The 144,179-nt window shown below is 29.5% G+C and overlaps 1 protein-coding gene across 2 annotated transcripts; it reads right to left on the bottom strand.

The window, feature by feature from the left end:
• Window positions 1–48,086: 48,086 nt before the first annotated feature.
• Window positions 48,087–110,612, bottom strand: LOC129960294 (homeotic protein distal-less-like). 2 transcript variants are annotated; one of them, XM_056073610.1, is made up of 4 exons: window positions 109,968–110,612; window positions 100,340–100,459; window positions 81,813–81,994; window positions 48,087–48,484 (listed from the first exon to the last, which is right to left on the bottom strand). In XM_056073610.1, exons 1-4 carry the CDS (start codon window positions 110,275–110,277, stop codon window positions 48,092–48,094), a joined length of 1,005 nt encoding a protein of 334 aa, XP_055929585.1. In that variant the 5' UTR covers window positions 110,278–110,612; the 3' UTR covers window positions 48,087–48,091. The 2 variants fall into 2 exon arrangements, with proteins under 2 accessions (XP_055929585.1, XP_055929586.1); XM_056073611.1 differs by lacking the exon at window positions 100,340–100,459 and having other exon boundaries at window positions 109,968–110,533.
• Window positions 110,613–144,179: the final 33,567 nt, after the last annotated feature.

Raw genomic sequence — 144,179 nt, 5'->3', positions numbered from 1 at the left:
TAACTGATACTTTAAAATATATCCAAAATGTTAAAATTTGTGCACTATACTTTTATTGGTCGTTAAATTTTTTATATACTGCTTTAACACTTACAGTAAATTTTACAGCACCTTATATATTTATATTGGTTAACTATATATACAATAAGTATATTAACCATCGAAATAATTCAGTTCTTGAAAGTAAAATTAAATTTTGCTTTACTTCTTTCGTACTTTCAAGTTATGTATTTCATTATATTATATGAAATCACAAGTAACTTTTTTTTTGTTTCCAGATCATAGTTCATTAGGAGAAGTAACTAACTCTAAAACTTTTCCAGGTCCTAAACTTGAATTAAAATGTAAATATATACAATTGTTACATGAAAATGAATTGAATAAAGAAGCTTTTCTACCATTGATAAAATTTTCTACCATTTTCCATGATGAAAAAAAATGTCAATAGTTTCATATTTCACTTGGAAACACCTCAAGAAATTAGAGTACGAAGATTGAAATCTTTCAAGTTAAAAAAGAAGGGAGAGCATGATTTTTTTTTTAAATTGATTGTTTATTGATATATAATCATTTAATAGTAAAAAAGTGTAAATGATTAATAATACTTTTCACTGCAGTAATAATATCAAATAAATATTGTAAATATATGGATAGATCTCCATATCCTCGATTTTGGATCTTTGATTGAAAAATTTTGTTTCTTCTGAAATCTTAAGATTACTAAGGATAAACTTTGAAATGATTTATTCGAAAAAAAGGAGACCAAGATTTGATTATTTCGATTAAAAACATCTGTAAAGTTTTTCAAGACAGAAGATATTTTTTACTCAAAATTATTCTTTGGGTTAGTAGATAAATAAAGATAGAATTTAACTCTCAAGCGATTTTCTATGAATGTTTAAATGATTTTAAATATAAGATGTTATTTTATATTTCCAAACAGCTATTATTCTGTTTGAGAAATGATTGAACCTATATTGATAAGAGATTCAACACAATCATAATTGCCATTTTTCAAGTCTGAATAACTAAATAATTGATGAGCAAAATTTTAGAATTGATGACTAAAACAAAACTCATTTACAAAGCTTTTGAGGAAAAATAAAGAAAAATAAATGCAGAGGTAAAAATCGAAATTTAACCTACTGCAAAAAGACGTACTAAAGACGTATTTTCTCTCTATACTGCTTTTATATAAAAGTTATTTTGAAATAATTCTAATATTCAAGTGTAATATATTCAAATGTTTAATAATTTATAAATTAAAAATGCTTTCTTTCAGCAATTTAGGAAAAAATTTATTTTTATGTCACTTTTATTAAACTAAATTTATTCGAAAATTATTAATTTTGAATCAGTCAGGAAATCGTAGCATTGTTCGCTGTTATAATAAAATTACATAGACACACTCTTTATTAAAATAGAAAATTTGAAAGAAAATAAGCGTCAGTAATGAAAGTAAAGCATTTCTTTTTCTCTTTCATTCAAAATCTTTTTAATTAATTTCATTTACTGTCAGTTTAATGTAAAATTGCAATTTTATATATGTAAGATTTTCCATATATCTTATAAACCTAACGTTTAAGACTCATATAATTTTCTTTTGATTGTTTTTTTCTCTTATTTATTACTTAGATTCTTTAATCTGACTCACAATTTCAAATTGCAAGGTTATTTTTAATATAACTCAAAGGCTCGAAGCAATAAAACAATGTTTTCAAAAATGAAACCTCAAAAATTGATCTTAAATGCCTAAATGCATGTTCTTTCTAGGCCATGATTATTATTTATGATTTTTCCCGAATTTTAATGGAGCTGCAGTCTTATTCAAAATATACCTTCATCAAATAAAAAAATATATTTCTGAGTATCTCGTATTGAATTTAAAATTCCAAGAAAAATGCCTATGTGCTCAAGAATTGTCCGCAGTTTGGCAATTGAAATTTCAACTACGGTAACCTCGGTGAAGAGATCAAGGATTATTTAAACAAAATGTTTTAAAATAAATTATATGCCTAATGCATCTTTCATATAGTTCACATAAAAAATTTCGATAACTAATCAATGTACAAGTAAAAATATGTATGGAAGAAGAGAAACATTCATTTTTATAGCAGTATATAACTAGTAAATTTGGAAATAATGCGGATCATGCAATTTTCCTTCCCTGCAATGAAAGAATGTTAGCTGCAACAGCCGCTTTACAAGCCAGTGGAATAACTGCAGTGAAGCCTATTAGCTTTTATGTGAAATGTTGAGGGGACTAAATATGACATTGCATTTTGAAAACAAAATTTACCCTTGAATAATGAAATGCAAAGAACCTTTACGGTCGATTAGAAGGAATTAGCAAATACTTTTGAGCACACTCTTTTATAAAGGGAAATCCTTTGAAAAAGGAAACAGGAGTGGGGATGTATCATGAGTGCACAGCTTATAGTGGGTGCTACATTTACAGTCGATCGATCTTTGAAATGGTACATTTTTTATTTCAACCATTCTGATGGAATTTATAGCGTTATATATTTGCATCATTTTGTCGAATTTTTATATTAATTCACGAGATGTCATAACTATATGACAAAAATCATTGCGCATATCTTCTAACTGTCCATTGTCTTAGATTATGACTTTACATTCTTTTTTCTTGCAAAATATGCATTGGATTCTAAATTTAAATTACCACAATACATTATATTAAATTTCCACGATCGTATATCACGTGACCGTGAATTGAATCTTTTGCTTTCAATCAGACATTTTCTCGTGAAATATTATTGATATGGCAGTGTGAAATTAGATGTCAATTTTTTTGAAAATTTTAACTATTCCATCATCGTAACGCTTTATAACTAAGAACTTTTTCGTTGTATCTGTTAAAATAAACGGTCTATTTAAACGCAACTTTAATTAATTATTCTGTAAAATGGGGAACTTCTAAGAAATATTACCATCAATTAAACACTTTCTTGAGATAATATAACTAACAACGTTTTAGATGCATCACACTAAACTCTCTTGTTGGGAAAGCAACCTTTAATTAAACTTATTTAAGAGACATCTAATACCTCAACATTCTTCAGTTAATCAAATTTTTAATAGCCTATTTTACAAAATTTATGCCCTTCAAGAAATATTGACATTACATTTTACAATTAGGCATTTACACAGAAAATATCAACCGTATAACAGTGTGAAATTAGATGCAATCCTTTTTTTAAAAATATCTTTACAGTTTAAATATTCTGTCGTCTCGGTCGCTAGATAACAAATAATGTTTCCATTAAAATAACTCGGGAATAAACAGTCTACTTAAGCACTGTCCAACATATCAACATTCCATAGTTAATTAAATTTAAAATTTCCTATTCAGTAAAATTTACCGCTATAAAAATAAATTTATATTACAAGCATTGTCCTGCTTTCCTGTTTGCTAATTTTAATGAGATCTTAATCGGAAATTCGATGCAAGTTTTGCTGAAGCCTTCGCTTAACCAATTGAATAATTGGATCAGCATTTGGAATGTCTTTGTCTCTGTCAGCTGTGCTTAAACGTTTGAGTTGGAAATGAAAGTTCGACATAACTAATGCAAAATAAATGTAACTATTTATTAAAGGTTTTTGTAGAAACTTTTACTTAACTTCTGCAAACACTTTTTTTAATTTCGTTTTTCTACTTTGTTATGCACGTCACGTTCGATTCATGCACCACATACAAGACATGCCCTGCTGCACGTCAGACATGTTAAAAATAGTTAATTGTCAGCGATATGGAGAAAAATAACGTTAACAATTGGGTAACTAGTATTAATGATAGGGCATTCTGAATTAACTCTCACAAAAGCTATAAAATGTGATTTTGGTAAAAATTCTAAATTAGCTTTTAATAAAAGATTTATGTTTCAGTATTTTGTCATTTAACTGCGAGAATAATGAGTGATTTCTGGAATTTTCACGCCTTCTAAGAAATATTAAGATACACATCTAACATTATATATTTCATTATCTTGCTTATTTTGGTTCTAAACTTTTCAGATCTGCAGGAAAACAATTACATAAAGTCAAGAATTTTTAAAAACTGCTGAAACCGAAGTTTAATCACAAATTTAATTACTTTTATCAAAAGAAACATTTGGAAAAAGTACTAAAATAATGAAAAACCCCTTAGAAATAAAGAAAGCAATATTAATAACTATAAAGTACTAGGAGAAATTAAAAAAAAATTCTTCTGCTGAACCGCCTAAAATAATTAAGTACAAATTTTATTATTTACTATTTTAGGAACGATCATACTGCAAATACAGTGTAATTATCTGTACAAACTGAAAAGGAAAAAAAAATACATCACATGCTACAACCTGCTTTTGCGGCCCTGGAAAAAGTAACTAAACTACATACAACTATCATGAATTACTACAAATAATAGAAACAGAAAATGTTTGCACAGTTAAAATCACAAGCATAACATATTTTTTTAATTTAATTTCCTTCTGCTGCACTTGTATAGTACTACGCGACTGATACAGTCACTGACGTGACACCTTTAAACGTTTGTTTGACAGTTGTGATTGCCAGTTGTACTGGAAATGTGTGTTTAAAACTTTTTTTTCTAACTGCATAAAAAATAAGACCGACGCGATGTTTTTTCTTGCATACCTTTGAACATCCAAACAGAATAAATCTTTGTAACTTCTAATTTCATTCGATCCACAACCAAATTTTAAAAGCTTCCCAACCATCTGCCTTGAGTATTACAAATCTTGGAGGAGGTTATATTATGCTTTAACATTGTATGATGACATCTGAAAAGAAAGATTTGTCTTTATCGACGTTACAATGAATAATTACGATTATTCTGACATCTTAAGAGCTAATTAGTTGCAGAGTTTCGAAACAGTATGATTCAAGAATAGCTGCCGTGCAAGATGCCAGTGAACTCCAATTCTCTACCAAATTCTTAGACCTACTGGCTCTTATTGAATAATTCTGGACAGTCATTAAGATTAAATACAAAATGCTGATCTTGTAATTAATACAAACAAAATATGAAATATATTTATTTTTATTATCATTCCTTGTAACTGCCTATTGATTTACTTTTATATATATATTAAGATGACATCAAATGGTTATTATGGATTGTAAACTAAGAGAGACGAATAAAAATATTGTTAGTATCTTAACCCTTTCTAGGGCCGTGGGAAGTATGCTTCCCACCAAATTTATCAATTTTTGTATGAAATTATGTAGGTTGGCATAAGTTCTGACAATTTTCTTTAGAAAGACGGAAACTTCGATGCTTCAGTTCTTTATCTTACTCAAAATGATGTGTCTTGATTTGTTACTTAATTATTAATTAACCAAATTAATTAATTAATCAAATTAAATTTATCTAATAAACTAAATGAATCCCTTTTCTTATTCAAATTTCAAGCCTAAAAATATTCTAATATGACTAGAAAAAAATGGCCCTTTAAAGGGTTAAATTTTGTATTTGATACTAAAAGATGGTCATCCATGCTTGTTTAAGAATGTCAAATATATATAATTCCATTTTAATTATGTTTTCATATATTTTAGCTTTAAGTCAATAATTTATTCTCAATATTTTAATAATAGTTTGTGTATATTATATATATATATAAATATGCTTTAATTTTCTTTCAGTGGTTAAATTTTAATTCTGTAATAAAATAAATCAATCTCCATGTGTCTGGAGTTTTTTTTCAAAAGTGTTTTAATTTTTTATGTCTTTTGAAAAGCTTTCTAAGTTTAAAACCTGCTCTTGTCTTTCTAAACTGTGATAACAATTTTAATATAAGAATTTTGAAATAGTTTTATGCGCAGATAGAACAAAAATTATAACACATTCATTTTGAGAATTGAATGTTATTAACAGCAATGTTATTTATACGATGTTATTGAATGTTATTAACAGCAATGTTATTTATACGATGTTATTGAATGTTATTAACAGCAATGTTATTTATACGATGTTATTGAATGTTATTAACAACAATGTTATTTATACGATGTTATTGAATGTTATTAACAACAATGTTATTTATACGATGTTATTGAATGTTATTTATACGATATTTTTGGGAAAGATGCGTGTTTATTGTAACATAAATTAATGTAAAATACGTAAATATATAAAAATAAAAATGGATTAATAAAATAGCATTACTCGAATATAAACAAACTTAAAAATGGATTAAAAGAGGCATATTCTACTATTACTGTTAAAAACTGATTCATCTTTTTCAAAACGATGCATTGACATTATTTTGTATAGTTCGTTTCGATGGAATTTTGTTTTGAAGGTTTAAGGTTTCACTCCGAAAATATTAAGACATATATTATATCTTTGAATATATTACATATATGACATAATATATATGAATATGATATATATATATATATATTAATACATATCATCTTCCTCGCCCCTTTTTTTGTTAAATGTGACAGATTTTATATAGATTAGTTTTCGAAGATAGGAAATTAACATTCAATATTTTCCAGAGAATAAATAAACTTTTTCAAAATATCATTAATTCTTATAAAATATCAAATGAAGAGACAGGAAATAAAAGTTTCCTAAATTATAATGTTAAGTTAGTCTTCCAGAACTTAAAGATATCAAACTTTGAAACAGAAATAAAATTAAGTAAAAACAAAATCAAACAAGATGCTCATCAGTTCTTCCTTATCTCATATCCTAAGAGAATTGTTAAAAAACCTTATGTTTATTTCTGTTTTGACCATGTCGTGGGAATATTGATCCGTAAATATTTAATCCAATTTCAGCAGCCTTATTGTTTCAATTCAATATCCTTCTTTTCAAACTATCAAACTATATTAGCGCAAAGAAATCTGGACCATGTTCAGATATATGATCCAGACCCATATAGAAGCAAAATTTATTAATACAACCGAGATTCAATTTTCCTAACCAGCATAATCTAGTTTTCGTATGTGATCCGTCAATCAATAGCTATTCACAATATACTTTATAATTGGAAGAATTGATACTGAGAATTTCATAAGTAAATAATCAAATAAACATATTCATACCTATGTTTGATTAATTTTTAAAGTATAATTTTTCTATGAAAAATGAAATGTAAAAAATACTTTAATGGAAAATTTTATAATATAATGAATCGTAATTTTTGTGTATTTTCAAGACAATTCAAGATATTTTGATCACTGTTTTAAGTCCTTTTAAATAAAAACTGAATAGATAATTATTGCTACGGCTTATCGTTCACAGGTCCTATATGAGGTTTCGTATTTGGAATTCGTATTTCGTTATTTTTCGCACTACGAAAATTATCATTTAGATATATGTTATTATACTTTTTATAATTCGAAACTTCTACTACTATCTAGCTATTTCTTTCCCATACTATTCAATACATGCATATTCTGCACAATTTTAGATATTTGATTTTTGAAGTTCATTTATGAAATCATTATTTAAAAAAAAAGATCAAATAGTTAGAGAAATTAAATATGATCTTTTGAAGAGGTATATTCATCAGGATAGGGCATTTTAATACAAGAAAATATTTCAGTGAATAATTACGACTGGTATGCTAGTTTATATCATTTTCTGAATTACGGAAATAAAGCTTATTTGTATTATTTGATTTGACCTTTAAGCTGTTTAATGTTATCGGGTTACATATTCTTATGTTGTCATATTTCCCTCCCAGTCTCTTTCCAGGTGTGAAAACATTTATTTGATGAATTTGTGAAAGAAACAGATAACAGTTTATCCAAGTCCCCAAACAAGCGGCCGCTATCTAATACTAATTATTGTATTAGCCGACAGCTGTAATAACTACTTTTTGGCAACAAAAGTTTTAAGATGGAGAAATCTTCTTCCAGGCGTGACTTTTGCCAAAATCGAAGAATATAACGACGCTAAATGTTAATGTTAGTAATTAAAAAATAAGAAGAAGAAATTCTTCAATCATCAGGCATATTAATCTGAATAAATATATCTCAAGGTCCCATCAAAGTTTTTTATTAATTGTTATTTAATGAGCGAAAAATTCATTTAAAGAAACAAAAATTAAAAGTTGCGGTTTTCAAGAGTTTTGTTTAAATTCAATTTCAATCAAGAATTTTGATTGGTTCAAAAATGTGTTTGTCTCAATAATTCTGTTTGAAAATATCACCTGGGTATGCGAAACTTTAATTGGTCTCCACATTCTACGTAATCTGGTGAAACAGAAAATGCCAAACAAATATACAAGCCCGCAACAAAAGCGTTATAGCATATATAATATACTGAATAATTACCGTTTTGTTGACATTTTTTTTTATTTTTTGAATTTCCTTGTACTAAATTCAAAACTTTGTATGCAGCTTCCAGAAACCGAGTAAATGCAGTCAGTTGATATAATATAAAGCAATGATTAAATGATAGATCTTATTATAAATTTGGAGTCTTCAGATATGAATGCCGTTCGGAATTAAGCGTTTCTTAAATGAGGAAATTGATACAGCTCCTTTATACAATATTATTTAAAACTTTTATCAGTCAGTGACGCATGAATATATTAATAAATATATGAAAAAAGTTTAAAAAATTAATTAGTTAACAAATTTGATAGTTTTTTTTTTTTTTTGTTTGTACAGTATTTATAATTTTTACTATTAAAAAAAATGAAGTTTGTTAATTCTTAAGTAATTTACGTGATTTCTCAAATAATTCAAGTATCTATATTTCATGCTAAATAATAGAAACATCAATCCGATATTTCAAACTTTTCATTTTTCTTTTCAAGATTAGTTTTAACTATCGTCCTTTATACAATTTCATTTAAATTAAAACTCCATAACTTTAGCCTACTGCTCCAAACCTGTTTCAATTAAATTTTGAAATTATCAGGGTCATTTCTAATTAAAATAGAATTGCTACCACTTGTAGCTTTTGAAGATTTTTAACATCCCTGTGCATTAAATTTAACAAATAATTACCATCTCTAATGCAATTCGGCTTTTACGTTTAGTTATTAAGAGCTTTCTATAAGTCATTCTAACTAATTCTGCATCTCTCATTGCTTTATTTGGATCCATTTAATTTTTCTGCCTATTTATTTTTATGCACCATGGTTGCTTGGTGGTAACGTCGACTTCGAGACAGAAGGACTCCAACTTTAAAATCCAATTTGACCAAAGAAACGGCCCTGGTATTTGGAGAAGGAGTTGTCAGCTTAATTATCATTATCGACATCTGAACGTGGTTTCAAAATTATGAAGTTCGTGTCTAAATCTTCCTGTCTTTAATTCAAAACCGGGAATAACTATAGCTAAATTAAACTAAATATTTCCTTTTAAAAGCTGTTTTGTCTATTTCATGGATACTTGATGATGTTAAAATGATCCTAAGTTGGATTTTATCAAATGGAGTTGGGATGCAGATAAGATGAGTGTTCTCTGCAAATTATCTTGTGGTATTCGGTTATATCTATTTCCTAATATTTTATCATTTTTTAATACAGCACGCATCATTTTTATGTAAACTTATTTTAATGGTATTTCCAGATTGCCTAGGTCTCTTTGTCTCTTTATCTGCATCCTTTTACTCTTCCAAATAATTCATCCAACTCAAATAATTGATTAAATAATTTCTCTAATAATATATCAGCATAAATACAATCATTCACGAAACTTTCACTAATCAGTGATGAAAGAATTTTACAAGAATTTTACAAAAGTAAGAAGGATTTTGGAAAGGGTTGAATCATCTTGTAATCAATATAATTAACTCTGGTCGTTAATATTATATTATTCCTATAATATATCCTTCGGAATATATTAAAGAATTTCTCAATAAACGAAATTGCAGAAATCGAAATCCGATTTGCTTCCTTTTTAAGATTATGCTTTTCAGTCCTGATTGATAATTTACTCCTTCAAAATCATTTTTATTTTATGAACTTTTACTTTAAAAAACTATTTTTATAGAATTAGCCCCATTTTATTACTAAAAAATGCAACTTAAGCCAGATTCTGCGCACATTTATTAAACATTTATGCCTCTGAATTCAATATATTTCAAAGGTAATGGAGAAAAAGTCGCCCAGGGAATAGTATCCTTTTTCACCTCTTCATCACATCTCATTTTAAGAAGTGAAATAAGCACAACAATATTCTGTTTTCCCGGCTCCTCCTTAGAATAATGCTGGGAAGGGAACACATCTATATTCTTTCATCCACTACTCTTCGTTCATGTTTCTAAACCAAATAGACAGTTCGAAATTACATACGACGAAATATTTATTTATATCGAATTTTATCTTCCATTATATCACATTTATTTTAGCAGTGGATTATTTAGCTTGTTGTTAAAGTACATTTTTTTAATTGCAAATTTAGCTGCCATGTCATTCTTCCCTTTTCAAAAATCTCTCTCTCTCTCTCACACACACACATACACATTGAAATTGAAAATAGGGAGTTCTTTTTGCTCAATGGCTAGCATTCTAATTCAGAATAGAAGTATATTCCTTACTTATTCTTCCCTTATTAATACAAAATTTAACAACACATCGTGAGAATAAGAGCCGAAGTCCTTCGAGTTGGCGAACATGTGGCGCGATTTGCAACTGCTGCAGCCCTAATTCCAACACGGTGGGTGGAGTTGAGTGGTATGCCGTGATAGCGTGCTTTTCGGCCATTGATCTAAAGTTGACAATATCACGTAACTGTGAATAGATATGGCACCCCACACGAACCTTACTCGGCAACAGCAAGAATGAAACGCGTGCCATTTTACATTCGTACGATATTGTAAAACGTCGAATGTCGGCATTGTAGCTCGCCTCTCAACACGACAAAATATGTTAGTATTTAACTGCCCGGAAAATGATTTTTTTTTCTTCGGTCAGATAAATACGTGATATGGATTTTTCCTCTCAATTTTTTCGTGGGATTTCTAGACTGTCTTAAATACATTTTAAAATCTTTCATTTGGCTGAAAATGACCAACTCAGAAAATCCTTGTTAAACTGCTTTTATTAGCACAGATCTTATCTGTAATTCATACATATTTCATTAAAATTTATTAGTTGCCACCATTATATTGATGGAAAACATGATTCTACCTTTGTATTATTAGCAATTTAACGTATTTTATTTCGATACACAGTTTGCATTCCGATAATCACTAACAACTTAAATACAGTGGAAGCTGTGGGATACGTAATTACGCTCCATTAAAAAATTCTAAACATGTATTTATAAGTTATATTTGAACAAAATTTATTTTCAATCACCAGATTTCAAAATTATATATAAGGAAGCTATATTAAGAAATACATCAAAGAATTCTATCGGTATTCCATTCTTTTATGGAATTTCGTGGAATCCTATCCATACTCTCAGACGAGAGAAAACACACATTACATTCATTTTTAATTGTAATCAGCCTGTCTTATCTTTATTCGTTCTATCAATTTAAATTGGTACTGGCATGTAAATTATCGTTTCCTCTTTATTTCTTGTGGATTTTTAATATTTTCAGAATAAATTTGCCGCTATATAATCCATCTTTTCTTATTAATAACATTTTATCAAATGCACCACCCTCAAAACCTCAAGGCAATTTTTCATCAATTATAATTCATTAGATGTATATAAGTCGATTTCCATTTAAGATACAAAATAAGCCATCATCAGCTCGGAATCTTTATCCAAAATTTAACACATTTCTACAAATGAAGCAGGAAAAATAACAAGCCCCCGAAATGCGAATAATAATCAAATACGCCCTTTTATATATATACATTATTATAAATGTTTTTAGCAAAAAATATTTAAAAAACACATAATCACGTTTGCTGCATCTAGTTTGGACTGTCGATATTCTAGGTAATACACACTTCTTATACCATCTGGTAACCCTTAGGGGTTTTAGCTGAACTACCAGCTGGTAAGTTTTAATACAAAACATTTCCAATTTTTAAATGCAATGAAAAGACTTTTAGATGATTCTAATAGCTCCAAAATATGATATTCACTGCTATATAATATTTTTTTATATTTTAATTAGGCATATTTTCAATGATATTCATATCCTAAAAATTGAATAAAAATAGAAGACAAAGCGATCACAGTAAGGACGATTTGCATATATAAAAATGTTAAAAATATGGAAAAAAAATCCGAAAATTACATTGAAATTCTTTGTTCATTTCCAGTAAAATTACCATGATACCATGACTGATCCATGATAGTTAAAGCATGGAATTCTGGCTCATTTTTCCAATATGAAACAACATAACTAGCTATTCGAAAGCAAAGCATTTCACAGAAGCATTTTTTTTGGTATTAAATAAGCAAAAGTCAATCGTTAGTGCAATAAAATCATAAGTGCAATCCACATATACCTATGTTTTACCTATTTGATAAAATGCACAATAAGAAGCTTACGATTATATTAAAAGCCGATCAAATAATCTTACAAAGCAATTTTGACGTGGTTTATAATTTATTCATAATATTTTCCATTCTTAATAATTCCATTTCTTTTATGTTTCCCCTATATGCTATATATATACTGTTCATTTCAGAAACCCGTACCTCTCTTTTTTTAGACGATATCACTGCGCAAAGCAGTAAAACCGCTTTTCCTATGTTCTCCGTTTGACATGTTTTCATTTTTTTAACCTTTCTTTTCCTATGTTTATTTTCAGTTTCTTTTTTAGTCAAGTTAATATATTTTAATTCTAAACTTGTGCAATATTCAGTTTATTGCTTAGAGTAAAATGAACATCTAATACACCATCTGGCATTTCACTCGAATTTTTATTAAATCAAAGACAAATGGCGCACTCGTAAAGACACAGAGTGCTTCCTTTAAAAAAAAAACAGTTGGCATTCTGCGTTTTTTTGCCTCCAGATGCTGGAAAACTTTATCATCGAGAATTATATTTAAAAAGAAAAATCCAGTCAAATAATTCTAAGAGTAATAAAATGTTGAAAGGTACACTAATTAAAAAAAAAACAATTCATTGGTTTTCATTTGGTTTACAAGATTATAAAGACACTTCGTTCAGACAATAGAAAAAAGGAAAGCATTTGTTTTTATCATTATAAATAATTTGCGTTCTGAAATATTTAAAAAGTTACAATCATCTGAACACTAAAATATAATTCACGAAAGGAGAAACATGTAATATGATACTCCCAAAGTCCTCCGTGGAAACATTGCCAACCACTGAAATAAGAAAATTTTCTAGTTTTGTGCAGTAAGAAAGTGACACACACACACACACACACACACACACACACACACACACACACACACACACACACACACACACACACACACACACACACACACACACACACACACACACACACACACACACACACACACACACACACAATCTATTAGAATATCAATTTGAAAACCGATTATTTATGTGACCAAATATGTAAAATGTTACATTCATCTGAATATATAATATAATACATGAGCGCCAAAAGTGCTCCATGAAAGCAGCATTACCTGTTCACTCTAGTATAAGAACGTTTTGCATAGCGTGGTCATACATAAAAATGATGGAGTGGAATATCAATTTGAAAAAGCTCGCAAATATGTAAAAAGTAACAACCATCTAAATAAACAAAGTAATACATGAAGATAATTATATTAGTCCAAAAGTGCTCTATGAAAGCTACATTGCCAGATCACTGTAGTAAAGAACGATTTCTCGAAATATTCCAGTTTTGAGTAGCGTAGTCATTTATAAAAACGATCGAGTGGAATAGTAATTTGAAAAATATTTTTTATATTGTCTGGAAAGCCTATCAAAATTAAAGCAGACAAAGAGTTCAAACAGGGCCTCGGGAGTGCATAAAAACGAAACTCATGACTCTTAGAAATCGTTCGGTATGACATAATCATATTCTTATTTTGATGGCAACAGGTAAGAGGAAAATAAAAAGTAGTTTTCTTCTTATATTTTTTTTTCTTCCCTGCATATTCTGAGGCACTTAAGTCCCTCAATAGCTGGAGAAACGAGTTCAGAGGGGAATATAAATAATACACTCGCAGAAAACACTTCCTTGGATAAAGAAGGAAGAAAAAAAAAAGAAAAGTGGGCATTTTCTAAAAACGCTTGTTTCGGGACCAATTTCTACCGCTTTGGTCCAAAAATAAATATTCGCAAGAAAAATAAATTAACCTTACGGAAATTGCATGCGAGCTAAAATATCTCGGTTCGCCATTGTTATTAAAATGCGCTCTCGTTTATTAAATGGACGTAAGGATAGGTATTTATATCTTTTATATTTCATCTGTGTCACCTGCGTTGACGGCTTTTCTTGTGGACAAGTCCTAACTGGAAAGTGGCTAAGAGCATCTAAAAAAGTAAAAGGTCTATTGTCAAGTCTATCTGTGTATTGCTACTTTGAACAAAGGAGACCGCCGTATTTATTTACTGCACAGAAAATCGATGCTCTCGGTATTAAAGGCTACGGCGCTGCCAATTCTGCTTGTTGAATAATAAAGGAGACTCTAGAATTACTCGTATTTTCGCTTTGTACATGCTCTGACTTAACCTCCTTGTCAATGTATTTCCCTATATGATGAGATATCCTTTTTTGTGAATAGTCTGTCTTCTATCAATAGATCGATATTTGTTAAAGAAGCTGTGCTTCAAATACAGTAACTTTCGAAATTGGTTTTAATTTTTGTGCGATTTTATGGTTTTTTAATAAAAATTTGTAGGATTAAAGGCAATCATTTATGCATATATTTCTCCTGCAAATATACGAAAAATAATTTCATCACGCCACTGAGTAATAAATGAGATTCAAGTAACTTTCATATATTGACATTTTACAATCATTGACTTTTATAGCATTTTCACTGTTTTCCCATGTATGAGCGAAAAATGGGCCAATAGATCAATATTTAAATATTAAATAATGCCTCAAATATAATATATATAATATTAATTCTCAAAACTTACATTAATTTCTTGCGATTTCCCGATTATTTTTTAATGAACATTTGGAAATAAAAGATGAAAATTGATTCATAATTTTCGCTTATAAATATAAGAATGTGAGTAAATCTAAAATATGATAGTAAAAGATATATGTAATGTGAGTAAATGCAAGAAGCATATATAATATTTAATAAAAGATATATATAATGCGAGATTTTATTCAGCCATTCAGTAACGAAGAAAACCCTAGAAATTCTTATATTTTGTTTTTACACATTTGTTGGTTTTTCTTCATTGCCGTATATCTTCTTATGGGAATGGAATTGTTATTATTAGTGGCATTTGAAAAATGGCTCAGTTTTTACCAACAGACGTTAAATGTCAGAAATAAAAAAAGCAATACTCCTTATGATTTTGCTTTAATGATTGCTATTAGACATACTTATATATAAAGAAAGAGAGAGATTTCTCCTGTATTTATTTAAAAGCTGTTTAATCATATAATTTAATATTATCACATTTTTGCTTATTTCATAATTTTTTTTTATTTTAATATATAGGGGTACTTTTAAATGTTTATACTTTAATAAACTTCTGAGGATTAAAGCTTTGCTGAAAAATTATGGATCTCAAATAAGGTTAAGAAGTCTACCTCAAATATACGTTTAAATATCAATCACCAGAACCGCCATTTATTTCTTTGTCGTAAAGCTAGTTCAATTAAACTTATTATACTATAAAATGGGGAAATATACATATTTTCCGCTGTGATTAAAAAAAATTATTATTTTATTAAACCAATTAATAAGAATATTATATCTTCATATAATTCAATCTTTTCTTTATTTTAACTGATAATACACGAGATTAAAATAGTTATAAAAACAATGGATAAGAGGTCATGTTAAGAAATTTTATTTCCTTAGATAAATGTCAGAACTTTTCACACTTTTAAGATTTCCCAAATTAACATCTGGAAAAGGATGTAATCATGAATAAAGAAATTTTATATTTCTTATCGATAATAAGTCATCAGGTAAACATTTATTTTTAATTGAGGAAATGATAAGTTTATAAAAGACAGTATAAGTATGGAAATTTAATAGCGTTTTCATTTTCAAGTAAAATATTAATAATTGAAAAGTGAAATTACTCAAATTGCAAACACATTTTAGAAATTTCCTTCATACAATGTGTTCTCAAACACTTAGCACATTTATTTATCATATAAGTTTAGATACTTTTTTCTTATAGAATTTTATAAAATGAGACAATCCATGGAAACAATTGTCAATAAAATACTTTTTTTTTGTCGCCTTATTTAAAAAGCATTTGAATTTTCATAACTTTCAATGTTGTTATATCTATTTTTGCTAAAATTATAATCTAGTAGATAAAAATGACTCTTATGAAAAAAGGAATTCCTTTTTAGAAATTTAGAAACTATTCAAAATCTTAAAATTATATACATATAAAAAATTTTTCGTAACAATATTTCAAATATTATCGAATCTCAAACAGAATATAAGCAACCGAATTCAAAAGCAAAATTCGAAATTATACGTTTGAAAAATGGTTTTAGAAAATCGTCTATTATTCCTTCTTTGACAAAAGCAAATAATTAAATTTGAATTTATAAATTGATGGAATCTTTTTTTAAACTTATCAATAAGAAAGACAATTTTAAAATACGTAAGAAACATTAATGTTTGGTGACATCGATAACAGGATTTAGCATGGTTGAGAGATGCTAGTTTATTTCAATTAGTCACAAGTTTTTCTTTTTAATGGTAAAAAATTTTTCAATGCATCTTATAAGAAGTCAGAATTTTTCAACAAAAAATTTAAGGATGACGTTATAAAGAATATTTTGGATATATCTGACCGTAAGCCTGAACAGAATCAAAGTCTTCATTATTGCATTTCATATTTTCTTATAAGGAACAACCTAGGGATCTTTTCGAAATTTATCCTTGATATGATGATTAAAAAATGTATTGGGTTGACATCTTAAAAATAAAGCAGATCATTTTTCTTGATAATAACATTTAACAACATAACTTTCATTGTGCTTTCAATTATTTCCTTTGACTCAAAGTTTGTAGCAATGTTTAGCCGTGTAATTTTTAATTTATATATGATATCTTGCATATTTTGTTTAGTCGGCTTGGCACTTACTTTAATATAATCATATAACAGGGTTTCAACCGTTTTCATGCACAAAAATGACTCTTGTATCTTGTATGTAAATTATTTTTTCTGTTCATTCTATTAAATATCCATCAATCATATTAATATTTTACAGAAACACAATAAATTAAACAGATTATCGTTTCAGAGGTCGCAGCAGAATCTGTAGCCATATTATGAGAATTATGAAAATGTCCTCTAATTTTTCCTTAGAAGTTCAATTGTAAATTCCCTTCTCAACTTAGATTTTTTTTTCTGTTTTATATAATTAGTTTTATTTTACTTTCTCTCATACGAAATATACAGAAAGAAAAAAAATTGAAATTCCAGTTTTTCACTTCATGTTTTAGACTTCACCCAGTACGAAAAATGCATTTTTAAAATAATGCATGTTTGTCTGTGAGCACGATGACTAAAAAACGCTTTATGCCAAACAGATGAAATTAAGCGGTCTTTACTTTCGGATTTCGGTCAAATTTTGAACGGAATATAATTAGTTTTATTTTACTTTCTTTCATACGAAGTATACAGAAAGAAAAAAAAATTGGAATTCCAGTTTTTCACTTCATGTTTTAGACTTCACTGTACGAAAAATACATTTTTGAAATAATGCCTGTCTGTGAGCACTATAACTCAAAAACGTTTTATGCCAAACAGATGAAATTAAGTGGTCTTTACTTTCAGATTTCGGTCAAATTTTGAACGAAATCCATTCAAAGGAAGTTTGTCTTTTACGAATATACGTCAACACAACAATTAAAAAACCAAGAAAGCTAGATGGATAAAGTTTAGTACACATATTTAACATCTAAACTGTAGATTTGTATCTAATTTGGAGTCACATCCCTCAAGGAGTTGACCGTGTATCGGTCTGTGCTTTCCTAAACATGCAAACGCGATAATTTAAAAACGTAATGACTTAAATATATGAAATCTGGCATGTAATCTTGTAGCTATAATTGCAGTTCTGGGCCAAATTTTGGCTACAATCGCTTTGGCTTATACGCTTGTATAATAACTTCATTATAATCATCAAACGACAAAAATAATCGCCAAAGAGGCGCCAATTTCAGAGAGTATACGAGAAAGTTTAGGTGAGATCACTCACGCTGAGTTCTTTGAGGTTTTGTTATAAATTTCCATTTAACAGATAAATGAAGTCAGATTTTATTGTGTTATATAAAATAATTTTTTATAAGGATTGCTTTTCTTTCAGGATTCTCAGAAAAATTGTATTCAATTGCCAAAAGCGTTCTTCCAGAAATTTCTTAGCTTCAAATCCATCTCATGTGTCACCGTAAGAAAATTTGTTTTGCACCGCAGTCATAATTTAGAATAATCCGCAATGTCATCAGTGCATTTCAGCTTTCAAATAATTTTTTTTTCAAAATAAAACACATGGGTTTTGATATTTTCCTTTACACGAATCCTTAAATTCATAAATAATTTTTTTACAATTTTATTTTCATAAACTAACAATTAAAAGAAATAAGCAATATTTTTTTAATAAACCACTCGAATTTTTTTCTTGCGTCTAGCTTACTTTTTTTTTGTTCGGTTTGTGAACTAATGTTTTATTTTTCAGATAATTATGCATAATTAAAAACAAGAGAATTTTTTTATGTATTATATATGTTTTTTAGTTGCATAGTAAACGGATTTCAATTCCCAATATTCACTTTTTAATAAATATGGTAAAATGTTTTCTTTAATATGAGCAACGAAATAAAACATAGTAGAATACTTAAATGAACGGATAAAAAAAAATCAGAACAATGCTAATAAAAAAAAATCTCTAATATAAATAATTTTTAACAAGTACTGCTCCTCTAAACACATGCAAAATTTGTATTAAGCCTGCAGTTAATAAGGAGAGATTGGTATAATATTGTTCTTACATTAAATACGTAAATATACTTCTTTAATAATAAAAAGGGATGGAATTTTGACTCGTACTATTATTTTTCTTATCGATTTCAGTTTAAAATTGGTTTTCCGAAAAGAAAGCTCCATGTGAGAAAAGTCCAATTTCCATTATAATTAGCAAGATATGGTTTCTTATATGTGATTGATTCTAAATGTAAAATTATCAGTTGAAAGCAAGGGGAGAATTTCGTAGTATCAAGAACTGTCTTTTAAGAATTGATAATTGAATAAATGAGTTATACAGTCAGAATAATGCGTAGTTAAGATTAACAGAAGGAAATAACGTACAAGTAAAACACAACAAGTAAAACATTGTTGAGAAATTATATTAGATTTTTTCTTTGACACAACAACATTGGCACAACAAGTACAACTTACTTCAGAAATTATATTGCCAAATAATGCTATTTGATGTCAATTGCTTTTTCTTTATTCAAACAACACATTTGACAAATTTCCTTACAGTTGAATTCGTTTTATGTATGGAATATGAATTGATGAATGAAATATGTAAAGTTTATGGAACTAATGATTATTTTATGATGTTTCCAATGTAAAATATGCCCTATATAAGCTGGCGTACTTCAGTGGTTGCCAATAAGACCTTGATATCAATCATTTTCAGCTAATAATTCAATATTAATTAGACTGCAGTTAGCATTTAAGATATCACAGAGAAATGTGGGAGAAATGAAATCTTTCAACAGTTGAAAAATCACTGCATTTGTTACACTTTACTGGCAGATATAAAAAAAGACTAGAGTACATCATATAAATGAAAACAAGATCAATATTATATGCCCAATTGTAAAAATGTTGTCTTTTGTATTCAATCATCAAACAATGCAAGGTTTATGAATAAACGTATTTTAACAAGACTATATTTAAAATAGGAAATTAGTCTTTTTAAACATCTCACTTTTCTTAGGATAGAAGTCGATTTTTTGAGCGTCGAAAAATGTCGTCGACATTGCAGTATTAAAAATAACTATACATTTTAAGCCTTTAACAAAAACAAGCATTTAGGAATTATTTCTTAGGAGTAAGTTATACTTAGTAATCTAATTAATAAATTTATTAATTTATATGTAATCTACCAGGGTTTCTCGTATAATGAATTTTGGGGATCGGAATGAAAATGTTCAGTAACGTCAAGGAGAACGACAAAGTTTGTAATATTTTTCAATGCCTTGTAAAATTTCCCTGATTCTATCATATAACCAATTGCAATAATGCATTATTTACATGCATAATGTCAATGTTCAGATTAATTTAAACCATAGATTTCAGTAAACTAATTTTAAATTATATTAAAAACATCAAAATTAAGAAAACTGTGAATTAAAATTTAATTTTGAAAAAAATAATTCAGAGCGGGCAATTTTTTAAGAAAAATTATCAAAAAATCAGAAAAAAGAAATAATTTTAAAATGTTTTTTTATAAATTTATATTAAAAAAATTTTCAAAACATAGTAAAAATATCAAAAAATAAAGATCATTTCAAAATACCTGCATTATCTCAAAAATAAATCAATGCCGGAGCAAAAAATTTCAAATTGATGACACATCGATTTCAGAACCTGACTGATAGGTGGTATATGCTTGTTAAAAATTACTTGGGAATACATATTGACTTTTTAACAAAGCAAAAAAGAAATAATGATATTCTTTGGGCTGTCTAGAAAGTGAGATTCCCCTATCCTATTAATAGGACACTGGATACTTTTGGTGAAACTTATCTAGTGCTCATCAAATAATGACTTTTGTAGAAAAAAAAAATCAAGATACATAGTATTACTTATGTGAAAAAAAAGTTTTGTGTAAGTAAATTCATTGTCATTATTAAACAATTTATTTTCATGAGAATTTATTTACAGTTCATGATTTTTTTTCAAACTCTTTGCTTCCTAAATTTCACAGTTTGCTAGGTCAAATAATGGAGCAGTGAACAAGTAACGGAATATAAAAAAGAAAATGTCGGCGTGACAATGTTCTTTTCCCCCATCATGAAACTTTTTGCTGAAGTAGGCGAAACTGAAAATGTCTAAACTGGATTCAAATAATGTATTCAAATTAGGCCACTGGTCTATGTCCCATAACAAGATGGCGTCCATTTGAAGACACCTTAAGGAATGTATCTCTCCAAACCACTCATCCAATAAGAAGCCGGTTTATTTTGCCAGGACTTCTCTCTCTCTCTTTTCTTTTTACATAAGGGCTTAGAAAATTAAAAAGCGTAACCAACAAAATAACTGTCATTTTCTTTATACACATCACTTGTTTTTGATTGTTTTCATATGTAATGCGACCAAAGACCTCTGAATATGATCATGAAAACTACAAGAAGTGGATGGGGGAGGGACAACAGAGCATCAATGAAAACTGAAGCCCCCCCCCTCCCCCAGTCATCGTTTTGGGTGGAATCACCGTTTCAGATGGAATAAGTTTATTTGCATTTTGTCTGTAAATAGATAAAAGGTTGTAAAATTTCGGTAAAACTAATCGCATCGAGAAAATTAAATACAATTTGTAAAGTTACGATATCTTGAAAATAATTAGAGGGGGAAAAAATGAGAAATTTGGAAATGAGTAGATACATTTTGAGGTTTTATAATAATAAAAGGAAGCATCGTATACCACTTCCAGGCTACTCAGTGAATTTGAAACGACTCGAGTCTCGAAATCGAAGCTTTTCCAATACTTAAGAATCGGCAAATTGGAACGATTAACAAATTCATTTCTGTGGCAGTTCAAAAAACATCATTCCATTCAAAACGATTATCGGGTGGGATGAGGTCTTCAGTGTTCCTTGATACCTGGATGGAATAAATTTCTTCGCATTTTGCTGCCAAACAAATATATTGCTGTAAAGTTCAGGTAATACTAGTACTAGTCGCAAATTAAATGTAATTACGGTTTCGTAAAACTAATTCAGTAAAAAATAAACTGAGAAATTCGGATGTGAGTGAACAGATTTTGACATTTTATTTCAATAAAAAAGAAGTCGGACACGCAGATAGCAAGTGACGCGAGCTTCGAAAATAAAGGTTTCCATCATTTCGGAATCGACAAGCTTGGACAAAAAATGAAGTCCTTTCTATGGTAGGTATAAAATGTAAAAATATTAAATTAGAAAACTTTCTTTTCAAGATGATTGCAGCACAAATATTATAATATTTTTAGATAATAAACCATGTTCCACTGTAAAAACGAGCTTTCCTTTATCTTTTTAATATCTTAAAAAGATAAAGGAAAGATATAAACTAGGTTAGATAGTAAGATAAGTGATGCTATGAGTAGAGTGAAATTGGAAGATGCTCTTAAAACATTAAATACAATGGATTATACGACTGATAGATTGCAATCGCTGTTGCAGTACTAAATAAGATTAAAATAAGCAATTCAAAAAAAGCTCTGCAAATTCTTCAGGGGAAAAGTTATTGCACTGTAGCACGCTAGTTTAGTTAAATTTAATTTAGATTAAAGTTCCGTTTGAAAGCTACTCAAGCTAGTAACATATATATATAATACAATGTTTTCTGATCTGAAAGAATCTTCGCATTATCGTATAATACTGTGTGTATTGAGTAATATAATATCATACAATATTGTGTAATAAGCTGTGCTACCTGGTAAAGGTTGTGTTTCGAGAGCCTTTCAATTTTAAATTGCGATTAGATCATGAGAGTAACGTTACAGCCAGCGCACTTCCTTTAACAATCTTTCTCATAACATCAATATGTCTGATAACGCTAGAGCGCATGCATCTTTTCCGGCCAGTTAAAAACTGATAAAACATGGTTGAGAAGTTTTAATGTATATATTATCTAATGTTAACATTAAATCTGTAGTAATTATTTTTTCGCTTCCCTTTAGTGATCTCAGAACTATGCAAATTTAGTTTTAAAAACAGTTGAGAGAATTCCATTTTTATTCTGAAATTTTAGAAATTGTCCCATAAAGGGCTATAAAACAAGCATTTTTTTTAATCAAAATGACATACATTTGTTTTAATAAAATGGAAAATATTCAAGAATCCGCTATTTTATTGCTAAATACGAACGAACTTATTTCCTTCGTAGGGTTTCTCATTCCATACACATTTTCATTCAATTAACCATTATGCTTTCCTTACTTCCCCTGCAGTTTTAAAAACGGCGCATTTGTTAGGAAAAGGTCATTCAATAAAATTAAATTTAAATCATATATAAAGAAGTCATATAATACTACATCATTTAATAATAAGTCATATTAGGAAGAAGTCATATATAAAATTTCGAGAAATATTACCATAATTTTTGGAAACCGTTTGGTGCACTCCAGATTTGGCAAACCATGTTTTTACTTTCTCGCATGCAAAATATACATATATATATGTAAAATATATTATGACTGAAAAATTTGAGCTTAAGAATTTGATAAAGTTCATCGTTATGCGCCAGTGTGAATCCGAAAAATCCTCTTTACGTTCTCGTATATTTATTCGAGGTGAAAATATTGTAATCAGCAAAAAATTCGAAAACGAGATTTTGATTACTCTATACGTTTCAAACTTTTCTGAATTGAAAAAAAAAAAAAAAAAAAAAACCACGCATTTTTTAAATTATGTCTGTCTGTGAACACGATAAGTCGCAAAAGCTTTGGGCTAGACAAATGAAATTTAGTAGATAGCCTTCCCATCGCATTAATAGATTTCTGTCATTGAAAGAAATCCATTCAGAGAAAATCTGGTTGTCCCAGTACAAGTCAAAGTGATAACTATTAAACGAAAAGAAATAGATAAAATTTAGTGCACAGATTTAGAATCTAAACTGAAGATCTGTATCTAATTTGGGTTAAAGATTATAGTCGCAGGGACATGGAGAGGTGTTATGTATCTAATTTGGAACCACATCTGTCAAAGGGTTCACTACCTGTCGGTTTATACTTTCACGTGCTTTTAGATGCGATAACTCAAAAAGACAATGACTTAAATAAATGAAATTTGGCATGCGATCTTGTGTCTAATATACGTATTTTTTCTGGTATTAACGAATTAACCACATCCAGCGATTAATCGCCAAAAAGTGCACCCTAATAGGCTCTTTCGATATTATTATTGTTCGCCAATGATATGCGGTTAATAATGCACTGTATCAGTTTTCTTTGCTATACTACAAAACGCACAGCTTTCATGCGGGACTCTGAAAATAAATATCTGAGGACGCATAACATTCAAGCCCTTGTTCTAGGTCCACAATTTTAAATCTGTGAATCGATTTATGGAAATATTCGCATAGTAATTTGGCTCAGAAAATGCTTACTGAAAACGCTTCATTAACCATTTTTTTTTTTTTTTTTTTGCTGTATTCATGTATAAAGTTACTATTATACATGAGAAAATAATAGTTTATTTTGAAATGATAGATATGAAAGATAATTACGATGTAGAGAAATTGTTAATTTTCACGTTTTTGTATGCAAGATGTAAATAGTGAAGTATGTTTACTTTCATCTGTTTGTTGTTTCAACAAAGAGATGAAAGTAAAGACAAGGACTCTTCTAAAGTAAATCAATTTCACACATCGTTCACCCTCCTTCATTTTATCGTTCTCTTTTCAGTGCTAAAATGGTATTTGTAAAAATGACACATTCATTCACACGATGTAATTCTTACACATAAGAAAAAATTTAAAATACTTAAAGTGAATTGATTCTGAAGCTATTGAGCGGAAATAGCGCGTTGAATTGTTAAGAGCGCTGTCGTAAATTGTCAGAAGTATCATTCCGCTGATGCATATCATTATTGAAGATTTTGTGCAGTATACATCCTTACACAAATGTTGTTCACCACGTATTAAGGAAAGTAAAATAATCTGAAGTCATAAAGAATTGACAACGTAAACCACAGCATTGGCAACCAAGCATATGGAACAAATATGATAACCTGCAGAATGAACTAATTACGTAGAACATAGCATTTTCAGCCAAGAATATGGGGCAAATATGATAACCTGCAGAATGAACTGGTTATGTAGAACATAGCATTGGCAACCAAGCAGATGAGACCATTAATATAACCTGCAGAAAAAACTGACAACGTACAATAAATACAGCATTGGCAACCAGGCATATGGAATGAGTATGATAATCTGCACAAAGAACTGATGAAGCAACATATATTGTTAACCACACATATAGGACAAGTGAGATAACCTGTAGAAAGAATAGACTATGTTAAATAATATTTTACATAGCTACGATTCTGCTAAGTTATTGTGTTACATGCCAAAGCAAAAATTAGTTGGAAATCTTACCTAACAGGCTACAAATGAATAATCATGCTCCTAAAGCTGAAAATTCTGGATTTTAAATACACCCATACGTGCAAACGTAGCCTCTTCTGTGGCCGTATCCTCATCACTGTCTAACATCTCAATGTGCCATTTTCAACTCATTCTGTTCCAAAATCTGTTTCCAACAGTTATCTTTATCTGCCTTTAGATTTGAGAAAGATATTCAAGGATCTGGATAATAGCTATAACTTATAGGTGGATATCAGCTATACCACCTTAATTTAAGCACATCAAAAAATCCAGTCATTCCTTTGTCACCCATTAAATGAGACTGTTTCCTAAATACATATTCTTCAAAATATTTTTTTTTTCTCTTTTGCATGCCAAAATGTAACTAATTTTCCTTTTCGCTATATTCAAAACTGAAATTAAATAAATATCTCTACGAATTATTATTATTAATCAGACAGAAAGCCAAATTAATTATTGATGTTTCTATTGCCAATGAACTAATATGCAATCTTTAAAAGAAATATTATATGCTATGAAGCTATGTGAAAAATGTCATATCCATCATTAATAAATGTTACTAAAAATCTACCATAGAATGTTCATTCAGTAAACGTTTTACGTGTCAAAAACAACGGGGCTGCTTTTAACGGTTTATTGACAGAGTAGGGAATATTTCAGCGAAATGTGTTGCTTGAATTATTTAGTAACATGAAATATAATAACGACAAAAGAATGAGCTATCTTAATTTTAAAAACTAATTTTAAATGAAAATTTAATTTTTTACGAAAATTATCAAACCAATCATCTACTGATGAAAGAAGAATACTATTCATGTATTCCTCGTTTGCACAATCTGTACTACTTAATCTTAATTTAGCCAGGTATCAACAATCATCGAAAAAAATTGCATTGTTTCATGACTTATCAAAAAAGCTCTTTTTATCGCTATATTTAAGGCTCTTTTTATCGCTATATTTAAAGCTCTTTTTATCGCTTTCTCTTGTCATCATAATGTAAGACGTGCGTAAAAGTTTGATTAAAAAAAATCTCTAATAATAAAATATAGGATTGTTAAAATCAAATTTCATTCATACAAATGTCTACGGAAAGCACTCTACTGACCCAAATGATGTGAAATTTTAAGGACAAACATTTCAGGCGATGCTCTCTCAATTTATTAAATTACAAAAAAACTAAGCATAAATTAGAGAAAAAGGTAAATAAAATAAAAGTCAGACAATGAATTTTCATATTAAACTATGTTCTTCTATAAAATCCCATCACCAGAAATTACATGGAGTGAGATCAGGTAAATAATAAGGGCAAGCTATTTCGCAATAAAGGTTGTTCGTTTGCGAAAGTTTTTCGTAACAAATGCTGGATAGCTGGAGTTATGAGGGAAAATACATCATTTTACGTGAATCCTGTATTCTAATTGCATCAACGTTGTTGAATTTCTGGGATCACAAACTTATCAACAAGTCATAATACCGTTGTCCAGTAATAATTTGAATCTCTTTAGAAGTCCATTGCAAAAAAAAAAAAAAAAAAATGACAGTTTGAAGCTTTCCATCTTTTTTTATCTCTCGAACCTTTTGTACCTTACACACATAAGACTCCTTAATAAAATTAACGATTTATTACTTGTATTTTCACATTTTATTAAATTTAATGCATGACGTCTTCATCGTATGAAATACCTATTGTTCCAATTTTTTATGTACTTAATGTCATTTGCACTGATAGAACACTTTACACAACCCTTTGAACTTTAATTTTAACAACTCTGCTCTCTGGAACTTTAACTTTTGTTTTTAAGAATTGAATCTGCTACTTTATATTAACCATATTTAGAGTATTTTATTTCATGCTTTTGTTTATCGCGGCATATAACTTTCTTCGAGCGAAAATCTTGTTTATTTATTGGGTTTAAAATTAATTATTGATGATATCAACCTTCCAAAGTAGAAGATGATGTTTAATTCAAATCTCAAACAATGAAAATTTAGAATTCAGCAATGGTTTTTTTTTAAATAATAAATGACTAAAGAAGTTCAGAAGGATGTGGTTTTCATTGTATGTCAAAAGTTATTTATCTTATTAAATTTATTCTCTGATTAAAGTTCTAGAAGACAACTTCTTATCTCAATGTTTACTGAAATATTTTAATTTTCAGGAAAATTCTCAAAAGAAGAAAACGTAAACAAAACTATTTACAGCGAAATGAAAACTGGTGACTATCTGAAATTAAAAAATTGATTCAAACGATATTCCTACAAAAGAAATTAATATTAAAATTGAATGAATATATAATATATTTTGTAAACACTTTGATACAAAATGAAAGATTTTAATCGTTTGCACCAGGATATTTTTTCCTGATCGTTAAATCAATTCTATGAAGGAAATAGAACAGTCCAGTTGCTACATCTGAAAATTAATAACTATTGAAAGTCCATTTCTAAATTTAATCAATTTATTAATGCAAAACAAAGACAACTAAAGTGTTCATACAAATATTTAAAAGGATAAAAATTAACTTAATTAAGTAACTCAATTTAGGTTCCTGAAGCTTTTCCTGTCTTAGAATGTTTTTCATAAAAATAATATTTTCGAACCCATATTATTAAAAGAATAATGCAACCCCAAATATAAGTTCCATAATAAACTGAGTAAACGAAGCATTAGATAACAATGAAAAATAAAACCCTTTCAAAAAACAGATATTTAGTTATTTGCAATAAGAACTTTAAAGAACGTTGAAAAATTGTTAATGAATGAGCATAATAAATTTTTTAAAACCCAATTTTGTTTTCCTCCACCCAAGTGAAATCGAAATAGGTAATTTAGAAGTTCTGAGCTAACCTATTGAATTAGAATAATTTTTCCTTTGTCTCTTTTTAAATAAAAAGTAAATCGTAGCAGTATCTAGATTATTATAAACTGTTCATATATAGCTGGTGACAAACTAACATTTTGACAAAAACTACGAGACGTATCATTGCAGTTGATTAATTAGCCAATATTATGATCCTAATTAATTTAAAAAGTGTTGATATATTTAAACAGGAAACAGTATTCAACTAGTTAGCAATATTTCGGGAATTAAAACTCTATATTTAATGAAAAAAAATTAATTTCATGGAATTCTTTTTAGTCTTGAGACAAAATCGTATTGCATTATTTAAAGATCCACGCTACATTTTTATATGTGATTGGCTTGCTTCAAGTTTTCGACATACCCTCAAACTAAATTAACATCAATCATGAAATGGAAAGACTTTTTCCATTATCTTTGCACCTACTGTTATCAAAATCAATCAACTTTTATCAATCGTTTTTAAAACAAATTCTTGTCAATATCTGAAACATACAATCTTGTTTAATACTCGGAAGTTTTTCTTTCTTTCGCTTTTTCCATTCTTTTTTAAAAAGCACGAAAATAAAATAAAAAATAAAATCTTCAATTGGATATTAACTTCAATTTCAATTTAAAAAAACTACAAAATATTATGTTTTGAAGTTCCCGTACAACTTAAATATCTCACCATGCCATTTTGTTCAAAAACTGTTATTCATTTTTGACTAAAATTTCGACAAAACATTTTAAATTTCTCGGAACATCCCAATTTAAAGTAAAGAAGTTAGGTCTGAATTCAGTTCGACTTTGAGATGGACTTTATTGGTTCACCATTCTTTGCATAACTCCAACGGTAAATTTCAAATTTATCTGACAGTTCCAACTCAAATAGGTGACAGCTCGGCTAGACATTTAACTAGACTTTATTGGTCTGTTCTGTTTTACATACTTCTTATTTTAAAGTTAATGGATGAAAAACGAATAATTAATTACAAGAAGATATTCAGAACTAAGCAACCTGTATACTTTGAAATATAAACGAGTCCTTGATACTAAATCGGCTATAACTAACAGGATACAAGTTTGAAAACAGAAAATACATGTAGAAAAAGCAGTAATAGTAAGTAGAAAATAAATGTATATTGTTGTTTTATTGGACTGTGACAATAACTTTTCCGAAATAGTGAAAATTAGTGATATAAAATTCGCTAATATCACTTCAGGGTTCATTTTCTTGGTTAAATGCACTATTTTTAATTTTCAAAAGAAATTATTTTTTAAAGATATTCAATGAAACAATGTGAATCCTTACGCCCAATTCTTAAATGAAAATTATTTAATGGATTTAAAATAGCCGTTCGAGTATTTGTATTCTCGGTAGCTTCTATGGATTTGAATATATCCCTGGGGAAGACGAATTATAAAGCTAATAAATATATAAAATCGTGGGACCTTATGATTATTTAAATATAATTATTATTTTGATTTTAAGCTTATAATTTCCATCTGTGATCATTCATCTAATGATATTTTAGATTCGTTTTACATCTGATTATTAAATATTTACAAAATTCTGTCCCGAAACTTCAATACAGTTTGCCTCGAATTTGGAAACCTCCTATATTGATTCTATTTGCATAGTGTTAAATATGAGCCGATGATAATAATTATTGCTAATTGCATAGATATTTCTATTAAAATAAAAAAATATCAATATTATAATGATAAAACTGCTAAATTAATTAACTTTAAAGATAAAATTCATGGAACTTTTTTACATCAATCTCCAAAGCGGCAAAGTTTTTTGATCCTAAAGGAAAAAACGAACTAGTTGAAAACTTGCATCCATTCATATATATATATAATCCTTAAATAATTAAATAAAAAGGGGAGAGTTACTGACGCCTTAAATGGAACGGTATCATAACTTCAATCCAATTAAATATTTAACACATAAAATAGACAAATTGTGTTGTGACGACGCAAATGTGATGTATGAAAAGTGCTCAAAGAAATGGCTCAGAAGATAAATAATTTTTTAATTCTAATATTTGTATCTTATAAAAGTTATTTCGTTATTGTACATCAAAAAGTTATAGAATAAGTATTTAGATTCAGAAATGATTAATTAAATATTTTAACCAAAGTCTGGTAGCTTGAAAGCTGTTTTTAAAAAAGAAACAAGATATGTTATTATATTCTCTGGCTATAATTCATTGTAATAATTTTATAAAAATAGTTTAAAGATATGTTTAGTGAACTTTTTTTATTTTTGTCCAAAAGTTTCTTGGATTGGACGACAAGTAGTTACCTAAATTGAACTCTTTAAAATTTTTGGGCTATTATTTGGGTCGAAAATAAAATTTGTAAAACAGTAATAATCTAGAAACCGTCTGCAAAAAATTAGAAATGGAACAAGACAAAGAAAAAAGGGAAAGAAATACAATAAAGACATTTTGATTTTTAAAAAGTCCCTAAGGTTCTCCCTATGCAAAGAAACAACAGAAGAGTTGATGTGGGGCATAAAATGCCACATTTGGATTCTACATTTGCTCCAGTTTTAAGAATCAGAAATTTTTTTTTGCTTTTCTACAGTTTAATTAATGAAATTAGCGGTATAATTTGGAAACCACTTTGGTAAGGCAATTAATCTTAAATGAACCGATGGCGCATTTTTTAGGTTATTTTTCCCCATACTGCGTCTCATAAAAAAAATTGACTACATTGTTTTGAAGATAAATAAACAACAACAAAAAACCATATTGCTTGTTTTTAATTAAAACTAACCTTTTTTTCTACACTAAAAAGTATAAAGGGGGTTCGAATTCAGAAACTTTCATTTATATAAGGTTACGAAAAGAAAATAGTAAAACTTGTCTTATTTCAGAAAACTCGGCATTTTCACTTTACGGTAGAAATGTAGTCTTACAAAATTGAAGAGTATTTATTTCCATTTCTTCACATTCCCTTTCCAAACGTTTCCATTTTTTCACTGTGAGATTAAACGACTCATTCCTAGTTTAAGCTTGGACTAACTCATCTTAACTAACCCTGTCTTGAAGTTTCTAGACAGTTTTAAATTTATCTAATGTACTTTCAAGAAACCCACGATTTAATTAACATCACGGTTTATTTTGAAAAAGAAACTAGATTCGGTCATGTAAAGGTAAATGAATTTATTGTTTATTTAAATCACAATGCATTTTTCTGTGGGAATGCGGTCAGGGTCAATCTGAACACAATTAATATCGCAGATTAATTCAAAAGCTAAAATTCTTGTGTTAACTAGGAAATTTAGTTCGAATGAAATCAAATTTTTAAATACCCAATCAAGTTTCCATCAGTTAAAAACTGAGTTTTGCTTATTATTTAAGAAAAAGAGGTTTAAAAAATTCTTTAGATTAAATCCACGACTGAATAAAAATATAATTTAAAATAATTCATGAAGAAAAATTGTTCATGTTACATGTGAATATTTCCAGATTATGAAAGTTGTAAAAGAAATCACTTTTCAAATTTTAATTGAAAGGGAACAGAATTATAAATTCAATAACAATTAATCTCAAAAAGCATGAAAAAAAGCTAATACTCTTTTATTAAAATTATTGATATAAACTTTAACTGGGAAACAGGAAATGACATAATAACACAGTCATTTATCTTTAATCAGTAGTATATATTTGCATTTAATATTTAAGAAAATATTAAAAGCAAATATTATATAAATCTGCTTCGTTTTAAGCATTGCACAATAAATGTGTTTTTTTTTTAATTTAATAATGAGCTTAAAATTTCTATAAAATACTCGAAACTAATTTCGTTATACTAATCAAAAATGTATTATGTTTTCTTGTAATTTATATAGATGATCTATTGCTAAAAATAAAATAATCTTTTTTTTTTTTTTTTCGTTTTCAGACGGAATCGCAATTTTATATTTATTTTATATAAAATATTAACAATCGTTCTAACTATTTCTTAATTTCTCGTATATTTTAAAATCTAAAGGAAACGATTCACTTTCAGGTAATATATGTCAAGTGCGCGGGGCTAATTTAGTTTTCAGATTCACCGCGCATCCTGCATGAGGAAAAATCTCATGACGTCATGGCATAGCATAAAACAATGTGCAGTTGAATGTTTGATAACATGGCAGCTAAGCTTCCAATGTGACTAGGAGATTACATAACTTGACTCCATAAGCATCATTTTCATTTTTTAATGTTTAACTTCTGAGCATAATAATAATAATAATAAGAAGAAGAAAGTAAGAATAATATTAATAGAAGGAATAGTAAAAATAATCTTGCATAAAGATATCTCGAAATGTAAGATAAAATCTCATCTCAAAATTTTGAATGCCCTAATTTGTTTCATTTCTTTAAAAAAAAGTATTAAAATCGATTTCTTTGATCAACTTTTAAGCTGCATTATCATGCTATTGCAAAATATAAGAATTAGTAGCAATATTTTAAATGCCAAATGCCTGTATCTAAGCTATTATTTATCCCACGTATAATCCGCACTTATTAACTTTTTCGTTTTTATAGAAAATTAATAAAATAGAAATTCACCGCATATAATTCATACTCTACAACAGATGCCTTTCTCTTTTGCATGTAACCAGTTTTTTTAGTGCCTTAAAACATTAAACAGAAGTGCGCTGATCCCGATCGATGATCGTCATGTATCGATCGATCGTCTATAAAAATATCACATGTGTCTGAAACGATTTTTCTTCTAGGATTTTCATCAACGCCCTCGCTGTCTTCGGCTTTCTTGGAATCTTTTGACCGGTAAACGGAGTGAACTGGTTTGGAACTCTTAATAGTTTACGAACTCAGAATTCGAGTACAATGACAATCCGGATTATTATGACAGATATGAATATTGAGTCGGCAAGAGGATTCTCGACTTTTTCGTATATTTCTTCAATACTGTGCGTTTTTCAATTAATTTCGTCAAATAATGAAGAGAGTCGAATATCTAGATTGCAACAGTAATTCTCCCTTTGAAGTTTTACAAAGGCCAAATATTGTAAAAGATCAAGTTAATGGCTTGGATGTAAAGGTATTATATCCAACATTTAATACTGATATACAATTTTGATACCACGATCAGATACCAAATTTCCTCGATTCAGCTAATGGCATATTCAGTTACACAGTGTCAAATAAATAACAAGACAGTCAGTCTACTTATGACGGATTTAGTTCAAATTTGGCATTCATCTATAACTTTGGTGCAAAGATCGCACATTAAAATTTAATTCTCTAACTTATTGCGTTTTTCAAATATCTCATTCATATCCATACAAATAGACAAACTCGCAAATAATCGACTAGCTGACGGATTTGAATCAATATCTGATACATCTAAAATTCTGCTAATAAATTATTACTGGAGAGTTAGTTGTATATTTTGAGTTATAGTCTTCATTTGCACAGACTGGCTTTCCATAAATGGATATCCCAACATTTGGTAAAAATCTACAATTTTGATGTAAACTCTGATAATAAATTTTATGCGGCTGACTCTTTTTTCTATTTGACTTATTTTGCTCACCGACAGACATTATTCCAAAAACGAATTTTCCGAACTCGGATATAATCATAGCAACTCTTGTAATTCACCTTAATAACGCATCGTATTACAGAAATATACGAAAAAGCATAGGGAATTTATTATTTTCCTAGTAAATAATAAATTCTTGAGACTGAATTTTAGCAATGAAGGGAAATATTTTCTCTTTGATACGAAAAGTAAGAATAGAGATAAAACATTGCGAAATATTTTTCGTAAATAATTGCAGTTATATGTGATCCGATTACAAATAACTGAAACCTCATACTTCCATCTTTCAGTTAAAAGATTATATGCTTTTAAGAAAGCACTTGGCTGTTGTTTTCTATTTTAATTATTTCTTGTGGTCTGCACTTAAATAAAGATTTAAAAAACACGCATTAGAAATATTTGTAATGCTATGTTCAAATTACAAATATATAATACCGTACATTAATATATTATATTACAGCCTTTTCGGAATCAGATAAGAAATAATAGGCAAGAAATTCAGAATGAACTTAACGACATATCTAGATAATTCGATAAGTAATAAAAGTAGTATATCAATTAATTCTTGTATAGGACGCTGTAATGTCATTAAAGTAACTTATCGTTGTATTATCTTTCTGTTATGGATATCTACCGGAGGAGCAAAGCTAAATATAAGAGCTTTCCATTTAATGCTTTATTTTGTTTTCATTCCATATCATTCAAGAAAAAATTTTTGAGGAAAGAGATGGCTAGTTAAAATGTAATGAATAATAATATATAGCTTCGCTATTTTAAGTTCATTTCAGCGTTTTCCATTTTGGTAATTGATATGGATAAAACATCATTGAAAAAATCATGAATTTAAATTTCTTACACCATTTCATTACTTTGAATTGAAGTTTATAGATTTTAATGGGCAAAGTATTCTCATTATATGAGTTATATTACAAACATCATTATTTTCAAGTAAAGAATAAATTTAAAATGTTCCGTTTTATTTGTAGCTACATATGAATTATATAAATTACATGTTTGTGCAATAACTTTCTTGCTGAAGCAAAAAGCATATTTTAACAGGGTTGCATAAAACTGCCTTTGACTTTTAGGAGTACACAAATGCGTTTGTATATTTCATCGAGTGTTACTTTTGCATTAAAGAGAAATAAACCTTTCTGTCTTAATTAAAGTTTAACTTTTTTTTCTTCATTTTCCATTATAAAATTTTGAACAGGGCATTAAAAATAATTTAGCTTTTTTTTCAATCATTTTTCCTTATTCTGGCTATTGCAGAAATGTTTGTTTTAACTCTTACAGAAAAAATATATGAATTAGGAGAAAATGTAATTCCTTGTTTATATTTTCAGTCTGATGTTTAGCTGAAATAGTAATGTAATGAATTAAACTTTGTAGCTATCCGCGATCGAAAAATGATAACTTGCCTCAAAATATTTAAACTGTATTCTATTAAATTTTAAGAACTAATAACAATAAGTAAGAAAAAAATATTTAAAAAATTTTATCTTTTTTTTCTTCATTTTTCAAGGAATACATTCAAATATTTATTTTTTCCACATTCTTTAAACAAAAATCATTTATTTCAAATTCAAAAACATTTATGATAACTCGATGATAACTCCCATATGTCTTTATTTAGAAATGATTTGTTACTCTTGGTACTTTTTGTGTGAGACATTCTAATTTTGTCTAATCTGTATTGATTTTTCCATGTATTTATATTTTAAATATTTTTCTCTGCAAATATTTTAGGTAAGTGTGAAAATTAATTCTTTATTTTGTCTGTGTAAGATTTTTAATGAAATGATTAAACTTAATGATCTATGTAATGATCGGCTCTTTTCAATATTTTCAAAAGTATGTTTATGTAATTCCACTCTCCACGATGCGATATAATTCATTATTTTTATATAGCAGTTATATGATAAAACAATCATAGATTTTTATGGTAAAAGCAGAAATGTATTACATTTGGAATATATTTTTCTTATCATGACTTGAAACGAAAGATTATGTTTTTTCATCTACAACCTGATTAAGTAGGAATTTAAAAAAAAAATTAAATAAAGGATTTTTTATATAAACTAAAATAACGTAAATAATTTCAGCTTCATTCTCTTCCATTATAATAAAATTATAAATTACAAAGAAAGGAAGACGCATGTAAATTTAAATTAATGATTAAAAAATAGAAACACATAGGTTATTGGTTTTAAATTTTTAAATCATGCCTGCTTAGTAGGTAGAAAATAATGATTTCAACAAATAAAATAAAAAAAGTCTTCTTTTTCTGTTGCTTTTGTATGTGAAATGTTACGGTTTCAAACTGATAAAAGTAAAAACAGATATATTTTTAAAAAAAATATATTTAACATTTTTTGTCTTAACCACAAAACTGACAGATATAAAATTTCAGTAATTTAGGAAAAGAAAACCATGATTATTCTATTTCTTGTTAACTCTAAAAATAATTGCTCTGCATATATTCAAAATATCGATTTGCTCATTAAATAATTGTATTCAATGTTAAATTATTAATAAAATAAAAAAAATTCTTTACTCCTTGCTATATCCAGAAATGCCACACTAAACAATTATTTAAAAATGCACATTTTAAAAATTTTAATTTTCAAATCAAACATAAAATAAAGAAATTTCCCCGCTAATGTGTATAATTCTTCATACTATATATTCCTTGTAAATACTGATTATGTATAAGAGTTCTCTTTGTTCTCTAATATATTTCGTTTAATTTAAGTGCCCTAAATGTTTTATTTTTAAAATCCTTAATATAACGACTCTGACTGTAAGTTGAAACCACAAATGAACTTAAGCAACTTTGTTAAACTCTTTTTCGCTTCTTATTCTTGATGATCTCTTATTTCACTCTAATGTTGTCGGGATCCAAAAATGAATTCCCAAGATGAAATAATTGAATTTTATGTGTAAACGCATTTACACATAAAATTCAATTATGTGTAAACGATTAGGATAAAGGATTTAATCCTTTAGTTAAAGGATTTTAATCCTTTAACTAAGGTCCCCGAGCGTAGTTGCACATCGAATAACCATATCTTTGAATTCATAAGTTAACATTAAGCCATTCACAGACTTTATAATTTGATACATGAATTACTTGGAATCTATAAACACTTCGAGCGTTCCATTGACTGTTGTTGAATCAATAAGGCAATATCTTTCTCAGATTGAAGACATCATCTAATTAGACAGAGGAGAAAACAACACAGTTAAGATATTAAAAAAAGGACATTTTCCCTTTTTATTCGTAAACTGATTTCATTAATTTCGAATTTTCTTTATAAAAAGTGTAATATTTTTCCCAATATAGTTTCTTTCCATTTTCGGTTTTATTTTTAAACATTTCTTCTCCTCAAGTTTTATTACCTTCGTAAATCTGAGATAAATGTTTGAAATATTAATTATTTTTAAAATATTTTCGCAGAAGTCATTGAAAATTGTTTAAAAATCTATCAGACGCCACCAATTAAAAATTCCTATGATTTTTTATTTATCTTAGAGCATTATACGAAACTTGCTTTCTTTTTAACATGAAACACTCAAAAATATCCTACATAGTTCTATGCTTCTTTAATTAAATAATTTGGCACATTTTTAGATTTCTTAATGTATTTAATTATACCTAGAAATGTTCAAATGAAATTCAAGATCACAAATTTAGAACGGAGTGAAAAACGATAAAATATTTAATGACAGTAACGTATTCTTTGGAGACTAATTTTTCTGAATTCAGATTCAGCAGGTATTCGAAATTTGCTTCTCTACATGAGAACGGAAATCTTAATCTCTACCCCAAATTAGAGAAGGCTTGATAAAATATCGAGAAACAAGAATTAAACCTAATGTTGGCCATACATTATGATAACGATGGTTTACCATTTACCACTTACTTACCAGCTATTCGCGCTAAATTATCCTATTAAGTTTCCTCGCAGCAAATCACAATCACATAAATGTGAAAATCATCCTACGACTTACAAATTTCAAAAAGTTTCTTTTTTCAATACAAAGAAAATTCAAATACTTGGATTAACAAACACACTGTTAATTTCCTATTTGAAAAAGAAAAAAATCCAAAATGAAAGGAAAAAAAGATCATAAATGCTTTTTGAATCACAACTCTTTTTTTTTTTTTTTCGTAAATACTATACTTTTTTTCCAACAGTTTATGCATTTCTGTTTGAGGAAGGCTGAGACGTTTTGACTGTATTTGATTTTCCCATTTATTTAATACTAACTAGAAAATGCTCTAGCCAACACAGAAATTCACAAATTAGAATTTATCATTTTTTCACGACACCCGAGTTTTCATTTAACTTCAAATGTTCATGATATGATAACTTCAATGATATCTTAATCTCATTCATAACAGATATTATTCTCATATCATATTAATTACAATTTATATATTGAATATCAGGTAAAATTTATTTCCTAGGACTTTCTATTTGTGTTATAAAGATAGGACGCGATTATCAGGTGATAGACCTTGCCTTTATGATTAGAGAATCACGAGTTTGAGTCTCAAATCCAGTAAAATTCCGCTAAATGTGCATAATATATGTGCGCTAACTACAATCGTAAGTCACTTGTGTTATCTCAATCTTTGTCATATAATAATGGCTCAGAGTCCCTAATTCTATTTATGGTATTCTCATGAGCTTTAAAACAAGACTTAAATATAATAAACTAAATCAAATTCAAGAATATTGAGAAATAAATTTATTTTAAACGAATGATAAACACTAAGTGTAGGTTATGGTAAATATGACCATTAAATATACATCAAGAGACAAATTTAGAAAATATTTCGTTTCTTATCATTTTGAATGTCAAGTTTCGTGCTGAGTTAATTTAGATGCTAATTAGTGAAAAACAGTCTATTAATAATTTGAATTATTTACTCTAATTTTGAATATATATAGTCTCTAATTCTTCTCGATTGACAATAAACGCAGTCCCGAAAACACGTTAATAATTTCCTGAAAAGCTAATTATTTTAGAATATAATAGGACACAAAGGAGAAAAACTTTAATATTATAAAACTCAATCTTTAAAACAAATAAAAAGCCTCTTCAATTTATTAATTTTGATTAATTAAAGGAGGAGCTCAGTCTTTCTCAAAGTTCTGTAAATATGATTTTGGAAAATTATCCCCAATTTTTTTTTTCGAGTACAAATTAGTAGTATCCCGTATTTTATTTAAAATAAATATTTTATAAATTCTTTTATGTCATTAATATACCAAGTTGCATTCATATACATGTGTGTTCACCAAATAAACACGAGAAATCTTTCATTCGAACAGATCAATCAAATTTGATGACAAAACAAGTTCCTCAATTTAATACGCATTGAAAAACAATCTCACAGTAATGTTTTTTTTCCCCCCAGATATTGTTGGTTGAAAACAAATTCTATCTCTTGCGTGATGTGTTTTTACCAATGGTGATATATATTTCAGTGAAAATTAACTCCAAATGTGTGTTTTATAGAAGTGTGTATGATAGAACAACTCTAACCCGCTAACTCTTACTTTGAAATCAGTGATGGACGACAAAAAGGGTTTTTCTTTGTTTATTAGCTGTTTCTTGGGAAGTTCAATCAAGATTTCATACTTACATAATAATATTATTAGATTATCCAACAAACTGTCATAAAATGTTACGAAATTCTATTTATTTTTTTTAAAGCTTGATTTCTCTTAAAGATGGTTGTGGACGTGTTTTGGCAAATGTACAGCCCGCAATGATATTTGTGAGTAATTTAGTAAAAAGGAGAAAAAAATATTTCTATAAACAAATAATATTATTTTGCATATTAATTCAATTGAGAAAAAAAAACTTATCACTTTCACAATAACATTTCCGCTGCAATCTTTTGTTCCCTTGATAGTTTATAATGATGAAGGAATACTATACTCCAAATAACGGAAGAAAAAAAATAGAATAGCATATTTTATTTAATTTTTTGTTAATAATTATAACAGGCCTTAAGAGACGGAAACAAGATTTATAAAATCTGTATGTATGCATGTCATGAAATTCTGCAAGCACGCTTACGCAAATAATTTCCAATTCTGGAAATAGTTAAAATAAAATAAATGACTGTACCACTTAATCAGAAATATTCCATTATTCATTCTTTGAAGAAAATTAGGTGAATTTAGAAGGAAATAGATTTAACACTGATATATATTTTAATAATTAATTTCTAATACTAAGACTATGCGACGGCATTGCTGTCATTTGCATCTACTTTCACGAACATTGGACGGCTATCGATGGCATTTAACTCAACGGGTTCAAGAATCTCTTCCTGTCTTAACGCATTTATTTCACCGATTTTTCTATACAGTTTATTCACTGAGATTCTCGACAGAAATGTTAAAATACAAGTCATTCTCCACATGTTTTTTGATTACAAAAATCAAAATGCAAAAAAAAAAAATCCATTTGTTAATACTCAAAACTCTTATCTGCTATTGTCTTTTCATAAAATTTAAATTAATTCTTTTATCTTCCGATTTTATAAATAAAATCAAGCTTTTCTTCCCAAATGTTTTTAGTCTATTTCGCAAATTCAACAAATAAATTTATTTCTTTACATATGTGAAATTTAGTAAAATAAGTTTATTACCTTCATCTTTCGTTATTCATCAATTGTGAGAAAAAGTTTCACACAATAACAACGATACCGTTTTAATTAAGAACGTATCATAATTCATATTATCACAATTTCTGTAACCCTCACTGATAGTTTCAGATGAAATTTTTAAATAAATATTAGAAGACTTTCTAATAATCGTGAACCCAGTCATTTAATCTTTGAGTAATTAGTTATCAATTTACTTTTATCACATATAAATGCATGATTTTAGCCACAAGTTTTTTGCTTGCATCGAAAAAAAAATATTTTTAAAATTATATAAACTTTCTTTCATGTGCAGAACCAATGTTATCTTGCATTGCATTGATTACTATTTGCCGAAATAAGTCTACAACAGGATTAGGATGCCACTGAATTAATGTTTTATTGCAATCGTATACTAATGTAACTATTTTCATTTAATTTATCTGACAATTACAGTTCTGTCAATTTTTTTAAAGGAACAATTTTGGAAAAGAAAGCGCGGAAAAACTTCCCTCATAGTTCTTTTGACTGTATCTAATATAAACGAATTATTGAAAGTCGAAAATGTGCAATAATTCGTACAAATATTCGAAAACAAAATTCGGTGCATTGTAACTGATATAGTAATTCCTAAAAGATAATAAAATTTCAAAAAATAAATTTTTTCTCAATTTTATTACAAGTAAAATGAGCTTAGTGTGAATTTTGCTTCAAAGTAAATACTCGTATTTTAAGCAAATACTTCTTGTACATTTCATTAAAGAGGAAAAATGTCTATTTTCTCAACCAGTTTGCACAATAATTGTTGAATTTTGTATTTCTGGGTAAAGCTTCTTATCTTGGATATGTTTGTTATCTTGTATAACACAAAAAAGATCTAAAATAAAAAAATAAAAAACTATGTTTCGACTTTTTAAGATTTAAATTTTTATCAAACCAATCTGCACTGTTCAGGAGTTTGGGTTAATTCTTTAATAAACCAGTTTTTTATGGTTGGAATAAGCCATTTTCAAATTGACCGAACAATTATATAAATCAGAAGAAAAATTTTAAATATACTATTTTTTTTTTTTTTTTTCTGATGAAAATGTTTGAGCGTGTTTTGGTTTTCTTATTTGAATGTTGAATTTATTCGCAAAACATTCATTATCCATTACATTAACTTACTTTTTACTTCAATTATTTTACAAAGAAACTTACCATTTATGTACTAAATAGCAATTTGCAGACCAAATACTCAACAAACCGTTTAGTCGTGAACTTGAATTTAGATGAATTTTAAAAAAATATAGTTACATAACAGTGAAAATGAAATCCTTTCCTTGGGTACAATTCTAAAGAAAATCTGTCCTCTTATGCAATAAAGAGTAAATTATTTTTCATTTGTCCATTTGATTTGAAGACATAACAAAAAATTAATGTTCATATATATGATGATATTTGTTCTTATTTCTGAAAAATTAGGATGTACTTTGAAACAAAGCGATTATTTTCAAGTTAATAAACCAGTTATAAAGCGTTTATAAGCTTTTTTTATTGAACATATTGTATTTATTATACGATGCATTTTTAAAAATTAAGAAAATATTTAATATTAATTATCCAAATATTCGCAGTTAATTGATGTATTAATAGATGCTATGTGGAACTCATCTAATTAAAGTTAACCTCTTCCATATGTGTAAATATTCAAAATTATAACGTATTCAATATTAAACATGTGTGATAAAATTTAATGATATTTATTTCGAATGAACATTCTAATTGGAGCTTTACTTCGTCTTCACATTTGCACCTGTTTCACAAATACGGATTGTTCCCGAAACCCCTTTTTAGTCGCACATGCTTTAAAAATGCCTTTTTTAAAAATATTTCCAAAAAATGTTCCTTTTCCATGACTTTCATATTTCTACGCAAGAATATGCCTTGTATACAAAGAATATAAAACACTATAGTTTAATTCAAAACGTTTCAAAAGATGCATACTTTAAAGGGACAATTATATAATCTAAATTTTGATATATTTTTTGAGCAAAATTGTTGAATAACTATATCAGTTTTTATATGTGATAATCAGGTTTCTTATAGCAATATATTTTTTTTGCTTAATATAACTATAATGATGTAAGATGAATAAAATAATCATTTAATATAATTTCTCTGTATTCATTTTTTTGTCATTCATAATATTTTGATTTATGATTCTAAAGCCTTTAAACAAAGTTAAACACTGGATATAAAATAGAATTGCATCAGATTTTTGTGTAATAAAAGATTAAAATAAATACAGATCACATCAAATCGAAATTTAATTTTTCCAATTAAAAAAAATTATTTTTTTTTTGTAAAGTTTATTTTATTCCATTGTTATGAAGTTAAGATATAGATGGCAAATACTTTTCTTAAATGTTAAACTTAATGATTTTTAAGTGGATAAAATTATTGAATTGTCCCCAATACATATTTCTTTAAACTCTTCCAATTAAAATTTAATTGTATTTTTAAATTGGAATATAATTTAGCTCAATTATTATCCTACACATTTATGAATTGGAATTATTTCAGTAATGAATAAGATTCCTGAATTGTTTACAATTCAAGAATTCTTTCTTAAAATGTTTTTTTTTTTAAAATCATTTTATTTCCGAATAAAAAAATGCGTAAATAATTACATCAGTTTAATTCCGAGTTCTGTTCCAAAGAACCTGAAGATTTAATCAAGCTGTATAAATATTCACTTTTAAATATTTTTATAATATGAATATTAATATAAAAGTTTTACTCACCGTTGATTACCATTTAGGAATCCAGAGAATTGACTCACTTTTAATGAATTTTAAAAGAAAACATGTTTTACTGTTCATAAATGTATATGTCACTCTTAGCTCATGTTCAAATACAGAATATTTTTAATCCTTTGGCTGTTAACAGGAGATATGCATCTTGCACATAGTTAAAATCCGCAGTCGAAGAGTTAACTTGATTTTCTTCTAACTATCGAGGGAAAAGGTTTCTTTGAGCATTCATTTTGAGAAGAATATAGCTTTCCTTAACTCTTTAAAACGTATAGTCAACTAATTCTAAATCATTCAAGTAATTAAGAAAATAAATCCGTAGTAAAACCCTTTTGAATTTTTGATTATGTAATAATTCTATTTCAGAAAACAATGATCCCTTTCGCTGAAATAGACAGAAAGCATGAAACGCTGCTCAGTTGGGATTTACTTAAAATCACCGTGCATGTTCGTAAATAATTCATTGTCAGTTACAGTTACCGAAAAAAAAGGTTTAAGTTTAAAAACGTGATTTGCGACTTAAACGAGTAAATGACATAAAATCCAACTAACTATTTTGAATCCTTCATACGGAACACTACCTGCAGTTTATAGATGCATACTTATTTTTCATGAATATTAGCAGCAGATATGTTCACAGCCATTATTATTCCTTATTATATATCTTGAATAATTTAAATAGCTATGTGAAATATATTAGACCATGATATTAATTCAGATAAAGCTCATTTTAAAAAAATTCTGAGATTTAAAAAAAAAAAAATTAATGAAAGATTCATAAAATCACGCAAAGTTGTGCATTGATGGAAAAAGATTCCCCGTCAGTTTGAATATTTTAAAGGTAGTTAATAGTGCTGTTCGAGTTAATGGTGAATTTTAGAATAATTTTATAAAAATGGTGATTATTTGAAATATGTCATTCTAAAACGCATTATTTTATCTTAACATATTATGTAAATCTTTGTTTTAGATATTGTTGACTCTTCTGTTATAAAGTAATCTTCACATTCGTGGTTCAAGACCTTTCATCGATAGCTATCTTCTGAAACATGTGATCATTTCTTTTGCATCTTTTGCTGTTATAAAGTAATCTTCACATTCGAGGTTCAAGACCTTTCATCGATAGCTATCTTCTGAAACATGTGATCATTTCTTTTGCATCCTTTTATAACACGCTACATTAAATGGCTGAGATTGCTTAAATATGACAAAATATTTTCCTACACAATTTGAAACTTGTGTAACTTAAATTTTTAAAATGAATTAATACATTTTAGGATTTGTAATCAGTTTTATTTGTCGAGATCTGAAGAAGTAACACACAATAATTGAATATTTAAACTGCACAAAATATTTTGAAATACAAAAAAGAAATTTTAAATAGGAAAATATTTTAAAAGATCATTTTCCTTTAGTTTTCCAGACAGGAATTTCATTTAATTATACTATTAGTTTAAGTCAAAAAATTTGTTTTGTAGAGATTTTAAAAAGTCAGTTTTTATTAATCTATAAAGTATTTTGAAATACAAATTGATTAAGTTACCTTTCTTACCTTTATCAGGAAATAGCCTTAAAGTTTGTGACCATATAAAAACTCATATTACCTTTCCTATGAAGTCTCATCACAAAAACCAGATTTCTTCCTTGCCTACATGACTTAAGCTTTATTTCTTTAAATAAAAAAATTATATATAAAACTTGAGAGATTCCTATAAACTGCAACTTCAGGCAATTAAACATTCTTCACGTATATTTGAAAAATGATTTCCACCTACATTGATACTTATCGGCATTTTTAAAATAATACACAGCCGTAGTATACACATTAAAAACCAAGGATGAAACTCCGATTTCACTTTCAAAAACATTGTAAAATATTTCAAGAATCTCTCAAAAATGAAATGAAATTCTTTAAATAATTTAAGAATTAACATGCGATTTAAAAACATCGGACGCTTAGAGGTTTTTACTAAATTGAAAGGTTGTGAATTCCGTAGGTATAATTAACACAAAGATTTTCTTATTTGCTGAAGAATTAAATCAATTCTATGAATATAGCACAATATATTTTATTGGAGTAGTGAATAAGTGAATTGTTTATTCCTGAAATGTAACAATTCATTGCTTCTACTTGAAAAATAAACGCTAAAAAAAGAATTCCAGAGCCACTGTTTTCCATATGACGTTTATTACTGATATTCGAGTAATTTCTGAATTTTACAGTTGATATGTACACACTGATTCTGTATTTACATTTGCTTCAGATTAGAAATCAGTAAATGCTTTTTGATATTTATAAAACCCTCAGAATAGATTCTTGACGACTGAAAGAACTGAAATGAGACACATTACAAAATTACGTTGAAAGTTCACTGGAAACATTATAGAGAACATTCGGTAAAATGAAAGCGCATTTTGATAATTTCAAGAAAAAACATTTTTAAGATGAAAGATCATTTTAGAACAAAATTGCGCTTAGACAACCACAAAGAAATTTCTTCTTTCCAGTTTTGAGTCTGAATACAACAATATCAATAAAATATACAAATTTCCAAGATAAAATTACAAACAGAGAAATCAAATGATATTTGTACAAAAAGAATGTTTTTATTTTTTATTTTTGTAATAAACTAATAAAAAAAAGTAGTGACTCAAGATTCCCCTGAATTGTAGTTGTCAATAATAAAATCAAAACGAACAATGTTAGCAAACAAAAGAGAACAAACAAAAAAAGTGTTACAATAAATTGCGGTAAAATTATTTGAGGCAAGCCATTTTCATAATTAACGGAATCTGTAAATAATCATCAATACTTAATTGTTATAATCAATTGTTTTAGCTATTTGTTCCCTCAGCACAAACATTTACCCATTTTGGTTTTTCTAAAATTTAAACTAATATCATATATAGCTTGTTTTAGAACACTTACGCTATTAAATTAAAATACAGTTTATAAATTTAAACTAGTCAGTATGCACTAAAAACGACAAATTAAAATCGCTAAAATTAACTCCTAAAAACAATTTATAAAAATGAATTTACAAGTTGTTTTTTTTAAATTATGACAGAAATTGATTTTGTGTTAGAAACAGCGGATCGACATTTTTATGCATGGTAATAGTGCTCGCTAACAATGTTCATCTTGGTGAATTGGGGGAAAAGGACAGATACGCAAAATTTGAGGAATAACAGCATCTTTATAACTACAAAAGATAACAGCGTCTTCAGGCAACTTTCAACAATGCAATATTTTGACAAACACTACTGAAATCCATTTAAGAATTAATGATTTATTTGAAAATTCACTTTTGAGCGAATATTGCTTAGAGCCTCGTCGTGTAAGCTGCAGAATTCTTTCGCGAGTTGAATAAAAATTGCTGATAGAATTCACGTTACTTCACTTGGAATTATAAACATATTTAAAAATGAAATTGTTTCCAAAAAATTTCAAATAAAAATGTTAGTTTCTGAATAGATTTTTTTAATTACATTTTACTATTACAACAAATCGGTGTAGTAAAAAGAAGATATGTGAATAATTAATGGAAAATAGTATCGTTTCGCAAATAATTTAAAAGCTTACTAGAAGAGTTTTCTTTTATAATTTTTTGAACGAAAAAACAAACAAAAACAAAATGTTAAAAATAGAATATCATTGATATCTGATTGGAGATTAAAACAACAAGTTTCTGTCGATTGTACTTTAAAATAATTTCATAAAATAGGCGTTTGCTAAAATTCTTTAGAAAGAGAAAGACAATTTTCCATTTAGAGACCTTACTTATTCAGTCAAAATATATCAATGAAGCGAGTAAAATTAATTTACTGAAACGAGCATTTATAATCTGAATGTGTTTACTTAAAAAGATAAAATACATGAATAAAGATTTGTTACGAAATTTTTTAACTCGATAAGAGTTTTAGATAATTGCACGTTTTGTAGAGTTAAACTCTTATTATCTTAAACCTGCAGTTTACACTTGAAGAGGGTTCCCAAAAATCTAACATTGTCAATTCATTGACTTTTTCAAAAACACGCATGCAAAATAATTATTTCTTTTCTTTTACGTCTTGGACAAGATTCGTTCAAGATATTAAGCAATTGTGAATTAAACACCTCCATCGCGAAAGGTGATCATAAACAAGATTAAAAACACTTAAAAGAAAAACATAATATATATATTTGTGTGTGTGTATATATATATAATGAACGGTTACGTATTTGGCTCCACAGTGACGAAAAGACTTACTGGCCAATGCAGCCTGCATGAGATGGGAAATGGACGATGATGTGTCATGGCTTCTTCTTTAATTCATTTTTATAATCTTGGAAAAAGTTTTTGTAGATTCAGGATGTAGAGACGTGTAGCCCCTTCGCTCGTCAACCCACGTTGAGATTTTTCTCTAGAGATCCAACTTCCTTGATAGGGAGATTCAATTGAAAATGCCATCCCTCCAAACAATGCGTGGAAAGGTTAATACTGAGGAATTCAAACTGATTATTTTTTTTCCTTCATCCACCTATTAAACCCCTCCCACGGCCGTACATGAACACTTCTTTGAGGGCAGGTGGGGTGTTGCACAAAGATGAAATTTCGAATTTTTTTTTTTGTCGTATATATAAGAACACAAACACGCTATAAATCACACCGTCCAAGAAAGAAGGAGACATTGCTTTTCTTTAAAAAAAACGATCCGATTTTTTTACGGGTTTTTTTTTATCTTTCTTTTTTTTAATTTTTTAAACCTCGATCGTTGATTTTGTTGTAGTCCAAAAATTCAAATAGCAAAGTCGGGAAAATTTTCTTAGGTGAGAATTTGTTGATTCATAGAGGGGTCCGTCTGATGATACCAGGAGTACTGGGGGATGTAATTGTTCGTGACGTTCATGGCGGCCGCTTTGGACGAGGCCATGTCCCACGAGGAGATGGGCGGGCTCATGGCCGGGGGACTGACGGTAGCGTTCGGCATGCCCTGAGCCGAGGGTGGCGGAGGCAGAAGGCCGACTGACGGAGGGCTGTGAGCGTCATGGGACTCGGGTGGGGTCTGCGGCGTCGACACAGGGTTCGGCGGCTGCTGCGGCATGTTCGGCGTGCTTCCCGCCGTTTGTTGGTTCGGCTGTTGGCTATTCTGTTGTTGATGCTGGGCTTTCAGCATTTTCTTGTACTTGGATCGACGGTTTTGGAACCAGATTTTCACCTAAAAATTAAAACAAGCATTTTAGAAACAAGCATAGAATCTTAATTTTTTGTTTAGTTCAAAATCTTAAATCTAAGAAAGTAAAATATATAAATTATTACAAATAAATGAAAAAATTAGGAAACGTGTACAAAATATTACAATAGAATTTGATTGATTTACTTTTACTCAGTCGTTTATTAAGAATTAAATCTAATGTTAATAATCTATTTTAAAAAAATACATTTTGCTTTTTAAATTTAAATATCAAAATATAATAACTTTTTCATTTTAAATTTGTCTAAAATAAACTTTTATCCCAAATGAGTACAATTTTTTTTTCTGTCCAACGAAAGTTTAATCTATTGCAAAGTCAGTTTTAACTATTTTTCAAAAATTTACAAAAACTAACTGAATAACAATAATTAAATGCCTCCAACTTAAAAGTTTCAAATATGAAACGCGAATTGCATTTGAGTACTTAAAAGAGAATGTTCGTTCTTTCTGTTTTAGCTTCATTTTGAATTGAAATTCTTTTAACTTCAACTTTTTTTTTCCTGCAAACTCATAGTTTTGTTGAAGTTATACGTTACTACTTAAAAAGTTAACAAGTTACTATTTAAAGTTGCACAAATGTAGTTTTAAATTTCAGTAACTCCATCTGGGAATGATTGCATTTGGGTGTGACACGTATATCTGTTTTAAATTAGATTAGAGACAAGAACAATAATTTTACAGAAAGCTTTTATTATTCCTGAATACTTCTCACTTGCTGATTCACGCTCTAAGAAGCAAACTATCATGTACATGAAAGGACCAATAGATTTGTCAGAAACCATTACTTTCATATTATCAACAAAGCTGCAGTTTCCAATAAAAAATTGTTTTATCATTTGTATAAATTAAAAAAATTAATCCGTCAAAACTAATATTTTCTGTTTATTATCTATCATTAGAACAGCTGTCTTATTCGCATTCGAACATGCTCACACTCTTATTATTTATTAGTTGTTAACATTGCGATAGTATAAGATCTTGCGTTTTTTTTAGAAAGTTAATCCCTTTTAAAAACTTAATGTTAGGTACTGAAAATTCTCATTTTAGTTTAATAGGAGAGCCTAAACAACTATACTGAATTTTGAACCATGCTTCTGATATAGCTAAGTTCATTAAGAAAGAAATGTTTTAGTGCAAAGTAAAATGAGATTTTATTACTTTTATTCCATATTCTCAAATATAAGACACTTTATTTCAAGATACTGTCCAATTATCCTCAGAAACATGTAACACATTTGAATCAATGAAATGTAGTAAGGAAATGAGTAAATATTTCTGCTCGTGCAAGAGCTCTAACTTGACCAAATAACAGTCCCAACGGAATATACTTTATGTTATTTCACCAAGGTTCATTTCTAAAATGGTAAATCTACATTTTATTTTTAGCTTAATAACAAATGAGTGCCGATGATTCAAATATCAGGTAAACCTGATAGACGAATCTCCTGGATTACAAAATAGTCTAAATTTGACTATCACATTCTCTTTGAGTTATTCTAGTTATGCAAATATAATTTATTCCAAAATTGTCTCAAACAGTAAACAAATACACTTAGCAATTCTTTAAAAACGCGACGGTTGTATATCAAGAGTAGCCTAAGCAAAACTTCTATTTACGAGAGAACGCATTCAATCAACACCTTTTGAGCACGTTTCCTCCGCAAATAAAAGAACGGGAATCTATGATTCAAGCCAGTGCTTTTGAATCTTCGTCAGTCGATCACATCCATTCGATTTAGTCGCTATCGAAACTAAATACCGGAATGAACAAGACAACTTCTCTTTAACGCTTCAGCGTCTTTCTTTGCGCGCGCTCAACGCTTTGTTGGACTAAACTGTGGAGAAAAAGTAGATGCGACTTAATTGTGGCAGAAAAAGCGGAGAATGAGAAAGAAAAAGACATCCGCGAAGTGTCTTGGATATATTTAAAGCAAAATTAATGTTCCCTACTCTTTCGCAGATACTTCGTTACACGGGTGTTATACAATCAGCTTTGGAAGATAAGATTCTTCGATCAGTTTGGTGGAACACAATAAGTGTTTTGTCTCTCCACTTATAACATTTTCGTTACGGTAGTCTCATTTGAAAAAATAAATCTAACACATTCGCTGAAACATAATATCTTCTTTCTTGTTTAATTGATATGTTAGATTGAATCAACAAAAGCTAGATGGCATAAATATAAAATTCAAAAACGATAATCTTTCTTTGTTTTGTAATCGGGTGGATTAAGCGATGATCATCTAAGAGTATCACGATTTAATCTGAAAAGGTCGCACTAGGTCAATACTTTTGAATAAATTGTAAAAGTAAAACACTTCTAAAAGGTAAAAAGAATGCAAATAGAAAAATTAGCAATTTGTGACAGTCAAAAGTTTTTAACTGCAAAAATTCTTAAAAGATTGTTCTGCAAACAAGGGGGGGGGGGGGAAAGGATTTTAAATTCACATTCTAATCGGAATGTTCCATCGCCTTATTTACATCTAATATTTATAATATGAAGGGTCTGTGTAAGCAAACAATCTGATGTCCAGGTATTGATTATATATTTTCATGTGCATATTATTTACAGAAAAATAAGCATCGAATTCATCTTTCTTTGTTAAAAGCCCAAATAAATCGCCAAAGCAAATTCTACAATTTTGGTTTAAAGTGATCTAGCTCAAACCGCATAAAAAATATTAGCTCAAATGGGCTTGCTTATCTATACATATAATTACTTACAGATTTAAACAATCTTTCCAGCGTAAAATCATCTCTTTTATGTAGTAATATAATGTTACTTATTATAAGTGGGAAACTCAAAACATCCCGCAAAAAAGCAACAATCGCTAAAGATAAACCTATTGATTTGTTCAAACGATAACACATTCTGAGGATCGATTGAATCTTTTCTTCTGTCTAAAAATGATCTTTATGCAAATTTAGTTATTCAGTTGTAGATACAGAAGTTAGAGCATAAGATTATTCTGATGTTGTTATTGTCAAATGAAAGCATTTTGGAACGACGAGGTGCATTATTGTAAGACGAGGTGCTGTTATAAAGTGGAATGTTAATCTCAAAATTTTATTAAATTTATATAGCAAATTTGATTAAGTGCTAAATTTGTTTTCTCAAATCAATTAAAAGATGATCTCATTTAAAGATCCTGTCTGAAAACAATAATTCCATCTCAAGCTCAAGATATCATTTGCAAACGGATATTTGACCTTGACTCCATGAACTACCCTTAATGATTGAAGAAATTATTCGAAGCTGACAGATAAAAGAAATGCTTAACTTTTTCTCTAGTATTTCGAAAGCTAAAACTGAACTCTGAAGAATAGTGCACCAAGCTAGGTTAATGCCGCGCATGCTAATGCGTGCAAGTTGACATCGAAGAAACGAGTTCGTTCCATACTCAAATGACTGGAGGACATATTTCTGCTTCTTGTATTACACTGCGGGACATTGAGTGAGTATGCTGACAGTGCTGGGCCGTTCATCATAGTTCTTATTTCCTGTGACCCCTCCCATTCTAGGCTGGTTGGATATACACATACATGGGTTCGTAAGTCTGATCGAATCTTTTCGAAAGCTCAGCAAACTACTACTTTCTAGGATTTCATGGTTGAAAGTATTCTGAGAAGTACTTTGTAATTTTGCACTAAAAGTATTCATTCATTCTCACTGAAACTGAGGTTATTTATCTCCCGCCAAAATAAAGAGCACCGTGAAGATCGTATTTTAATCGAGAAAGAAAGATAAGGAAGTAGGGATTTACTTCGTCGCAAATACTGAAGAATCGAGAATTAATAATAATTTCCTAAATCTTTCAAAAGTTAATAATCGCCAAATTCTATAATTGATGAAATCTTGTCAAAAATTTAAGTTATATGTAGATATATTTTTAAAAAGTATTTTTCACCAAATAAAAATATTTTGAAATATTTCTTTAAAAACCTATTATTACTCAGCTGAGAGTTACTTAAATCAATCTTTTAAACAATCAATAAGTTCTTTCTTGGTTTGGTAGCAATGAAATCGACGTGTTTTGAGGCTCTTCATATTAACAGAGTGCAAGGAACCAGTTCTTTACTAAGAATTCAGGCATATATCAGGAAATACACATTATGCTTGAACTATATGACAAGGATCTTTACTGGAGGAGGAGTTGCCGGCTTTCAAACTTTGCCTGGATGTTTGACAGTTGGACACAAGGTTGCAGTGAGGGTTATAACAACCTTGAAGACCGCCAAACTCCACGAGTTTTGGTATACTACATCATGCACTTTGGTAGCGAATGCAATGCAAATTGCTCTAGAAGGCACGAACATTCACTGCGCCTCAAATGTCCAAGCATGAAGTGCAGAAGCAATTCCGCGAGATAGAATCCCAATTAATTCCTTCCGAGGATAACTACGTGTTGATTAAGTATGCTCAATGCATCTTATATCTTTACCATATCAAATAAGGATCCCAAAACTAGCTGCACCACTTGCATAGAAAATAAGCACTTCTGCTGAAGATTCGGGTTTAAAAACGTTGCTTATTTTGAATCAAATTGTGTTAATACCAAATGCCTCAGATGCAATGTTTTTCTCTGTCATAGCGCATCCCAAAAGATTGTAATGGTATAATATATGACTTGCATTAGCTTAACTTGTACAGATTAAATGCAGTAAAAGATGATTTTGGTAACAGCTACTCGCCAAATAAAGATAAGTTTACTTGTATAGCAACCCTATCCCAGATCCGATCCCGAAAACAAGACTAAAAAAATTATCACGAAAGGTGAAAGACAAGGTCTGGATATAAGAGTGAGACGAGTGTTATCGGTTTTCTATACAAGAGACTTGCGAAGCTTGGCTCAAAGCATCTATGATGGGTGCACAATTGATTGGTGAAAAAGAGCTCTGCCACCATATCGGCTACACTCATGTTCAATGCTGAGAAAAGAAAAAAAAAATGGCATATTGTCGATTGCTAAAGAGATACTGAATCCACTAAAACGAAAATGTTTTTAAAGACGCCATTTTTTACTTGGTTTAGCTATTGATGGATTGCCTATTCAGAGTAAGTGGAGCTCTGAGGTTACTATGTAATGTTTATGACGTTTTACAAAAATTAAATTCCTTTAAGAAGCAAAAGTTTTATTAGATTTATCTATTTATAGTTTTAATTAAATTTGATCTAAATAATGGATTTTTCTATTAATTAATATTTGAAAAGAAGGTGATAAATATAAATTCAAGCAAACAATGAATAAAAGTTTATTTAAAAAATGAGACTTTATTAAAAATGTTATTGCGTATTCAAAACATAATAGGGTAAACATTGGAAAAGCATAAAGTAACAATTATAAAGAAGACATTAAATCATTAAACAAAAAGCATCGAAATTTGCTAACTTAATTCAGCATATTTGATGAGTAGGTGGTAACTGTAAGAGATTGGATCCATTTGTTAAAAAGGAAAGGTTATAATAAACAACTTAAAGCAGAAATTTTGATTAAACATGTCTTATTGACTGTTATTGCTCAGATTTGAGCTTTAATTAAACTCTTTTGTTAATTCTCAGACTGTACAATTATTGGAGCTACCATTACCCGTTAATTGCACCAATTTTGTTTCAAAACGATGAATGCAATTTTTTCAGCGAAAGTTTCCCTGCAATAAAAGGTGTATTTTTGTCGATATTTAATGCCTTCAACTGTCAATATAGCTGTCATCTTCTATGAATTGTAACTATATATTCATTTTAATTTCTCGCTTACAAATTAAAATTTGGGAAATTTTAATTTAATTAAAATGCGAAACACTGGTTACAGGGTTCATCAAATTATATTAACAAAAGACAGAATTTTAAATTCAAAGACAAAAACATACTGGCTTATACATATGTCTTACAATCCCTATTGCACTTCCTATTTTATATTAAATACGTTTTGATTATTATTTAACTACCAAATCTTATTCAGATTTTAAACAGCTTTGCTGAAAGGAATTTCAAAACACTGCAAAGAAAAAAAAGAGAGAATTTGGTTTGTTATGCAAAATCTTGCCATTAAAAAGTGAAAACAGCTAAGTATATCGAACCCGATTTATTTTCTTTTGAGAAATTTAAATTAAAAGGACCTTTACTATTCTTTTAAATTTAACCTGCATCTCATTGTTTGTATTTATAACACGAACAAAAAGATAAAATCCATTCACGACTCAACGTTCGGAAGGAAAATGAGGTGCCTTTCAAAGCAAAAGTACTTTCATGTTTCGAGGGTTTTTTTTTTTTTTTTTATCACCGTGAACAAATTCCAAGCCGAAACCCTTAATTTTGCTTTCTGACCTAGATAGCCCCATCTAGTCTTGTCATGCCCGTGTTGGAATCAAAACTAAAGATAAATTACGTAAAGAAAAGCTTTTTTACGATTTACTGAAAAACCGTGAGGCTTCGATGAGCACGATTCAAGTACTCCCATTTCATCCGCTTTCTTTCTTAAATTGAAATCCGTTTATAAGATAATGATTGCAGTCAAAGCTGAAGCTTAATGAATAATATTGGTCGCATATAAAAGACCTTTAAGATTTGTTATAGTTGTTTTAACTATCAATTAAATCATTCAGTAGTGTTTAAATTCTTATACCAAATATAACGCAAAAATATATAGCATTCAATATGGTTCTTAGAAAAAATAGTTGCTTCAACAATGAAGCGTTTTGCGAAAGCGGAATAGATTGGACTGACTGTGACTATATTATTTATTGGCCCAAGAATCATATTTAGCTACATTGCGCCAAACGTGTAACAAATGCACAAGCACACGGTAACAAGAAATAACTGATAATGATTTAGAATTTCCGTAAATATTGAAAACGACAAAATCGTTAAAAACGAGCAAGTTAGCATGAAGTGTAATGAAATAAAGAATAATATTGTCTCTAAAATATTAAACAAAATCAACAGAAAAGGAAAACCCCCAAATACAAATAAAAAATTAGTTTAAAAAAAAAAAGATTTCAAACGGTGAAGATGCGGAGGTTAAGTATTATAGCTTGGGTTTGTTTTGTTTTTTTCAATTAAAAAAAGGAAATTGAGCAAAGATTAATCTATTTTATCAAATGCATAAAAATTTATAGTAAAATGTGTTCTGAATATCCTGCTTTCATGATATGCGACGCTTTACCTATAAAGAGCGTAAAACAAAGACTGAATTGTTTTTTCATCAATGATTCATTTTATGAAAATGATGAAGTTATGCATTAAACTTTTGTAAATGCAAATTTTGCTTTAAAAAAAAATCGCTCTGTCTTAATGAAGCGGAAGCATTATAAAAATTTTAGAAGAATCTCTATATGTATATTCATAGAATAAAGGCCTGACATTAATAGGAATTAGCAATATGAAGTAGGAAGCGAGGGGAGGGGGGATCGAGCTTTGAACTAACATCATTACTTAATGTTAGTTCTAAAAATGGAACGAAAACTACTAAGTGAACCACATCTCTAAAGAATCTGATTTAAAAATTTGACTAAGAAAAAAAGAGCGAGAGAGAGAGTGAAATAAGTTGTATTACTTATTTATCACTCCTCAAAAAATGAAAGTCTTTGGATTTGTTCCCTTTTTCGAATCATTGATTCAAATTTTAAGAGAAAACTCCTTCCACCTCAAGGCTTATCCCTTAATTTTTCAATTACTGTATTTCTGTGTATTTAAGTAAAAAGAAAATTTTTCCCAGCAATATATTTTATGTTGAAGACTATCATTTTGATGACCCCAATCCTATACAAGTTGGATTTGGAACAATGCCGTCTTTATTCGAGCGGTCTTCCCTATGGTTTATTGCTATTTAGTATATCTAAACAAATTATTTATAAATCAAATAAAGGAATTAAAAAAAAATATTTATATTAAAAATAATAATCCGATTCAATTCCACAAGTAATATCATATAGCTATTATTTTTAAGAGGCTATACATAATTATCTGTCAACACTAATATTATGACTTACACTATCAATCTTGGCTGGGATTTGAATTAAAATAAATAAAGTTTTAAGAAACGATAATTAATGAAAGCTCTCAAATTGGGGAAGCTTTTTTGTACAGGTTAAAGAATAAAAAGAGTAGATTTTCTCAGAGCTCTATAACTATGACAAGGACTTCAAAATATGTGAATCCGCAATGAAACTAATTCAATTAAAGTATTTTCTAACTTCACATTTTATTGCTATATATCTATAGCTAAAAAGAGTTTCATTTTTCCAGATTAGCATCTCCCGCTCGAATGGGTGTTCACTTGCATGTGACGTACTCGGCAAAATCTAAACATAAAAGGCCAGATTTCACAATCTTTTACATTTGGGGTCTAATTACAACATTTATCGCACGATATTAATACTGCATGAAACCCAAAGGAGGGGTTGAAGAGAGATAAGCTTGTGAATCAGGCAAGGGCAGACAAATTGAGATATCCTGATCACAGTTTTGAGAGAAAAGGGTATCATCTAGCTTATAAAAACTTTAATAGCGATGTCTAGATTGTATCTGCTCCAACCGTTCACTATTAGATGCGTCATTTTCTACCACAAGGTGTAAGCTGAGCTTTAGAAATTGAGTTGTAAAACGTAATCGGGATGACTCGAGCACTCACGAATGCCATTTATGAATCTGATATATTCATTCAGCATAATTTCTTACTCCCTAGAAATCTAAAATTTCAATCAAAACTTAATTTATATTTGAAAATGCCCAAAATAATAACTCTTAATTTTTAGTGTTTCAAATGTCAAGGATTTGCGTACTGATTACTTTCGCAAATTTAGTGCTTAAAGGTACAAAGTAAACGCACATTAAACCAGTATCAAAAAGAATTATCTAAACCTTTTGGATTATAGAAATACCAACTATATTATATGAAAAGGCCAAATAGTTTTCAAATTTATCGCTGAAAGCTACAAGTTAATTGATACTAAAGTAATTATGGAAAAAAATTGGATTATAGATCAAATAATGCGCGTAGTGTGAATAAAGGATGCTCTCATGTTATACGCGAAATAGTGCATCAATTTCGTTTGATTACTTGATTATTATGCTTCAATTATTTGAAATATTATCTATGATTTTGAAACTGATTTGATTATCTATGATTTTGAAACTGATTTGATTATCTATGATTTTGAAACTGATTTGATTATCTATGATTTTGAAACTGATTTGTAGTACATAATTTAAATCGCACGGCGAGTGGGGTGTCAGAGAGCAGAATATTTTCTCAAATTAAGTTTTATAAGCAATACATTTTTGCATTGACTAGAGACCATTATTTAATTACTTTAATAGTTTAGACTAAATATTATACTATGTGCATAAGAATACTATTAACTTTTATAATTTTAAAACCCTTGTACTCCTTACAAGACAAAACATGTAGCCCAAATTGAAGTTAGATATTAAATGATATCCGCAATTACTTTCGTCACGTGAATTGGTTTTATAAATGCGCTTTAAACAAAGAAAATATTCGCTTTCATTGCGGTTATAACGGAATTATTTGAGTTAATAAGAATTATTTACTCTTATTAAGTAAATATCATCATAAAAAAATCGAAAATAAAAAATATTCTGACAGTAAAATATTATGATATTTCTGATTTTATAAAACAATTGATATTTCTGAATTGAAGCTGCTTTGAATAAAAATCAGACTGATCTAAAAACTTGTAAGGAAGAAACCCTTATTATGAGAACCTAAATTAAAAGGGTTTTATAAAAAAATTTTGAAATGCACATTAAGGCAGTTAAAAAATTGGCTTAGAAACGAGGATGAAGTACAGAAAACTAAAAGAAACCTCAATTCTTTTGAAATGAGTCGGTGAAATTCGCTACTTCCCTGGAAATTTAAAGAAAAGTAACCGAAATATAATTGGATTGTAATCGGGGACTGATGATGACTGAGTTCGCAGTCAAATTTTGGATGCCTGCACTTCCTAATAGACAGATTTTCAACTTCAGTGAATTCTATGGGATCATCAATTAAGCAGACAGTGAAATTTTCCTTTAAAATTTTCTGTTTCCTTAGAAAGGTGAGGAGATAACCATGACTGTGCTAGTCGTGCCTATCGCTGGGAGCCGATGACTCAGCTTTCCCTTCCTTGATTGCAGATTAACTTTGACTAGATGTATCATCGATGACAAAAATGCTAATAATAATGAATTTCTTTGTCTCGCCTATGACTTTAATTAATTTAGTTACTTTTAGCTAATGTTATTAGTAGTGTTTATTAATTATAGTGATTTGATTAAAATATCCACGTTCAGAACATAGCAAAAAAAATCAATAAGAACATCAAGACTTGATGACATAGATTTCAGAACATAAACTGCATGTAAAAAGGAAAATCTGGTTAAAAAAAAAAAATCGCCATCCCACCCTCTCTCTCTCCAAGAATTATCTATATGAGGTAATTAAATTCTTATGGAGTGTTTAAATAATACACACCGTGACTTTAAATGAATATTAAACAACAACGAAGGAAATATTTGTGCTGGATATTGTTCATTTTTAGTATGCATCATGCATTCCAAAATATGGAAAAGTATGATGAAGATTTGACGTTGTGGCGGCTACTAGTCCCTCCCCCCCCCACACACACTAAAGTGCTTTGTATAGTGCTCTATATATAGAGCATTGTAGAGAGGAGAAAAACTAATTCTAATTACCAAAAACATGCACAATAGGGATTTATAATAGATATGAAAAATCAAAGGGATTCTGAAATATTTTATAACATCTGTTACATTGAATTTTCCTCTACAGATTTTCATTAAAGTAATCATTGCAAATGCAGCAACTCAATATTTTTAACTGAAAAATGAAATATCATGCTTCCTATCATGATGATGAACTATTTATAAACGATTAGTATTTTACTTTTGTTTTAATATAGCTTCAAATCAAATGAAATATTTATTAAACAAACAAAAAAAAGTATTAGAATTTGAAAGTTAAAGACATTGCCTCAAAGTTTTGACATTTGTTATCTTTACAAAGAATTAGAATTTTACAAAGCGAATAGTTTTCTTTACAACAACAACAAAAAAAAAAATGTATGAATGCAAAACTGCATATAAACATTTTGAAAATAAACTAAATCCAGAAAAGAAAACTATCATCATCCTTTTGCCATATTTTCATTAAATTAACCTGAATAAATTGAACGAGCGATACGAGATTTAGCATTATAATAAAATGAAAAGAAAAAAAACAAAAAATGAAAGAAAAAAACAGAAAATTATTGATCGTTTTACGATATTGTTAATCAGTTCATAAAGTTTCAAGTAAAATAATAAGTTTATAAGCGAAAAAAGAAATATTCAAACAAAATGTGTAATACTAGATAGTTTTGAAATAAAAGCTTTTAATATATGCTCGACTTATTGAAAAGATTCATTCTTTGCTGTTAATAGCTCATTTGGTTTTATTAATAATAATAATATTATATGACATGCGCCATTTGCATAGGTAATTGGCAGTTCTGAAGGCTTATCACTCATAATTAAGTGACGCTAGAGGTATTTTGATCGGCTATTTCCTTTCTACGGGAAAAAAGAAAGTGTGTAGTATTTTTTTAAAAATCAAAATACTCTGACAAAACGTTTTAAATTCATAAAATTTGAGCTCATAATTTTAATTTAGAGCAGAATATTTTTTTAATGCATGAATTTAGAGCAAATATAAAAGCTAGCATAAATATAATAGCTCACAAAATTGTTTACAGGTTTAATTTAATTAAATGTACAGCGTCATCTGCTGCGGTCGGTTTCAAAATATTTTGGTACTTATTAGTCTTCCAAAGACAGTGTCATCTCAAATTTACTTTCAGTAATAAATTACGTTAGTTACCATTTTCTTCATTTTTCATTAAAAATTATTTTCGGCTTATCTTATGATCTAGCAACATTTATTCGGATGAATGAGCATCAATTTCTAAACAAAAATATTTTAAAATTAGGAAATGAATGCTCATTTTTTAAGCATACATAAGCAATAGTTTCCAATTTCAACCAAACACTGTTCAGGGAATATATAAGTATATAAATCTATGAAATATTAATTTCTTCAATGACTATGTAAAAGAATTATGTTTAAATTCCGAGACAAAAAAAAAAAAAAGTTTCACTAGATTATTTCAATCCATTAACTCAAAATGTTTTATTGTCCCCTTTGATAATTACACCAAACGATATGCTTAAACTAATTCTTAAAGCATGAAATTTCGTAACTTTTAATTGAAGATAAATTTCTCATTGTTATGATGGCAATTCAAAGGGAGGAAAAAAAATTTTTTAAACTGATTTGTTCTTTTTTTTTTTTTTTTTTTTATTTTAAATCTGAAACAGAAGCCTACTTTCAACTAGAAAGAACGTATAACCCACGCATGATTGATCATACTGGTTCAGCATTTTTTTTTTTTTTTTTTTTTTTTTTTAAGCCTGACTCTTTATAATGTTCTCTGCGCTTTGAAACGTAGTCATCCCTGAAGGTTTAAGCAGCAACCAACTAAAAATACGCCTCCATCAGAACCCCACCCCCTCTAGTACGTGTGGTGGGATAGAAACCCCTCAGCATCGCGTAAAACAGTAGCAGAGTGTTAGGCACCGGAAAGGCGTATACCTAGATGATCACATTTTCTGTTTCAAAAGGGGGGAGGCGATATAGGCCGAGGGAAAAAAAACGTAGAAAAAAAATGGAATAATAAAACTATCGCCGGAAGTAAAACTCGTAAATATTCGAGTTGAGGGGCTTTTCTGTCCGTTTCCTTCCGGTTGGACGTTTCTGGCAAGATTTTTCGACGATGCCCTGAGGCTATGACAGAGGATTTAGGTCCTCTCAGGAGGCGAAATTACATGGTAGAGGCAGATTTTTCAAAATAAATCTGCCTGCGTCTACTAGTAGGTCTAATGAGCAAACCAGTCATCTAGTAGCTTCGGAGATGGTTCTTCCCCGCAAGAAATAAACCCAATAATTAAAAGTCTGGATTTTTTTCTACATCTCTTGGAAAAGACAGTTCCGTCGGATGGTTATTGTAATTCAGAAATTGCACTTTTTGTCCAATCTGCAGAAAATTTTTTGTTTATCTTTTATTGAAGAACGTTTACGATGCATCCATCGTTAAAAGTTGAAAACTAGCTCCGAAAAAGATGGAACTTTCATTCAAGTACTGTATGAAAGCCATTCAGTAATGTTCATTACTCAGTTATGAGGCTTATTATTAATACATATATTCAGAAATTAATATTTTAATATAATTTGATATTACTAGTTGCTCATCTATAGCTGTGAAGTTGAATATTTGAATAATAAATATTTAAAACAGATATAAGTCATGATAAAAATGTATTTTTTATACAAAGAAAGAGATTCTGTAAGAAAAATGAATTTTTCTGGATCCAGAAATGTTCTTTGATTAAAATAATAAACTTATTTGTGTGAAATAGAATTTTTTAAAAATTCAGTTTCAAAGATCTGCGCTTATTTTAAGAAACATTAATAGTGAAATGCATGAATTACCGCACATTAGTATAAGAAACGTAATTATATTAATTTCTTTCTTTTTTTTTTCTTTTTTTTTTTTGTATGACATGCACAAAAGATAAATTTATAAATTTTGTCTGGATTTTTTTAATTGAAAATCAACCGCAATATAAAAATATCATTAATTGCATATAGACACCTGCTAATACTATTTTATGCAAATACCATGATCTAAAAATATTAAATTATCTTACAGAAGGGCTCACTTTAAAAATGATACTCTTCTTCTTTTCTATATTATATTTCATTGAAACCTCGCTTACTTTATGCCGATCAACCTACTATGTTGAAACGACCACTCATTCGGCACAGAATGGCAAGATTTGCAAGTTTTATCTTGTTTATATCTATTTTCTTTTTATCTAAGTTTTATTATTTTTTCTGCGACTACACGCGTAGTTCCCATTGAACGATATTATAGAAAATTAATATCATCTTTTGCCATTTCGGGATTAGTCTGAAATTGAAATTACACGGTAACTATATTGCCCAAATAGTGTTCTCGCTTTTGAAATCGTTTCCCACGATTGAGATGCCGCGTTGCATAATGCAGTGGGATTTGAATTAAATGCGAAGACGGAAAAAAAAAGTCGGTTTGAGGTAAACAAACGCACGGAAAAAAATATATACTCCTCAAAAAAAAAAGTTCTTGCTAATAAACGGGAACATCCAACATTTTACCGTGAGAATGCTCCAGATAACTATACTGTGACGAAGAAAAATGTCGTTGAAGATTTTACTTCCGTATGCATCGTGAAAGTGAAGGAAAACTTGTTCCTTTCGGCTCGAGTTTTCTTAAACGCTCTGTGGTCCAGTTCCCTGAGAGGAAAGAAGTCAGTTTCATTCATTCTGAAAGCATCTGTCTATCTACGAAAATCAGAGTTTCCCACCTAGATTTAAAAATAAACAAGTTTGTTTTTCCCAACTTCTTGCTTTCTTTTCCCCCTTTTCTGTTCTGGTGGTTTCTTTTCTACGCTCAATTTGAGACGCGATGCCGAATTCCCTTACTTCGCCGAAAAATAAAGAAACGAGAGCATGAGTAAGAGGAACGATTGCTCCCGAGGGAGATTTTCATTGAAATAGAATTGCTTCGGAAGAAATCGGAGCACCCGGAAGAGGATGACCAATCCCGGACATTATTCGGATTCAAGGTCAACAAATCCTACTCATAAACAATTCATCGAATTCAAATGACACTATGCTTTAAAAAAATGAAGGAATTTATGAAGATTATGAAATAAATTCAATATTAAATTTGCACTCCTTCATTAGCAGAACTCGTGTTTTAAATAGAATTTTAAAATTTATTTTTCTGTATAGAAACTACGGAGCTAATAAGAACTGATCTCGTGATTTTGAATTACAATTGGATGGTAAAATAAACAACCAAACCATCACTTCAACATGTCAACCTGTGGAAAGTCACAAGTTTAAGTATAGTTTGTAAAAACACCAGTCGACATTACGAAGTAAGTTCCTATGGCTGTTTTGCAGTTCAAAAACGTAATATGAGTATTTACTACTCTTCATAGAAATATGAGCATTTTTGAATATTTATTTTGTTTTATTCTGCCCCCTCCTTGCATTAAAGGAGATTAATTCCAAAATATTCGAATTTGTACGATTTTAAAATAAACTAAGCAGTTTTTGTATAAAATTTTGTTTTATTACACAAAATATCCATTATTTTTGCTTTAAGTAAATTCTGTTCCAATCGTCACCGTTTTTAAGACTTTCGATTGAAGATATTCAAGGTTTGATTGATCTTAATCTTCCAACAGCTGACCCCGAGAGTTGACAGTCTGTTTTCTGTTGCATCCCGCGTTTTTCGCTGTTTAGTGTGTTTATCTTTTAATATTGCAGACTTTAATTATATCATACTGTTATAAGGTATCAGTAACAGTAACAATATTTGGATTTATTTCGAAACATCGCATCTAAATAGTTATTTTGAAAAATTGCACAAGCAGAGAGTTTATGATATTCTATATGACCACCCCGTATTGCCAAACTCAATTATTTTTTATTTTAGTCCTAAGATAAATAATATCCTAATTTCAAATCTAGACGTCCTTTTCTTTCTGAATCTCATAAGATTTCCAGATTATCTCAAATGGAAGAACTGAAACATAGCAATCAGCTACTGCAGAATAAAATAGATAATTTGCGATAAGAATTTACTTTACGAAAACAGTTAAAATAAGGAACTGAATATTTGGTGACACCGTCTATCTCATTTTACAATAAATGACATTCATGAAAAGTTCAGATAATCATTAACTATATGTAACTTACTCGTTTTGTAAAAATATTAATCAAATATTAACACGGTTTGAATTTAATGCATTTGTAGACAATTAATTTTACTTTATTAATATATTAACTCTATAGAACTTAGGGAAAGGCAAATATCCAAGCAAACATTTTGAAGCTTTTTTTTTTTAACTCTAAAGATATTTTAGCTTAATTTTTAGAATTTGATGGATTCCGACATAAATTAATTTTTTTTTACAAAAACCAAATAATAAAATAAACAAAAGGATGATATTCTTCACTCTATTATTTGTTTGTACAATATCTTCTTTGACAAAAAAGATATTTCAAATTATTCATTTACCTTCAGAACATAGAAATTGATCACAATATAAAACGAATCAGCGATTTAAAAGATAATGAAAAGAAATCTGAAATGTTAAACAGAGAAAAAAATTTTATTAAATAAAATCTAAAGCATTCATAAGTTGTTAAAACAATTCTGAAATCAGAGATTTAAAAGTTCTTTTTCCAGCAGTTCGGAGAAAACAATGGATGAAATAAACTTAGCGAAACAATGGAATTCAACAAAGAAGGAGAAATAAAAGTGAAACTATGTGAGTAGTTAACAATCATAGGAAGGTTATTGATCTTGAATTATTGTTAACAGATGGGTGGCATAATTAACCTAGACTTTGACAAATTACCTCTTATTAAATTTATTTCCCTTCTTTTATTTCTTTTTTTTTCATATCAATTTTAAAAAAAAAAAGAAAGAAAGAAAGACACAGCAAAAAGATAACGAATTTTAATACATTTTTTGTTCTCAATGTCTTGAATCTCAGGCAAATAAAAAGCATGAGCTTAACTTTCGAAAAAATAAATTTTAACGTTTCGAAATCATAAATAAAATCGGATATCATCTTGTAAGCATTTTAGTGAAAGAGTTATGAATCAACCAATGAAATGTTTTTTGAAACGGCTTTCTTTGAGGTTAAAGCCGCTTTAAACATAATCAATTGAGACTATAAATCATGTACGGTGTTTAGTGACCATAAAAGGGACAATAACAGGCAGAAATAAATGTAACAGGAAAAAGGAATCTCCCAAAGGGGTCGATCACGTAAAAATGAAACCGTTTAGAGATCACTTTCCTTGCCCTTAAAAATGGGTACATAAAATATATTATTTTGATACACATATAATTAGTTTCTTACTCCGAGATTCATTTAAAATATTTACACTTGAGGTGAAAAATATACCTAAGGAATCATAAAATTCTGACAAGTTATATTTCAGTAATAAATACCTAAGGTTCCTCTTTCATATTTTTTAAATTTTACATAACAAGAATAAGAATCAAAATTATAATGAACTATAAGTCTCTCCCAGTTAAAAATCTAACGAATGGAATGATTCATTAAATTGAAATGATTATTATAAAAGAATAAAATATTCAAAATTTATATTATTCAATGGCATTCTTGAATGAAGCTTTTGCTTTATAATGGAATATTCTGTTTAGAAGTAAATACGGATAATATATAATAGAAAATTACAAATATTATCGCTGCTATAGGTGCATATTTAAGGGGAGGGCTTAAAAAAAGAAAACATATACAATTATGTAAATAATAAAATATTAAAAGAACATTATTTTATATTTTTTATGAAAATGATTCTTGTTAATTAAAAAATTACACCATAAAAAATAACAATGTACTATTAGCAACACATCTACCATAGTTTGGGAGACCTTGGTCTGAGTTAATGAGGGAGGAATTTCTTTTGTATTGTTTTATAATATATCCATTTAAAATAAAATGGTTGATTTATTTATTAAAATTAAAAATTCTGGCATTTTTTTATGAACTGAAGATATTATTTAACTATCAATAAATAGCTTAATTAATAAATATGCAAATTAATATTGAATTTTTTTCTGCTTTAAATTTTTAACACACTTTAGAACAAAACTTTCTACAGATTTAACTCAGTTTTATTTCATATTAAATAAAACGGATAAAAATTTCGAAAGAATATATGAAAAAATGATTGCTGATTATATTATTATTGTTGTTGTTTTTACTCTCAGCAGAATTTGATACTTTTTATCTCTAAGCTAGCAAATCTCTGCACATGAGCTTTGCGCAGCTTCGAAATGAGAGCTAACACAAACTTTGCGATGCAAAACATCCTGCTTTTTGAAGTATCTAATAAATAGTTTCATCTCATTGTCAGACTGGTATGAGTGCAAATTGAAATTTCATGCTTCGAATGAATGTCGGCGAAATAAAATAAAGTCTCCTATTTAACTCACATTTAGGAGAATATTTTTCAGAATTACGCAAAATAAATCTTAATGCATTTATGAAAACTTTTTAACTTTTATGCTTATTAATAAAAGTTTGCAATGAATGGGTGAAATGTTTTTGGAGCATTGCCTTAGCAAACTGGATGAAAATGTTAATAAGGATTCTACTTCGACTTGGAGTCCAGCCAATATTAAAGTTGCGTTCCTGGAATCCTGTTCAGAAACGTTGAAACCGTCACAATAGCCTTGAGAATACTCATAAAGCTCTCTTCCTAAAGCTACCATATCCTAACTACACAAATTAGATTGCTATCGGTATGGAAAATTAGAAGCCAATGTTTTACGCTTGAATTCACTCTTCACTCTTTCATTTGGAAAAAAAAAAAAAGAAAAGAATTGAACAAATTTCTCTCATTAATTCATTTTATTTGAAGCAATCGCATCCCACAGAAAATATTTTGTTTAGTAATTACATAGAGCGCGCTCTTTGTAATAAAATTGTTTATTTTTACAGGCCGTTTAATATGAAACCCGATATCGAGTCGGTTTTTTTGTTTGTTTGTTTTTTTGTTTTTAGTAAATGAGCCGCAGTGCAATTTTTGAAAATTTTAAAAGGAAAATAATGCAATAATAACAGACAACATAAAGTGATGCGAGACATGTTGTAAATAAACGTACTTTTGTATTTTATGTTTTTGGCAAAGAGACACTATAGTAATGACTACTTTTGAGCCTTTAACACCATTTTTTCCCCCTACCTTTTGTTTACTCAAAGAATTTTTTTTTTCTTTTGTCAAAATGATGAACTGGGACAAAAACTGTTTGTATATTGTCTTCCCCACCCCCTTTTTTAAGTAGATTTTGGCGTCAAGCTGAAAAAAAAAAAACCTTTTTCCCTTTTAGATAACCGAAAAAGTAAATATTAAAAATTCGTAAATGCCCATTTTTTGACCGCAAAAAAAAATTGTTTTGTCTGGCTTGCATTCTTCCTAAGCCTCAGAATTAGGGCTTGCTAAACTTCTCGCAACAGTGAGTTACATAAAAAGAAAAAAAAATTTAATAAAAAGGGCAAAGTAAAATGGCATTCTTACAGAAAAAAATGTATGCACGAAAAGTTATATTTATGCTTTCAAAACTCAAAAAATTAACTGTAATACTAGCTTCTAGTTTAATCTTTCAGGCAAACAATTTTTTGGAGAATAATTAGTTAGTTAACCTTGAGAAAAATATTAAATTTTATATCCCTAAAGCTTTATCGATTTGTTATCGGAAGGGAAGGAACAATTTCCATTTTAGTCAGTTTGTTATCGTCAAAGACGAAAGTTGATTTTGACAAGGAAACTTCCTTTATAGATATGATTAATAATATCTCAGGGTCAGACTTTTCCGATGCTGCCTATTGTGATTTCTATCAACTATGCAGTGAGGTAAATTAACTTCTAATTTTAATTTTGAAACAAAACTACACTTTCAGAAAGGTGTTTCTCTAATCTAGTTTGCACTTCCGCAATTTTTACAAAAGAATAAATTGTTTCAATTATTTTCAAACTTTAAAAAATATTCTTATTTAAAAGAAAGAATCTACTAAAAAAATATTTTTTCATCTAACTGAAAAAAAACTAAGGATTCCGAAGAACATTAGAAGCACATGGGACTCTGAACTCGAATTTCTTTCAAAGTTTATTAAAAATTTTGAATAAAGAAGCGTTTTAGTGGAATAGGAACATAAGAAAAACAAAACATGACGAATATATTGACATTGGAGATATGTGCCTATAAAAAAACTTTTATTTAACTTGACATGCTTCATGCTTTTAAAGATGGGATTTTATAAGTGATTTTTCATTCACTTCCTATACAGCTATAGTTTTAAAATTTTGTGCAATTGTCTATTCTCGATCTCAATAAACTATTTAAGGTTTTCAATTCATAGTTGAAATGGATTCATTAATTTAATTTTGATTCCATACTAATGGCAACCGCTGGAAGTTGAGAAAAATTGATTTAAAGATTCTATAGTATTAATAATAACGAATAACAGATAAAAGTTTAGAACAGATTTTAAAAAAATATTAAGTACAAAAAGAATCCATATTTTACAACAATAGAAAAAATATATTTTCAAAAAAATTTTTTTTTATTCTCTCAAAACCTTATTATTTCTTACTGATTCCATTTTGAAATTTATAACCGATGCATAAATTTAAAAAAATAATTGAAATCTAATTTCATGAGAAGAAAAATGAAATTGTTCATTTACAAAACTTTGATTAGGCCCATTCTCACATTTGCTGCTGAAACATGAGCAATAACTGAGAAAGAGAAAGCTTGCTATATTTGAAAGAGGAATTTTAAGAAACATATTTAGTGGAAATAAATGTCACAATTACTGGAGAAGAACGAACTCGGAAATTTACAAACGATTTAAAGATCCAAATATTATTAAATTGACAGCAATTCTATGGATTTAATACGCAGAACACTTAATAAGATTAGAAGGCAATCAACTCGCTAAAAAGGTCTTTTTTCTAAACTAGTCGTCACCCTAAAAAAAAGGAAAACCAAAGGTGGATTGACCACATACAAAAAGATAAGAAAACTATTAAGATGACAAATTGGAAAACTTTGGCCATGAACAGAACCGCATGGAATGGAATTCTGAGAGATTGCTTTTCGCTTTTGACTATTTATCAGAAACATTAAAACAAAATTTAAGAATTGTTGGAGAGTTCCTTTTAAATTATATTTCACGATTTGTAAATGCGGATTTGTTGGCAAGTCATCAATTTAATCAACCATGTACGTCAATATTACAGGGATGCTAACTATATATAAATTAATTCCCTAAAAATAAATAATTGTCCCTCTGAGCATTAATAAATTAAACTGCGTTTCAGCTGTTTGCATATAAAAGTGCATATAAAAATATTATAAAATATTAATAAGACCAAAATTGAGATTCTTTACGCAAATGATAAAATACTCGTGCGCTTTACCGCTAATAGTCAAATATTCTCTGTGAATAGAAAACTAAACTTATTCTGAGCTTGCGATAGAGACTTACTGTCGGCGAGCACAATTAGCCGAAAATGTTCATTTGCATATTTCCGAGCTACTTTCAATGATGCCTAATTAAACTTGCATCGTAGCAAAAGTCAGTCAACCAATGACATTGAAATGGGAAAGATCTTCTCCGAAGGTCCATTTGCTTGTAGCATCTAGCTTCGCGGTACAATGAATACTTCTCTGGAGCGCGGAATATTAAAGCGAGCTATAAAAGTACGATGAAAAAAAAATAACTCGAATTCAAACGTTTTGGGTTGGTTGGCTGTGCGTTACATCTTTCTTTGATCACTAGGAGGTTGCATCGGAAAGAGAACGGAAAGAGTAGAGAAACTATTAAGCACAACCTCCAGAATACCTTTGCAATATGTTTCATGCTAAAACACAATTTGATTTTCTTAAAACGTGTCCCTAAACACTTTTTTAATTATAATTAAAAGGGTTTTGATAAAACAGAAAAGTTATCTCAAGAAGATATGTTTTCTTTCTTCCCCAATTGAAAGAGAAGATCAAGAATGTGAAAGATGCTTAGGAAACAGAATCAATTGAAATTCAGATCCATGAAGCATTGTATTTTGGAATATTTATGTATATACCGTATCATACATGTTACATTCTCCGTCTTTTCATCATTTAGTTAACCAATTTTATAAAAGTGAATGAATAATGATTTTTCTTCGTAGAATTCCTATTTTTTTATAAATTTTGCTTGATTGGGGGGAGGGGAAGGTTACATTCTCCCTTAGCCACTTATAACTTACAAAGAAGTTATATCAACAATTTTCTGAATATCTTTATGTTATTCACTCTTACCACAATTCATCAATATTATATATTATGAGCTGAGTGCTTCTTCTACAGTTCAACACTTGTTTTAAAATTTAAATCTTAAAAAATACAAAGTCATTGTTACGCTGGCTCATTAAAATAGAAATCTTTTAAATTGACTGTGCTAAAACGAAAACGTAAATTTGAAGGAAAAAATGAAAGTTTAAGAAAAAATTAAAAAAAAAAAATATCTGAATATTAAGAATACAATTTGATGGACAAATGAAATACACAAAAATTTTATATGTCTTCCACTCAGAATAAAAATAAGGTAAGTGCCAATGGCCTAAATCAGTAATGGCCGGACGACTGAAGCATCTAGGAAATCATTTTGTAAAATCGGTTATTTCTACGTGAAACTTTGATTCATTAAGACTATTTTGCTTGAATATAAATATTGATGCGATAGTGGGAAAATCAAATAGAAATTTTCGTAGCTTGTTATTAAGTCAAAAAAAAAAAAAGTTAAGTACGTCAGAGAGTATTTTTATACCCAACTATTCCAAAACAAACTGCTCACTCTTAAAAATCTTCCCACATTTCTGCTCGATTCGAATGGCGTTTAACATTAAATTTTTAAAATGCTTCATAATTTTGATGCTCGATTTTAAAATAAAAACAAAAACAACAGAATACTTTTAATATGATTTATTTATCAAATAATTTTAAAAAAATAAACGATGCATATGAGAAAACAATTGATTTCAATTACACTGCAATTACATTTATTTCTCGACAGACTTTTCTTTCATTGCCTCTTTATTTAAAAAAAAAAAAAAAATGCGATGAAACATTAATCTATGTGGGTTTGCCAAATAAATATGCATTAAATACGTTTCCAAATCGAAATATAAAGCTACAAAATCATTCTTCATGGTTCTCGTGTTGTCATCCCCCCCTTTTTTTTAAAAAAAACAAAAAAAAACACCCGCTCTCAATAAAAAGCATCCTTCTTTAGCCAAACCACATCTCCGATAACCCGAATTCGCAGTCCTCACTAATAACTCGTCCGCACAAAGCGAATGTCATCGATAATTGCCGACCCCATTAGAAAAACACCGGCGACATGTTCCCTCGCATTCGAAGGATTTGGACATTAGTAACAAAAAGTGTCAGGACAAACTTTAGAAATATTGGGTAAATGATAATAGGCAAGCCATTCGTCATTTACGGCATGAATTCTCGTTCACACTTATTCCATTACTTCAATGTGTGAAATTGATGAGAGCAAAAGACAAGAGGAAGAATAGCATTTATTTTATCGGAACCGAGGTGATCTTCGAAGATTCACTTTGATTTCAAAGCGCCATAATTTGTGGGGAAAGCTCAAAAAATTGTATTTGATATAGGTAATCATTAAATTCGGGTTATTCAGGAACTATATTTTATTTTTATCTGTCATTTTGTATCCTTGGGTTTATGGGTCATTTCTTTACTTGTAGAAAGTCTCGAAAATAATATTGACTAAAAGTTAAATCTAAATTTTGAAATTAATTCCCTGGTACACAAAGAAGGAAAAAATGGATGGCCATTTGAAAATGGATCAAAATGCATTTTCAGAAAAAAGCAGTCAGAAAATCCTGTGTAATATAATGGGAATATTGAATTTTGAATAATAATTATTCGTTGGAAAAATGCCGGTGTATCTTACATGAACGTTTTTGTAACAAAAATTCAAATGCGATAAACTTATTTCCGTGATTATTTTACTTTACATAAAAGTAAATAAATGAAATAAAAAAGTAATAAATATAAAGACTGGGAAATAAGTATAGATTCCAAATAAGGAATTTCAGCCAAGGATCGTATTTAAAATTTTAAATTGTAAAGATGTCACCTGACAAATGCTCTTCTTAGATATTCTTTATATAAATGACACATATTAAGGCGTCATTTTACCCTAGGTTAAATCATTTACAGTACAGTAGCATAATCAAAATTGTCTGTTGAAAATACTGGACTTTCAGTTAATGACCAAAATTCGCAATTCATTAAACGATGGGGAAAACTCCAGATAACTCTAGTTACATAAAAGTCTTCATGATGCTGGTTAACGTGCGATTTCTGACATTTTAGTGTCATTGCCATTTTTATAAAAACAAACATACAATAAAATATATTCATATTAGCTTGCAACATAAGAGGGATATTTTGACATGTATTGTGGGGAGTGCATTTATTTATTTTTGAAAGTAAAATATGTCGAACGGATTGAACAAATATGCACCGGATACTATTGACCCTTGCTTTGCGAATATCTTATATGCGAATGAAATTCTCAAAATACTACAGTAACCGAATGTTCCTATTATTTTTTAAAATGTTCTATAAATAATGGATTAAGTACTGACTAAGCAACAAACAAAATTTAATACATTTATTAACTTATTGCCTCTAAATTTATGCAGAGTTTGAAAGTTTTCACTTTTAATTTCCTAAAATGTAAAAACAATAATAAAGCATTATAGTCAGTGGGAAAGGCTGTATAATTTTAGTTTATTAACCTCTTTTATTTTGTTGTTCTTTTTACACCTAGACACTTAAATCTGTATAAATTAATAACCTCTTCCTACATCTTGTGGTCAGTATTAATTATACTTGTCTTAATGCCAATTACAACTGTCACTCCTGTCAGTCTCAGCTCCTTGTAGCTACCTGTCTCTTCCATTTGATGCTGTCCTGCTATCTCGCCACTGCCTAATTGTACGCTTAACATAGACAACGGACAATTAGCTCGATCTAAAGATCTTCTTCATTAGACTGTTCACTTCCTCTCCATAATGCGCGCAACTTGAATTTATTCCCATATTTTTTTTTTAAGCTAAAGATATTTTTGGAAAAGTCATGTTGGCTCCTGCTCATGGAAGTTTACTTCTTTAACATCTTACGAATAAAAAAATATTTTATAACAGGCCTTAGAAAAAAGTTTAGATATACATCACAATTTATCGCAATTCTTTGATAGATAAAATGAAAAGTACTTTAATCATTATTAAAGCATTTGCAACTGCTTTTATTTTTCAGTAATCTTTTAAAACAAAAACTTTTGATATATTCTTAATAATGAATGTTAATTTCAAAGTATAAACAATGACTGAAATAAAACCAGCGTCTTAAAAATAAAGGATGAATTTGAATACTTCATTCAGATATTCAGCATTTTAAATATTTGAAAGTTGAATGTTTCTGAAAATCTTAATGTCCTTTCAAAGGATTCAACAGCAGTCCCTTTTCTGAAGGCGAAAAGTCAATTAAGCTTTCTGCGAACCTGATATTTTTCTAAATTATAAATTTATTTATTGAAAAAATTATTTTTTAATTATTAAAAATTTAGGAAATAAAACCTAAAGCTTTGAAATAAAATTATTACGAAATTTGGAAGCAGCAAAATTTTTAATATCTATTTAAAAATTTGTCATTTATTTCTTCCGAAATTTTTTCATTACATTCAGAAAAGAAACATCCTAACTTTTTATTTGATTTTTTTTTTATTTTAAATGAACGAAAAAGAAAATAAAGTCATTTAGTTTATTAATCACTAAAATATATATAATTCTTGTTATTTGGACTAAGATTAAATTCTGTGTTTTAGAAAAAAAAAAAAAATGGCAAGTTCTTTTTTTTTCCTCCAAAAATAAAAAAAATTATTTTACAATACATTTTAAAATTACTCTAATAATTTCCTTCATAAGTATGCTATTTAAACTTGCTTTAAAATATCCGGTTCCTTTCCCATTTTGATTTTAAAAAATTATAATCATTTAAAAAGTGATTATATAATTAATTCAAAATTGCATTTATAATCAATTTAACAATAAAAAAAAATACCCGAAAAATTGTGAAATATTTTCTCCTATAAAAAATTAAGCCCTCATGAGTATGAATTACTTAAATTGCAATAAACTGACAATTCATGCCGGAATTATATCACTCAAAATAAACTTTCAGGCATTGTTTTAGAAATTAAAGTTAATGAACAAGTAAACTCATTTACATAGTGAAAATTATTCTTTTTACAATTCATTTCATGAACTGAAAGTTTGTAATCTTCAATATTCGCCACATGATTTTAAAATTTCCATTATGGGTTCATAACATTTTTTTCAAGTCCAACGTGCCATAAACATAGCTATAACCTTAAAAATAAGGGGAATTAAAAAAAGAAATCAGGGTTGTCCAGCTGTCCACTGGCGCCCTCTGTCCCCTGGGTGAACACTAAGGAAAGCGTGTTTCCGGCACAAACGAGTCTCTGAAATTTCCTGCTTTGGTTGTGCAACCGTTGCAAAAGAGACAGCTGCCAACCGTGGGGGGATATGCACGACAGCATTTTTGGTCACAAAGTGCCTATTCTGCAGGCCCATTTGTATTATTTACTGTCGCTTTCTGTTACCGTATTTTATATAGATTTCACTTCAAAGAATGCGCCAATATGGACTGGCTGCCGCTTTTATTTGGATGGTCACGCTCGAATTAACTAAACTCATGCCGTTGAAAGGAAATATCCCATGCTTTTTTTTCCCAATCGAGATCAAGTGGAAATTATTTTATATTGATATATTAAGACCATTTTTTTTAAAAAAAAAAAGCTTTGGTCAGATGGAGAACTGAGCCATTTTTACATTCTTGGTACTTATAAAGAGTAATGTCAAATATACCATTAAAAAAAGATTTTTTTTTTTCTTCGTTTTTTTTTTTTAAAGTTTCATTAAAAGTTGAGATTTAAAATACTTCATTCATTGTGTGAAAGAAACCAAAAGGTAAATAAGTAAAAAGTAAGCGCGCCTTTCATTTTCATTCCTTTAATAATGAATTTCTTGTCAAACAAAGGGGGGGGGGACCCATGAACATTAAAATATAAAAGCCGAAATTAAATTAAATTCTTTTGATAAAATAATTGAATTGTTGTTAAATATTAATTTGAATCATTCATTTCTCAAATAACTCGACTCAGAAATTAGTTGGTCTTTGGAAGGATAGAATAAAAAAAAGCTGAAGTTTTGACGAAATTTGCAATCGTTCATGTTTAGACAATTAATTTCTTTTCCATTCATTGAATCGAATATCCAAAATTCAATAGCGAGAAGTTTAAACGGCAAGGACGAGAGAAAGGTCCTTCCTTCATGGATTCCCTCTGGCGAATTTCAATACCCAAAAGTCATAAAATGAAATATATATATATATATATTTCCATTACATATAGTTTTGTTCGTTTCAAACAACAAATTTAATTTCAATATAATGGTTACAATAAAATATGCGATATTTTATATAAAAATTGGATTTTCACTATCCACAAAATCTAAAGAATAACATGAAATTAAAAAGCATTAACTGATTTCTTTTCGACTTGTTTTATGCAAAATATAAAATTCAAATTTTTCTAGGCCGTTCAATTTGTCATATATTTATCTCAATCATTTTTAAACAACGTTTGTTAAAATTTTGTTTTCCGTAATTATCTAATGAAAAAGATATCTGGAAATACTGTATTCATAAAGAACAGATATCTCACGTAGAAACGGCATTAACACCGATTCTCAGCTTTTAATGTCATGCTTCAAATACATTAACAGTTAATCAAATTTTTAAAGCAATTATTTATTCTTTCTTATTCCTAAATTACTTATCTGTTCTTTCTATCTCATAATACTTACTGTACGAGAAAGACCCTTCTTTCAATTATCGATGAAAGTATGGACAAAAATTTAAGACTATAATTTTATTAAACATCCTGCTTTTACATGTGAATCTTCGAAAAATATATCGTCTAAAGAACTGTTAAATATTTACGAGTAAGATTTGTGTGCTGTAAATATCGGCATGCGTTGTAACTACATGCCAGAAACGCAGTTTTTCTTTCTATATGTGGCAAACACAGAACCAAATGAGCTCACCCCAGCTGCCCTGCGAAGTATTTTATTCATCATTTGCCACAAAAAACCCAGAAAATTACTGACAAATCCGTTTTCACTCTGCGTGTTTACCTCTCACCGCGGGGGTATATAAACTAAGCAGAAGGGGGATTTTAATGCGATTCTGTCGACTAGGTCTCTTCCTATGATTTCCCGTCTTACTAGAAGGGGGGGGAGTCTTTAGTTTATACCTAGCCCCCTTCTCATGCGAGACAGGCCAAGAACACCCCTTGCGGAGAGAACAAAGGCAGTTCAAAGACAGACGGACAATCTATCACCTGCTCTTCCACAGGTTTTGTGCTTACTTCTCCCCCTCCCCCTCCTTTCATACTATACAGAGTGTGGCCCATTCTTTTTTCTATTTCTTTTTTTCCTTCCTCTATCTTTCAGTTTGGGTCCGTCCCTGTCCCGTAGCTGCCGTCCGTCCGTCCGAAAAGTTGTGCTGTTCCCCCTTCCCTTTTTCCATTCCCCTTTCCCCTTCCATCAAACCTCAGCCAAGTTTGCAACATTGATGGGGGATTCCTCCATATTGAATATCTTTAAATATAGCTACTTAAGATGATTAGGAATAAAGGTTAATTTCCTTGAGCGGAAATTCATCTAAATTTCAATTGCTTGCTCTCCCCAATTGTTGCGCTGAAAGAGAACCTGCTATGCATATGAAGTAAGAACTTGGACCTAGATTAAATTCTTTTTTAAGTATAGATAGGTTAGATGTAATGTTAATCGCAGTAGTTAATAAATTAGTCGGCATATGATTTCAATTCTTATTCTTCTTTCCTAATTTAATATACTTTATCTTAGCAATGTTAATAAAAAGTTGAAAACACTCCTGTTTTTAATCTCCGAAAATTTGTTTTCGAATACGTTGAAATGTCATTGATTCGTTTCAATTTGTCAGCATCGCAGTTGATGCAAATGACTTAATACTAGAGTTCAATTAATTCAGTAAACAATCCTTAAGCAAGGTTGGATGAACTTCTTGCATAATCTTCTTCAATTAAACCACAGTTAAGGCCAGAAGGACAAACTTTCACCCTCCCCTCAATGAAATAAACGTAGTTACAGTTACATTTTCAACTTGCGGAAGTTTCCGAGCGCTGTTTGTTACTCTTAAATGGGTTGTACTTTTATTTGTTTATTGAAAAGCCTCAAGGGCATTTTCCTTCCTGCAGCAAGATCTCCATAGCTTCAGTCCACAGAAATTATTACACACTGCATGCATGCGTCACTTTTTGGATCTTTATTTAAAAGATGATTTTCCTGGTCCTTTATTTATTTCTATTCAATATGGATAAGACCCCACTTCGCGGTTGGAGACGACAATCAACTGGGGTTTTATGGATGTCGTTATAGGACCCCCTCTCAGAGAGTTTACAGAACCCCGTAGCGAAAGCGAACTAGTGGTTCTGGCACGCGCGCTCCTAACAAAGACATCTCCCAGATCCCCCTTTTGGTTGCGGTCGCTCTCTCAACAAGATACCATCGAGATCGAGAAGTATCGTGAGAGGGCTTTTGGATGAGATGATATCGGCATTTACGGCGGCACCGCCCTACACCAGGGGATGCTCTAGATTCGCCTAGTGCACAGAACAGTTTGAAGTGACTATCCAAGTGACAATTTACGAGATTTTGGGTAGTAGAGAAAAAGGCGTGATAACTTAATACATTTTTCAAGGTCAAGTCAAAGGTAAAGCCGATGGAATATTTCTCAAAGATCGTCGCGAGATGCGAAATTCCCTCGAAATGCGTTGTTTGGAATGCGCATTGCCACGTTTTATTTATTAGCTTACATCGCATAGGGAAAGTTCAAAAAATTAGGAAAAGGGCACTTAATGTCTGGGGTTGCATTTATATGTGAAAAAAGATATAAAAAATTATTAATATGATTAAAAAAAGATTACCAATAGATATGGACTGCACATAGCACTAAATCGGTGTCCCCGATTTCTTGTAAAATCGGACTTAATTTGAACAAAAATAAGTCGGTTCTCATAATCCATTATAAATGACTGTGGATTTTTTTAAAAATTCGTTTGTATGTTGCTGTTTCGGCTGGAAACTTGAAAACAATCCCACAGTTTCAAGTACTTATACATTGTCGTCGGTTCCGTCAGCATTTGAATTGTAATTTTTTTGTTTCCTTTCGTCATAAAATCGAAACTCTCACTTTAAGCTTCGTGGAAGAGAATATAAATATAATTCTGAAAGTTTTATAAAGATTTAGAATAATTTTAATTATATCGCTCTTAAAATATGGTGATATTAAAAACATGTACACTTGAAGCATACTTAAAAATTCTGAACTTGGGTATCCACGACTTAACCAAAAAAATATTGTTGATATATACATTTATTGCTTCTTCTACGATTCAAAGCTCTTAAAAATTCATTTGTTAAAAAAAAATAAGGACCCACTTAGGTTTCCTATTGAAGTTTGTCATAATTCTGTCTACATTGACTTGCCTTGACTCTCATTTACTCGAGAAACTCATGGGAATGACTCATTTTAGAAAATTCTACCCGTTTATTTAGAAGAATCTCCACGACCTAGTGACACTCACTTGAAGACCTAAAAGGAATCTCTGAATGAAGAGTCCTGGAGAGTGATCCGCGGATTCGGTGAAGGCGGAGTGTTCAACAGTGTTTTCGTCCTTGGCAATTGAGCGTGCGTGGTGTTTGTGTTCGCTACACTCGAGTTAAAGGTACGAAAAGAAATAAGTTGTTTCTCTTTTTTTCTGAGAACAGGTTGAGTAAGGACTTCACTTGCGTAACGGTCTGGCTGGGGCGCATCGGACCGAGTCAACAAGGAACGGGGAGGATCGCCTTCAACTTGTTACTTCCACTCCAAGCTGACGCTCGTTGAAAGACAAAACTACCAGTTAAAGTTAGATCAGAAGACCTGGGCTTTGGAGTGCTTATTTTACTTTGCTTACACTTTGAATGAGAAAAATTTCTATGAGAAGAATTTGGTTTGTTTGAGAAGAATGATTGCTTCCGAAGAAAATGACAAGTAAGAGGAAAGCGGAATATAGCTTCCAAAGTAAAATAAATTAGGCTTTAAGAAATCTGGATTTATATTCAAAAGATATTTGAAAGAAAGAAATTTTATTCCATCCTATTTGTATTGTTACCGATATATGAATTAATATTTTTGCATACTTTATTGCATTATTATTTGAGTACTTATTTTTTCCATAATGCAATTTTATTGAAGAATTTTTTGCAACCATCCAAATTATTACATGAATTTTTTTAGAGCAAAATTTCATATTAAATGTATTTGGAGGATTTGCTATAATTTTTTATAAAAATTATTCTAATATCAGTGATTATTAATTCTTGATGAAGTATAGTTAAATAGGTACTCGGTTCATTCTTTCTGACTAATAAAAAATCATTCAGTTTAAAGCGAATTTATTTGTATTTCATGACAAAAATGCAAGAGCATTAAGCAGTCATCAAATTCAGAAAAGAATCAAATTATGAAAAACTGGTGAATATTCAGTTTGCTAAAATTGTTGGAACCGGAAAAATTTTTTTTATGTATTATGTATGTTCTTTATTTTACTTGACGATGAACATAGTACTTCCATTAATAACTTGGATATTTTGATAGTTTTGCAATTCATATATATGTTTTAAAAATCATTAAGTTTTAATTTTCCTCGATTTAGGAAGAAAATAATCTTTAAAAAAAGCGAATTTTAGCTGAATCCGAAATGAAATTTTTATAATGGTTTTATTTATTTTTACAATGCTCGTTTAACAACATTGCGTTATTTACGATAACACAAAAGAATAACCAAATCTGCGTCTATTTTCAAAATTTATTTCGCCATTTCTGTTGTTTTAATGTGTTTGATTTCTAACAAAACAGGCAAGAAATTATAAACATTACCTGTGCTACGAGGCATTTGGCATCTTGTATTCAAAACCAAACAGAAAGAATTATTTCGAAATCGCTGTCATTCCAAATAACTTGCAGGAAAAGAAAAATAACCGTTAAAATGTTTCAAAGAAAACATGTTACATTTCTACGTGTAAATATTTATATATCCCCTTATTACTGGAACTGAGAATATCTAACAAAAATGCAAACATTATGTAATCAAACAAAATTCCAAGGATAAATTTCTCTTAGCAGCTGGCACATATCTGCGAAATATTCAGGGTTTAGAACAAAACTAGAAAAACATTGATATTCCTAAGCAATTTCCATACGAGTTCAAGTCGCGTATGAATTATGATTTCGATGTTGTAACTTAACCAATAGATTTACTAATAATATAATAAACATACTATAAAAATTTGAAAGAAAAGTATTAAAAAACTAACCATCGTTGTTGTTGAAGCATAAGCTGTAAATGACGTTAATTTAGTTCAAATATTAAAAAATAAAATTCCATACCCGCTGCAAAAGATATCGAAAAATATGCGGCAGCTTCATCCTGAAGGAAATATATAACTTTACATACCTGGATATGTTTATCCAGAATTTCCCAAAATATACGACTTTTAGACTAAGAAAATAAGAAATTGAATACTTACCATTATTATTTTGACTTAGCATTTAATCCTACGGATTATCTAATCAACATACTAATTGCCGAATTCTTGCGCATCACTTCTAGTGAATTCCATGCAATGAACCAACATTCGGAAACAATGAAGATAAGACTATTAATATATCTTTCCCCATAATTAAACGCGTTTGAAAAAAAATAATTCTTCATTGCTCCCTCACATCAGTTGCATTGCATTACCACCACTAGACAATGAGCGGATTTGCCCGCGTTTTATTTAACCTAATCTTGCTAAATTTGAAGCTCCTGCGAACTCATTACAGAATTGCTTTCATAAATATTAAAAGACAATTGAGATAATTAAAAAATCGTTATTATAACAGCGCTATTTATTGAGATATTATTTTAAAGATTTCAATATTTAAACAAGATTTCGGTACACATCTGATTTTGTTATATTACTGATCAAGCATTTTTCGATTTGTTGTATGAAGGAATTAAAAATTCAATCTAACTATTGATTATTATTTTCTAATACTAGTTTATTTCCATGTCTTTAAATATGTGATTGATACAATCTTCATTTCTCAACAAGAATAATCAAATCAAATTTATTTGGTCAACACTAGTCGATTGCAAAAAAGAAAAACTCGTAAATTTTGCTCATTAGACATTTTGGTGGGCGGGTAAGACCAACTGGACATACGAGTTGGCACGAAAACCCACCATGTGTACCGCATAAATGACGGGGGAAGGGTTGACCTTTTGACCGAAATCTTTTAAACTAGGAGGGGGGAGGGCGTCAGGGAAGGTCAATCTTACCTGCGTTTGGGTGAGGCCTAAAGAGGCCGCAAGCTCCGCTCGCTCGGGTAGGGCGAGGTACTGAGTCCTTTGAAACCTCCTGTTCAGCTGTTGCAACTGGAGACTGGAATAGATTGTGCGAGGTTTCCGCATTTTCTTGCCTTTCCCGTTCACTCTCAACGTCTCCTCCAACTGAGATTTATCTAATAAAGAAATAAGAACCATCAGTAAAAATTACTTTTAACAAAACAAGAATCTGAAATTGAAAGAAGCATCCTTAATACCACACTGCAAAAAGACAACTGAATAAAGATGATAAGTTAGGGCAGTTGCAAAAATCCTCCCTTGAAGACCTGAAGATTTGACATGTATAGCTTAAAATCGAAGAAATGCAAGTGGCGTCAATTTTTTAAGTACATTGTCGTTCCGATTTAGTAAAGTCTCTCATAGATCTACTATGAAACTGATAGACCATTTTGTCGAAATATCTCATCTTAATTTCTTCATTTTTTCATTATAAAATGCATTGATGGGTAATAACAATTCGGTCTAAAACATGCAAGTACATTTAATTGGAATAAATATTTAAACTTCAAAAAATTATTAGCAAAGCTTTGAATATGAAAAAGATTGATCGAAGGCATGAAAGCAATTTCATAGCTCTATGAAATAATGCCCTTTAAAGAGTGGTTGCTTTATTTTTACTATTAAAAGGTTGTCTCTATTATTACTTCCAAAATGAAATGATAGATATTTTCTAAGACTCGATTTTAAGGTTAATATTATCCTTTAAAATTCTTGCTGTAAGTTGAGTTTGGTTATTTACACGAAGGATTCAGAGAAACTGAGATATTGTCTTGGAATTTGTAGGCAAATTCCAACAAGTAATTTAAGACTTGTCAAAAAACACGTTCATTTTGGTTAATTAATTTAGATTGCTAATCTATTTATTTTAGGGTATTAGTTGCGATAGAGGACATTAACTTATTACTGATCTATGCATTTATTTTTTATACAAATAACATGCATTACAGTAAAATGAAAACATTATATATTGGACGATTTTCGAACAAATAAGATATTCCTGATCGAATAAGAAAGCAATTGCCATAAAATAGTACAGTTATAAATTACAATAAAATTGTCTTTTCTCCTTTTATTTGTAATTCAGCAATATACAGATTATTTGGACAATTGCTAAAGATTTTCTATAAGATTTCACAACCTAATTCCATTGCTTTGTATCGCATGCGTAAAATCCAAATTAAAAAAAAAAAACTTAGTACTCAATTTATTTCAGTTTAAAATTAAAGCCGAATATACTATTTCTTTACCATTTTTGCATCGTTTATCAACAAATTTGATTTTGAAATAAAATATTTGATTTCGCTGGATCAAAGCAAAATTTTTTATTTCTTTTTATAAATAGATGATAGACAATTGATGCTTTCTCGACAAGCATTACTAGTCTATCATTTATTTATAAAAAGAAATAGAAAATTTTGCCTTTGTAGTCTTAGAAAGGAATTTGTAATTCATTTTCGGTATAAAAAAATAAATCCGTGAGACACAAATATAACAGGGAATAAACATTACGTAACCTAATACAAATGTTAACAAATGAAAATGAAATTTAATGCCAGGAATAAGTTTATTTATAGCAAATAAAATCAGATTGCTAAAACTTTTAATCTATAAAATTAATATTTATAAAATATAAAATATTCCCACAGAAAATAAAGATACGACTAAAACATCACTGCAATTTAACTACTCAATGAACAGTATTTGCATTTTTCGAGGAATCTTAAGAGCTATCGTCATATTTAATACATCATAATAATTAACAGAGAATCAAAAGTGTTTTAAATTTAAAAAATAATACTTCATCTATTTTTTGAAAGGAAAAGGAAAGAAAATTTCGAAATTCTTTAAATAGGTAGAGTTGAAATTTTGAAAAATGAATCCCCTGTCACCTGCTTAAGGAGAGGGATACATCCTCTTTGTAGATGAAAAGCATGACCAAAGCAGTGGACCACCAATACTAAAGCAGCATTAGGGATTTATGGTTATTGAACGACAGTGTGTAACAACCTGACAATTCACAACGAGGGGAAGAACGGCTGGTTGATAAATAGATCTCAAGTTAGCTCTAAAGCTTAACAGAAAACTAACGGCAGCTTTCAAGAAGATAAAAGGTGGGAGTGGCAATCGGGGCAAATGCATTGGACTATCTCAGGTGGTCACATTTTCCAGCAGACGCCGAGATAACTAGTACTTAGAAATGCTCAAGTAAACATTTCTTTCGTTTTCTTTGAAAACTTTGGAACTAACTAGAATGGCAAAAACTATATGGCTTGTATCCAATTTTCGTAAATCCTTAGTAAAGCATAAACATATATAGCTGATTTCTGTACTGTGTCTTTCCTGTGATATATTTTTATTAGATGAGATAATTAATTTAGCTGACTTGTCACGACCTGAAGTCCATAAATGTTCAGATTTGACAGCTTGCAATGAAGCCACGTGCCTTTCTTCAATACAGGAAGCCATGCGAGTCCAGGATATCATTTGTGTCACAGTAGGGGACAACTGGAACCCCAACGAAGCACGTCTATGTCCTGCGCTCATTTAACAATTCCCTGCATGAAGTGTTCGTCCACGTGGGTGTTTGAAGGGTCTGGCAACCTCCCAAGATGGAAAGAGTAAAACGAACAGCATGCTCGTTCGCGAAGTATTAAAAAAAATATACTGTCTAAAAGTGCATTATTCAGTATATTGTCTTCTGGTATTTAAAATTGTGGGTTTTGCAAAACTCAGTGCGTATAAGATTAGAAGCATTTAGTGCACATAATAAAGTTGTAAGACTTCTCTTAAGAATCAGTTTTCATTGAAATCGTTTGAAGAGGCAACAGTATCTTAGCTAAAATCAGCAAGCGCATAAAAGCTTGAGAATTACATTAGAGAGAAATACCATCTTCACAGCGATTCAAATAAGAATGGATAACAGTAGCACCTTTCATTCGTTCTAGATATGCGTCTTTTGGTATTAAAATTGTCTGAATAATGTTTTACCATTTTGAATGAGTTGGTTCTACGAATTCAAAACTGACGAAAATCATGAAGATTATTAATAATAGCTTGACTGTAAAAAAAAAAAAAAATCTGATGATAAATTCATTAAAATTTTCGTTCATCAGGCCACCATACTAAAGATGTCTACGATTTCCACAGTTTTAAGTCACATAACGAAATGTATTTGAGAAGCAAAATAAACGCATGCTTTATTATTTAATAAATGCATATAATCAAATTATATCATTTACATCATTTAAAGTATTTATATCTTTGCATAGCAAAAGGAAATGAAGTAGGCACTTGAAAAGAATAAAATAAATTAATTTACGAATGTTTCATTGCCAAATAATTATATATCGCAGATATGCTTCCAAAACGTGGAATAATATCTTAATGGCTCCGTAGAACTACCTCAAAGTTATAGCGTAAATTTAATCGAAAGCTATGATTAGGGAAAACTCATAACCACTTTTATTTATTTATTTTTGGCGAAGGGTATTTAAATGCTTCAAAAACAACAAATTTAAGTGGAAATGGAAATTACCTGTATTAAATATGCAGGTCTAAAAAACTGGATTTAATTAATTTTATGGACTAATTAATTAGTTCATGCAAACATACTTAGAATTATTTCTAAGTCATTTTTCAAGTCTTTGGATTGTAAAATAAATTCAGCTTTAAAATTAATTATCACAATCCTTATTCATCCTTTTTTGCTTCTTTCCCATCTTCATGTTTCCAGAAAGAAAAAAATCGGAATTTTCTCTCCCTGAAAAATGCGCATTTTACATAGAAGCACTTTCAGATAATTTTTTGAAAGATAAATCATTTTTTTAAATTGAACTACATTAAATTCTTTATTCCAAATTATATTTGGTCCCTTTGATCATTTAACAATCACATTACTTAAAATACAAAGACCATTCTGTTATGATACTCGTATATTTTAAGTCTCGTTATACATTGCGGTAGAGCCGACCAGACGCATTTCAGAAAACATTTTTTGTTTTCGATGTGCCTACTTTCAAAAAACTCAAAAATATCAACGTTTTTAAAAGAATATTATTGAATTAAATGGCTTTCTGAAATATATTTCTTTGATATGAATATATACTAAAAGTTAACAATTTTTCCAACAAATGTAAAGCATGGACTACAATATCACAGCAAAATTATTTATTATTCTTAACCAAAGAAAAAATTAAAGTAGATAAGATTTTCAAATGTTGTAAATATTTTTAATAATATCGATTAAATTTTTTATTCATTACGAAACCAAACTTGAAAAGGAAATCATATTGAAAAGTTAAAGAGCATTTTTTAAATTTTATTTTCTTCATTACTAGAATCAATTTTAAAGAGAAATTCATCTGTTGTAAAACAAAATTATCTTCAGACATGCTAGATGGCAGTTATCAATAATCATGATCAAGTGGCTATTATTGGAAAATTTTTAAAAAACCAACAGTGACAGAAACAAAGCATTCTTAAGCATTAAAGTATATTTCATCAATTCAAATTGATGTCTTAAGCTCTACTTGTGTCTTCTGACAGATAGATAATAGAAAGGGCAGCCATTTTTCTAGGTGGTGACAAAATATATTCCATTGACAATCAATTGGTCGAGGGGCTGAGAACTATGGAACCCTTAAGAGGGAGGGCATTTCCGCCCCACACATAAGAGGGGAGATCCTTTATGATGTGTGACTAGTAGTAGAGGAGGAAGATCCTGATATTCTATAGAGAAGGGGAAATACAAAAGACCATTGAATAGTCCTTTCCTTTCTTTCAAAGTTGTTCTGAAGACGCGTTTTACTAGAGTGAAAATCACCAATAAATATGCTTGTTAAGTTCCAAACTGAGTTCCAAAATCAATCTTGAGTTAGTTTTCCTCATGACGAACACACAACGGGTGATATTTTAGCAATTTCGGTTTAATAACGTCGAAAAAAAGTTATGCCTATTTCACATTCAGAAAAAGTGTGAACGATTCACTATCTTTTAAACGGCAATTTGAAGTAATAACTTATCAAAATCTGATACAAACTTTAAAAAAAAAATGATACTAAAATTTAGAAAGCCTTTTAACAGTATTCATCTTGGCAAAAAGATAATAATTAATTCGATTGAAAATATTTAAGAAGAAATAAAAATGAGTTGAGGACTGCTAGAATAACTTTTACATCATATAAAAAGCATTGCTTTTCAACAAATATGTACAAAAATTTTGCAAGCAAATTTTATTAAGTATGTTTACAAATGAAAATGGATAATAATATTTGAAGCCGATAGACCTGACTATAATGAAGAGAAAGTTTCAAACACAGTTTTCCACTGCATCAGTTCTTTACGATATTAGACTTTCCAATTTGCCCTACGCTTAATTTTTATATATGAAATCCCTTAGATTCATATGAAAAAAAAAGAAAAAAAAAAGCATATTTATTGGGCCAAATTCTTTTTGTATAATGCATTTGTATATCACCTCTCCCCTCTTATTCACCGACTTTTAATTTTGAGTATTTCAATGTGATATTATTTTATCGTATAAGCAATCTCACTTGATTTCATAAGGAGCAAGATTATAAAATAACTATTAATATCGCTTAAATACGATATTTTTTTTTCCCGAATTTTCAATACTTCTAAATTGAAAAATATTTTTCAATAATTTTAAATTTGATTTGAATATAAATAACTAAAAAAATGCAAAATTGAAGTCGAATAAAAGCATAATTCGACCAATAAAGCTTGAATAGAAATTCCCAGAAAGTGGTTCATTACTTTCATTTGATGATTGATATGAACATGAAATGAAAAACTGATGCAAAAATAAATATTTGGATAGTTATCTGATATTTTCTGAAGCCAAACATAGTTCCGGCAGATAATATACTATGAGCGGATTGAATGATATGTGCTTCTCGGGGAGTTAGATCCATAAAAATGGAAACTATAAGCCTATTATTTTAAATATAGTCTTTTATTGCAAGAAAATCTATTCTTAATATTTAGAACTAAATTCTATTCTTTAATTACTTTAAAATTCATTAATTTTTTCAAGAAAATTTAACAGGATTTTATGAATTGGGTAACTACTCCACCAATTGTCAATTTGGATCGGCAATGAGTGTATTGAATTTCGGGTAAAATCTATCTAGCAAGCATTTTTGAGACTGGCTGGGGAACGTATGTTTGATGCTACTCAGTAAGTGTTGAGCTGAGTTCATTAACAATTAAAACATGAAATAAAAAAGAACCATATCCTATTTTAGGGAAACTACAATAGAATTCTGGAATTTTCGTATTTTCTATGAGAAAGATTCGTCTACTACGCATCGCTTGCAATCTATACGTGTGGGCAAGAACAATCGAGAGGAGGAAAAGTTGGCAGACGCATTCCGCTGAAAGAAATGTGCAATTTTCAAATAACCATAACAAGATAGGGCATAATGATAGCTGTAGCTGCTAGGAAGTTTGGCGACATTTGGGATGACAGAAAAGTTGAACACCCTTTCGCAAATCGAACATGAGTTATGTTAATTGCGGCGCAAGATTCGGTCATGCGCACACGCTATCTGTTCCGCTTAGGCTATCGTGTTATTTTCACTGACAAGATCCGAATCGGATTACAATGAAATTAGATGAACCTGGATTACAAATGAAGCGATTTAAACGTCTCCCAGGGTGTACGTTGCAAGATTAAGATAACGGCGTAAACGAAGCATGCTGATGGAAAAAAGAATTAAAGGAGGAATTAGCAATCATAAAAAGAAATACATTAAAGAGAGAAGAAAAAAAGAGAGAGAGAGAGACGGTGAAAATTATGGGAGCGCATTGCACTGATGAATTGGATTGTTGGAATCGTAAACACACTGCAATATAATCGGCACTCTTTCAAAACGTTGTCAGTACGGAAAATTTGAAGTTCCTACTAGAAGTGTAGAGAAAATTGTCGGATATTCTGAGAAGAAATAACTCTTTATATCACTATGGGGACAAATGGATATGAATTTGCCTTCATACTATAGGAAGTAATAAAGAAAGAAACCTCAGAAATGATATAATTTCAACTGAAAAACAGACATGAACTTTTACGGAGAACTCTTCCACTTGTTATATTATTCGGATTGTCCTTCACGCTTGAGATCAAGAAATCTAGGTTTTCGAGCAGATTATTCTACTGCAATCTTCCTGTCAAATTCAGCTGTCAACTAAGCAATATAAGGGTAGATTTATTATTTTCCAGATATATCTGAAACTGCATTAGAATTGTGTCATTATTAACACAACACTTTGATAAGTGAAAGTTATATTAGAACAAAAATCTTGCTACGTTCAAATACAATGAAAACTGAGATCTATAACTGCAAATCTTTTTCAAAATCGTTATATGTACAGAATTAGAAAATAACACTGATTTTTTTTTCACTTAAAAATAACATTTATTTCATAAGTTTTTTCGCAATTATTGGAATTGCATCATTTTTCTTGCTTCAGTTTGTAATTCAATATTATGTGCACAAATAAAACAACAGCAATAAAAAAAGGATGTTTATGTGAAAAATATAACATAGCATAAGACTCTTAGAATTTCATATTGAATAACAAATTAACTATGCTTAATATGACTTTATATTCGATATCAGCTAATAATGTCAGTTGAAGCAGATTCCCCCCACAAACAGTGTGAGTAATATCTTTAGACATTAAAAGAAGTTCAAAAACCTCACAGTTCTATTCAAATTCGTAGTCTTCATCAGTGGCTGGACAATCTAGAGAGGGTCCCGGTTCTCTCAATGAGTTTGCTTCATCTTGATTTGCTTTCAGAGGCACTTTCCAATAAATTGATCATATGATATTAAAATCTATCAGCAAGATCATTTTATTTAATTTCAGATCTTTCTTGATGCTTTGCTTTTTAATTGCCAGAAAGTTTTTCTAGGAGTGTGCTTAGTTGACATGTCAGTAACATGACCTACTCATCTCATCCTTTGTATTTTAATTCTATAAACTTAATTTCATAAACGTTTATAAACTAAAAAACTCTTCCGTAACTCCTGACTATATCTTCTTCATACCCCATCCAATTCTGTGCCACTATATATGCTTCTCAAAAGTAACCAAAAGGTATTTATGTCTCCAAGTCATGACTCAAAACTCTGAAGCATAAGCCGAAATGTGCCCAACAATGAATTTATGCAGTAAAAATTTAATTTTATACTTGATAAGCTCAGATTTCAGAGATTTTTCGTACCATAAAATGCTTGCGTAGCTTTATGCTTACTTCATATATTCCAGTTGCCTTATAACATGACAAAATGCTGCAGGACAATTCGCAACAATGAGTTATATTGTCAATGACTATAAGAGCCTTTAAAATATATTTCAATCCGTTATCCATTACTTTCAGATACAAGATTGAAAGATTTAAAAAAGAAAAGGTAAAGATCGTTTACCGATTTAAAGTTCTAAAATATATTTTAGATCTGATATGAAATGCTCCAGTAGAGATATTTAAAAATTGAACGTGACATTTTATTGCAATGATAAATAGCACTTTATTGACATCGATTACTTTTAAAGAATAAATACGGAAGAAGAAAAAATACAACTTAACTAGATTTTAAACATTAAAGGAGCCACGAAAAGACAAATGATGAGCAATAAATGTTTCCTCTAATAACTATAAATAAAGAGAAAGTCTTGAATCCACTTAGAATAACATTTAAGAAGCTAACTTCCAAAATACAATTACGAGTTAACAAGATTGCGTCAAGGCGAGACTAGAATCGCAAATAAAGGCTTCCGAAAAAGTTTAACATGATAATGAGAACATTGAATCGCGCATATAAATGATTCGGAGTTCATAAAACACGGATCCTCGCACATAAAGAATGCAAAAGTGAAGCTTTTACACTATCTTTATAGTGTGAAAAGATTTAATACTCGAATAACTTGCTCTTGAGATCTTACATGCATTGAAATACTCTATTACTTAGAAAACGGCTAAATTGATTTAGATCTTTGGTGATTAGAATGTAGAGCTGGATTTGCGGATGGGTAAATCTATAGCTCAAATTTTTCTTTCTAAGGATAAATGTAATTGAAATATGTGTTATCTATTCTTATATAGATATTATTAATCTGGAAACTATTTCATCACATTTGTTAAGCATGTGTACTTTGAAAATCCTCGACATTTAAGAATACGTGGCATCTATTAATGAATTCTATGCAACTTGAAAACACTAAAAATGATGAATAGTAAAGGCTTTTAATTTTCTTTGTTTTATTACACTAAACGAAAATTTTATTACATTAAAATAAAACAAAAGAAACAGAATTCTAGCATTTGGATTATTCTTTTCGAATTATAGAGCAATTTATAGCAGAATGTATTGCGGATGAAGAAGCATTTAGCCCAATGAAACCATAATAGATTTTTTTATAAAACTATGATCTCATATCACTACAGATAATAATTCCTGAAAATAAATGGCACATCAATAAAACAAAAGATTTTAAAATCTTTTTACCGTAAATAACTATTTCAAGCGGAAATATATGAAATGCGAAAGCTTTTCTTTATTTAAAAATGATTTTGAACACTATATTTTCCGTTTTGGTTTCTTAAAATAATGCTACGTTAAGCTTATATTTTTCTGAAAATATATAAGTTAAAAAAGATATGCTTAATTTTTTGAAAAATAAAGCTTAAATCTTTCCGAAAACTGATCAAAAAATGGTGACGATCCATTAATTTCGCATTGAACCTTCGAGTTTATGGGCAAGTAATAATTTTGAAAAATTTAATTCTTAAAAATGTTAGAAATTTTTATATTTTATTTCTCGAATAGTATAGAACTAAATATTATATGACTCAGATCATTTATTAAGAACTATGTTAATAAAAGCAGATAGAATATTTTCAAAGAATAGCAATCAAATATGATGGACTTCAAAATTCGCAAGAAAAAAGACACCGCTAAAATATTTTTCTCCCAAAAATTTTGTAAAACATTCTTTAATGTCTCTTTTTTTTCCCCATTCTTTTTATTCACTTTTCCCTTATTAAGATTATATTGATACATATTTTTAATTAATTTTTAAATAATATAACCACCAATACTTATAAAGCTTAAATTATTTCCTAAAACGTTGCACACATTTGAATAAGTCAAGCGCGAGATATATTGTACTAAGGTTCAAATATCTAATGTGATTCATCCAAGCAATATACAAAATTTGTAGTTTTTGTATCTCCTCAACTTATAATCAAAACAGAGGATAACAGGAATACTTTAGTTTGTCTGTATGGAAAGATTCTTTGATTCTGTAATTTCAAAACTATGTAACAGCTGCTACCCAATGTTACTTCAACTTTGTAACTGACAATTAATTCGAGATGAACAATCTATAGTCTGGGAAATACGCAAATTCAAAAATTAAACTCAATAATCTCAAGAGGCTTTAAAAAAACAAAACTTAGAAATGTAAAAGAATTCTAAGGGCTAAATAGTTCCAACATTTAGCCCGTAATTTAGCATTTTTCTCCGATAAAAATTAGCAAAAAATTAAATGTACTTAAAAAATGTCTGAAATATACATACACACAATGCGTATGAAACTAAAGACTTGCAAAACAAAGTTAAGGTATCCTTAATACATAAAAGTGTCGTGTTTAAGAGCTAAGAAGGAAAAAATTGAGAAAAAGATCTTAAATAAATTTAGAAATGAAAAAAAGTTTGAAATGAAAATATACAGATTAAATCGCAAATAAAAAGTTCGTCGAGTCTCCTTTGATATCAGCGATGCTGATTTTTATTCAATAAATCAAATATTTAGTCGCCGTTTCCACATCCTTGTCTTCGCAGCTTATTTAAATGCTTATTTTTACAGCTTCAACTGCATTTGTTGCAATTAATGATAATTTATTTTACATTATCTTATTATATACTGACATTTAAGAAATCGATTGCTAGCCTTTCATCTTGTGCAAGAATGCGGTTCCTTTTAATTTCTTGCTAAATTTGCTATGAAATTAATAGTTTTTGTAGCATTTCTTTCCTCTAACAAGCAAATGGATATTTAGGAAAAGAAAGACGACACACTTGATGGATTAAATCAGCTATAAATCAACAGTTAATGCAAAATGAGATATAACCCAGTAAAGAAATTTAATCCTTTGCGTTAGCATTAACTTTTGTTCAAAAATTAAATTTGAGTAGTTTGAAATTTCCAAATTAGTTTTGTTTTAGTAAAAATAAAAGGATTTAATAATTTCAAGAGAATCCATTCAATCAAAACGTATAGCATAGTAAATTGACTATGATGCATTCATGCTAAGGAAATCGTTTTATAATGAATGCATCATGTGATGCACTCTTTTTTTAAATCATTCTCTAGTAGCTTTCAATAGTTTAAGAATGATATTCTATTTCAGCAAAAAGAAGAGACAAATTCGATTTTGTTTGAGTTTTATAAAAACAAACAAAATAAATTTTGTTGATTTTGAAAAGTCATGTAACCAGAGAAAAGGGACTGGCGGTGACGAAAAATAATTTTTAAAAAATTGATCATTCTTAAATGAAATTGCACGGAATAATAAAATTCTATTTATCTACAATTTCGAACTGAAATTCGAAGAATTATCAAACTTCCAAAAAAGATAGATTTTAAAGTATCCTTTTTTATTGGACTAATGTTAAAACTTTTTTTTTTTTTTTTTTGAAATAGAAACTCACTAAATTGTTAAAATGGCATTTAAAAAAATTCACTCTTTAAAAAAAAAGCGAATAGTAATTTCTCATTGAAAACAGATGCGCTCTGCGTGACAAACTTAAAAATTATCAGGATACAAAATTTCTCCTTTTATTTCTCATTATTAAGAATTTATTCAATTTTTTTCCAGTTTTCTAATCTTAATTTATTTTTAAAATCAATATGAAGAAATTTCGCGAACATAAAACATATTAAAATGATAAATTTAAAGCATATTTAAATAAATCTGATTTTTCTGTAAAATATATCATTCATATCTAATACTTATCGATCAGTTCATTAGTGACAAGTTTTTCAGCCTTCAATTGCAAGTTGACATTATTTATTCAACTTGAAATGATTCTGGAACCAAGAAAAAGATCATTCCTTAAATTTTCATGAAATCGAAAAACATTTTAATGATTATTACACAAGCTATTAGAGTATTGATGGCAAAACTGACTATCAAATATTTAACGATTGATTCCCGTTCGTAATTTCTGTAGTTTTATTTTTTTTTTAAATATTTTCAAACAGACAATACCCTTCAAGTTTTAGCATTTCTCTGATTCAAGTGAACGAAAGTCAATAAACTGAATCAATCATAATTTTAGTTTTAAATACTTTTTTCTCTAGATAAATATGTAGTAACAATAACGGTTATTGTAATTTTACAAAAACAGCGAAAAGAAAACAAAAGTTAAATTATCAAAAAGATGAAATAATTTTTCGTTTTAATTTTCAATTTGAAGTTCATTTGAGAAAGACAGATTTGGAATTCAATACATGAAAACGAAACAAAACGAAAATAAAAAAATATTAACTATGCCTATGATGAGTTTAAAAAAATTGATACTGATTAGCAGCCGTCGAATCTTAATAAAGAAACCCAAGCCCCGTGCCACATATAAAAGTAATATCGTTTTAAAATTGCTTCGCGTGAATTTTATAATGTATTTAATGTTTAGAAGACTAAATAAAACTGGAAACACGAAAAAAAAAGCTAATAACAGCCATGTAAAATCAAAATTATTTCAGTGATAAACATGCAACGCCTTATAATTAATTACCAAAGAACAACGGTGTATCAATAAGCATATAAAAAACCAATACTGTTCAACCATGTAAATTGGAATTTCATTGTAATCGGTTAAAGTAATTCCAATTTGTAACTTTTTAAAAAGATCGAAATGCCAAATAGAAAACTTCCTTCTTTTATTACAATACTTGTGAAACAATAACAGAATAGCAATTATTAGAACTTTCAATCGCGTCCAATAACGATATTTTCCCACGCTTTATAAAAAGGCTTCAATAAGAAGATATTTGAAATAATGAAGACAGAAGCTTTTATTCTTTTAAATGCGAAACAGGAAAAATGTATTACAGAATAGGTGAGGTTTCAAGGAAATGAAGCTTCACATGTTTTATTATTTAAATTTTTATTCTATCACTTCGAATGAAAAGTTTATATTTTGTAGTTATTACTTTTTCACTTTGTCTCTTTTTGGAGCAGTGTTTTCTGTATGCTATTATATTTTTTAGGAAATTTATTTTTTTAATTGGACTTGTAGATGTTATACGGAAGTCGATTATATTACAAGATAATTTTATTAACTTTTATGCTAGTTTAAAGAATTGCGCTATTGTTTCAAATTTTACCTACATTTATTAACCATTTAATTTGCATTCTGCGTTTTTCCAAAGACTTAAGTAAAATTATTTGAAAGCAAAAATAGTGAGATATTATTTTTTTTCTATTAGGCAGTATTATGCTATTTATTAACAAAAATATTAAAAAGAACATTTAAACATGATTGAAAAAAAAAAAAATTGTAGTTCTTTTGTTGAAAAGGTAACTTTCAAACTCTTTTATTGAATAAAGCCAGGAAAGAAAAATTGCTAATTTTTTCCAATGCATGCAGATTAATATTTATTACATTCATATGTAGTTACAAATCACAAAATTACTGTCATTGCAAAAGAATTTAATTTTAAAATTAATTTTGGAAGCTGGAATATTATTTCTTCTTCATTTTACAATTATAGTTATTAAAAAAATGAGCAATGTCAAAAGAAAAAAAAAAGTATGTACTTTTTCACTTCAGAATAAATTTGATTCGACAAAAAAATATCGCTGTTTGTTTGCCTTGAATATCTTAATATAATGGGAAATAAATAATTAAGTTATCAAATATAAAATATCTACAAAATTGGAAGTAAGTGCATAAAAAAACGCCATTAAGTTAATAGTATATTGCAACTGAGAAAATTCTAGATAATCTCTAGACAAAACTTATTATTTCATTCAAATTTTTATGTTCTCTCAAAAACCTAAATGAAACGTTCATTTACTTTTTCTAGAAACATCCAATTTGTAGTTATTTAATCGATACATTCTTCTCCTGAAATATACGCATATTAAGTTACGTTTCCTTTTAAAGAATCTTGGGAGCAATTTGCTGAGGAAATATGCTCTTATTACTTTATGTATTGCGCTATGAGATACTTCTTTTATAAAATCTTGAATAATTTTTAGCATGGAATTTCCAGAAAAATATATCACTTCTGATGCCTGAAGGTGACCCTTGATAAAGTCTTCAGGCCGGATTTATTTGTTTCTTGCGCAAGTATTTTTCCTTAAAAAAGATTTTTTTGATAGCTTATTTTCATTAATTTTACTTTTAATATTTTTAGATATTCACTTTCAACTATTTTAATTTTAAAAGACAGATACCATTTGTGAATATATATACAATTAATTGATTAACTGTGAAGTTTTAATAGAAACTTAATATTTTTCTTTTAATGAAATGAAGCTCTTAAGCTATTATTTTAAGAAATGTATTCGAATGAAAATCTAAAAAACTTGCTTTCTCCTAAGAAAATGAATGAATATTTCTAGAAAATTGTTAGTTTAGAGGGAGGATACCATGTTTTCAAATAAAAAGTTCAAATCGGATTTGATGGTTGCTCTTGCTACTGACATGACCTCTTCAGAAACAAGGCCTTTCTTTCAAAACATCAGTCCGGAGGTGGATCCTTTATAATGTGGGGTGGTTTCCATAGTAATAGGAACTGACTCAATTGTTTTCATGTAATGTGAAACAATTAAGAGACATATCGAAGTATGTTAACTGAAATCTCACTGCCAAAGGTACCAGTTACCACCCATGCAGTAAATTTATTTGTTCCTATAGGACAATGCTTCGATTCATATCTTAGCTGCATCAAAATCGCAGTTTCGAGCCAATTTCGCAAACTTGGTAGATGGGCGATTACCTTCTTAGAAGATTCAGAAAAGTCTGCGAGGCTTTTGGTTCACGAATTAACAAAAGAAAGTTATACAATTTGAAAACGAAACACGATCAGCTGTCACGCATCAATCTTACTAAAGAGAAAAATTGCCAATTTTATCTTTCACAGTTTATAATTTGCAAAAGTGTTTGAAAAATATGAAAAGAAAATTTTAGTTCATATTAAAGAGATACAGGATATAAGTAAGTGTTTATTTTATATTATTTTCATATCTCCTCTAACTTCCGGAAGAATTTGCTATAGGTTACTTTTGACTTGTTATTACAACGCCAAATATCTTCCTTTCAGAACAATATGATTATTTCCTAAATACAATTTTTAAGATATTTTCAGGATTATTTTTGCACAGAAGATTTTTAAAGTTTCCAATTTAGCGATTTTTTTCGTCCACGGTGGTTTCAATTTGTGGTCATCCCCTCTGTCATCGAACTGTATGAAGAGCAGTTTCACAACGCATGACGCAAAAGTCAGCACTACGCACGTAAGGTAATGTTTGAGAAATAATGCTTGCACGATTTTGCCCTTTTGGGGGCGTACCTAATTTATTTATTAAACAAAGAATAATTATGCTAATATTGACAGAAAACGCAAGTGAAATGGATATTCGTGCAAATCAGTAGCAAATTCAGATTACCCTAAGAGCCCCTTAATTACTTTATAATAGCTGAGATTTTGAAGGTCAGAAATCTAGCTAATGAAATTAAGTTAATTCAGAAATGATTGTTCATGAGTTCCGATGGATTATAAATAAAAGGATCACCAAGACGATTTACACATAAAATTAGCTATTTCAGCAGCACCTTTTTATGAATTAAGCTGAATATATGCTCACTGTGCGTTTAGTGTTCAAATAAACATAAATTAATATCCTGACATTTGTTTGAAGGATTATAAAAGCGTTGTGGATAATCCTGGGGAAACCCCATTTGGTATATAAACGTTAATCACGCTTTATCAAATTGTTTATAGATTAATAAAAAATTCTTCGAATTACTTTGCGCTATTTTATCAAAAAACAGATGTATAATGAAGCATCCAAAATCTTCCAATTGAATAATAATCGCTAATGAATCATACTTTTTAGGGTTTGAAATTAACCCCTTTAAGATATAACACCTTTTGTGTTTTAAAGCCCCTGGTTTCTAAGTTCATCTTAAAGAGCACAATTATTGTTTGATAATTCTTTAATTCTTTTGTATTTTTAAATATACAAGTTTATAATAATACTTATAAATATGGAGCACGTTACGTAATTTACATTGCACTATTAGATTATCGAAATGAATATTTAAATATAAATATCTTTTATAGGCGTATTACTAATTATTTTAAATAACAAATGATTTTATAATAATTGCTTCTTTTATTCAATAAATTTAATTTACGGAAAATAAAACCGAAATTTTTAAAATAAGCTTTAAAAAATTAGATTCATCATCTTAATCATATATCAGTCTGAATTTTAAATACTTTAATATATATTTCTAAATATCTATACAGGGAGTTTTTCAAATTTATGCTATTGTTCATTTATTCTAAATACCAATTTTGGAGGATGACAATTATTTGCTACAATTCCTTAAAAGTATAGAAAAAAAATCATAAAAACTGTAGTAAAAAAATTAAATCTACATAAAGAAAATTTAGAAATATACACAGAAAAAGATCACATAATTATTCATGCAGAGAAAAATTTTAAAGGTACAATGACATAAAATTAATAAAGATAGGACGGCACTGCTTACATTATTCATGGAAGACCGACCGTTCAATTCATTAATTAATGTAATTAAAGACAACTTGAGAATTAATAGACTAAAATTTAAGTTTGTTTCTGCAGATTAAATAAAAAGCAAATGAAAGGGTCATTAGGTACAACATAAATCACACAAGAAATGAAAAATAATAAGTTTCTATTTAAAATTTGAATTAGGCATGCAAAAAATATTCAAAAATTAAAATATCTCCATAAGCAATTAAATAAAAAAAAAATTGTACGTTGAACGAAAGGAGAAAAAAGTGTTGCACAAAAGCATGCTAATTTTAAGTACAATTTTATAATTTTGAGAGAGCTCTTCGCGAACTACAAATACTTTTTTGATTACTGAAAGATAAAATAATATTAAGGCATTTATTATTTAAAGCATAATAGCGTAAATAAGCACATATTTATGAAAAATGCTCACAGAATATTCATCAATAATTTGATTTCCATTGATAAAAAATGCGAAATGCATTGCTAATTATGTACATTTGTCGAAATTCGTTCAACATACTGAAGGAAAATGAATTGTTCACAAAATAATAACTTAGCAAGATTATGATCAAAGATCTATTACTAGCTTGTTGTTAAAAATACTTCATTTAAACAAAGGCAAACTTATCTTCGCAGTGAATTCCGGTAATTAGTTCGAAGTTCCGAAAGAAATCACGAAAATTCTTAAGATGCCGCAATTTTCTTTATCCTGTTGCCCATCTTCAAAGCCGCTTGATAAGCATCCTCCAAGAACTAATAACCCGGTTATCTGAGTTATTTTCACTTCTATGATAAAATTTTTAAACATTCAAATTTCACGTTCTCATTATTTACGTTTGTCAAATGAGCCAACAAAATGCGGCTCATTTTATTCATATTTTCTAAAAATATTCTTGATTAAAGGCCTCTTTTTAGAATCACAGTAGTTTATCAATTTTTCTTTAAGGCAAAATCAGACGCTTTTATTCACGTTTACTAACATTAAAATTTATTAAAATTCATTCATAGTTTACATTTATTTGAATATAAATAAATTAAGAGGCAAGATAGTAGTATTTATTTATATTTTGCCGAATGCTGCACAAAACGTTTACTAGATAAATCCAGTGTTATTTTTAAGCACACGGAGTTTAATTAGACTATAAAGTAAATTGTGCGCTGATGTATACTTTTGATACAATTAGTAATTGAGATCTCTAATTTAGCTGCATTTATTTATGCATTCATTGTATATTCTAACACCCTTGTAGTCAATCCTACTTTCTATACACCAGATGATAACAAATTGATTGCTGCAATTCAAAATATAGACTGCGGAATATTTCACAGTTACTCTGCAAGAGTTAAAAAAAATCCAATGAAATAAAAGTTCTATACCACCGAACACACACCTTACCCAAAGTATGTATATTTATTCCATGAAGATACTACTCAAGCTCAACACCCATTATTTAACAAATGCGTTTCTGACAATCATGTTGCCGAAATGTAATTGTGAAGCTGAATTACATTTGCTTTCTCAAAGTTTGGGATAGAAGCAAAAGGGAAGGAAGCGGGGTATTCCATAACCAAAAAAAAGCAGTGCCGTATTTTGAGATAGGTATGATATATATGAATGGAGGTTCAGGCATACCTACACCCATGTCATAGTAACCAAGATCCCATTGCGGTTCATCTTTTATAGACCGGGAGTTGTACTTGTATGGTGCACTACCCATCATGCGGCTCTGGAGGGCAACTAGTGACGATGTGGCTGGAATTGAGAGGGTTTGGTTTTACTAACAACGTCTTACAGTATTTATTTGAGCATTCAATTCACTACACATAATAACCTCAGCCCAAGTAAACAGTAAACATTGGCATATAATTAGCAAAAGCGTATTTCTCAGTGAGAACGTAGCTGCCGGAATAATGCGACTTTTAAATAATTCATAAACGTTTAGAATGGTTTCAAGTTCACGTGAAACAAGCTTCAATTTCACATGAATTTTGTAAATTAAAAAATTAAGCACAACTATTTGCATATAAATAAAAGCATCAAAGGCATGTTGCAGAGAAACAATCTAAGCAAGCATATTTCTTAACGAATTAATGGAATTTATAAAAATTTTCTACAGTATTTCTATAGAAAGCGTTACTTTTATTTATATTCTAACACAATAATTAAAACCTATTCAACTAATTTAAATATTCAAAGAAAATTCTTTTGATGAAGTCAAACTTAAACCGAAAAAAACAGAACTTCAAAATGTTATATCGCCTTGGAGAGACAAGTCTCATTCGAAAAAAAAAAGCTTAGGTTGGTTTTATTTCTATTCTTAACTTACTAGAAGTCACCAAAATCATTTAATAATAATGTTTATATACTTGTTCATACAAAAATAATAAATGTACGTTCCACTTTTCCAGTGGATTTGTTCCTCGTAACTTGCAATGTGGTTTTAAAAAAATTGACTTTTATGTGGCAAATCACAAACTGCCTTGGATTCCACTAAGTGCATCGCTACATACATGCATTTCCTTTTTCAAAAAAGAATTATCAATTTTTCAATGAGTTATTTGAAAAACTTTCAGTTTAGTTTTAAAATCATTTTCACATTGTTTAGCTCTTAAGTTTATATTCACAGCATCGAAAAATGTAATAGCAATTGATTTTCTTTGTGAAAACAATGATTCATCATTTCATAAGACATTAACCTTTTTCTTTTTCGGAAAATATAAATATGCACTTTGCAAAGCAAAACTGATACCATTTCTTTTTGGTTTCTTATGTACTTTTGATGAATTCATGATTTCTTCAGAGAAGGAAAAAAAATGTGTAAGGTTTTTTTACGAGTAATTCAATTCAAGGACGTACTAGTAGGGTTACTGCAAAAACAAATATAATATCAAGAAAGCATCTGAGAACAGAAGTGGCGGTAAATACTGATGTTTTATTACAGTCCGAATGATCACATCACATGAACCACCAAACTAATAGCGATTTTCCAACTAGGCAGATATGACAACTGCCTAGGACCGCTAAATCTAGAGAGGACAGCAAGCATATTGATTAAAAAACTTCATTTTATTAGTTGCCAAATGAAAAAGCGAATGCCAAATGAATACCTATGAATGATATGATATAATGTTAACAATTTAGCTAGTATAATCGGGTTAAGTTCCTTCACTTATTTATTAGAATATTTATAAAACTGAGCATCTGTTGCAATAATATTGCGTATAAACATGAATGCTGACCAGTTAGGAGTCATGATAGATAAATAAAAGCAAATATATGCACAAAGTTAATAAAATAAATAAAAATATTAACTAAAATAAGTCATTAATATGTTAAAATGTGTCAAAATATGAAACTAAATTGACTATCTAATTAAACGTGAAGCCCCTAATGCGCTCTGCCTAGGCAAACAAGTGCAAAAATCCGCCACTGTATCAAACCAAGTATAAAAAAAACCATATCATAATCTCACATTTCAGTGTTTACTGCTTCGTTGCACTTATTTGCTACAATAGCCAGAATAAATATATCGTGCGCATATAATTTATTGACAGATTTAGATGAAAATGTGCGAAAATAAACGACATTGTTAAAACATTTTCTGTCAATCATTCTTTTAAATTCAAACAAAAACCTGTCGAATTTTGCTTTTCCAACTATTAAAGATAAACAGTACTACACCAGCAAATAAAGCCACAGAAAATGTATTAATATAATACTTGTTATATTACAAGCTTTACATGATTTTGCATATTTCTATAAAAACAAATTTCTTATTTGCCCTTCAATTCTATTATTCGTAGAAAAGATCTTTTCAGTTAAGCAACTGCAGAAAATACAATTCATGTTTCGCTTCTTACTAAGAAGTTTCGAATTATAGAGTGCAAATTATCGATATTTAGAGGTCATACTTAACTTTCAGAAATAATCTGAAATTCGCGGTAAAATTTAAATAAGATGCAGTAGATACATCAAAATATGATAAAAATGCCTTTATAACTGTTACCATAACGGCAGCTTTTATTAAGGAAACTTATTTTAAATACAAACCTATTGGAAGAAAAAATATTAAATAAACTCGATTCTAATAATGATTATACAATGAAAATGCATAATGGTTAGTGCACCGCACATGTAATTTAAAACTGAATTTAAATATAAGAATCTTATTATTAACTATAGATTTTTTTCAATCAAATAAGTTATATTTTCCTTGCTTACAGGAAATGTTCTCAAAAAATTGTATTACACGATTAAAAAGAATGCAATTTTTGTTTGTTGTCGTTGTTATCAAATATTAGAGCAAAACATTAATAATATCTCAATATAAGTAATGTCATCAATCAATCTAGTAAGCGTCGCAATAGAAGTTACAGCACAAAATATTCAAAAGCTTCCATTGAAATCAATTCGATTTTAAACCTTTCATTCAGAATCTTCTCAAAAAGCAATTCGAAATAAATTAATCTTAGATCGGAAAATATAACTACCTCGATTCAAAATAGAATTGAAAGTCTCTTCTTGTGTATTTATTCGTCCAGAAACTGCTTTCTTCCTTATTTTCGATATTATAAACACATAACAAGACTCGTTGATCAAATACTTTATAAACATGAAGATAACTATAAAGACAATTTCAATTTATAAAATGAGAATTGTTAAATATCCTAAAAGTATATTATTGGGCAACTACAACTATTTTATGCTTATCACGCAAATGCATTACTTCATTCTTACGAAATTTCAATTATGTTTAAACTGTTTTTAATTTTAAAATACTGCGGTATTGAATATCATTTGAATTTACTCCAAAAATAATTTATATTTTAATTTATATCTACGCATTTTACAAATATGCTTGCACCCAACCCCCCGAAAAAGATACGGCAAAGGTTTTAAGAAAATCATCATCAGTTCGATATCATTTTTTAAAGCAAATGTTAAATTTTTTCTCAACTTTCAATGCCCATTCAATCAGAATTCAATGCCCATTTTCCATTAAATTGCTCCTTTTTAATCCCACATTAATTTTTAAAATCAAGCTAACCCAGCAGACAATTAAGCTTATTTTGGTAAAAGGTACACTTGATTAAATTTATTATTTGTATTTAATATAATATTATGTATCTGAATAGAAAGCTGACACGAATATGCTCACGCTTTAAAAAGACGCTAGGATTGAAAAACAGACCGAAATTTTTGACATTTAAAACTTAAGAATTCAGTGCAAAGACCATAAATACGCATTCGGTATTTAAATTTTCGTCTCTGCACATCCCTTCATAAAGATGCAAATGTTATTATTTTAATACAATCAGATGAGTCAACAATAAAATTGTATTTTTTAAACTCACAAAATCATAACTGAATTTGAAGGATGTGATTCCGCTCTATTTGTAAAAGTAACTGCACTGGCTACTGCGATGTGTTTGGAATGACTAAAGTTTCTGATTTAAGCACTTCGACAGCCAAATCGTCACTCTCTTTTACTGAAATTCGCTAAAGTCAAACCACTAGAACTTGCTCTGCAAAATATTTTAACTCAGAAAAGGAGGTAGTCGGTTCTTGACTCTAAATAAAAGCCATCTATCATTTTGGACAATCGGAAAGACCCAAAATGTAGGTCTGGAGAAACTTCAGAGCTGGCGTGACATTTAATATTTGACAACACAGTTGTCCACTTGGTCTAATAAGGATCAAACCACATAAACGATTCGTGCGTGACTTACGCGTTTTCATCGTGATCGTGAAGCAGGAGTGTTCAATTCAAACGGATTACGCTTCCTTTTGTAACGATGTCGAAAAATATGAACATGATTAGTGCCTTAATAAAAGTGAATTGTCGCATGACATGAAGAAAGACAGCTTTAAAACAAACTCATCGGCTGAAAAAAAGTGGTAGTAAACCTTTTTACTTAATTACAATGTTTTTATTTCCTATTATATTGCCTCGTTCTGTGAACGGCAGTGAGTGAAGCGAAACAAAGTACTTGCTTTTGTAAAACTTTATTAACTATCGAATATCTCCCTGGTATTAGTGATTAAGGATTCAATTCAAACATTTAGGGGTTTTTAATACCAGCAAAATAAAAATAAAATTTGAATACTTAACAAAGAAGATATACCAAAGAAAGCGAATTTAAAGCAAGTCTTTCCCACAAGGATTTAATTTTCTTGGAAAAAAAAGGAAGAAAGTTTTCGCATCTTCTGATCTTCTTACAATTTCTTAGTTTTTATTTTCAACTTAGCGTCAAAAGATACTAAATTAGATTAACTGTGCTACGGGAGAATGGTTAAAAAATACATTCAAAAGAAATGAAATGTTTCGAAAATATTTATTCAGACGCTTATAAGGATGCTGCTTTCCAAAATGAGACTAATTTAGTAATAAAGAGTAAATTTGTGGCGGCTTGAGGAACTTTTAAAAAATGTTATTTTCACAAAGAATTTTTAATAAATCAGAATTACAAATTTTTCCAAAAAGATAGAATTAATTCTAACATCATACGAGTATTCTCGCAACAAAATGTTTATCTTCATATTGTGTTACTGTCTCTATGTGCATGAATTAAAGAGCCCCCCTTTTTTTAGTCGATTATTTATAACGAAAAAGTAAGTAAATTTTTAAAGGTATTTTTGTGAAAACACAGAAACTTAGTCTACCTCAGTAAATAAGATTTCGGAAGTTTTTCTTTATGCAAAATGAGTTGATATGAAATGCAATAAAAATAAAATGTTAAAGATAAAACTCATAGGATAGCAACTCGTAAATATTAAACTGTCAATTATTTTAAATTTATCTTTCCTGTTTTTAAGAATAAATGACTCATAATATTAATAATAAACTAATTCCTCTTTTAGAAGTATACACATGGTTTTTTATGAACCAGTACTTCTTAAAATCTTCTTCGTAAATTATTATATATTATTTACTTTAATCTACATAATTATATTTCTCTGCTGTTTTTTTAAGTATATTTTAATATTCGTAACAAATGCTTAAAAGGGACGTAATTTTCTTATTATGAGTTTCAATTAAAAAAAAACACTATTTAAAGTTCTTATATTCATTTTTTTCATCTTGTACTCCGAGAAACAATTTCGAACCTTTTTAGAAATTTCTCCGGAAAATTATTTCTTTTAATTTTAAAAAGTGAAAAGGGATCATTGAATATTTAGCAAATTTAAACAAAAGCCAACTTTGAAATGTTAGAAGGATCTGGAGAAAATTATTTACATAACTGGAATTCTTGAAATATATGTAAAGCATTTATGTATTCAGGCGTGTTTTACTGTAAAATCTGAAAATAACTTCTGCTACACTTTTCCCTTTTAGCTCTAAACTAGGATGAATGATTTAAAGTAAAGCCCACATGTTTCGCTTGCTACACAGCTGCCATTTACTGCATTATCTCCATAAATCTTTCAAAGACGAGCATTTGTCCTCGTTTAGAAGGAGTTTGTCAGAAAACCATCTGTGGATGAAATCGTCTTCTGACCATTATCCACCGGAAATAACCATCCAGTTCGAATATAATACGAGGAGTGTCACTACTCAAGAAGACATTTGCAGTTGGCTGGTAAGGGCTCACAGAGGGGGATCTGCATAATCACTCATTTTTTGACAGTGGGACTTTTCACAGAGATTCCCTTCACAGTGGGTAACGAGCTATCCCTTCCAGGAAACCCGATCCCTCATTCCAACACGATTTCACACTGTGGGGGAGATGTAACGCTCATAAGTGGTAACGATAACCATTCCTCGATAGTCGCGTGTGGCCTATCACCACCCCTACAAGAGATTAACTGACCCAGCTGATAGGTTTCACGAGCGGGCCACAAGTTTGCTCTTATCAACCGAGGTCATCTAATTTACCGCAAAGTGGCTTATTTTCATCAAAGAAGACAACATGTTGAAACTCTGTATAAATAGATTTGCAGTTTTGAATAAGAATACGTGAACGTGGATGTTGGCAAAATAAAACAAAAGATCAGCTGATATAAATGTATATATAAAAGGATGAGTAGGAAAGGTCTTTTATAATTATTTAGAAATAAAGATATAAAAGTAAAATGTAGATTCTTTCCGATTGTACTTTACAAGCAATTCCACTTTCATTCATATGTAGTTGCTAGGAGCTCAACTGAATATTCAGATGGCTTTGCTTTATTGTTATTTTCCAATGAGAAATATTCCAGTTTTCATTAGAAACAATGACACTTTCCCTCTATAAAACACGCGTTTGATACTACTTCTATGCAAGTCTCTTTTCACCTTCACTGAGCTATTCTATTGAAATCAGAATACACGAAAAGAAAATTGAAGGACAAAGTAGACCACTCACATAAATTTGCAAGGAAAAGGAAATGGAGATTCATTAAATGCTTTCGATTCGATATTTTAAAAATCTGGTAATTTTTCAGGTGGATATTTAAATGCATGATAATAAGAAATGAATGTGTATAATTCAAAAATCTTGCCTGATTTGGTTATTCATATTTATATCAGTTTCTTTTTTTTATTTTCATTGACACTACAATGAATATTCATGAAAAAACACTCTCACACCCAAAATAATGAATCTTGCCTAGATAAAAAGTTACATTTAAAAAATTCAGTTTGCTGAATATGGATTGCACATAAATTTCTAGTAATTGAAATGGATTTTCCCTAATAAAACTTTTAAGCAAATTTTTATTATATAGGACTTACGAGAAGTGATTGAGAAAAAGATGTCTTTAAAATGCAACAATATTTTTTGAGTGTGTGTTCTTGGAAAAATATCAGTTGTTTTATCGTACGATAGCTAAATTCAATATTTCCGATATATATTGCAAAATAAAATTAGAAATATAAAAAAAAGAGAAAGAAAATTTTAAATCTAGGGGGAGAGAAAACAGTTTAAATCGTTGCACAATTACATTGCATAAAGAATATCCATAAAAAAAATTACATTCGCAATTTTCCTTTCAGACCAAATAGAATCCATTCAAAATCAGAAATTATATATATATATATATATATATATATATATTTTCGTGTTATTAAGTTTTAAAATGTCATGCCAGATGTATTTTACTGATACAATGCAAAACCTCTATTAGGAATAAATTTCAAATGAGAAAGTAAAAATGTGTAAATCAAGTGTCTTTTAAAAAAATACCTCAAAACTAGCATGACATTAAAAAAGTTCACCGATGCAAAGTTAGAAGATACAAAAACTGAAACAACTGGAGAGGGATGAAAGTTTTCTTTAATCTGATTATTATATATATTTCTGCCTTTTGCTCGCTTATAAAAAGCATAATTAGAGATGTCTGGTGCATACTCATATTAGCATTTCTATAGTCAATGATCCAGGAGTATTCTGTTAATTATATGCTAATTTAATTATAATATGCTTTGATTATTTCTATTACTTTATTTATGTTTTGATGTTTGGTGAGAACAAACTTTTTATAAAAGAAATACACATTAGCAAGAATATCTAAAAGTTACATATTCTTCGAAAAGACATCCTTTTTAATATTGGTGACAATAGAAATATTTAAGCCCAAAACATAAAATTATGCATGAAATGTTAGTGCCAATAAAATGCAACAAAAATCGATAAAGAAATTTCAGATCAGACTAAATAAAGTCAAACTAATTTGGATATATTATTTGGTAATATAATTGAATATTTCAGTGCAAAAACAATTACTTTCCGGCTACAAAATTAAACTAAGTTTTTTTTAAAAAAAACTACCAAAGTCTAAGAAAGTTTTATCATATATGGGAGAACATCAGCACAAAAAATTTCTATGAAAGAAATAATCTGAATTGAAAGAAAATAATCTGGATGAATTGATGAATAAAAGAAGTCTAGTAAGGTCAATGAATGATTGAATGAAAAAAGCCACTTTAAAAACATAATTGCAAACATCAGCCATCCATTATCTAAGTAATTGATGTAATGATATTTACCAATCTGTCACTCGTTCGACGTAAAGATAATTACAGAACCGTAGCACGTGCCCGCTATCAAATAATTATAATCAAAAACTTTCGTTCTCAAATTCTCACTATATTTTTTGAAATTCATTTGAAAAGGCGAAAAAATAAAGAAACAAAGCATTAAGACTAGAACATAACAAAAAGATAAAGACACAAAGGCTCTGGACAAAACTGGCTCTCTTACTATTCACAAAAATAATAATCAAAGGCAAAATGTACTTTTGCGTCAAATTATGATAATTTCAATACAAAAAACACAAAAATAGCAGTAAGGTTAAAAGCAGTCACAAGCTACTAATGAATGCGAAAACACATATGTCAATTTTAGTTGGAACAATTTATTAGTGAGGCATTCTTAATTAGGATATCAATTGTAAACATTTCTTAATATCCAAGCCTTAGCTAACTGGATGAGAGAGGATATAAACTTTAAGATATATATATTTTTTTTGAGCATTAAAATTGTGCAGATGAACTATAGCCCAAAATATCCTACAATTATTATTTAAAAAACAAGATATATCTATTCCGATTATTAACAAAATTTAGATATCACTATTTACATAATGTATCTAATTTCAAAGATTTGAGATTTCATTAAAGCACTGAATTCTATTGCTTATTAAAGCAATGTAAATTATGATAAATTAATTAAATAACCAGATCTATGTAGTAAAACAGCATGCAGAAAGATAATAAGTAAACTTTAATTTTGTTTTGTTTATAGTAACGGAAACAGCTATTAAATCTATAATGGACCATTACATAATGGATACATATCATTTAACCCAATTATGACCATCAATTTTGAAAGAACAGATTATTTTATTAGTAAAGGCAGCTTAATCTTTATGATTCTTATAGGGAAATAAAGGCACTTAATGATAATCAACAGTGATTTATCTATGGAAATTAGAAACAGTAAAACATGTGATCGCTAGTTTCTATTTAGAAAAATAAATTACAGGATCAGTTTAAAGTATATTTAATTAAAAAAAATCTGCATTTTACCAGTAGATTATTTAAAGAATAAACAAGATTAAATACCCAAAACATACAGCTACTATTTATCTATTATTTATACTGTGAGGTTAGATTACATAAAAACTAACTTTAATCATAAGCAGTTAAGATTAGAAAACGGTTGGGTGCCAATCATGCTAATCCATGGCATCCCATTATTACACAATAAAGAGTATTATCAAATGTACAACATAAAATAAGTAATTCACGTTTATGATAAGTTAAAGATAAGGTACTTACCGTCCCTGGGGGGTGACGGACAGGGCGGGCATCCGGGCACATTGGGCGGGTAGGTGCTCAAATAAGGGTGTCCCGGGTGCGAATAGCTGTTGAGCGGGTAGTTCATGGGAAAAGGGTTAGGGCCCAGGGGCCGAGGATTGTGGGCTGAGGCGAACACAGCCTCATGTTGCGAAGGCTGTGCCGAGTAGCTGGATCGTATAGGGTAGGCCTGTGCATGATGGGGCATCCCGGCCAGGCCCTGCTGTTGAATCTCCATGAAAGCTGACTTGTTGGTCCCGTCTTGATCCAGGCCGTCCGATGCACCAGCCATGCTGGGGTAGGGGCCCCCGAACTCTGTGAAATTCAACGTGGTGGCGGTTGAGTGGGGCACACCGGGTCTACGAAAGAAGGGGAAAATAAATAAATAAAAAAAGGAAAAGTTCGCTTTGTTTTGGTATCACGGAGACCGCGCGATACTTCGATGGGGGCCCCGAGTGACGACTGATCTTGCTTCACTCGCACTACGAGACAGAATATTCGACAACGACTACCAGCAAAAGCGGTCGAGGCACTGCGATGAATATGGATGAAAGCACGTCCACGTTCCCGCCTACTGGCGCCATCCATTGGCTGGCGGCGCACTGCAGACACGCCTTCGCCTGTCAATCAAGGTTTCCCCGCTCAAAAGGCCTAGCCTCGCTTGCCCCGCGGGCAATTGGGTCGCGATGGACTTTCTTTCCCCAAATACCGCTGGCTTCGTTCCGAAAAAGGAACAAAAATGATAATAAATAAATAAATCTAATCCCGAATCTCCTCCTTAACTTTAGATGCATATGCAAATACTACTTTTAACCCCCCACACCAGGAACCCTGATCCATTTCTGTGGTGCGGGAATAAAATTTGAGATAGGGCGCATTCACTATTTAGGAGGCTGATCATATGATCTTTCATCCGTTTTTCGCGCGCTTGCTTTTGAAAATGGAAATGAGATCGTAAGCGGTTGATTGCAGAGCGGTGTCGTGTTGTGAATGGTTTCGCAGTTGAAGCCTATTTTGGGACCACCGCTTGTTTATCACCGCCTCTTTTCATTAAAGTTACCTTTCCTGAAAGCACTCCAGTATTATTTATTGTATACTGTGTTGTGTGGATTCACTCCCTTTAATGAAATACTGTTATCCTTTGTTCCGTTATGTTGGAGCAGAAAAGAGAAATGTGGAGAAGAGCAAGTCCTTCCTAATGGCTTCAATTTGTAACTGATTTCTTTTAAAATACAGAATTAATCACTCTCTGACAGTTTTGTTTTAGATTCTGATTGCGATCCCTCATTTTGTTGATCTTTGTCATTTTTGAATTCTTTTATTTAATTTTCCCACTATTTTATGATTTTTTTTAAGCTAATCAATGAAGCTTTATGTGACATAAATATGATATGAAATGACTAATTCTATTAAACTTATTTTTATTTTATTAAGAAAATAAGTAAATAACATAAAAGATCTTATATTCTAAGCCTTAAAGAACACCGGTGAGCATTCCATATCTGGAGGGAAAAAAAAATGAAAAAAGAAGAAGAAACTCTTTGCAGTATGTCTGTTAATCTAATTTAAAAAATTCAAATGGAAAACTTTGAGGTGGGTGGGTAGTTTATCAATTCGTCACTGAAATAAGCATTTTTAAGTAAATCAAATGGAATCTAGAAAAGAAAAAAAGCATGTTTTTAAAAATTCAGAACTAAAAAAAAAAATGTTGAATAATTTTGATGGCTGCATTCATCTATGTAGCCATAAATACTATGTACATAAATAAATACATGCATAGTATTATGTATCTATGTTATTGTAAATAACAGCATGGAAGAGAATAAATAAAAAAAAGCAATGTAACCAATTGATTTAAATAATTTTCTCTCATCACAGAATTAAAAAAAAAAAAAAAATTCTTGAACATTATAAAATATACTTATTTCTCCATTCAATGATTTAACTTTGTAATTCAAAAAATTACCTGCTTCCAATGCATGCAGCTATTCATTATGCATTAGTTCATCAGTTTGATTGTTATAAGAAGATGATTTACTAATTGGTGCTAATTTCAAACTGAAAGCATTAAAAATATTTTTAATTCAAAAAGTGGAAAAAAAATTAACTATGTGGTTTCTCAGCAATTTTTAGTGAAAAGATTCCGTTAGAAAAAAAAAAAAATCTTTGTGATAGGCGATTCTAGTCCGGTGCAGCAATAAAATGTGAAGCAAAAACTGTTATAAAATTTATAATGATATCCTCTGTCATCGATGAATATTCTGGACCATGTCTAGAAAATTCTAAGCAAATTCTCCAATATATGACAATATATGATTTTCTTCAGAAAATACAAGATTTTAACTTCAGGTTATTGTTTTTAAGCCCGAACTGTACTAAGAAACTAAAGTTGTTTTCAACATTATGGTAATTAGATTTCTTCAAATTTTTGGCAATCAACCAACGTGCTGATATAATTATTTTATAATTAATAGTTATCAGTGATGTTTTGGCACTGTATTAGTATTATTGTATAAATTTTACTACAATATTTTGCATTTCATATCGAAATAATTTTTAGTTAATCGATTTTTAAATTCGGGATCTATATTCGAATTAAATGTTATTTTATCTTGAAAACATTTCCTTTTCATAAGTAATTTAATAAGCAAGGGAATTCTGGAATGAAAATAACAAAAATTCTAGAATTTAAATCAAAATTACTATTATATGCACAGCATTGTCGTATATATTTTTCTGCGTCTGAAAACTAAAATAAATATGAACTTAATGAAAATATGTTGTTATATAATAAACAAAGAAGAGAGTGTAAAATGCACTTACCTTTGAAAATATATCATCAATTGTTAATTTTCTTTTACATCAAATTTTGAATTTAAAATAGCGTTATACTAATTTAATGCTGCATTAAATGTTTAAAAATTTAATCTTAAAATACGGTATATTTACTTGAGATAAAAACAGTTGTAAAATCCAAAAATACTTTGAGTATTAAGAATAGTTGTTGAAACTATGCTAGTGTGATGCAACCACCTTGATGCCACAATGATTAACAGGCATACTTTTAAGTTTCGCCAGCTTTGAAAATTGTTTAATGTATCGAGAAAAAGTAGTTTAAACTGCCTCTCATCATAAATATTTTTATAGCTATAAATTATTTAGGTTTCTTTCGTCTGTAGTTAGGCATTTAGTTTTAATTCTAAATAATAACCATTATATGCCATATTTACATTTTTTTTTTATTATTATTTATTCCATAGCGTTTTGTTATGGGAAAGATTGTGTATCAAAGGGTAGAACTTAAGTCACCTCTTGAAGATTTTCATTTTGAGGCGTTCTCATTTATAATACAGAATATTTTCACCCTTTGGCAGGACTTCTGATAAAAACCCCCTTTTTTTTAAATTTCATTTCCATTATTATTTGGAGTAGTGTAGTAACGAAGACATGTTAAGTGGCTCTAAATACAGAACCTGGATACCCTCCCCTACCGTAATTACCAACAGTAGCTTAGGAAATGTAAATAGAAACCTCATTATGATTTATTCTCATGCCCCCTGATCATATTCTGTTTCTTTCATGACATAACCGCACTAATGTTTTATCACCAGGGCCTCTACACCTCCTCCGAAGTCACCTCCCTTCATTAAGTCACTGGAACAGAGAGAAAATCATTTGATGAAAGACAAAACTGAGGATTCCTATCGTCATTTTATATCTTTATTTTAGCAAAACGCGTAAGGTTTGAATTATTGGCTGATAAGTACAATCTTTCAAATTTATATTTCAACAAAACTGTAGAGGAAAATATCAAAATTATTTAAATCCTGAATAATTGGACTTAAGTCAATCTGAGATAAAACATGAATTTTAAATAATATTCTAATAGTTGCATTAATGTCTACGCTGGCAGATTTACTTTGGAGGTATGAATATTTGCACTGTCTTCGGATCTGTTTTGCAACAAACTATGCTAAACGGCAGCGCCCACAAGCCAATTGTATTCTTTCAGCGCAATGTCCATTCCATTTGGAAAAAAGAGATAAAAAGAACAGTACTCCAGGGTCAGTGTCGAAGGAAGAACAGGGGAACAACTCAAAGTTCTAGGATACATTAAGTTAGATTAACTTCGCTCGAGGTCTGCACAATGACTCACTGGCAGCACTTGGTAGCCAAAACTGAAGGAAAGACTCAAGGACATTTGGGGGAAGGAATGGAATAGAGGCTTGCACACATCCGTCTTAATCCAAAAAGAGATATCGTCCGTATAAAGATTCATTTTCAGACTCCGATGAAATTTCTAGTAACGATTTTATTGAATAATTTTCATCGAGCATGTATGTATAAACATAATCAAGGAGTAGAATTTATTTAAGCGAATAAAAAGAAAAGTGAGACAAAGAAAGAGACGCAAACAGAGAGAAAGAAAGACGACACATGCTTAAAAGTCCGTGCAACCTATTATCTAGGTAGTAAGTATGTTGTTGCAATGAATGATGTGTTCAATGATGCGTCCAGCCACCCGTTACGGATTCTGATTCACCTTTGCTTCAAGACGAATCGACGCCTTCTGATTTCTGATGAAGTTTCGAAGAATAAACTGATATTCATCAAGACTTTCGCTTATTTTGATGATTACAATTCACTTTCTGTAACAGAAAAGATAGCATGAGCATTAATTTTAGACAAAAATTCTTCCTTCAGCCATGTATAATGTATATATTTTACGCTAAAATCCAGAAACAGAATTTGCTTGTAGCGTTAAAAGAAGAAATTGAGGAACAGTTTTTATTTTCTACAATATGTTTTTGTAAAATCCATAACCCAATAAAATACATTAACGATTCAGTAATAAGAAGTGTATCAGAGCTCATATTCCCTATTAAAATGAAAAATTCACTAAACAGTTTCTATAAGTAATAAAACTTTTTTGTGAATATTAACTTGGATAATAAATAATTTCTTGAACTATTGTAAATGTTATAATTCTCACAATCTCAAATTTTAACACGCAGTGATACAACGATAATCATTATCATTTCACATAGTAAATTCTAAGATGGGAAAAAAAAAAAAAGAATTAAAATATTTATCTGATAGGAAGTGCCTACTTTTCTGAGAGGTCGAATTAAGTCCTTTTCAATATATCTTCCCTATTCGTTTATGAATATTTAAAAAAAATTATTACACTTTTGGTCAATGTAGTTTAGAATATTTAATTAAGATGGTTAATTTGCCTGAAATATATTAAAATATTTTCTTTTGAGGTTATACTGCGTAAGTATTTTATTATATATCTTTTATATAATCAGGCATATAACACTATTTTTTATAGTTTTCAGTACTTTTAATATATGGATTCCATTTCAGAAGATCACTAGATTAATCTTCGATTCCATAGAAGATCCAAAATATGTATGATCCAGGACAGGTAAGATACAATTAAATCAGTATTGTGGGGCAACACAGAAGATTAGTTAGGAGTACATCAAATCATATGTCGTCCTCGTCATCTGATCATGGTTTCAAATTGCTAGGTCAAACTCCAATAATGCTTACCTTGTCGATATAAAAGAATCGGGGGTATTTTACTCTACAGAACTCTCTAGAAGCTGCAAAATTCTTCCCATGACACACATCTGTCTGATAAGACATTAGCAACACCTTTGCTCAGCATTTCCCCCAGAGGTCAGGGGGAAATCATAACTGGATAGGAAGTACAGGTACTTCATCACTTCCTTGTCATTTTGCTAATGACCTATCCGACATTTGTCCAACTAATGATTTACCCGACACAAATCGAATTTATCTATCGGGTCTTTAGGGGAACAATAAAGCTTTATCAGTGGTGTTGTTGATAGCCATTACACCTGGTGTACGTATTTAGTCTATTAGCAGAAAAAATGAAAAAGCGATGGAAGTACATTGATAGTAGATAGGTACTGCAATACCTACCTCGATGTTGTGGTATCAGAATAGTAATTAGTAGCCATTTTGCATTGTATTTTTAGCAGGAAATGGAGACAGAACTGGACCATCAAAACATCGAGAAAGAATATGTATACACTACTCAACGCTATCACAGCATTTCATGTTGCTACGGTATGCGATGCCTAATTGCTCCTAATTCTTTCTTCTCTTTTTCTATATCGAACTGTTTCTTATTTTTCTTCAAAATTACAGTACCCCTAAAATCATAACAACTTTTGTCATATCAACCAAGAATTTTTTCAAAATTAATAAATTATTTAAAATTAATAATTATCGAATATTCATTAAGAAATGTTTCGTGCCATTCATATTATTCACTGCATTACTCATTTCAATGATTTCATTCTGAAGTTGTTTTACTGATTACAATTATCGCAAATGGGAATTTATACCTCATAAATAGAAATTCAATGAATTTCAATTTTATAACAAATTTATGATGCCCATGTTCTTCCTCTGTCATATTATTGCCCCTTAACCTCTATAAACGAACGTTTTGAAATAACTTTCAATGCATCGCAAACAGAAGTAATTGAATCTCAATGCATTAATTAGCTTTCCTAATGCGTATCACAAACGTTTTTATCAAGCATTCCAATCAACGAGTCGAGGGTGAAAATTATACAAACAGGTGATAAGATACGGATTAATCAATTAACGATTTCATATAAAAAAAATTAGATTGATTTTTAATTTTCAATCATCAACATCCCTATTAAGGATTGTAAATTCAAATACATATCAATATTAAGTGCATATTTTGGCGTTACATGTATTCATAATTATCTTCCGAAGAGCTGTTAAAAAATATCTAATACTTAATTATTCACGAGATACTGATGAGTTACAAGACGGATTACCAAAAATACATTGCAATCGATTGGAGACATTTGTAAATGCGCAGTATGCGGGCTAACATTGCAGTACTACCAGCAAAAAAAGCCAGCTCAGAAAGAAATTTTTCAAAATTGAAATTGATTCTATCAGTCATGGATAGCTTAAGAAAAACTGATTTATCTAGTCAGCAGTAACTTTTGGAAACTATACATTAATTAAAACATTTGCTAAACCAAAAGCGAAATAAAAAATAATTTTTATAAAAAAATAACTGATGGCATTTAATTTTCATTTTCAATATGTTATTACGTTTATTAATGGTTATTACTGCCTAAAATAGGATTTTTTTTAAATTATTAATTTTTCCATCCCTTTATCTTTAGTTTAAATATTGTTTTGTTAGTTTTAAAAATGTATCAATGAATATGTAAGTACATATTGATAAGATACACATGAAATTTTCTTTACCTAGGGGACTTAAGAAACTTAGACTTACTTCAAATTTCGTATCAGTTTACTGAATATTCCATATAGACCTCTAAAATTACAGTAAAATCACAGTTATCCGTATTAATTGGAAACAAACTCGATCCGGGTATTCGAGTATGCGGATAATCAGGTAATAGACGAGTGGAAAAAAAAACATTTCTCAGGGAGGGGGAAGCAAAATTCGTTTTCAACACATTAACCGTTTTTTGTTTTTTTTTTTGTTTTTGCATGAATGTTCAGAAGCAACGTGTTTTCATTGACTCTTATGGGAGGTTTACAACTCCAAATGCTATACATGCTTATTATAACATGCAGTTGTGCACAAATGCCTCTGCAATAATTAAAATTAATTAATTAATAAAAATTTCTAAAAAATAATTGATTTAAAAATTCAAACAAGTAAATATATTATACACATTATAAATATATATCGAATATTTTTTCAGAGGAAAAAATTTCTCTGCATTCAATCAATGTTCCGATAGTGTCCAATCGTTTTAAAAATGAAAAAAAAAAAAAAAAAAAAAAAACAGATTTGAATGATCGCGATCTTTTTTGTCGAGGATGAGGAGATAGCTGCGGTGATGCGATAACACATGGATAATACTTTTATCCACCTTGTAATATCCCCAGAGCCGTTAAAAGGCGATTACTCGCAAAGTAAATCACCACGTGCGAGTTCAAAGGCTCCAGCCTCCCTCACCTCTCCCGCCTCGGTCACATGACCCATCACTCGGAAGCTAAGCCATACGGGGAACTAACTCACTCGCAGGATTTAACAAGGGGATGTCAACTGAGTTTTGCGACGGAACTATAGTAAATAGTAATTGGCATTTACCCGTTCGTATTTTGGGATATTTATCCAATGTACAATGAATGATGTAGTATTTTTTATTAGTCTACTTAAATATTTTCTTTTCTAAACGAAAAAAAAAAAAAAAAAACTGAATACAATTCTCTTATTCTATCTCAATTATTAATCGAAATGTGACTTCTTTGGTAAAATTTTTGTTTCATCCCAATATTTGTGGCAAGGAGAGGTCTGTTTCAACCAAACTATCCTGTTGTTGTTTTCTTCCCCCCACCTTTGTTTTTTCAATATAAGATGATATATTGTATCCATTTCGGCTATATAATTTTTATGTAAAATATTGAGCAATTTTTTAATCAACCGTTCATTACACAAGCAAAATTTCTACTGTTTCGAATATACGCTAATTTTATATTTAATCGAACATTAGAATAAAATGTCCTTTTAATAGAAATATGGAATTCTGATTCAAATTTCAGAAGTAAAACCTTGGTCATCATTGTTTTTAAATAAAATGAAGTTCCGGATTCTTATCAGGGCAATTGTTTCTGATTTGATCAGTACAACTGCTAAAGTAATTGATAACTTAATTCATATCGTGATCATCATAATTACAAAAATAAACCAAAGATAATTTTATTATCTTGGTTTATTCTAATTCTTGATACCATTTGTGTGTGTGTGTTTTCTCTCCGTTTACTGATTTTTCATTATATTGCTTTAATATGTATTTTTTTAATACATATTAAAGCAATATAATGTAGATTTTGTATGCTGTAGATTTTATATATATATTTTTAAAAAAATGTTTTTATATTTTATCAGTATTATTTTTTTTATTTCCGGCAATATTTATAAATATGTGAATTATTGATCGATCGATATTGATGATGCATTTGTTTTTTACAATTAATATATTATTTAATATTCATCTATGGAGACTGCAATAACAGATAGAGTGAAAAAAGGCTACTATTAAATCCCATTTGTGTCAAAATTGCTAACATAATGTTGTTGTTTTTTTTTAACTTTAATGTATTAGTTATGACCAATCGCAAGAGCATGAACATATGGTTCAATAACTATTAATACTAATGGAAATGTTAAAAGACGACATGTTCTAAGGTTCTAAGGCGGTCATCGATAACTCATGTATCAGTAAATCTGCCTCATTTACTGTCCAAATTTATTAAAATGTTGTTATAATCCAAATTTTTCGTACTTTTGATAATTTCAACAAAACATTCTTATTTTTTCCGTTTGCCTTTTACATGCGAAATAGGTACACGACAAAGAATTATCTATAAAAATAATATGAAAGGATGCTACAAATGTGATATAAAACAGAGGATTAAAAAGTGAAACAAAATTTTATAAAATTAAATAAATAAATAAAAGATTTATCAAAGCAAAATTTTAAAATGAATAGATAGATATGTATTTCTTATATGTATATATGAATAAGCTGAAACATCGTCAAATCTATGATGATGAAGCTGAACATCATTAAATGATTTGATAGATATGTATTTGTAAGTTGAAACATCATTAAATCTATCGGCATTGACCAAAAATGATTAATGTGAAGTGAAATGAAAACATGCGTCCAATCAGGTTTTTCATTGGTTTCTAAAGCAATGATTTCCATTTTTATTGTTTAACAAAGTGAATAAAAAAAGCCAATGAGAAAAAATAGTCTAATGTATCTCCGTTCATCGCCGAATGCATACAAAGACATTTTTCCCCCCAAACTGCCACGTAAACCTAGTAAAAACAGATGCTAAGTATCCATTTAAGTTAGTACCTTGATAAAAGAAATAAAAGTTGTTTTGATAAACATTTCGTTCCACATGTGGTTCGTTCCACATGTTACCAAGAAGTGAAATCTCTGTTCGTAAAAATTTTATAGCAGTTCCGATGTACCTACGTTTACCTACACACTTGACTTGGCGCGGGGAGTCTTGTAAACTTAAGGTACTGAGGCATTGTAGCCTGAAGAGTCTTACAAAGCTACTTAGATGTGTCCTGCCCCCTTTCTGACTGGCCGTCGCCGAGAGTGGAAAGCACGCCTTGCTGGCGCCAATACAGTGGTCCCCCTCCAACAGACTCCAACATCTTCAATCCCCCAACTATAGCCTCTCGCCCTGAAGCGTTGAAAAGGTGTCCCACAATTAACAAATACATCATTTCTTTCTCATCATTTGAAAAAAGAAACAAAAACAGGGCATCTGATACAATGCCAAAAGAAGAGAACTCGACAGATTGATTCATCAAAGAACATAACTGTCCTGTAAGCTTACAAAAATTATACCAACAGGAGAAATGATAAGAAATGAGAAAATGTGTCGTAATCGGAGAGCTAATTAATCTCTGGTGTATCACAATGTAATGCATTCAGAAATGAATTGTAAAAATATCACGCATACAGAGTGCTTGTTTTATTTGTACATTATAATTTATTTATTTTTTTATATTCACGATGCAGCGTTAATCATTTGTTTGTCCCTAGATAATGCCAAATAAAATGCTGAGACGACACACTACAATGGCACTTAATTGCGAAGAACTATTGTTAAATACTTTAAATTTCTTTCGAAAAAGAAAAGATATAAAAGTGAAATTTCATAAATGGCACGAGTAGAATGCAAAATTATCACAAGTTATACATGCACATTTCATGATATGAGAATTTAATCTTCAGTGTTTGAAATAATAAAAACTCACATTTTCTTATCAATTTTGTCTCTCTAAGAACTTGAGGCATTTGAAAAAAAAAAAAAATTACATTTTGTTTTGATTATTTAATATTTTATTGATTATTGCCAGTTGTAACATTCCCTGTAGATAAATCTTCATTTTGTTCCCATATTTTAATACACACTTTCAAATATTTAAGCTCGGTTTCTGATGTCGTGATACCGGAATTCCTAATATTTAGTTCAATAATTAAGTTATCAAAGAATACTCATCATCAATATTCATTTATTTTAAGAATAAGCTTTTGAAAATATTACAAAGTTCAAAAACAAGAATCATAACTCTATCTTCTCCTTCAATCTTTTATTTTATTTCCGTGCAAGCTATTTGTTCTTGTGAAACAATAATTTTCTGAGATCAACTCATTTATTTTTTCACCGTCATCAATATCATTTAAATGTTAACTTATAACTCTTAGCAACTCAGCAAGATTGCTTCTCGTGTATCATTAATCACAGTGGAAAATGTAACAAAATAGCCATATTCGCTAATAATCTCGAAAACTTAATTTATTTTTTTTTACAGATTTTTTTTTCAAACAATAACCTTAGATACTAAATTAAGTTTAGGCATGAAATATTCAGACAATTTGCGACAATTGAAACTACCAATGACCAAGAACCGAACACTGAAATCCACATTTGTTTTCATCTTTCTGAATGAAATATTTTTGAAGATACTCCTAATTGCTCTGTGAGCATCTTCAGCATGGTAATGATCTATAAAATTATTATTAACACTCATACCGAAAAGAAATGCTTAAGCATTGGCATTAGATTGGCATTTAAATAAAAGTGTTGATGAAGTTACTGTCCACCTGAACCCACAGTAGTGAGTCTACAATAGGAATATTTACTGGCAACAGAGCAATCCTGTGTGGTTTGTAAGTGTTTCACCTTAGGGCTTTTGTACCCCACAGTTATCCAAAGGAAGCAACTCTAAAGGAGCAATCCAATGGAGAGAAAGAGACTGTGGTTTTTCTTTTCTTCAAATATTTTCCGCTCTAAGCCTGTATACGATTTTTAAGACGGCAACCCAGACATGCTTGTCCTTTGGCGGCATGGATCGGCGCCTTAAGTACTATGCCTGTCGGCACAACCACCGTATGGTGAGTTCATTTGGACTAACTCTACGAAGAGGAGAGAGGGTTGCTACTTTTGGCTACCTTTCCTTCTGCTCTGGGGATTAAAGAGAAACGAGAACTTCCATTTTTAAATTGATGCATTAATGATTTTTCCCCTTCCCTTATGGATAAAGAAAATGATCCGATGCTATTGCGTAGAGTATGATGTAATTGAAAAATCGCTATGTGAAAAATACGTGTCAAAAAGTTAAGAAATTTCTGTACTTCCGAGATAAATAAAACTCTTGTCTTGTTTATTTCGTCAATTTTGAAAGAAAATTTACAAAAAGATCATTTTAGTATGAAAGATATCTTTGAGCTGATATAAAAATGACATAAATAAAGACATTTCAGCAAAAAACATTCGTGTAGTTACCATCATTTAAAAGACGATGTGGTTTTGTTACATGCATGCACATGCGAGTATATGTGTATTGCACCTATGGCATAAAAAAATACATTATTTGTTTTTCTATCCGAGAAGAAAAAAAGTGAATTTTACAGGATTACAATTGCATTAATACCATTTTCACATAAAATTAAAACTTAAAACGAAGAAATCATTATAAACTAAGCATGAATCCAGGCTTATATGGTGTCAAAATCGTGTGACGGCAATTACGTTATTCTGATCTGTGATGCCTCACTCTTTATCCTCTTGCAGCACACGTAATGGACTTTAAAACTAAATCGGCGCGTTGAACATGATTTGATTCATTACTACTCTGGGATTTTTTTAAATATTTTTTTTATTTACTTTCATTTGTTTCGTGATTGTTAAGCTTTCAAAGATTTTCACAAAATTTCCTAATATAATATAATTTTGAAATTTCGAGAACTTACATATTGTTCATGGCACTTCGATAATGAAATATTTTGAGAAACAAATAGCATCTTAACTAGTTATTTAATGAAACTTTGATTCTATACTGGTGGTGTCACCTAATTAGTGAATTCGAAAACTAAGAAGTTTCACGATTCAATAATATTTATAATAAAGAATTATAAATTAAATGCTGAACGATAGAAAATAATTAAAGTTAAAAAAAAAAAAACTCTACTTTTTAAGAACAGTAAGAGTCTTTAAAAATTAAATTTATTATTCTTTCACTATACTAAGTAATTAATAAGTTTGTTCTCAATCCATTAAAAGAATTCATTCCATCAGTTCTTATGAAGAAATCGAACGCTTAAGAATTTTTTTATATATATCTCATGCAGTTGATTATTACGTAACTAATCAGCAGAAAATTTATTTTCTTTTACATATTTTACTTATTAATCTTTCTAATATTAAATACAAGGGAATACATATAGCGAAACTAAGGAAGTGGCATCTTAAGGAAAAATGTATGCAAATACGAAATCGCATCATGGAAACATTTAAATTTCCAGAATTATGCTAGTATTATTTGTCAACAGGACAGCATGTTACAGTTACATGACAAAGGAAATTGCACACATAATTTAACAATATATTAACTTAAGCCTTATAATGAAGTCCCGTTTTTTCCCCTCTTACAAATTATACTAGAGATTACAAAATTAAATCAACATTTGTCCCATGAGCATGGATTGACTCAATACATTTGCTCATTCCTAACGGGGCAATAGATAGAAACTTGTATGCCATAATTAATTTTAGGGGGGGAAACATGGGGAATAAAGCCCTTTTCAATTTAAAATTTCATATTGTATAAATCTCATTCATGAGCATGAAATTCTTAGAAAGAAATTCAACTTCTAGAAGGTGTTTTTCATTTAAGAATTTGAAACCTCAGCGAACACCTTTTACTTACACAACAATCAATAATCCGAGTGTCCGTTCGTTATCTCGTAGACTGATTTTGTGTACATATACTAGGTTGATAGGAAATTTATTTTCAAAGCTGGCTGTTGTAAGGAATTTCCTGTACTGCCAAGTTTGTCGATGAATTCTTTTTTTCAAAACGTAGCAATATTAATGAATAATTTATAATCTAGGTTGAAGATTTTGGCACTAGATATGACATAATAATTTATTAGACCACAGTAAAGCTGGCGTCTTTGACTGGAGGCGTTTCGGCTTGCAAAGGATGATGCAAAGAATTGAAGCTTCCATGATAAAAAAATTTATTATACTTGTATAATTTATTTAAAATTGTTCAAAATTAAACACGTAATAAGCACGATTTATTTGTAAGTTTTATTTGGGTGAAGACGATCATTATTTTTCGTACTCACAGATAGGTCAATATTTTTAATCACGAAGTTGTAATTTTTTTCTTAGTGCCAATTTGCATAGTTCGTATTTTATGAATTAAAAGCCTTCTTAAACTCACACTTATTTTATCTTAAAATGATTACTGAGACTCACCTTTTCCTTTCTCCTTTCTTTTTATACAAATACCACTTGAGCCTTTATTTTTTTTCTAGAGCAATCATCACATCTCGATTATGCCGTCTTTTAGGCAGACCCAACGATCGTGACTCGTTAATCGAAGTAATAGTTAATTTGAATTTATTTAACGTTATTTTTCATTTGTAAAATATTTTAAATATTGTTGACTTAAGACGAAATGAAGCTTACATACTCTCTTACTATTTATTAATCGGTCTCATAAGCAAACACTATTATACTGTTGCATTAAAAAAAATCAACTAAATATAGAATCTATTGTATGATGTCTAAGATTTTTTTCATGTTGATTTTGCGAAAATCATCTCAATATTTTCTTGTATGAAATTTTTTCCAGAAAGTATGTTTACTTTTCATCATTTTAAGTATTTTTAAATACATTAATACATTTTGAATACATATACATTAATATGTATTTATATACATTGAATAAATATATATACAAAAAAAACAGACATATGCATATCGTAATTTTAAAAGAAAAGCAATAATCGAGATCAAAAATATACAAACAAATCATGGATGTGATGTAAATTTATTTAAAACTAGTACAAAAAATTATGAATACAAAATTATAATTAAAATGTGCGCTAAAAAACTCATGTCAAGGTAATGAATGCTTAGTTGGAAAATTCAAAATATAAGAAGATAAATTAACATGAACTTCTTAATGCACAAGTACAATCAAATTGCTGAAAAATTACAAATTGGAAACACAGTCAATTAAATACGATAATTAATTTATCAAAAATCCAAAAAATTTTGAGAAATAAGATAAAGAGTGCTATAAAAATCGTAAAGTGTGAATAATATTTTCAAAGCTTATACCGACAAAAATTATCTCTTCATAATTTGAATTCTCCAGTCAAACCGTCATTACCTTAGAACAGGCTTTTTAATGCACAATTCAAATACACAAGCATCGCTGTTTTTTTATACCCACCTTACACGTCTCTATATTGTTTATCAATAAAAGATCAAAAGCTTCTCTAATTAGGCCAATTTACGAAAAAAAATAAAATCTCTTTTTTTCCCCATATTAGTAACCAATTACAATATTATTAGTTCTCGAGTTTACCTTTTCTGTTTGAGTATTATAACACAGTTTGAAGTTAGTTGTAGAAACTTTTATATGAACTCAAGAACAAAATTTTGCTGCGGAACAGTTTGATTTATAGCTGGTTTCAGAAACTTATGTATGAATTCCAGAATAAAATTATGCGAAGAAAAGGAAGGACGATCTTTTGTTAAACTATTGAAATTAATACTTCTTAAGAGTTCTCTTTCATAAATTTAATTAGTGTTTGTAAACAATTAAGAGACTTTGAAGACTGTTTGATTTCCTGTTATCGATCGTAATAAATAAGAATAGTTTTGTACTCAAAATCAGAGCTCGATGAGCCGAAGAAGCAGTAAAGCATCAGGGCGGTTCAGGTTATGCTAATGTTCCGTTTAATAAATGCCTCACTGTATCTTATTACGCTGTCGAAACTGGTTGCCACATTGTCTTATTGATTACAAGTGGCAAGACGAGACAATATATTACTTCCGCCCAACGAAACAAATCGTATCCACATGTCATAGTTTGCAGCTTGGCCGTAACAGCTAGTAGATGTGAATCGATTGCCAATATCGATGTTTGAAATCGATACACTAATAGGATATCAATTCACAGAAAAGATTTTGTATTGTCATCGGATTCATTTGCATCGTTTATTTAAAACTACATCACGTATAAGTGTTCGAAGCGTGCGTTATGAAATCGTGTGTGAAAGACTGATGGCTAGTTAAATGAATTTTAGTGGAAGAGATTTCACTATATTCATTTAATCAGCAGATAGTTAAATGGTTGTTATTGATTTAGACTCATTTAAAAGATACAAAAAAGGCTTGAATCATTTTAACAACAAAGTTTTCAAAAGATCAATAAAATAATTACGTATTTCAGTTATTCATTTATTATTGAAAAATTGATAGCAATTTTTTTAAAAAAAATTTAAAAAACAAAAGAAAACTAGATAACTACCGATATGCTAAATCAAAACTTGCCTAAAAACGTTTATCGTTGAGCGTAAACAATACGTATTTAAAAGAAACAGTTATTATTTTTTAGCACTTATATGAAATTAAATTTTGATGTTGGCAACGAATGTACATCAATCTGCACATTGATTGATTCTGATTATTTTCTATACAACTTTTTAAAAAATGTACATGTACGAAAGAATAAAACGAGATATCAAATGTAATGAATGAATAATCCCCTAACAGAGCAATCTTCAAGGGAGCTTTACAATTATTATTATAATTAAATTATCAGTGAAAATATAGAGCTGTCTTAAAATACGTAAGATGCTTTATTAACTATAGTCGAATAATTGCCTTCATAAAACAACTTCAGTACAGTTTTTGTGTACATTACTGGAGAAGATAAGTTTTAGAAAAAATACATTCGTTGATAGTTAGACAACGGAGAATTAAGAAAGGAAATGATATCTGCATTTACGGAATTTTAATACAAAATCTCTGCTTTGTTGGCCTGGATTTTTTAACCAATAACAAATATAAAAATGAATGAAATGAGAGAAATATTAGACATAATCAGAAAACACTGAGAAATGTTACTTTTGTTTGCTGATATTTATACATTCTTGATCACAAATGTGTGTGTGTAGTGATGTTGGAGGGGAGCGTTCAACATAAATTTTGCATAACATTGTGAAATAAAACCAGAAAACTATCAAGAATCTGCACCTATGCATAAACGAAATATAAATGGTATTTTCATTCTCAAGAACAAAAAGAGAACTGATTATAAAACAAAAACTATATATATATATATATATATATATATATATATATATATATATATATAATGCTAAGGTAAGCAGCAGTAAAAAAAACTTAGTTTTTTTTCTGCCGATGGCAACGATCGGTTTATTTACAAAATAAATTCAGTAATTTCCTCTCGTTAAATGTAATTTAACAAGCATTACTTCTTCTTTATTGACTCTGATGTAAAATAACTTTTTCAAGCAAAAATTTACGATAATGGAGTAGAATTCACAATATTTTTTACAATATACGATAAAGCATATCGTACGAATGGAATTTTGAAAAAAAAAAAAATCAAAGGAAATGAATCGGAAATGAAACAGTTAGACAGACGAGCCAGAGAACGTTCAGACAAGCATAAAATATGATGAATCCCTTGACCCTGTAATTGTCATTTATTCAATTTCTGAAATATACAATCGGGCATTTCGGATCTTCTTGTCAAAAAGGATATTTTCATAATTAATAATGATCTATATCTTTTTTATTGTGTGTATATTTTTGAAATTTCAAAGGGCATCTAATGGAAGTTTTGAATATAATATATGATGCCGAAAACCATTCCTATGTTTTACACTTGAATGCACTGCATATTATTTTTAAATATAATAACACATTTTAAAAGAATATGCAATAATCACAACGATAAAACTTATGTAGGAATTTCAGTATCATATATATTTTTAAATTCTATAAAAGTGAATTCCTCTTTGAAATTTCGAAAACGTTAGTAGTTACGAAAACAATTATCCTTTTTCCTGACGGTTATTTAAAACTTTCCTATATGTTAGAATCAAGATGTATATCGTTTCAAAGCACCATGGAAATTTTCAAAAAACATCAACAACTTTTAAAAATATCCGCTAGAAGCACTAATTCTATGAATTGACTTACGAGGGTTTTAGAATAATACTTCTCATATTTTTTCTATTTTAAAATCTTAATAAATTTCATTTTTATAAAAGTTTGGACTTCGGAGGTTTTGGAACCAGATCGAGGAAATACAATTTTTATTTCCGAAGAATAGACATTATGGTACACATACCCCGCGTGAGACCTCTAGTTATAAACATTACATCAAATTAACCTAATAGATGAAAAAATCAGGAAAATTCATTTGACCTGATTTCTGATGAAATTTATGAGATGCTGATTGGTTTCTCTGAAATGAAGAGAATGCCTCCAAGTTCCAATTAAAATATTTAAAACTGGGTTCTAGGAATTTCGAAACACTACATTTTTTTCTCTTAATTCGAATAAGGTACTTCTTTTGATTTAAAACTTTTCTGAATGACAAATGACTGCGATGAAGGAACTGCGGACGTCCCGCTGGTAGGAAATCGGTGTCTAGCTGCAGCAAGATGGATTGATAATCAACGGTATCGTTTGTCAATGATTTTCCTTAACGATTAATAATTATCACTCCTTGTATTTTAATTCATGTCAAGCTTACGTCCTTTTAGAAAGATAGTCATTTACCTACTTCCACTAGCGTAGAAATTAAACAAATTAACAAAAATATAAAATTGACTATCACAAGTTCTTTTGTTTTCCCTATACTGATCGTCACAATGTAATGATATTGTTTAAAGATTCTCATTATTCTCTTCATTTCAAATAAAATTGCACTCATTTTCATTTGCGAATTAGCTAAAGTATTGATTAAAGCCTTTTTGTGTTTTAGACTGCAAATCATTGAACTTTGAGACACAGCAACCATATTTTTTTGTGTGCAATGCATGCGATATTACATTCAAACCAAAATGAAAATTTCCACTGTGTATTTTAATCAAGAAATCTTATAATTATCATCTTGGTATTTATTTTAAAGCGATCGGAACCATGCATCCTATGATATGAAAGCCGTACAATATAAATATAAAAACACAAATTTCTCATTCAGTTTTTAACTGCAAAGGTTGTAGTATCTAAATTTTCAATGTGGAAAATGCTTACCTAGACATCTTAAACTCCATGCGATTGATTGTGGAGTCTAAAACTACTAGAAATATCATATTTCATCCATTATAAAATATATGCTTATTAAACAGTTTTTGAGATTAATCTTGATAAATAATCTATGTTTCAATTATCTGTATTGCCTTTCATTCCTATCAAATATATTATATACCCTATTTTTATTCGCTTAGTTTATTCCAATACAAAACAGAATGTATGCAGTTCATTCTAAACAAAATGTGAATGGCGCATCGATATATTAAATATTATTTTAATCACAATCCATATTCATCGGTCAAAGATTCAATCTCAAAAATCTAATAAATAAATAAAATAAGAAAATTAAAGGATAACTCAACATATTTTTTAAAATTTGACGAAAGTAATCAAATTTCAATGTCTTAACAAAAATGCATGCTCACGAACTCTTTGAAGGTCAAAGACGAATTTTCCTTTGCTATGGAAATTAAATTATGTTTGCAAAGCAATATGGCATTTTTTAAAGCTAAAGTTCACAAAAAGTGTTGGAGTGTCATGTGGGATCCACAGTTTGTGTGCTATTAATAATTGCAAGGAAACAATATCCCGTGTCGAAAGTTCTTCTCGAAAAAGCAGCTGATTTTTTAATCCACATTTTTCCTTCACACTTCCTCCCTTCAGCGCTCGAGACACTTCATCCATCATCGTCGGCAGCATCCATCAATCATCCATCCATACATCTATTCATGCATGGAAGAGGCGGGAAGAAGACCAAGATGGAGTTGCCATGGCAACCACGTGACCGGAATCCCAATGGTGAGTGAGGCCTTTGGACGCAATCGAGTGGGCGGAAAAGACAGAGCTTGGAGTCATCCATTAACCATACCGGCTCAAGTCACACCGCTTTTTCAGGCTTGAAAGAAAGGGGGTGCTGAGCTAACTTGAAGTACTGGGCTGAATTTCTAAATTCAAGCAAAAGAAAAGATTAATCTATTTCAGACATACGAAAAGTCTTCGAATACAAGCACTGAACATAAAACAAATACGATGAAAATGCATCAGCAGCACTGATTATGTGTGTATATTATGGATTCTAACAATTACAAATAATACTTCAGTCGGAACCTTATATCATATGTTGTTGACGCTCGTTTTTGAGTAGTAAGAACAACTTTCAAGTGCTCATCATTATCATGTAAAGCGTAAATCCATTCTCAGCAATATTTGGGATGCTGATGATTATAAGCGAACCTTAGACGAAAAAAAATTATTACTCATAAATTGAAACCTCAAATCAAGAATAATATTTCATTTGTTGCGAATGCTTGCTTTTGTGGAAGGAACTAAAATTGAAAGATAGGAGTGGGTTGCTGATTTAACTTGATACAATGTACAGCAATTCTGAAATCAAACAAAAGGATTTTTTTTTTTCTGAAAATAGCTTGAAATCAATTAGTCATCAAATAAAGATACTGGAAACTGCCGTAACTGATGAGAATTTTTTTTTCAGTGTTCATCATGATGATAAAATTGGAAAACCAATGTTATGAAATGAAATTCACAGTAAAATATTACATTCTAGAATTTCATTTATGGATGCCCCTCCCGTCCGCAAAGCGAATAAATACGTTGGTTTGGTAGATGGTAAGATGAGAGAAATGTTGAAATTAACCTAATGCTATAAAGTGAATTTCTGAATCAAAATAAGTCAGTATTTAGGGATAAACTGCAAAAGCATTCAAATTAAGTTCATTGTAGGAATATTTATTATGATTCATTTAAGGTTGGACATGTTAACGATCACATACAATAATTGCATTACTCAAATTTTATAAAGAATATTATAAGCAATGCATAGATTGATCTTTTAACATAACCATATCCTTGTTAGTAATAGGTTGTATATTGAATAGAGTTAATTCTTCTCAATGATAAACAATTGAAGTGATTTTTTAAAATTTTACTTATCGACCGTTATAACGCGTGATTCCACTAAATAACAAATGACTATAATGTGTATTATTTTCAAATAACCCCTAGAGGTTTTAACTATGTGAATAGAGTCATTGTTTTGTTTGTTGGTTATAATGATATTATTATACTTTTTTTAAAATTCATGCATCATTGTGTCAGTTTTTGCAAAGCAATTTTGCCTTAGACACCTTCATTTCGCTTTCAATGAAATATAATAAATGAATTACCGAACTTTTTTCTATTCGTCTACTTTTTTGAGTGAGGTTGCACATTTACTGCGTATTCTGTGTGAAAAGTTTGAAGCCTTCTATCAGATAACTGTTTTTGATGAAATAAAATAAAATAAAACAATTTAAAGATGAAAATATGCTTACATTTATTTAAAATGATAATTTAAATTTTATGTTATATACAAGCTTTAATGAGGGCTTGGTTTACACTAGTTTTGAAATACATTTCTAATACAAACAAATGTGAGGGCACAATATCCATGCTCTCCTTTCTTTTTTCTTTCATTTAAATAACTTAACATCAGTGAACAGTTAGTTAAATTTGCTTACTAAACAAAAAGTTTAGCTTTCTTTCATATACTAGATAGCTGAGTGAGCATATCTTCTAATACTAAAGAATGACGAATGATATTTTGCCCACACATTTCTGGAATAGTCATTCAACTTAAGCTTTTTGAGTAGTTCCGCACTCAATTCAAGCTGAGGATTGCTTAGAAAGCAGTTCTTTTTATTGTTATTATTATTATTATTTTCGCAGTTCCAGTCTACCATTCTTAGTGGAGACGCAGAGTCGAGAAAGCATAAGCATACCTTCTGCAAGAAGCTAATTAAAAGATATGCAAGCAAACGAAAGGAAGACTGAAAAAAGAAAAGTCAAAGTAAAAATTGAAAAAAAAAAAAAAAAAATCCCGTTTTCGAATCAAAAGGGAGACAGTAGTGATGTTAGGAGGATGGTTTGACGGATCCTTTCATCTGCAGCTTTGTTTCCAAGGTCATGTGGGTCAGTTCTTTCGGCCCACCCCCTCAAGGCCCTTTGCGTCTTCTAGGAACAGACTTCGTTTCGAGATTTTCCTGCTCGAAGCGCCAAGGTATCCGAATGAGCAATTGAATGAAAACGTTTCTCTTTTTTTTCCCCTCTAGTTTATCTTTATTTTTTCTTTACCATCTGACTAGCAAAAGAGTATTGGTAGTAGGATATAGTGAAAGAAAAAAATATATAAAGATAAGAAAAGATTAATGGGTTTTTAATATAGCTTTTTCATCGTAGTTGTGTGTCCCTGATTCAAGTTTAAAAAAATGTAGCGCGCGCTAGTTTTGTCTGTATTAATAGCACTTTCAAAGACCAAGTAGTAATTTTTAAAAAAATAAATAAACAAAGTCTTCGAAATTGATATCAAATCGTCGGTTCTTCTCTGCGACATAATGTTTATTAAATGCTGTTATTAAGCTGTTATTAAATGCGCTGTTCCTCTTTAATGCCATCTCTATAAATATTTACTCGCCACGAGTGCAACCTTTTATAAATTGTTTTTCTCCCTTTTCTTTCTGTCTGTCCCTCAACCCCTCTAAAGACGTCAAAAAATAATTAAGACAAATGTTTCGGTCTTGCTGAAATGATATTACAATTAACACGTTGAAATATTAACGACAAGCTCACAGTTATGAAGTAATTTCAAGACGAGGTTTTCTCCTATGTAAAAATGTGTCTTAGAAGCTTCCACCTATGCAGAGGCAGGAGAGGGACGAGAATCCGTTAAATGAAGCGTTTACTGCTTCTCTTTCCTAGAAAAAAATATTAATAAAAAGAAAAAATAATAATAATAACAGAATATGACGCTCTGCTTCGATCCACAAATAAGCGTATTAACAATTTGTAATAGCATTACGATTTTCCAAACAGAAAGCCTTCATAATAATAAAATTGCAGTTTTAACTCAGAATCTTCTTTTCAGTTACTTATTTTATTATTTATTTATTTATTTTTGTTTGTTTATCTGTATGGGTAAACGCAAATTATCCTTTTGTCTCTAAAGGAAATATGGTTTGAACTGTAGCAATGCAAATGCTATTGAGCATATATTTTTGGGTGAAAAAGCACCAAGTGAAACTATTATCTTAAAAGAAAAACTTTTAAATTCATTTATAACAGATTGAATTTTTCAGAAAATATAATAAATATTGACATGAGAAGATACGTAGTAAATATGTTTTATTTTTAAGCTTTCAGGATGATATAGACATGAAACTGTCTCGTGACATGCTGTCTGAACGGTTATCTATAAATCATGGGGAACTGAGTTTTATGCAATTTAAGACTTCTAAAAATCTCAGTATACTTCATGGAGGGAAAAACAAAAGTTTGGTTCATTTCTTTTGAAAGACCTTAGATTATTTTAAAGGATACTGGTTTCTTGATGTCACCTATCATTTAATGTGCTTCTGAATGTGAATCTTTTAAAGTGCTTTTTGCTTCCAATGAAATGCATGCATTTGGGCATTTTTTTGCATAATTATTGATTCTACATGAGAAGTTTATTACAAAACTTAAATTAAAATTCAGCTCGACAGTCTTTTTAGGTAACACATTTATAGAGGATCAGCATAAGTTTGAGAGGGTTTCTCAAATTTTTTTTAGCTTTATATATCAGATACTATTAGTTCTTTTCTCAATAAATTGAAAATCGATGCTGATTTTTTGTCCAGTGATAGATCAAATCCTCAATTGATATTTGGTAAAATAAATGATAGTTGCTTGAAAAAGAACAGAGACTCATTATTCCTAAATATGTATTTCTCTAGTCCTCATTTAAACAATTTTTCCTGAGGGAGGATGAAAGTGACATAACTTTTTGCACTTTTGTGGCATAATGGGTGCAATAACAAAGTTTTTTTAAAAAAAAATTTATGTAGGGGATGATGTAACCAGATGCAAATCGTCCGCTGCAACCTTCAAAAACATCTGCCAATATTCATGATTCGATTTCGATTCGCTCTTTAAAAAAAAAGAAAAGAAAAAGAGAAGAAAAAAAAAAAAATGGTTGTCTAAAGCAAAGCAAGTTTGATACACTGTGTGCCTCCACTTGCGACCATCACCAATATTTTAAATCGTTTTCCAAGCGTACATATAAAATTCAGCCTAACTTTATTTACCTTGTTTTGTCTTAAATTACTCGGTTACCAGTTCTCCTGCCACCGAAGATCAGTTTTAAATTCCTTCAGATTGACGTTTTCGAAACAAGATAACATTCAACGATTATTCGAAAACTTATAAATCCACCAGATTATCATTAAAAGTAAATAAGAAGATAATATTGCTTTATGTTTAAATATAAATTATCCACTACCAATAAGGACAGCCTCATCAACTTCATTCTATTAAGTCTCTAAGTGCGCATCTAATTTTTAAAACTTTGTTATTGTATCAAATATAATGGAAAAAAATATTATACTGCAATTTGCATGTTACTATTTCAGTTTTATTTCATATTTCGTTTGATTTTTTCTCATAATTTAATTGTAAAATCTCTTTGTAATGCTTCTAATATTCATTTCATGAAACTGAAATCTGTATTTAAGTCTATAAAGAACTTGAGATAAGATTATTTTTCTTGCTACTTTTAATACATTAAAGAGCAAAATCGCACATCTCTAATAGCATCATGTCTTAAATTAGAAAATAATACAGTGTTCAAGTTTTTCAGTAATCTTTAAAGAGCATCATTCTGCCATTATGGATTTCATCATATTTGTTGGTATTGATAAAAGAAAAAGAAGATAAATTGATCTGTTCAATGTTTTATCTTCCAACTCAACTTTGATACAGCCCGATTACAAAATTCCGGCTGTTATTTACAAAGCTTGCATTATAATTTATGAGGGATATTGTGCATATACATAATGTTTTCAATTCGCGGATCAGTTTTTCAAAATGAAGTATATAGCAACTGATCAAAAACAGATAAATCGAAATTTTTAAAACGGAGAATTATTGATAAATCTTGTCCATCGCAATGAATTCTTATAAATTTTTCTTGAGAAATGTTTTGGCCTTATCACGTTAATTCTGGGTAAACATCATTATTTAACTCAGATACATTCAAAATATTTCAGGTCCAATTATACGATGGACCACAAGTGAAACTGGATCTTGAAGACAAGATTCAGTCACCAGGCCATTGTGCATATTAGTGTTCCTATCTGAATATGATAGGCATGATTATTCATACAAAGCATGATTATTCATACAATTTATCCAATAAAATTCAGTCAATTTTTATGAAGGGATATTCTTTACGTGTGGTTAACTAGGACAACTTTGCCACATTTTTATTTCAACTGATTTGTAAACTAGCAATGTACAAAAATATTTCAAAAATATCATAAACCATTAGTCTATATTAGTTTTCATAAATTATCATCTATAGAAAGATGATAATTTATGAAAATATTTACGTGTTAATGGAAATATCTCTCAAAAATATATGAAAAAATATTTTTTTTGTCTAATGGAAACACTTTAAACACTAATATTAATTCTTTATTATAAAAAAAGATAAGAAGTATAAAAAAATATAAAAATATAAAAATTAAAATGTTTAAAATTTACAAACCTCAAAATAAAAAAATAATAATAATAATAAAAAATGACAACTTCATTAGAAAAGGTGAAATTTCCACGGATTTCAATGTAAAGGGGATTAATTATATACACAATATTTTATGCATTCAGTAAAAATAGTAAGCATGTTTAGGAAGTAAAAGCGTTCTTCTACAATTCGTAAGAAAATATGATACTTCAAACTCCCTGTGCCCACACAATTGAATGAGTTTATCAACAAAATACTTGACACTCTGTTTCCCCAATAGATTACTGCAATAAACATTCTAGATTCTAATTTTCAAGAATCATACCATCAATCTCCTGGATCACGGTGACCTTCAACAATACATTCGTCAGATGTATTATATAAAGAAAATGCACAACCAGATTTCTGCTGTTGTTTCTCTGATTGTTCTTCCATTTACCAGGTTTCCAGCCCCAATGCGATTTTCTATAGATGCACTTGTAAGGGAATGGACTTTTATATGCTAATTTAAGCAAAACGAGTAATTTTTATTTACGTTTTAATGAGCAGTTCTAATAAAATATGATCTGTTTGAATAACTTGACTACTAAAATATTTGTTCAACTAGTTGAAAACAAAAGCGCTGATTAAAATATATAAATAACTTGAAAGGGTTAAAATATGTGGAAAGGCTATATTCACTGTGCGATAAAATCATTGACACCTTTCTTGTTTGGTCCAAAAACTTAAAAGAGAACCAAACATTTTTTTCAAAAACTGGTTAAGTTGCCCCACGTGGTTAAGTCGTTCTACTTGTAGTTTACGGTTATGTTCTCAATTAAGGGAGAGACTTTATCGTAAAAGATTTAATCTAAATATTAAAATAATTAGAATCGGCTTTATATATTCTGTACCTTTGAAATAAAGAAAGGTTTTAAATGATTTTTTTTATTTATAGGGAATTATTATTAAAAAGAAAAATTTCAGCTTTACATAATAATTTTTTTTTGTTTAAAGATTAAATTACAAATAAGTCTTTCAATAAATATGAAATACATAAATTTTTCTGAAAGCTAACAGCTGCTAACAACAGAGCAGATTTAACATGATGTATCAAAAGCCTTGGTGCCTCTTAGTTACTGCCAGCTTGAGCATTTGCATTGCCTGCACACCCTCAAAGCAGGCTTAGAGCACACGAAAAAATAAAATAAAATAAAAACGTTGGAAATCGAACTTGACTGACACGCATGTCTATAGATGGTTGGCAAGCGTAGCGGCGGAATAAATGTTCAATAGGAGTTACAAGAAATTACACTGTTACAGAAATTACAGCACAATTTATTTTGGGATAGACAATGTATATGTCTATTTGTCAGTAGAAATAAATTAAAAAAACTTTGAATACTACTGGAATTAAAGAAAATTATAGAGGTTTACAATAAATACATTTTTACATTGGCAGAAATGGATTTAAATGGCATTTAAAGTCCATTTATATAAAAAACCGTTTTTGATTTTCATTAGAGTTCGAGTATATCTAAATCACAGATCTTTATGGTATATCCATCTTGGGTTTTGATCTTATGAATTCTTGGACTGACCCAAGTTTTAATACCAGCACGAGAATCAAAATAAAACTTTTTATTTAAACAAAGCTGAGTAGACTAAGAATATCATAAAGTATTTTCAAAGTATTTCTCCTTTAAATCTAAGCTTAAGATAAACGTCATTTTTTTCGTAAAATTTTTATTTATAAAAGTTTTATTACTATCTCAGAGAAATTGATATAAAAGGCCGAATATACTGTATTAGCCGCTGTAATTAGCTTCTGTCGATTTCATCTTAGAATGTTGCTGAAACAGAAGATTACTTTGAGTTCAACACCACTTTCGACAATTGAATCCCACGAGCAATGATATGAAGAGACATAGTGTCATTCATTTTTAAGAGTATATTAAAATCTCATTGAGGGATTTGTATGTTTCTTGCCAACTGCAAGAGATCAAATTAGCTCGGAAAACGGAAAGTATATTTTCCGGCATCTCTCTTTCGTAATCGTTTCTAACCGATTGTCCGACACCGATTTACAAGAGCGGATTTCATTGAGCAAATAATCAACCGTCACTTTCGTGTGCTGCACCATTAATCAAGCAGCCAGAATATGACGACTGAGGAGAAGAGCTCTTTTATTTATTTCTTTCGCCGTTCCTTGTTCTCACACGTCTCTGGGGTAAGACTCCTCAATGGTTCACAGATAAACAATGAGAGGAAGGAGACGACACGTTCGAACACAGAACAGTTTTTTTTTTTCTTTCTCGTAGAGGTTCTTTGTCAGAGAGAGATGCCAAAGCTTAACTGACAGTGCACACCGGAAGCCGGGGGTTACCTCTCTAGGCGAACAGCGCAGTTCCATCGCCAAGTCATTCGTTCTTCATTAACTACTCAGCTACTAGGCTAATTGCCTTGGTGATTTCCCAGCCGAATCTCATAACTTTTTATTCTTCAGCATTATCGGTTAAATTTGTCTTCGCGATGGATCAGAAAAAAAAAGGAATGCTTCCGATGTTGTGATGTTCCACAATTAATTACAGAGCCCTGACAATGAATAGGGGATATGCGCTCTATTATTTTACTGATTTTTGTTCATTTGGGAAAGGTCGAAGGTGTCTTAAGTTTCGAAATCAAAATAAAGAAGATTGAAAATCTTTATGATGTAGGGAATTGTTATTTTCTACATCAAGTTATTAATTAATTTTTTCCTTTTTTCCCCCTATAATATGTAAACAAAAAATTAAATAAATAAATACATGAGTTTTCAGGTTAAAATATAAACAGAGAAAGAAATGAAATTAAAAATATAAACAAGGTGAATATGTGACATGAAAGTCATGGCAGGAAAGGAAGATTTCAATTCTTTCGGAGAATACATAACTATAAGGGCTTTCTTTCACCTTAATAAGTTAATGTAATTAATTCTCTTGGATAGATACAGAGAAATTTTCATAATTTTCTTCCCATTTAACAGAAATTAAAGTTACGATTAACTTGATATTCCTGTTGGAAGGCATGTTTCTAATAGCTTGTTTGTTATTGCACATTGATTGTTTATCTACTAAGTAGGGCACCTTTCATCATGAGTCTTGTTCCTTGCATTGTAAGATAAAGGTCATGCAAGTGTGTTAAATAGAAAATGAAATTTCATATATATTATTTTGGAGTTTTAATTTATTCTTCTGCGATCACATCCAGTAAAGAGCTCTACAATATTTTTTGCTTAACAGAAACTTGAAAATTCTTTCCCCACAGTCTATAAGCTCCATGAAAAAAGAGAATAACAGCAGTTCTGCGTACAACAAGTGTTGTAAATCAAAATCCTGATCTCTATACGAGTTTCTAAATAAATAAAGAAAAAGAGTTTAAAGCCTTCTAATACATTACTAGAAACTTCATTTTTATCAAAGATAACCCGATATCTCGATGCTATTTGTTATGACAAATAAATTTTGTAGATGTTACATTTGTATTATTTGAATAATTTTTCATTTGATGCATATCAATATAAAGTAGAAAATAGATATGAGGTATTATATTAAGAATGTTAAAAAAAACCATGAAGCATAAATATAAATAAAATGTACTCTTTTAGATTTCTGTTATTTCAGCCAGAAGAGAACAGCTCAAAATATTTCATTTTTGATGCAACAATTAATATTAAGAATAATTCATAAATCAGAAGCTATGTAATGTACAGTTAACAACAACAACAGCAAAAAAAAAAAAAAAAAAAAAAAAAAAAGGCGCTTTGGTCCCTATGAAGTGAATCTATGTTAAATGTTTAAACGAGCAAGTGAATTTTGGTATATTAAAACTAGTTCTATTTGATTTTAATAAATAGCTAACGGAGAAAATGAACAGAGATTTCTAAAGATGCCTTATTAATATTGCCGGTTTCAACTTCTTTGTTCAAAACAAAATATTTTTGTTGAAGGGTTTTTTTTTTTTTTTTTTTTTTATCACTTTACCCGAATACATATCTATTTCTGCCCAACAGCAAATCTTTGTCTCGGACACTTACAAAGACACATTGTAAACTGCCGTTTCCATGCAAATTGCCAGCTATCCTTAGAACCCCGCCATTTTTGTTACATTATTAAGAAATCACAAATATCTTCCATAATACATCTTCGATTTTCTTTGGATAGTTCAAATTTCAGAAAAAAAGGCAATAAAAATGTATACAAAGCTAGTAAAAAAAAAAAAAATACAGACTTCTTGTATCTAAAAGACTGATCCATCTTCTTTATAATGACTTGTACATCCCAGTTTTTGTAAAATAACGAAGATAAAGCGCGATTCAGGATTTCCCTTTGCAGAATATGACATTATTCTAAAGGCGAGTTATTTCACTAGTAACGTGCTTTACTGGTAAGAGAACATATCAAAGTAAGTTATCGAGAAAAATTAGGATTATATATATTAGTCAATGATTCCTTGGGCATTTAATAGCTATTTTGACCTTAGGAACGATGTCACACATTAATCACATATTTGAAAATTGTTATGACTCTTGCTTAGAATTATCAATCCTCTGACTATTTTTAGAAAGTTTCACTTAAATTTCTATTTCATTAGAATTTATTCTAATGAATTAATGAATGATGGTCAAAAAATGTTTAGTACTATCCGGTAAGAAGCAAAATTCTACAAAATTGCTATAAAAAGTTGATCTGTTTTAAAATTCAACATTGTGGAAAAACCATATATTTTATCTGCTTCGTACAAATTCTTAAATCGTTAATGCTATTTCATAAATTCATTATGCATACTACTCAAATTTGAATAACCTTAGCATAATACGAATAATGCAATGCTTTCTTTTTATAAAATGCCATTGATCTTTATTGATATAAATATGATATTTGTTTTCATGGAAGTCATAATAGCTCATTTTTAAATTTTGGAGAAACATTAAAAATCAATACCCATAATATAATACATAACAAATATTGTTGCCTTTACACAGAATCAATTTTTTTCTTGATATTTCAGGAATTGAAAAAGAGTTGGAATGATGTGGATTTGGCTAGAATTTTGTATCTGTTGCTTCTGACTGCCATTTCTTACTCTTCTACTCAAATGATTGTGACTTTCCTGTTGGAATCACCTTTAGCTAAGAAGAAGCGCCTTTGATCTCGTTAACGCTCAGGCAACAGTCATTTGTCAGCCTCGCAGCGTGGAGGAGAAGAAAGTTTTTTTTTTTTTCTTTCAAAGGATGTATTCTATTCTAATGCAGCCTTAAAATAACATTTATGGGTATTTTTTCAGCTCAGCAGTCCGCCAAATGTGGCGTTCCTGCCGGAAATCAAGTTCCACTTGGTTGGGTGCATTTTCTGCCCTTTCGGAGTAGTTATCTCTTGCATATGAAGTTAAAACGTGTTCCTAATGCAATGCACGGTCTCTTTCCCCCCACCGCAAACAGCAGGGTCAAAGGTTATCAGCGCGGGCCGTGCGTGAAGCCTGATATGCACGCTTGGTGATTTTTATTTGATTCTGATAAGATTTTTTTCTTGTTTTATTTTTATGCTAAAGTATTCTTAAGATTTGGATTGCCTTCTCCTTCCATGCGAGTGCTTTTTTTTTATGCAATCGAAATGGTAGAAACAAAAGATTGGTGCGCGATGGATGACATGGAATCGATGATCGGTAAGATTGTCGAGCACGAATCACGTGTGTGTGTGCGCGCAGTGCGAGTTCTATAACTATTCATGAGATGATCGGAATCTTCGAAAGGAAGATGCGGTTTGCCTTGAACCTTATGATATCGGTGCACTCGCCAGAACTATTGTTTTGCTCTAAGCCATAAAAGTACGTTCTAAGTAATTGGCAGCTCAAATCGATTAGACCGGGAGGTTGGGAGAAATTATCGCTTTTATATTACTAAGGATAGGTGATCAGTCAATTTCTTAATTATATTTGAACAAGCTTACAGCACGTAACAAAATGCTTTTGCATGTGTCAGCGAAGTTCAGCCTCTTAATTGGAGAATTACAAGAATATATATTGTAATTAAAAGATAAGCATGACTAGATTTAATGTTCGCACCCAATTATGAGTAAACCAGAAATGGATGAATTAAAAACAAATATCAATAAAAAATTTTATGCATTTTTTTAGTTACATCGAGTAACAGAGAATTTGAAAAGAAAATTATCTTAAATGATGAGATATAAAAAAGCGAATAAGTAATGTTAAATTGAAAATAATAATAATAATAATAATAATAATAATTGAAACCGTAAAGTGAAATGAAGTTGGTTCATGCTCACAAACACATGACGAATGCAACTCTTCATGGAATTGAGTATCTAACTGTATACTGCCTTATGTTTCGCCGAAATGTCAAGCTTTTCCCGCTTTCTGTAAAATGTGCAGCAGTTTCAAACATTTCATTGCTACAGTACATTTGATATACAACACCTAAGTATGAATTATTCCATTGTCATTTTTTTTTCAGGATTTATTTATTTATTATTTTAGTGGAGAAAACTTTTGGATTTTTAAAAATACTACTCCAGTTTTAGAAACTTAAGCAGCTTTGTTTTGATGCAATAATTATTTACTTTTATACAGCAGATCTCTTATTAAGTATCAAAATTTTCCTGAATAAAACGATGAAATTGGACAAAATATATCATGAATATATTAAATCAAGCAATTGATTTGGTTTTTTAAGTTAAAAATTTTGATAGTTTTATTGATTTGTTCAGAAATGGTTTGCAAATTTCACAGAAGATTTTTAACATTTATAATTCTGGGGGATTAACTGCGGGATTTCTTAAGAACCACAATCTTTATTCATAAATTAATCAACAAATAGCAGTATTCATCTAGAAGAGCATAGCAAATTCATAGCAAGTGAATATCAAATATAAAACTAATACGTGTTAAACATTATAATCTTACTTTTTATTTTATAAAACGATGAAATAACAACAAAAAGAAAAAGTTCTGCTGATTTTCTAAGTTTCTGCTACTCCAAAATTCTTCCACGCTACTCCATTTGGCGTGTACCCAGATCTTGGTATTTTGGAATATTATGTCTACACATTTGACCTTGAACAGTGTTTAAATGCAGTTCGCGTTTTTCTTTTCTTATCCATTAACAGATTAAGCGTGTTAAAATTCACAGTGATGACTTAATGCATTTGATAGTAATACTTTTCTTTTTCTTTAGAATACTGAAACTCGGACTGATACTTGCAAAACTCTAATTTCGATTTTCCGTAAACAGAAAATACAGATAAAGCGTCATAACAACTTTTTATGCGAACTCGAAATAGAGAATTATGATTAAATATTTCAGTCGCAATTAAATTATTTTCTCTGTAAATAGTCCAATATGAGATACTGGTAAGTTTTTAGCCGAAATTTCAGTCTCGGCTGTAGCGCCATAACAAGAGTAAATGATGACGCGGGCAAAATATTTTTTGCTCGTCTCTTTGTCATATGTTGCCTTAAAAAGTGAAACAAACACATTGGTATTTTGGTCTTTGCTACCCATATCAAGAGTGGCGTCTAGGACATCTGTATCCTTTTATCGCCTCCTCCTCCACGTCTTCGTTGTACACCACTGGCCTTGGCATAGAATTCATGCCTTATAAAATGTCTAGCAATGAAAAACACTTTTGTTTTAACGCAACTCCCCTATCAAAACAAATACATGTCTCTATCTAGAATACCTTTCAAAGTACTAGTTTTTAACTTCCAAGAATGGCTTAATGTTCACACTACTTTGTTATTAAACACCTGAAGCGAAGGAACACTGTTACGTTCGAAGCGCAGAAAGGATGGGAAAGTGCAGTCAGTCTTTAAAAGAGAAATAAATGGTCGCTTCTTTTCGGAAAAAGCTGCGATTGTTTGCCGGTCTTTGTTCCGCTGGGTTGAGCGAATCTCTCAGCTGAGAAGGGTGGCCAAGTATGAAAGAAATCATCGACATTGAAAACGGAGAGACGCTGGAAATAAACGGTTGTACGTATTATTCAGTCACTGCATTAATAGCGGATTTATCAACCGCTCATAATAGCATTAAATGTGGATATCGTACACTGGGTCAGACAACTGTTACTTTTTTTATTTGCTTGTAAGCTCCGCTGTTTGTGTTTGTTGAAAGATAAACGGAAGTAGTTTTGTTTTCGCTTTCAATTGAACAATCTGAGCTCGTCTATGGAACACGCGTACCCTCTCACATTTATCCAATTAGGTTCCCTATCGCCCATGGAACACTATACGTTCCTGCGATTAAAAACCGGTTAGAATAGTGAGGTTGATAGCTTTTGACATCTAAATCGGATAAGACATTGTGTAAAAATGATTGCCAGTTTTGATTAGTTGTTTGGAATCAGTAGTTGGTGTTGCTCAATGAAAGCAAGACATAAACACAGTAAAATAAAATTAAAACAAAACTA

The sequence above is a fragment of the Argiope bruennichi genome, chromosome X2, assembly GCF_947563725.1.
Source record: "Argiope bruennichi chromosome X2, qqArgBrue1.1, whole genome shotgun sequence".
Lineage (NCBI taxonomy): Eukaryota > Metazoa > Arthropoda > Arachnida > Araneae > Araneidae > Argiope > Argiope bruennichi.
This window is presented reverse-complemented; position numbering and strand designations above follow the sequence as displayed.

Excerpts from the sequence above, each read along its gene's own strand:
- LOC129960294 (XM_056073610.1), bottom strand. The coding sequence starts at position 110,277 with ATGGCTGGTGCATCGGACGGCCTGGATCAAGACGGGACCAACAAGTCA. Across the intron at positions 100,460-109,967 it reads TCCGTCACCCCCCAGGGACG|CCACATCGTCACTAGTTGCC; the intron begins GTAAGTACCTTA and ends TCTCAATTCCAG. Across the intron at positions 48,485-81,812 it reads TAGGCCTCACCCAAACGCAG|GTGAAAATCTGGTTCCAAAA; the intron begins GTAAGATTGACC and ends TTTAATTTTTAG.